Below are 144179 nucleotides of genomic sequence, written 5' to 3'. Positions count from 1 at the left end.
ATGCCTTTTCTGCATCTATTGATATGATTATGTGATTTTTGTCTTTCATTTTGTTTATGTGGTGTATTATATTTATTGATTTGTGAATATTAAACCATCCTTTTATCCCTGGGATGAATCCCCCTTGATCGTGGTGTATGATCTTCTTAATGTGTTGCTGGATCCTGTTTGCCAATATTTTGTGAAGGATTTTAGCACCTATGTTCATCAGCGATATTAGCCTGTAGTTTTCTTTCTTTGTTGTGTCTTGACCTGGTTTTGGAATTAGGGTAATACTGATTCATAGAACGAGTTTGGGAGTTTTCCCTCTTCTTCGATATTTTGGAATAGTTTGAGAAGGGCAGGCATTAGTTCTTCCCTAAATGTTTTGTAAAATTCACCTGTGAAGCCATCTGGTTCAGCGCTTTTGTGTGCTGAAGGTTTTTTGACTACTGTTTCAATTTCACTCTTTGTTATAGGTCTTTTCAGGCTTTCTACTTCCTCTTGATTTAGTTTTGGAAGATTATATGTTTCTAGAAATTTGTCCATTTTATCTAAGTTGCCAAGTTCTTTGCCATACAGTTGTTCGTAGTAATTTCTTAAAATCCTGGTCGTGATTTCTCCTCTTCTATTTGTGATTTTATTTATTTGTGTCCTCTCTTTTTTTATTGAAGAGCCTGGTTAAAGGCTTGTCAATTTTGTTTATCTTTTCAAAGAACCAGCTTCTACTTTTGTTGATCTTTTGAATTGTTTGTTTAGTTTCTATGTCATTTAATTCTTCTCTGATCATGATGATATCATTTCTTCTACTCACCCTGGGCTTTGTTTGTTGTTGTTCTAGTTCTTGTAGCTGTAGGGTTAGATTTTTTATTTGAGATTTTTCTGTCTTTTTCAAGTAGGCTTGTATTGCTATGAACTTTCCTCTCAGGACTCCTTTTTCTGAATCCGATAGGTTTGGGGCTGTTTTGTGTTCATTGTGTCTAATTTTTAGAAACTTCTTGATTTCTTCCTTGATGTCACTGTTAACCATTTAATTATTTAATACCATATTATTCATTCTCCATGAGTTGGAATGTCTTTGATTTATTTCTTTGAGGTTGATTTCTAGTTTGAAGGCATCTGAGAAGATGCTTGATATAATTTCAATTTTCTTGAATTAGTTGAGGCTTGTTTTGTGTCTTACCATGTGGTCTTTCTTTGAAAATGTCCCATGAGCATTTGAAAAGAATGTATCATTTGCCTCTTTGGGTTGAAAAATTCTATATATATCAGTTAAGTCCATTTGATTTAGTGTGTTGTTCATGCCTCAAAATCCTTGGTGTTTCTTTGCTTCAAATATCTGTCTATTGTTGATAACGGGATGTTAAAGTCCCCTATTATGAGTGTGTTGCTGATAATATCCTTTTTGTAGTCTTCTTGTATTTTTCTTATATATTTGGGTGCTCCTATGTTGGCTGCATATATGTTTACCAGGGTTATATCTTCTTGATGGATCGTTCCCTTCAATATTAGGAAGTGTCCTTTTTTACCTCTTTTTATGGCATTTGCTGTAAAATCCATTTTTTTCTGATATAAGTATTGCTACCTTAGCTTTTTCTTCAGGTCCATTTGCTTGGAATATTTTTTTATATCCTTTTACTTTCAGTCTATGTAAATCTTTTGTTTTGAGGTGTGTTTCTTGTAGACAGTAAATATGTGGGTCCTGTTTTCATATCCATTCTGTTACCCTATGTCTTTTAATTGGAGCATTTAATCCATTTACACTTAAGGTTATTATTGACATGTATTTATTCATTTCCCTTTGTACCTCTGTTCCTCTACTCTTTTTTTGTTTTTTCTCTCTCTTTTTTTTTTTTTTCTTAGAATATTCCCTTTAGCATCTCTTGCAATGCTGGTTTGGTGGAGATGTATTCTTTTAGTCTTCCTTTGTCTGAGAAACTCCTTATTTCACCTTCTATTTTGAATGAGAGCCTTGCTGGGTAGAGTACTCTTGGTTGTAGGCCTTTGCTTTTCATTGCTTGAAATATTTTTGACCATTCCCTTCTGGCTTGTAGTGTTTCTGTTGAGAAATCGGTCGATAGCCTTATTAGAGCTCCCTTGTAAGTTATTTGCTGTTTTTCTCTTGCTGCTTTTAGGATTCTCTCTTTTTCTTGGAATGTTGCAATTTTAACTATGATGTGCCTTGGAGTGGGTTTTTGGGGGTTCCTCTTTATTGGAACTCTCTGTGCTTCCTGGACTTGCATAACTTTTTCTCTCATCAGGTTGGGAAAATTTTCTGTCACTATTCCTCCTATCAGTTTTTCTATTCCTTGTTCTTCTGATCCCTCTTTAACTCCGATTACTCTTATATTGTTCTTCCTTATGCTATCCTGTAATTCCTTATTTCTTCTTCATACTTTTTCAATCTTTTTTCATTTTGCTGTATCGTCTGAGAATTTTTTTCTACATTATCTTCTAACTCACTAATCCGATCCTCTGCTTCATTTAGTCTGCTTTTGACTGATTCTACTGTGTTGTTCAGTTCAGAGATTGCATTCTTCATTTCTTCCTGGTTTTTGTTGATAGTTTCTATGTCTCTTTTTATGTTGGTGTAGTTCTCTACAAGTTCCCTGTAATTTTCTTGGAGCTGTTGGTAGCTTCCCTGTAGGTTGTCATAGTTGTTTTTAAGGTAGCCGAGTATATTGAGCTTCATCACCACCATTGTTTTGAATTCCATGTCTGACATTTGGGCTATGTCTATTCCATCTACCTCTCTTTCTGGGGATTCCTCTTTTCTTTTCTTGAGAGGTTATTTCTACGTCTTACCATGTTGGATTCTTCTTGTTTGTTTTTGTTATTTGGATTTATCTGCTCTGCCTTCCCACCTTTGTGGTATGAGATTCTATATTGAAGATCTGGGGGTTTCAGTGGTGCAGTCTCTTTGATCTCCTGAACCTGATGTTCTTGGGGTACCCTTTATGTCGTTTGTTTATGCTGTCTGGTTATATTTCAGATGCTCTTTGTTAGGATCTTCCTTCTGGCTAGTTGATTGAGAGTCACTCTATCCACTTTGTCTTGAGTTCTTTTGTGGAGATGCTGTTAAAAACAAACACACAGCCCTGGCAGGAGGCTCGCACCCTCAAAAATATTCCCCACCCTCTATCCTGCTATCATCAGCCAACGAGCCAGTATTAATATTAATGTAGAGAGATTAGAGCTTTTATACTATAGGAAGAATAGATAAGAGTTTTTTTAGGGGAGGAAAAATATGATTTTTGAGAGAGGGGATAATAGATTAATAACAGTTGAGACTGTGCAAGACAGTAGATAATATTTACATTGTATACTAATAACTATAGAAGAAAAAAAAGGGGAAGAGTGCAGAATATGGTAGGAAAGTGAAATTGTATAGTATTGCATTTATATAGTAGTTATATTCTATTTATTTAGAGTGAAAGGAAGGTTAAACTAGACCCACAAACAAATAAATACCCATTAAAGAAGAAGGATAAGAAGAAAAGATTATATAAAACAAATTAGAGATATAGCTTTTTATTTTTTTTTCCCTTCCTTCCCCTCCTCCCTCCTCTCCTCCTCTTTCAGGAAGAAAAGAAAAAGGAGAAAGAGAAAAAGAAAAAAAAAGGAATGTTTTTACTCAGTTCAGCTTTTGTGTGTCATCTTCTTTTTCTGCGTCCACAGCTGATCTAATATGGTGGGTCAGAGGTTCCTATTCCTTGCAGCAGCGGTGTGTGGCAATGCAAGGCACCCAAGAGCCCACTTCAGGCCTGCCACGCTGTGCTCCAGGAGTTGGCCTCTCACCTGCCAGTGCTGGGCCCCAGACACTCGTGTGCAGTGGAAGTGAGCAATTGACGCCTATTGAAGCTGGCGAGGTGTCTTTTCGCTCGAGCGCTGGTGCGCGCCCAAGGCGGCTGGGGAGCTAACCTCAGGCCTGCTGCGTCGAGCTCCCGGAAAGCCGGTGAGGTGCTTTTGCGCTCGTGTGCCAGTGCTCGCCCAAGGCGGCCAGGGAGATAGCCTCAGGCCTGCCGCACCGCGCTCAGGGAGTTGGTATCTCGCCTCTTAGGGTGGGGCCCCAGACACATGTGCTCAGTCGAAGTGAGTGCCTGTGAGTCGCTGCTGCTCGCTGTTCCCACGTCGCAGCCACCCACCATTCTCGCACCACCTGGGTGGGCACACGCAGAGCCTGAGCAAGTGCTCTGCGCTCTGGCCTTGTACTCCGGCCTGGCACCCACTGGAGCTGGCCAGGGGTGACTGCGCACAGTCTTCTGCGTGTCCAGTGGGCCCTCCCTGAACCCATTGGGGCACTGATCTTATGTCTGTTGGGGAGTGTCTGAGGGGCACCTAGATGCGCGGCCCTTCGCACCTGGGCCAGTGAATGAGAGCACTTCCCTATGCGCGCATGCGTGACCCAAGAGGAGGGTTGGGGAGTGGGCAAGCGCACTTCTGCACCTGCGCTCCTCAAGATATGTCCTATCACCCCCAAACTTTTCCCCCCTCTCCAGAGTTCACAAGAGAAAAATACAGAGGAAAAATTACGTTTTCACTTGTACAGCAGCACGCTGTCTCCCGTCTTCCAGCGTCAGTGCCACCTGGTCGAGTCCCATCTCTGCCCACGGGCAGAGATCCGCTCTCCTCCTGACTTCCCTCTGGGGAAGCCTGTGGTCACCAAAAAGCCTTTGTGTCCTTTCAGCTGCAGCTTGGGCAGCCGCCCCAGTCAAGAATCCCGTTTCGTCCCTTTTTCCTCCACTATCCTCACTAAACAGGTTGTTTCCAGATGGTTTTTCTCTAATCCAGCAGTGCCAAGGCTCGACTCCTGCCAGTGTCCAGCTGCTCACTGAGATGTTCTGTCTGCAATTAGTCCAAACTACAGATAGGTCTCGGGAGCCTGAGAGCACAGCCTCCCCTCACTCCTCTGCCATCTTCCTCCCGGGTAGAGTATTCTTGGTGATAGGCCTTTGTTTCTCATTGCTTGAAATATGTTTTGCTATTCCCTTCTGGCTTGTAGTGTTTCTGTTGAGAAATCCGTTTATAGCCTTATCGGGGCTCCCTTGTATGTTATTTGCTGTTTTTCTCTTGCTGCTTTTAGGATCCTCTCTTTGTCTTTGAATATTGCCATTTTAATTATGATATGCCTTGGAGCAGTCCTTTTTGGGTTCATCTTCATTGGGACCCTCTGTGCTTCCTGGACTTGTGAGAGTTTTTCTCTCATCAAGTTAAAAAATTTTTCTATTATTACTTTTTCAATCAGGCTTTCTATCCCATGCTCTTCTCCTTCACCTTCTTGTATCCATAGGATTCGAACAGATTTTTATTTCATGTTGTTCAGCAGTTCTTTTACACCCTCTTCATTCTTTTTAAATCTTTCTTCATTTTGTTGTATTGTCTGGGAATTTGTTTTTACATTGTCCTCTAACTCACTGATTTGATCCTCTGCTTCATTTAGCCTGCTCTTGATTGATTCTATTGTTTTCTTCAGTTAAGACATTGTATTCTTCATTTCTTCCAGGTTTTTATTGATAGTTTCTGTGTCCTTTTTTATGCTGGTGTAGTTCTTCATAAGTTCCTTCTAGCTTCCGTGGAGTTCTTTGTAATTCCCCTGGAGTTCATTGTAGTTTTCTTTGAGTATGTCAAGTTCATTGAGTTTCCTTATAACCATTCTTTTGAATTCCATGTCTGATAGTTGGCTTAAGTCTGTTCCATCTATCTCTCTTTCTGGGTATTTCTCTTTTCCTTTCATTGAGAGGTTGTTTCTGTGTCTCCCCATGTTGGATGCTTCTTATTTGTTTTTGTTTCTTAGATTTGTCTGCTTTGGTTTCCTGCCTTCGTGGTATGAGATTCTGTATAGGAGAACTGGGGGAGTCAGTGGTGCAGTCTCTTTGACCTCCTGAGCCTGATGCTCTTGGGATGCCCTTTATGCCACTTGTTTAAGCTGTCTGGTTGTATTTCAGTTACTCTTTGGTGGATCCTTTCCTCAGGCTAGTTGTCTGAGAGTCACTCTGTCTACTTTGTCTTGAGTTCTTTTGTGGAGATGCTGTTAAAAAATAAACACACAACCCAGGCAAGAAACTCACACCCTCCTAAATACCCCCCCCACACAATAACACTATCAGCATCAAATGTAAAGGGGTTAAGACTATTATATATAGGAGAAACAGCTAAGAGTTGTTTTAAGTGAAAGAAAGATGATTTTTGAGAGGGAAGGTGATAGAATAATAATAGTAGCAAGTAGGGTCAAGGCTACATGAGACAGTAAGTAATATTTACATTGTATGTTGAAAAATTGACGGAAGAATGCAGAATGAAGTGAGAAAGTGGAAGTGTATAGTATTAAGTTTATATAGCAGTTATATGCTATATATTTAGTGTGAGAGGGAGGATAAACAAAACAGACAAACAAAAAATTGAAGAAGAATAGGAGTGAGAGAAGGTAGGAAACAGATTAAAGAAAGAGTTTTTACCCAGTACAACCTTTGGGTGTTGTCTTCTTTTTCTCGATCCGCCCCTGGTCAAAATTCCATGGGTTTCAAATCTTTTCTGGCTGGCTGGCTGTGAGATCTAGCTTGATTCTGGGGTTGCTATTCTCTCATTTGTGGCCCTGCCTCCACTCTGTTGTGAGCCGCACTCAGTTGAGTCTCCTCCCCCCTGGTCCTGCAGCATCCTCAGCCCTCCTCAGGCTTGTCCAGCAACGCTGTTCTGCTGGTGAGCCAGTGGGCGCATGCCAATAGTCTCTGCCTAGCCTAAAGTCCTGTCTCCGCTCCCCCAAAATGTCTCTGTGTTGTTTCCAAGCTGCAGCACTGGCCTGTGTCCTTGCCTGTACACCTGTGTGTGCCACTTGCCTGCCTGGGTTCCCTACTGAGTCTGCAGTTCCACCGCAGCTTTCTCATATGAGACCCTCTCCCCGGCTCAGTTCTTTTTTGTTTGGCGGAGCCTTGGTGCGAGCTCCTGGAGCGCAGAGCTGTTAGCCCAGGGTTACCAGCCAAGGGACTCCCCACCTAGACTCAGTTCATACAGTTTCTCATAGCCTGGGCTGTTCACTGTCTTCCCACGCCTCCAGATGTTTCAACCAAACCTTCTCACTGACTCCCTTGGGTTGGTATGCCTATAGCAAGGGCAAGCTTCCAAACAGATCCCAGCTAATGAGCTGGTCAGCAGCTGCCCTTTTCAGGTGCGGTGCAGCAGCGGCACCAGGCTGGGAGGTCCAGCGACTCCAGTTGGAGAACATGAGCTGAGCTTTCTGCCCTCTTTCATGCTGCTCCCACATTCCCTTCCCTGTTCGTACTATCTAAATTCTGCACTCACTCACTCCTCTCTGTATTTCTACTCTAAGTCCTTCTGCAACGGGAGTAAGCAGACAACACTGCTACCTATTCTGCCACCATATTTTCTCCCCGAAACCACTTTCTTTACCTAATTCCAAAATATTTCCAACACCTCCAAAGAAATCTTTGCCTATTAAGCAATTGCTCCCCTCTTCTCAATGAGGGAAAGTCATTGGAGAAAATTGTGTCATGGTGATGGTTAAGGGAAGAGTCATTTACTGGGATAAAAATGAAGTGAGTAAGTATTAATGTATGGCTGTGAATCTTTAGGTTTTAAAAGACTATTCTGTTTGTTTTGCATAGTTACTGCACATTAGAATGTGAATTGTCAAACTTTGGTCTCAATAAATATTTAGCTTAAATTATTTAGATAACAATTATCAGAATTATTTGGATCGACATTTCTTTTTTTTAATCTACAATATGAATCTTGTTCTGTTACAATTGTCCCAATTATTCCCCCATTGTTCTCCACTGCCCCATCCCCCACTCCCACAATAAAACCCCATCCTGTTGTCAATGTCCATGGGTCGTTTATATTAGTTCATTTATACTAGTTCCTTGACTAAACCCTTCCCCTTCTTTCCCTCTTCTCCCCCCCACCCCACTCCTTTCTGGTCAATGTCAATATGTCCCTTGTTTTTATGCCGCTGGTTCTATTTTGCTTGTTTGTTTGTTTTGTTCATTAGGTTCCTGTATTAGGTGAGATCACATGAAATTTGTCTTTTGCAACCTGGATTATTTCACCAAGCATAATACTCTCCAGTTCCATCGGTGTTGTTGCAAAAGGTATGAGTTCCTTCTTTTTTTTCTTCTGCATAATATTCCATTGTGTAAGTGTACCACAGTTTTTGATCCACTCATTTACTGATGGGCACTTAGGCTTTTTCCAGAACTTGGCTATTGTGAATAGTGCTCTTATAATCATAGCAGTGCGTGGGTTCTTTCAAATTGGTATTTCAGGATTCTTCAGGTGTAATTCCAGCAGTGGAATCACAGGATCAAAAGGCAGTTCCATTTCTGTTTTTTTGAGAAAATTCCATACTGTTTTCCACAGTGGTTGCACCAGACTTCATTTCCACCAACAGTGCACTAGGCCTTCCTTTTTCCACACCTTTGCCAGCACTTGTTTGTTGATTTGTTAATGATGGCCATTCTGACTGGTGTGAGGTGGTATTTCGTTGTGGTTTTAATTTGCATCTCCCTAATGGTTAGTGATGTTGAACATCCTTTCATAAGCTTATGGGCCCTCTGTATGTCCTTCTTGGAGAAGTGTCTGTTCAGGTCTTTGGCCCATTTTTACTGGATTGTTTGTCTTCCTGGTGTTCAGTTGTATAAGTTCTTTATATATTTTGGAGATCAAGCCCTTTTCTGAGGTATCATTGGCAAATATGTTTTCCCATAAAGTTGGTTCCCTTTTCATTTTGATGAAGTGTTTTTGGCCAAGCAGAAACTTTTTAGTTGATGTAGTCCCATTTGTTTATTCTTGCCTTTATTTCTCTTCCCCTAGGAGATATATCAGTAAAAATATTGCTGCATGGGACACCTGAAATTTTACTGCTTATGTTTTCCTCTATCACTTTTATGGTGTCATGGCTTACATTTAAGTATTTTATCCATCTTGAGTTTATTCTTGTGTATGGTGTAAGTTGGTGGTCTAGTTTCATTTTTCTTTTGTATGTCCCTGTCCAGTTTTTCCTAACACCATTTTTTGTGAGAAGCTATTTATACTCCATTTTATGTCCCTTTCCCCTTTGTCAAATATTAGTTAACCATACAGACCTGGGTTTATTTCTGGGCACTCTATTTTGTTCCATTGATCTATATGTCTGTTTTTATGCCAGTACTGGACTCTTTTGATTACAGTGGCCTTTTAATATAGTTTGATATCAGCTGTTGTGATCCCTCCTACTTTGTTATTCTTTCTCAAGATTACTGAGGCTCTTTGGGATCATTTTTGGTTCAATATAAATTTTTTTTTCAGATTTAATGTGTTTTATTGATTAAAATATTACATTTGTGCCAATTTCCCTTCCCTCTGCTCCCCTCCACCCGGTGGCCCCCCCTCCCTCCAGTTGTCCCCCCCTTTTAGATTATGTCCATTAGTTGTGCATACAGTTCCTCCCAACCTCTCTCCGTCTATTCCATTCCCTCCTACCTTGATCCCCAATTCCTATATCATCTCCCTCCCTTTCCCCATTCCCCCTCCCTGTTGACCTCCCCCCAATATGCTTCCCGTACCCACAGTTCCTTTTCCACTCTCGTTGCCTATTTAGTTTGCCTTTGTTTCATCTCCCTAGCTTCTGTTTTTTTTAAACCAGTCCCTTTAACATCTCATATAACAGTGGTTTGGATCTAATGAACTCTTTCAGTTTTATTTTGTCCTGGAAACACTTTCTCTGTCCTTCTATTCTGAATGACAATTTCGCTGGATAGAGTATTCGTGGTTGTAGGTTTTGGATTTTCATTACTTTGAATATTTCTTGCCAGTCTCTTCTTGCCTGTAGGGTTTCCCTTGAGAAGTCAGCTGATAGTCTAATTGGGACCCCTTTGTACATAATTCTTTTCTTCTCTCTTGCTGCTTTTAAGATTCTCTCTTTATCTTTAATTTTTGACATTTTGATTATAATGTGTCTTGGAGTGGTTCTCCCTGGGTCCAGTCTCTTGGGAACTCTCCTTGCTTCCTGGACCTGCAAGTCTATTCCCTTCCCCAAGTCTGGGAAGTTCTCCTTTATTATATTTTCACTCAATTTTTCAAGTTCTAGTTCATCTTCCTCATTCTCTGGCAAACCAATGATTCTTATGTTGGGCCTTTTATAGCTGTCCCAGAGGTTTCTGATCCTCTCATTGTTGCTTGCCATTTCCTCTCGCTGCATTGGTTGACTGCTTGTTCCTTCTCCATATTCCAGTTTGTTGAAATGAACTCTGGATTTTTTTTTTCTCACCATCTATCTCGTATGCGGTTTTGTTCCTTTCGTTATGAAAGTTTTTCGCTTCTTTCTTATCTTTTTCCTGCTCTTTTGTGAATTCTGTAAGCCACCTGATAACAATGGCCCAGAACTGAGCCTCTGACAGGTTTCTTATCTGTTCATCTGTCAGGTTCTCTATCTGCTGCCTGGTGAGTTGTGTCACCGGGATTTCTATAGTTGTCTGCCTCATTTTGACAGATGCGTTTTGTTTTCTTGGGCCGGCTGTAAGGGGCAGTGCCTGTGTACGCGTCACAAATCAGCGACCGGCGCCTGCCTGTCCGCGACCTATTTCGCAGCCCTGTGGTGCTTTCTTTGGGGGCGGGGGTCCAAGATGGATTCACACAGTTATTCAGCTAGGAGACCGGGATCCGTCCTCCCGCCCCCCTGGGCCTCACTGCCCAAGGCGATGCGGCGGCCGCTCTCCTCAGCGCCGGAGTCGCGCACCGCCAGGGGCCCGACCGCAGCCGGGATTCCTCGCCGCTCCAGGTGCGACGGCAAACAGCACTGCCCTCTTTAACTCTTACCTGCCCAAATGGCACCGCTGGTTTATAACTTCATATGTTGGACTTCCGTGTAGTTTTATTTTCTGGAATTTCTAGTTATCCTTTGTTTTGAAGTAGTTGTATTCCTCTCTAGTTGTAGAGGGAGACCCAGCGTGTTCGTCTAAGCCTCCATCTTGGCCGGAAGTTGGTTCAATATAAATTTTTGAAGTATTTTTTCTGTATCTGTGAAATATGTCAGTGGTATTTTTATTGAGATTGTGTTGAATATATAGATTCCTTTGCATAATATGGGCATTTTAATAATGTTAATTCTTCTATTCTATGAACACTGTGTATGCTTCCATTTATTTGTATCTTCCTTAATTTTCTTGTTCACTGTTTTGTAGTTTTTTGAGTATGTCTTTTAACTCCTTGGTTAAGTTTATTCCTAGGTACTATGTTTTTCTTGTTCCTAGAGTAAATGAGATATTTTTTCCAGTTTTTATCTCTGATATTTTATTGTGGATGTACAAAAATGTCTTCTATGACTGAATATTAACTGTATCCCATTATTTTACCAAATTCACTTACTAGGTTGAGTAGTTTTTTTGTGGAGCCTATAGGATGTTCTATGTACACTATCATGTCATCTGCAAATAATGACAGTTTTACTTCCTCTTTTCCTATTTGGATGCCTTTTCTTTCTTTTTCTTGTCTTATTGCTGTGGCTAGGACTTCCAACACTATGTTGAATAGGAGTGGAAAGACTGGACGTCCTTGTCTTGTTCCTGGCCTTTAGGGGAGTGCTTTCAGTTTTTGTCCATTGAGTATGATGTTGGCTTCAGGTTTCTCATATATGGACTTTATTATGTTGAGGTGTGCTCCCTCTATTCTCACTTTGCTGAGCATTTTTATCAGAAATGGGTGCTCTACTTTATTAAATGTATTTTCAGCATCTATTGATATAAGCATGTAATTTTTGTTTTCATTTTGTTTATGTGGTGTATTACATTTATTGATTTGTAAATATTAAATCATCCTTGCATCCCTGGGATGAATCCCACTTGATCATGGTATAGGACCTTTTTGTATTTCTGGATCCAGTTTGCCAATATTTTGTTGAGGATTTTAGCATCTATGTTCATCAGCAATATTGACCTGTAATTTTCTTTCTTTGTTGTGTCATGACGTGGTTTTGGAACTAAGATAATACTGGCCTCATAAAAATGGTTTGAGAGTCTCCCTCTACTTGGATTTTTAGAATAGTTTTAGAAGTATAAGAGTTAGTTCTTCCACAAATGTTAGATCAAATTTACCTGTGAAACCATGCAGTCTGGGACTTTTGTGTGCCCAGAGCTTTTATATTAGTGCTTCCATTTCACTAGTTATTGGCTTAGGCTTTTTGCTTCTTCTTGATTCAGTTTTGGAAGATTATATGTTTCTGCAAATTTGTCCACTTCACCCAGGAGGTCAAATTTCTTAACATATAGTTCTTTGTAGTAACTTTTTACAATCCTTTGTATTTTTGTAATACTAGATGTGATTTCTCCTCTTTCATTTCTGATTTTATTTATTTGGGTCCTCTCTTTTTTTCTTGAGTCCAGTTAAAGGCTTGTAAATTTTGTCTATCTTTTCAAAGGACCAGCACCTTGGTTTACTGATCCTTTGAATTGTTCTTTTAATCTCTATGTCATTTAATTTTGTGCTATTCTTGATTATTTTCTTACTTCTACTCACTTTGGGCTTTTTCCTGTTGTTCCTCTAGTTCTTTTAGATGTAGAAGTAGGTTGTTTATTTGAAATTCTTCTATCTTTTTTAGGTAGGCCTGTGTTCCTATGAACTTCCCTCTCAGGACTGTCTTCTATGTGTCCCATAGATTACTCGATGTTGTGTGTTCATTTGTTTCCAGAAACGTTTTGATTTCTTCCCTAATGTCATTGTTAACCCATTCATTATTTAATAGCATGTCATTCATTCGCCATGAATTTGAATGTTTTTGAGTTTTTTCCTTGAGGTAGGTGTCTAGTTTCAAGCCATTGTGATCTGAGAAGATGCTAGATATAATTTTAATTTTCTCGACTTTGTTGAGGCTTGTTTTGTGTCCTACCATGTGGTCTGTCTTTGAAAATGTTCTATATGCTTTTGAAAAGAATGTATATATTGGTTTTCAGTTTGAAAGGTTCTGTACATATCAATTAAGTTGCACTTGATCTAGAGTGTTGTTCAATGCCACACAATATCCTTGTTATTTCTCTCCTGGAACATCTGTCCATTGTTGAAAATTGGGTGTTAAAATCCCCTGCTTTGAGTGTGTTGCTGTCAATATCCTTATTGAAGTCCTCCATGATTTTCCTTATACATTTGGATGCTCCTATGTTGGGTGCATATGTTTACAAGGATTATATGTAATTAACAAATGTCCTCCTTTGTCTCTTGTTATGGTCTTATTTTGATATCTATTTTGTCTGATATAAGTATTGCTACCCCAACTTTTTAAAAATGTCCATTTGCTTGAGATATTATTACATCCTTTCACTTTCAGTGTATGTAGACCTTCTGTTCTGAGGTGTGTCTTTTGTAGACAGCATATATGTAGGTCAAGTTTTCTTATCCATTCAGCTACCTTATATATTTTGATTAGATCATTTAAACTATTTACATTTAAGGTTATTATTGATAGGTACTTATTCATTATGATTTCTTCCCTCTGTGCCTGTTCCTTTCTCTCTTTCTCTCTTCTTCATTTTCTTCAAGCAAGCCCTTTAGCATGTCTTGCAATGCTGGTTTGTTGGAGATGTAGTCTTTTATTCTTATTTTGTCTGGGAAACTCCTCATTTCACATTCCATGTTGAATGAAAGCCCTGCTGGGTAAAGTAGTCTTGGTTGTAGGCCTCTGCTTTTCGTTGCTTGGAATATTTTTTGCCATTTCTTTCTGGCTTATAGTGTTTCTGTTGAGAAATCAGCTGATAGCCTAATCAGAGCTCCCTTGTATGTATGTTATTAGCTCTCTGTCTCTTGCTCTTTTTCTTTATATTTTGTCATTTTGAGTCTGATGTGTCTTGGAGTGGGCTTCTTTGGGTTCATCATGATTGGGACTCTGTGCTTCCTGGACTTGCATGACTTTTTGTCTCATCAAGTTAAGGATTTTCTGTCATTACTTTTTCAGCTCTTCTTCTTTTCCTTCTAGTACCCCTATAATATGGATATTATTATGTTTCATGTTGTCCTGCAGCTTTCTTAAACATCCTTCATTCTTTTTCCATCTCTTTTAATATAGTTTTTCTGTCTAGGAATTTTTTTCAGTTTGTCCTCCAGCTCATTGATGTAATGCTCTGCTTCATCTAGCCTGCTCTTGATTCCTTCTACTGTGTTCTTCAATTCAGAAATTGTATTCTCCATTTTATCCTGGTGCTTATTATTAGTTTCTATGTCCTTTTTAATGGTGGTGAAGTTCTCAGTAAGATTCTTATAGCTTCCCTGGAGTTCCTTATAGTTCTCTCTGAACTCTCTGAGCTTATTGAGCTTCCTTATAACCATTATTTTCTAAAAAATTGGATTTGTTTATTGTTTTTCTATCATAGTTGTCCTATTTCCCTCCCATTTCTTCTCCTCAGCCCACCCACCCCTTCTCCCACAGTCAATCCCCACCCTGTTTTCTGTGTTCATGGGTGATTTGTATCAGTTCCTCTCCTTATAATCATTATTTTGAATTAATGTCTGATAATTTGTTTGCCTCTCTTTCATTTAGCACTGTTTCTGGGGATTCCTCCTTTCCTTTTGATTGGGGGCTGTTTCTTTGTCTCCCCCTCAGGTGACTCTTCTTTTTTGTTTCTGCTTCTTAGTTTGATCTGCTTTGACTCCCTGTCTTCCTGGTGTGGCCTTCTGTGGTAGGATACTTGTGAGATTCAGTGTTTCAGTCTCCTTGATCTCCTGAGCGTGATGCTTTTGAGAAGCCCTTTATGCCATTTATTTGGGCTCTCTGTTTGTAATTGGGTTTTTGTTGTTGTTTTGCTCTTTGCTTTGTCCTTTTCTCCAGCTAGCTGAATGACAGTCACTCCACCCACCATATCTCATATACTGTTGTAGAGGTGCTGACAAAGCAAATGCAAACAACGCAGGAAAGAAACTCACACTCACAAAAATAACCCTCACCACAATCACAGTATTAACAGCAAATGAGCCTGTATTAAGAAAGATGTAAAGAGATTGACTATTATAAGAAAGGAAAAAAGATAAGAGGTGACTAACTTCAGTTAGTCAAGAAAAATAATTTTTGAGAGGGGAGAGGGAGGAGCAATAATAGTAGTGAATAGGGGCAAGGAAATGAGAGAAAATAAAACTTACATCATAAATAAATAAGAGAGGGAAGAAGGTGGAATGAAGTAAGAGAAGGGAAGCATATAGTATTAGGCTTAAATAGACATTATAAAAACATATATAGTGAGAGAGAGAGAGAGAGAGAACAAAAACAAAAAATATAAGAATAAAAAGAAAGTAGAAACCAAATTAGAGAAAAAGTTTTCACCACAGCACTACTGACAACCAATGAACAAAGATTAATATAGGTATATGGGAATAAGAGTGGAAAAGAAAAAAGAAGAGCTTAAAAGGTGTCTAAAGGAAAGTTAAGTGATTTTGAGATGATAGAGGGAGAAGGTATATTAAGACTGAGGAATGATAACCAAGGTAAGACAGAGAAAAATTCAAATTTAAACTGAGAAAAAGAAAGGGCTGAAGGAAGGTAATTATGGAGTAGGAGAGGGGAATAAGATTTGATATTTGAAATATCAAAATAGTGAAGATCTATGAATAAAATTGCAGAAAAGTTACAACTGCTATATCTATAACCAATTAGCAAAGTTTGTACAAGGTAGAGACAGAGTAAATGTATTTTAACAATGGGAAAAAGGATGTGAGATGACTAATTATAACACAACAAGGGAGGAGTCCCCAAAGTCCCCACAGATTATGGTTTGGGGGATGGGGAAATGAGATAATACAGCTTTATGGTACTTTGCCTATTAATGGCAAACTGATAGCTAAATAATACCTGTGCTGCAGCCCAGGGCAAAAGAGAGGATGATAGGTTCAAGATACTTTTCATAACAATGACATATTGTGCTTGGGATCAGCATTTAAAGTTAGGGAGAGCCATGAGGAGGGAGAGGAGCCTTGTGGTCTGATAGGGGGTAGACAGGAGTTGGCTAGACGGTCTGGTGTGTAAGGGGAAAGCCACATGGTTTGGAGAATCTGCCACAAGGTCTGGAGTAAGAAAGAGGAGGCCCACTGGGAAACCTGCCTGGAGAACAGGGCAGCACATCTGATGAGGCTGGAATTGCGGGGATCTGCCTAACAAAGCATGGGTTAGTAGGAGATGTCTGAAATGCTAAACTGTGTGACCAGGAACACTGAGCCATGGACTTCTGTTTCCCTGGAAGATGGTACCTCTGACTGGCACATTCTGAAACTGGCCTGTTTTGATAGTGGAAGGCAGTACTAAGTGTTTTTTGGTGTTCTAAAGGGAGTGGGACATAAGTGTAGGAACCCACCATTATTCTGAACCTGTAAAACTTTAAAATAAATCTCCTTTCCTTTTCCACCAAACTTTTGTATTGGGAGTCACACTTCCTGAAGGTGGGCATTTGGACCCCACAGGTGTTCAAGAACTCTTCCCTTACCCCAGGGTAAGTGGGTGCCAATGAGATTTTGTGTGTTGGCCCTTTAAGAAGCTCTTTGCGACTCCAGCTGTCTCTCTCAAGTTGGATGTTATCTGGTTTCCTCTAAGCTCTGATGTTGTAGGCTGAGGAGCCCAGCTTGATGTTTAGACCCCACCCTTCTCAGGGACAACCCTCCAGATGCTGAAATATTTCTCTGTACCTTCAGCTGCTGCCCATGGGAGTGCAGCCAGGCCTCTCACATCTCTACACTCCATACCAGTCATATTGTGATGAAGGGGTTTTTTCTGTCTGTCCCTGGCTTCTCTCCAGCTAGTGTTCTGTTGGTTATTCTGGAGGATTTCTCCACAATTATGTTGTAATTTCAGATTGGTCCTGGGAGAAGGTTAGTGTAGCTTCCACTTACTCCTCTGCCATCTTAGATCTCTGGATCAGGATATTTGTATTTCCAGTCATTATTTATGTAGTTGTGGAGAATTAGGTTGGTCAATTCAGGGTCTCTCTTTATTTTATTTTTATTTTTTTGTATTCTCCCTTTTTATATATTATATCCTGCTACTTTGATGAATTCATTTATTAGTTTCAACAGGTGTGTGTGTATATAATGTTTAATGTTTTCTACGTATAAGATCATATTCAACTTCCTTTCAAAATTGAATGCCTTGTATATATTTTTTCTTGCCTAATTTCTCTGGCTATAACTTGTTAAATAGAAGTGGTGTTAAAATTTTTTCCAACCTGAGGTACAGAAAAAAATATAAATTTTATGTAGGCTAGCAGTTTGCAAACCAGGAAATGCAGCCTCCAGTGGAAACTAAAAGTACACTCCACTGAGACAAAAGAGAGGCTTGAGAAAGTTGTTACACAGGCTCCCAATTGGTTCATTTTATGCAAATGAGTTTCCAAATAGTACGGTTTTGATTGATCCTAATTGTGCAATTCTGATTGGTTCATTCTTTCTGATGGGTCATTATTGAGTAGTTCCTACTGGTAAATATAGATGCAAATGAGGATATAGTTGCACAGTTCTAAATGGATGAGGCAGGTCTCAGTCAACTGGTCAAAAGACAAAAACAGAAACTCCCTTGTAATGTCTGACTAGGCTGTCAGGAGCACAGTGTGGGAAGTTGACAACTCAGTCTTTAGCTTTTTATTGAAATTCAGAATGTGTAAGAGGCCTCTGTTGGCAATGGCTTCTAAACTCTGGCTATGAATTCAAGCTCAGTTAGGCATAAGGAAGATGTTCTGGGCAGATAAATTTTTTTCTTGGAGTTTATATTTTCCCCTTGTGATTAAAACCTGTTGGCAGACATCATTAATGTTAAATTAGGTAATTTCATTGCATGTCACTGCTGGAGTGATTTGACTCCCTGCTCCAAATGCATGTGGTCCCTTGGTGGAACTTCAGTGATTGAGAAATAGCCAATAGAGTAACTAGGGCCTTTTGCTTACAAACAGCCTTCTAAGCACCTGTCAAATTCAAAGAAGCATTTCAAAATTAAGTTTAGCATGGCCATATGTATGTTATTTTATAGTTTTCTATAAAATAGCTACAAAACAGTACAAGAGGAATTAAAGAACATAGACACCCAATTTATAACATCAAGAAACAAGGGCATAATTAGAAAAAGATAATTAGCAATTCAGTATTTGGTAGTAAAGGTTTTAACTGGTGGTGTCATTATAGGGGACTTTAGGCACTTGGTTTTACACCAACAGCTTGAAAATGAAGTATATTAAACAAATTAGAACAACTACGAACAGAACATTTGCAATCTAGATCTTAACATAACCCCAAGCTTAGGTGGGATCAAGCTGAAAATGTAAGAAAATGTTAAACCCTAACCAGCTAGTGGTACTTGAGGCAATATTGGAATGTCTTGAGAGATTTTGCTGTTTAAGGAGATTGATGTTTCTAATTCTACCTAAAAGAAAGTATTTAGCTACAGTAGAAGGTGTTAGGTATGGCACAGACTCCTCCTTGGACTGGAGCAAGGAATCAAGAGCAATTCTGTTGTCAAGGACTACCAGGCTGAGGAGTCTAAAGATATTTGTGAGTTCAAATGGCTCTAGCATTTGAGTGAATGATTTGGTTGACCATTCTAGTTATATTTTGCATTATTATATCTAACTGAACAGTGCAAGGGCCCATCCATGAGCCCACAATCCTAAGAAGGCAGTTCATTCTCTAAAAATTCTGCTGGCAAATCACATTTTACACAAAGACCACAAGTGCTATCCTGGTATAGAGAGGTGTCCTCATTAGAGTAGTCATCTCCTATTAATAGAGCCCTTTTACTGTTAAGGCTAAGATTTTGTATTAGTTCAGGAATAGTAAAAAAGGTTGTTAGTTGTCCTTAAAAAGCATGTTCTACACTTTAATAGTCTAAACATTCAAGGACCAAAGATACATATTGTTGTCCACAAAGATGTAAGCCGATGGGACACATAAGATCCCTAATAGAGTATAAAAACTAAAAGAATTAATGGTGGGCAATAAGGAGGTTATTTTATCAGACCAGGAATCTTTTGGGATAAGATCCAAGGCTTAGCAGAAAAATTTACTTGGCAAGCCCTGAAGACAGTGGGCTTTTTCCATCTCCTCCAAGGGTCATGATTTTCTTTGTTAGAAGCCTCAAAATGGAGGTATTGGACCAAGGACCACCAGTGTTACGTTTTGGAAAACATTTTTGTGGAGATAGGTTGCCATAGCTAGCCAGAGTATGAGAAAACTGAACAAAAATAGTTTCTTTCCATCTATCCTCTTGTGTCAGAGATATCAGGAATAGTAGGAAGAAAGATCTCATGGTTAGGTTAACTAAACAGAATTAAATAAATCAGGGACAGTGTTAAAACAAATCTCAATCCAAATGTGAAATAATCAAAATAGTCAATCTAAGACACAAAAAAGGTGACTAGTTTGTAATAAAAATATTGATTTTTGAAATATCCAAGAATATGAATGCTATAGTAATTCTAAAATAAACATAATAATTGTGCACACCAGCCCGGACTGGTGTGGTTCAGTGGGTGGAGGGCTGGCCTGCAAACCAGAAGGTCACCAGTTCAATTCCAAGTCAGGGCACATGCCTGGGTTGTGGTCTGGGTCCCCAGTTGGGGGTACATGAGAGGCAGCCACACATTGATTTTTCTCTCCTTCCCTTCCCCTCTCTCTAAAAATGAATAAATACAGTCTTAACAGAAAAGAACTGTGAACAGCAGAAGTCCCTGTTACAGATTTTGTCCCAAATTTTGAGGAAACTCATCTGTTTCAGATGTCATATGCTTCTCGCCCTGGTAACTGGGATTTTTGGTCACTTGTAGTTTGGTCTCAATGAGCTAAACAGTTAATAGGATGTGAATCATTTTTAAAATGGGAAATATGATTCCATGAGTCAACTTCTTGCAATTTTGCTCCACATGAATTGGTTAAAAGTACTTGGTAAGGCCCTCTTTATAGGGGTTGAAGGAAATCTTTAAACTGGTGTTTTTTCTGATTTAAAAAACATCCAAGGCTGAGGCTGTGAGGAATTTGTCTTCTGGGAGCATGCTGTTGGAGCAGTCTTTAATACGTTTAGTAAAATGCAGTAGGCTGAAAATGAGCTCCTTGCAGTAATGTAGTTCTCTCCTCATGACTGCTGAGTGGTACAGTCTTTCATGCAGGCACATAAGATGACCCTTAACCATCTCAAAAGGGAAAAGTTTGTATTTTCCAGTGGAGGTAGAATAAAAGTTGAGGAGGATCAATGGAAGGGCCTTAGGCATGGCAGACTGAATGCTGTGAAAATTTTTGCAAATTGGGTTTCTATTGTTTTGTTTGTTTGTCCTGCCAATCCAAAGGACTGGAGATAAATAGCAAAATTAAAATGTTGATAGAACCAGTTTTGCAGAAATTTGAACAACTTGTCCTTAAAATGAATAAAGTTCTCAAGGGACTCCGCATGTTGGGATAACATTTTCTAATAGTGCCTTAGCTACTTCCATGGGAAATCCTCAACCCAATGTGAAAACTTGCAAGCCATGACCAGAACATATTTGTAGCCTTGTAAAATAGGGAGCTGGATAAAGTCTTATTTGCCATAACTGGAAAGGTCCTGCTGGTAATGGGAAGTGGCTCATGGAGGCATGCAAAGGGTTATTCTGTGCAACTTTTACACTTGGCTCACAGGCTGATGCTCAATCTATTGAGCCACAGCAGCCAGGGCTATGCTTCCTTTTCAAAGAAGCTTGCTGGGTGATAGCCTCCGTCTGCTCCACAGCGTAGCCTCCAATAGGCACAAAGTTTCTAATAAATTTTCTGTTAAATTTCTGGACACCTCTTAACCTCAGGGGGATTAAATTTTGATGCTTTTTTGCCCATGTGGTATATTAATACTTTCTTCCCTCAGACAAAATGGCAACACCAAGATTTTAGAGACTTGCTGGCTATTGTTGAATCTGGCTCCCCAATCTTTCCTTAGTGTCCCAGCCACTTTACAACTTTCTCAAGAATTTTCCTCTTGATTCTTTGCAATGGACCCCTAATATACAAAGATCTTTTGAAAAAGTAAAAACCCAGATTATCTCAGCTCTAACCTTAGAGTATCCAAATTATAACCTAACTTTTTACTTATTCACTCAAGGACAATGAGGTTCTGACTTGCATAAAAGAAATGCATCTAGTCCTCAGTTGTGTTTCAGCTCCAGGCACAGAAAAACAGCAAAATCAGACAAATGATGCTATGGCTGATACCAGGATCAGCTTCATTGACTAATGACCTCTTGCTTTGGCAGCAATCAATTGTTAGAGATCATTGCCCTGACATGATACACCTGGAAGGCTGATGACTATTTTATTGAGATACTCCCCTGAGACATCCAGATAAATATCCTCAAGGTGGAAGACTCAGCATGACTCTCTATATGGAGCACTTGCACACCTTTTTCCTCCCCCTCCAACAGTCACATTTTCCTTGCTTCTCTTTCTCCTAAGCTCCAAGGGCTCTTCTTTTGCCTCTGTAAATTGTTTCCTGAGCCCATCTATTCTATAGCCTCACTTCTACCTCTGTGACTTTCTAAAAAAATGTTCTTATAGTTTGAGTCTTGGCTCTGAATTCTTTCTTAGCCAGAAATAAAGTACAGAGGTTGCTGAATCAAGATCTGATCTGACTCCACCAGTCTAATACCTAGTGCCTTTTTGCCAGGTATTGAAATAGTGGTCATATCATCCTGAGAGAATCTGAGAGAAATAGGTTGAGTTTTTGTATACTTCTGAGGAAAAACAACCTGGGAATATTGCTGGCCTTTCCATGTGAAGGCAGAAAGATATTGGCAATATCTTGCCCACAGCAATACTGGAAAAATGCACTGTAGAGGTCAATAACTAAAAATACTAGCTATCAGAGGAAATATTGAAATATAATTTTGGGGGGTTGGGAACTATTGGATGTCAGGTGATGATTATATTATTAATAGATCTTAGGTCCTGAAAAAATCACAGCCTGGTTCCATTAGACATCTAGACAGGTAGGATGCATTACAAAGCCTTCTGCAAGGGACAAGTTTCTTATATATAAAGTTGTCCACTCTACCACAGGGGACCCCCCCCCCCAAAAACAAAACAAAACAAAACCTCGAACTATCTTCTGGAGTGCAGGCCCCTTGTAGTACAGACTTACCCCACGAGGTGAGGCTAGGTAAATATTCTAGGAAACCATCTGTATCAGTGTACTAGCTGGTATAGTGAGAGGCTGCATTAAGCTTCAGTGGATTTTTTTGGAAGACTTTTTGAATGTATTTGTTCATTCCTTGGTGTGTGATTTACAAGTGCACCTGCAGCAGTTTTTGACCAAAATGGCAAGACTCTCATGCCCCACCCTCCCTCCCTATTCACCCAGTCTCACTCCAAACAACTTTTTTTGTTTCCCCAGATGAAAAAAGTCCTCATAGGGAAACATTTTGTTGATATGGAAGAGGTGAAACAAAAAATGTCACAAGCACTAAAGGGCTTCAAAATTGATGAGTTTAAAAACTTTGGGGAGTGGGAAAAATATCTTGATATGTGTATTGCATCAATGGAGAGTACTTTAAAGGTAATTGAGGTTAAAACATGTTAGAATAAATACACATTTTTTAATAAGTGAATTTTCGTAGGTTTTTTTTTTTTTGTCCCTTTTCATAGGTTGTATTCTGGCTAGGGCCTCAGGATATAGGGGCTATTGTTTAATGTTGGGGGAGGTTTATTATGACATACCTGTGTTTTGATTGGAGGTGCTGAATTGACATGGCCTAATCTGTATTATATTTTGTCATAAGGTTTTCAGGAAAATTTTGGAGAGGATGTGTACAATTGATGAGACAAGTTAGATAAATGGAAATTTGGGCAAGGCCTATTTTGGTTATGGGATAGCTTCTTGAAGATAAGATAAGAAAAGGAAAAGGAAGTGTGGGCCTAGTACATCTTGAGAAAATCTCTGCAGGAGGTGCATAGGAGACTACAACACATGTAAGAAATGATGGCTTCTAGTACAAAGTTCTCCTTGGAAGGGGATAGGTAAAGATTTAGACTTTCATTGGTTTGTTGGCAATCTTGACCATCTGGACAAACTTAGGACTGCAAGGTGGGGACATTAAAAATATGTCAGGGTTGAGACTGACAATGTAGCCCTGACAGTTTAGAGCCTAATTAATTTATCACTAATTTTAATATCTAATTCCACAAAATGGTTGGTGTCAAGTAAGGTAAATGTCACCTGAATGTCCCTAGAGCACCCCTAGTACTTTTTGGAAAAGGAGGACCAAGGAACTCTTAAGTGGGGAGGTCTATCACATGACTAGTGACATGCCAGGAGAGAAAAGGTCAGGGGAGGGTTTTCTTTTTTTTTCTGGTTTTTCAATTACAGTTGTCCCATTTTCCCCCCATTTCTCTCCCCTACCCAGCCCACCCCTTCTCCCACAATCATATCCCTCCCTGTTGTCCATGTCCATGAGTCATTTATACACGTTCTTTGACTAAACCCTTCCCTTACTTATCCCCCACCTCTCCCTTCCCCCTCCCCCCTATTGACTGCTATTCTGCTCTTTGTCCTACTTAGTTCGTTTGTTTGTGTTGTTCTCTAGTTTCCTGTACTAGGTGATATCGTATGGTGTTTTTCTTTCTTTGCCTGGCTTATTTCACTAAGCATAATTCTCTCTAGTTCCATTCATGTTGTTGCAGGGGAGGGTTTTAACCACGTGACCATTGATATAAAAGGTCATGGGATCTACACTGCATGACCAGTAATATGCTAAAGGAGGAAAGGCTACACTGGTGGTGAGGACCCATTCAAGAATAGTTTTCCTAGTTTTGCCTGTTGCTAGGCATAGAGGCTTCCTGACCTGGTGACCTGTACCTGGCCTATTGTTCGTACTCTATTTATATCTGTCTAAAACTACATTATATTCAGTTGTAACCATTGTTTAAACTTGAAGTACATTTTTTTGCTTTTTTTTTTGTTTCTTTTTTTAAGTATATTTAATTGATTATGTTGTTACAGCAGTTCCAGTTTTTCCCCCTTTGCTCCCCTCTGCCCAGTATCCCCCCTTCCCTCCAGCAATCCCACCCCTCTTAGTTCATGTCCATGGGTCATGCATATAAGTTCCTTGGCTTCACCCTTTCCTATATTATTCTTAACTTCCCCCTGTCTGTTTTGTACCAACCGATTATGCTTCTTAATCTCTGCACCATTTCCACATTTCTCCCCCTTCCCCATCCAAGTTGATAACCCTCCATATGCTCCCCATACATCTGTTTCTCTTCCTATTCTGGTTTGCTTAGTTGGATTTTGTTTTTATTTTATAGATTCACTTGTTGACAGTTGTGAGTTTGTTGTCATTTTAGTGTTCATAGTTTTGATCTACTTCTTCCTAAGTAAGTCTCTTTGACATGTCATATATTAATGGTTTGGTGATGGTGAACTCTTTTTTTAAAAAATAACTTATTTATTTGTTTATTTTTAGTTGGTGAACTCTTTTAGCTTTACTTTGGGAAGCACTTTATCTGCCCTTCCATTCTAAATGATGGCTTTGCTGAATAGACTAATCTTGGTTGTAGGTCCTTGCTTTTCATCACATTGATGAAAGTCCCTTCTTGCCTGCAAAGTATCTTTTGAGAAATCAGCTGATAGTCTTATAGACACCCCTTTGTAGACAACTCTCTGCTTCTCTCTTGCTACTTTTAGGATTCTATCTTTACCTTTCAACTTTGGCATTTTAAACATGATGTGTCTTGGTGTCGTCCCCTCTCGGTCCAGCTCGCCCGGAACTCTCAGTGGTTCTTGCACTTGTATGTCTATTTCCTTCACAAATTTGGGAAGTTTTCCTCCATTATTTTTCAGGTAAGTTTTCAATTTCTTGCTCTTCCTCTTCTCCTTTTGGCACCCCCATGATTCAAATGTTGGCACATTTAAAGTTGTCACAGAAATTCCCAAGCCTTTCCTCCTTTTTTTCAATTCTTGTTTCCTCATTCCATCCTGATTGACTGTTTCTTTCTTCCTTTTGTTCCTAATCATTTGAACCCTGGTTTACTCTCTTCACCATTGGTTTTGTGTAGATTTTCCTTTGTTTCACTTAGCATAGCCTTCACTTCTCCTCTTATGCGTTTGCCATACTTTAACATATCTGTCAAGCCTGTGAGGATCTTTATCACCAGTGTTTTGAATTCTGCATCTGTTAGGTTGTCTATCTCCTCTTCTCTTAGATTGTCTATCTCCTCATCACTTAGTTCTCCCACTGGAACCTTGATTTGTTCCCTCTTTGGGGCCATATTTCTCTGTCTCCTCATATTGACAGGCTCCTGTGTTTGTTTGCCTCTGTGTCTTAGGTAGAGATGTCGCTCCTGTTACATTGTAAGGGGCAGAGCCTTAGTTACTTGTCAGTACAGGATGACCCATTTCACCATGTTCTGGCGCTGTATGTGGGGGAAGGGCCTGAGAAGGAACAATGCAGCCTGCTCAGCACTCGCCCCTTTTCCAGGCACTTCTCCCACTTCCAGATGGGACTGGCGACCCTCTAGCTGTTGCCCTGGCTGTCATTCCCAGAGTGGGTGGGTCTGTGGACATTCTAGGACCGTGGGGGCCCCTTAAACAGGGAGACTCTGCTGAGAGACTGGCAGTTTCTACTCCACCTCAACCCCCACTGGTTTGCACAGTCAGAAGAAATGAGGCTTGATTTTCCCTAGTGCTGGGACCATGAGCTGTGCAGTCTGGTCAGGAGCTGGAAACGCTCCCCAGGTGTCCCTCTTGACTTTTTAAAATGTGTAACTGCTTTCCACCAGCCTGTCGCTGCCACTGCCACTGCTGCCGCCACCACCACACTGTGTTCTCTCTGCCCTGGCTCCACCCCTCCTACCTGTCTGGATGAGTATTTCTTCTTTATATCTTTATTGTTGGACTTCCATGCATCTTGATTTTCTGGAATTTCTGTTTGTTTCTAGTTTTGAGGTACTGTATTTCTTCTTAGTTGTGGACGGAGATGCAGCAGGGTGTCTATGCCTCCATCTTGGCTGGAAGTCTATGTTATCTGAACTGTAGTTTTATTGTAGAAATTACTGTGATTTTCTTGTTCAAATCTGTTTGACCTTGAAACTCCTATGTTTGCACATGTTAACCAATATAAACACTGTGTTCTACAATATGTTCGAGCAAGTAAGTATTAGTTTACTATGGAATCCATGAATTTTTCTGTGTACTAAAGTGTGCTACACATTTCCAAGTGCTTTTTCTATGTAGAGCATTGAAATTCTTCTATTAAAATACTTAAGTTCACTGTGCTGAAGTTAACGTAGAATGATTATATGAGTATGAAACAAAGTGCTTTCATGAAAATTCATTTATGCGATGTTCAGCATAATTTCTTAGTTAACTATATTGAAGAGTAGCTTTAATGTAGAAATTAGTGTGTTTTCTTGTTCAAATCTATTTGAACTTGAGATTCCTATATATGTACATTGTAACCAATATAAACCCTGTTACTACAAGTTCAAGCAAGTAATGACTAATTTAGTATAGATCTATGAATTTTACTATGTACTGTACTAAAGTGTTACACATTCCCAAATGCTTTTGTTGTGTAGAACATTGGAAATCCTCAATTAATATCCTTATGGTTCACTGTGTGTTATAGTTAACATTAAAATGATAATAGTAGTATGAAGTGGAAATAGTGCTTTTATGAAAAGTTGGTTTCTCTGTGATGTTTGGCCTAGATTCTTAAATATATTGAACAGCAGTTTTAACATAGATATTAGTGTTCATTCTTGTTCAAATCTGTTTGATTTTGAGATTCTTATGTATGTACATGTTAATCAATATAAACACTGTGTTCTACAAAAGTTAAAGCAAGTAATGGGTAGTTTAGTATAGAATCCATGAGTTTAACTATTTATTGAAGCATTACACATTCCCAACTTCTTTTTCTATGTAGAACATTGAAATTCCTCTATTAATATTATGGTTTACTGTATGTTGTTAACCTTAGAATGATTATAGTAGTATGAAGTGGAAATCATGCTTTCATAAAATGTTGATTTTGCTGTAGTGTTTGGCCTATATTCTTACTAAATATGCTGAACAATAGTTTTAACAAAGAAATTATTGTGTTTTTCTTGTTCAAATATATTTGACCTTGAGATTCCTATGTACATGTATGTTAACCAGTATAAACACTGTATTTTACAACATGTTCAAGCAAGTGAAGTCTAGTTTCATATATAATCTGTGAGTTACAGTATGTACTAGAATGTTACACAATCCCAATGCTTTTTCTAATTAAAATATTGAAATTCCTCTATTAATATTTTTATGGTCACTGTGTGTTGTAGTTAATATTAGAATGATTATATGAGGATGAAATTGAAAAAGTGCTGTAATTAAAAGTTGGTTTTGCTGTGATATTTAACCTATATTCTTAGTAAAATCTGTTGAAAAGTAGTTTTAATGTAAAATTTAGTGTGCTTTTCTTGTTCAAATTTGTTTGACAAGGAGATTCATATATATCTACTTGTTAACCAATATAAATACTGTGTTCTACTACAATTTTAAGCAAGTAATTTCTAGTTTACTATGAAATACATGAGTTTCATTGAAAGTGAGCACATTCCCAAGGGCTTCTTCTGTGCAGAACATTGGAATTTCTCTATTAATATTATTGTGATTCACTGTGTCTTATACTTAACATTGGAATGATTATAGTATATAATCATGAAGTGGATATAGTTTTCATGAAAAGTTTATTTCATTGTGATGTTTGGCCTAGATTCTTGGCAATATATGTTCAACAATAGTTTTAATGTAGAAATTACTTTGCTTTTCTTGTTCAAATGTGTGTGACCTTGAGATTCCTATATATATACATGTTAACCAATATAAACACTGTGTTCTACAAAAATTCCAACAAGTAATGTCTAGTTCAATCTAGAAGCCACGGTTGATGTTTGGCCTGGATTCTCAGTAAAATATGTTGAATCATAGTTAAAACATTGTGCTTTTCTTGTTCCATTCTGTTTGGCCTTAACATTCCTAAGTACACCTTTGCCAATACATGCACTTTATTCTACAAATATATCAAGCAAGTAATGTCTAGTTTTGTATAGAATACACTGTGATGTTTGGCTTGTATTCACAGTAAAATACATTGAACTGTAGTTTTCACATAAAAATTAGTGTGCTTTACTTGTTCAAATCTTTTGGACCTTGAGATTTCTGTGTATGTACAGGTTAACCAATACAAAAATTGTAAACACTGTGTTCTACAACAATTTCAAGGAAGTAATATCTAGATTACTAAAGAACCCCCTGTGATGCTTGCCTAGATACTTAGTAAAATATGTTGAACTGTATTTTCATGTAGAAATTAGTATGTTTTTCTTTTTAAAATTTATTTATTTATTTATTATTTTCCTATTATAGTGGTCCAATTTTTCCCCCATTGCTCACCCCAACTCTGCCCAACCCTTCTCCCACAGTCAATCTCCACCCCGTTGTCCATGTCCATGGGTCATGTATACTAGTTCCTTAACTAGACCTTTGTCCTTCTGCCCCTCACCCCTCCCCATTGGTCACTGTTAGTCTGCTCCTATGCCTCTGGTTCAGTTCTGCTCATTTGTATGTGTTGTTCATTAGTTTCCTGTATTAAGTGATATATGGTATTTGGCTTTTGTTGTCTGGCTTATTTTGCTAAGCATAATTCTCTCTAGTTCCATACATGTTGTTGCAAATAGTAGGAGTTTCTTCTTTCTCTCTGCTGTATAGTATTCCATTGTGTAAGTGCACCACAGTTTTTTGATACACTCATCTACAGATGGGCACTTAGGCTGTTTCCAGCACTTAGCTATTGTAAACAGTGCTGCTATGAACATAGGGGTGCATAAGTTCTTTTGAATTAGGGTTTTGGAATTTTTTGGGTATTACCCTAGCAGTGGAATCGCTGGTTCAAAAGGCAGTTCCATTTTTAGTTTTTTCAGGTAATTCCATACTGTTTTCCATAGTGGCTGCACCAGTCTGCATTCCCACCAACAGTGCAGTAGGGTTCCCATTTCTCCACATCCTCGCCAGCACTTGTTTGTTGATTTGCTGATGATGGTAATTCGGGCGGGTGTTAGGTGGTATCTCATTGTGGTTTTTATTTGCATCTCTCTGATGGCTAGTGATGTTGGGCATTCTTTCATGGGTCTGTGATCGTTATGTATGTCCTCTTTGGAGAAGTGTTTGTTCAGTTTCTTTGCCCATTTTTTAATTGGGTTGTCTGTTTTCTTGATGTTGAGTCATATAAGCTCTTTATATATTTTGAAGATCAGTCCCCTGTCTGAGATATCATTGGCAAATATGTTTTCCCATATAGTTGGTTCGCTTTTCATCTTGCTGATGTTTTCTTTTGCTGAGCAGAAACTCTTTAGTTTGATGTAGTTTCATTTGTTTATTTTTTTCTCTACTTCTCTTGCCTTAGGAGATGTATCTGTGAAAATATTATTACGTAAGATATCTGAAATTTTCCTGCCTATGTTTTCCTCTAGGACTTTTATGGTGTCACGGCTTACATTTAAGTCTTTGATCCATCTTGAGTTTACTCTTGTGTGTGGTGTAAGTTGGTGTCTACTTTCATTTTTTTTGCAAGTCCCTGTCCAATTCTCCCAGCACCATTTGTTAAAGAGGCTCTTCTCACTCCATTTTATGTTCCTTCCTCCATTATCAAATATTAGTTGACCGTAGAGGCCTGGGTTTATTTCTGGGCTCTCTATTCTGTTCCATTGATCTATATGTCTGTTCTTATTCCAGTACCAGACTGTTTTGATCACAGTGGCTTTGTAGTATTGTTTGACTTTGGTATTTTGATTCCTCCTGCTGTGTTCTTCTGTCTCAAGATTGCTTTTGCTATTCAGGGTCTTCTTTGGTTCCATATAAATTTTTGGAGTATTTGTTCTAGGTCTGTGAAATATGTCATTGGTATTTTAATAGGGATTGCATTGAGTCTATAAATTGCTTTGGGTAGTATGGCCATTTTGATGATGTTGATTCTTCCCATCCAAGAACATGGTATTTGCTTTCATTTATTTGTATCTGCCTCAATTTCTTTCTTCAATGTTACATAATTTTCAGAGTACAAGTCTTTTATCTCTTTGATTAAGTTTATTCCTAGGGACTTTATTTTTCTTGTTTCTATAGTAAATGGCATTTTCTTTTTTGTTTCTATCTCTGAAATTTTATCGTGGTGTACAGAAATGCCTTAGATTTCTGTATATTTATTTTGTACTCTGCTATTTTGCCAAATTTATTTATTATATCCAGTATTCTTTTGTGGAGTTTATAGGGTTTTCTAGGTATACTATCATATCATCTGCATATAATGCTAGTTTTACTTCCTCTTCTCCAATTTGATGCCTTTTATTTCTTTTTCTTGTCTGATTGTTGTGACTAGGACCTCCAACACTGTGTTGAATAGGAGTAGAGAGAGTGGACAGCCTTGTCTTGTTCCTAATTTCAGGGGGAAAGCTTTTAGTTTTTGTCCATTGAGTATGATGTTGGCTTCAGTTTTTTCATATATAGCCTTAATTATGTTAAGGTATGCTCCCTCTATTCCCATTTTGCTGAGTGTTTTCATCATAAATGAGTGTTGTACTTTATTAAATGCTTTTTCTGCATATATTGATATGATCATCTGATTTTCGTCTTTCATTTTCTTTAGGTGGTGCATTATATTTATTGATTTGCAAATATTAAATCGTCCTTGCATCCCTGGGATGAATCCCACTTGATCGTGGTGTATGATCTTTTTGATGTATTGCTGAATCCTGTTTGCCAATATTTTGTGGAGGATTTTAGCATCTATGTTCATCAGTGATATTGGCCTGTAATTTTTTTCTTTGTTGTGTCTTAACCTGGTTTTGGAAATAGGGTAATAGTGGCTTCATAGAAAGAGCTTGGGATATTTACCTCTTCTTGGATTTTTTGGAATAGTTTGAGGAGGGTAGGAGTTAGTTCTTCCCTAAATGTTTAGTAAAATTTGACTGTGAAGCCATCCCGCCCAGGGCTTTTGTGTGCAGGGAGATTTTGGATTACTGTTTCAATTTCCTTCTTTGTTATTGGTGTGTTGAGACTTTCTATTTTTTCTTGATTCACTTTTGGAAGGTTATATTTCTAGAAATTTGTTTATTTCCTCTAGGTTGTCAAATTTCTTGTCATACAGTTGTTTGTAGTAATTTCTTACAATTGTTTGTATTTCTGTGGTATCAGTCGTAATTGTTCCTTTTTTGTTTCTGATTTCGATTATTTGGATCTTCTCTCCTTTTTTTCCTTGATGTCCTTGGCTAAAGGCTTGTCGATTTTGTTTATTTTTTCTAAGAACCAGCTCCTAGTTTCATTGATATTCTGAATTGTTTGCTCGGTCTCTATGTCATTTAATTCTGCTCTGATCTTGATGGTTTCTTTCCTACTTCTTGCCCTAGGCTTTGTTTGTTATTGTTGTTCTAGTTCATATAGCTGTAGGGTTAGATTTTTTATCTCAGATTCTTCTATTTTTTTTCAGATATGCCTGTATTGCTATGAACTTCCCTCTTAGGACCACTTTTACTGTGTCCCATTGGTTTTGGGCTGTTGTATGTTCATTATTAGTTTCCAGAAATTTCTTGATTTCTTCTTTGATGTCATTGTTAACTCATTCATTATTTAATAGCATGTTATTCATTCTCCATGAGTTTGAATGTCTTTGATTTTTTTCTCTAAGGTTATTTTTAGTCTCATGGCATTGTGGTCTGAAAAGATGCTTGATATAATTTCAATTTTTTTGAATTTGTTGAGGCTTGTTTTGTGTTCTATCATGTGGTCTATCTTTGAAAAAGTCCCATGTGCATTTGAAAAGAATGTATATTTTGCTTCTTTTGGGTGAAAAGTTCTATATATATCAGTTAAGTCCATGTGGTTTAGTGTGTTGTTCAGTGCCTGTATATCTTTGGTGTTTCTTTGCTTCGAAGGTCTGTCTGTTGTTGATAATAGAGTATTAAAGTCCCCTACTAGGAGTGTGTTGTTGTTAATATCCTTCTTGTGGTCTTCTAGTATTTTCTTTATGTATTTGGGTGCTCCTATGTTGGGTGCATTGTTTATCATTGTTATATCTTCTTGATGGATTGTTCCAGTAAGTATTATGAAATATTCTTCTTTGTCTCTTTTTATTGCCCTTGCTTTGAAATCCATTTTGTCTGATATAAGGACTGCTACCCCAGCTTTTTTTTTCAGGTCCCTTTGCTTGGAATACTTTTTTATATCTCTTTACTTTCAGTCTATGTAAATCTTTTATTTGAAGTGTGTTTCTTGTAGACAGCAAATATATGGGTCCTGTTTTCATATCCATTCCACTACCGGATGCCTTATTATTGACATGTATTTATTCATTTCCCTTTTTACCTGTGTTCCTCTCCTCTTTCTTATTTTTTTTTTAAACATTCCCTTTAGCATCTCTTGCAATGCTGGTTTTGTGGAGATGTATTCTTTAATCTTCCTTTGTCTGGGAAACTCCTTATTTCACCTTCCATTTTGAATGAGAGCCTTGCTGGGTAGAGTATTCTTGGTTGTAGGCCTTTGTTTTTCATTGCATGAAATATTTTTGACCATTCCCTTCTGGCTTGTAGTGCTTCTGTTGAGAAATCAGTCGATAACCTTATCGGAGCTCCCTTGTACATTATTTGCTGTTTTTCTCTTGCTTCTTTTAGGATTCTCTCTTTGTCTTTGAGTATTGTCATTTTATTTATGATGTGCCTTGGAGTTGGTTTTTTTGAGGTTCCTCTTCTTTGAGACTCTCTGTGCTTCTTGAACTTGCATAACTATTTCTCTCATCAGGTTGGGAAAATTTTCTATCATTACTTCTCCTATCACTTTTCTATTCCTCGCTCCTCTTCTTCTCCCTCTTTTATTCCAATGATCCTCATATTGTTTTTTCCCATGCTATCCTGTAATTCCCTTATATCTTGTTCATATTTTTCAATCTTTTTTCATTTTGTATTGTCTGGGAATTTTTTTCTACATTGTCCTCTAACTCTCTGATCCAATCTTCGGCTTCAATTAGCCTGCTTTTGATTGATTCTACTGTTTTGCAGTTCAGAGATTGTATTCTTAATTTCTTCCTGATTCTTGTTAATAGTTTCTATGTCCTTTTTTATGCTGGTGTAGTTCTCCATAAGTTCCCTGTAATTTTCTTTGAGCTGTTGGTAACTTCCTTGGAGGTTGTCGTAGTTGCTTTTAAGGTTGTCGAGTATATTGACCTTCTTCACCACCATTGTTTTGAATTTTGTGTCTGACATTTGGGCTATGTCTATTCCATCTACCTCTCTTTCTGGGATTCCTCTTTTCTTTTCATTGAGAGTTTGTTTCTGCATCTTACCGTGAAGGATTCTTGTTTATTTTTGTTTTTTGGGTTCTCTGCTTTCACTTCCCACCTTTTTGGTATGAGATTCTCTATAGGTGACCTGGGGGTTTCAGTGGTGCAGTCTCTTTGATCTCCTGAGCCTGATGTTCTTGGGTTACCCTTATGTTATTTGTTTATGCTGTCTGGTTATATTTCAGATGCTCCTAGGCAGGATCTTCGCTCTGGCTAGATCTGCTCTCCTCCCGATTCCTCTCTGGGGGAGCCTGTGGTCGCCAAAAAGCCTTTATGTACTTCCAGCCACAGCTTGGGGAGCCAACCCAGTCAGAAATCCCATCTCGTCCCTTTTTCCTCTGCTATCCTCACCAAACAGGTCATTCCCATATGGTTTTCTTTAATCCAGCAGTCCCAAGGCTTGACTCCTGCCAGTGTCCAGCTGCTCACTGAGATGTTCTGTCTCCAATTTAGTCCAAACTACAGATGAGTCTCGGGAGCCAGAAAGCGCAGCCTCCCCTCACTCCTTCGCCACCTTCAGACCCTCCTACTATGCTTCTTAATTCCTGTACAATCTCCCTCCCTTTCCCCTCTTGTTCCTCCCTGCTGACCCCACCTCATACTGTTCCTTATACCTATAATTTTTTTCCCACTCTTGTTGCCTACTTAGTTTGCCTTTGTTTGAGTTCCCTTGCTTCTGTTGTTGGTTTTTGTGATACAGTTTTTATTTTAATGTTCATAGTTTTGATCCTCTCTCTCCTAAAGAAGTCCCTTTAACATTTCATATAACAGTGGTTTGGGTCTGAGGAACTCCTTCAGTTTTACTTTGTCCTGAAAGCACTTTCTCTGCCCTTCTATTATGAGTGACAGCTTCGCTGGATAGAGTAATTGTGGTTGTAGGTTTTTGCTTTGCATTACTTTGAATATTTCTTGCTAGTACCTTTTTGCCTGCAGAGTTTCTTTTGAGAAATCAGCTGAGAGTCTTATTGGGACCCCTTTGTACATAATTCTCTTCTTCTCTCTTGCTTCTTTTAAGATTCTCTCTTTATCTTTAATTTTTGACATTTTGATTATAATGTGTCTTGCTGTGGTTCTCCCTGGGTCCAGTTGTTTTTGAACTTTCTGTGCTTCTTGAACCTGTAAGTTTATTTCCTTCCCCAAGTTAGGGAAGTTCTGCTTTGTTATTTTTTCACATAATTTTTCCATTTCTAGTTCTTCTTCTTCACCTTCTGGCAACGCTATTATTCTGATGTTGGCCCACTTATAGCTGTCCGATAAGTTTCTGAGCCTCTCCTCATTTGCCTCATTTCTAGTTTCCTCTTTCTGCACTGGTTGACTGTTTGCTCCTTCTGTATGTTCCGATTTGTTGATTTGATCCCTGGTTTTCTTTCCCTCAAAACTACTTTCGCATGTTTTTTTTTTTTTTTTTCATTTCCGCAGGAGTAGCCTTCATTCCTTCCCTATCTTGTTTAAGACCTGCTGTTAGGTCTGTAAGCACTTTTATAAGCAAAGCTCTGAACTGTGTCTCAGAAAGATTTTCTATCTGCTGCTTAATTAGATTAGAAATTTGCTGACTGGTCAGCTGCATCACTGGGATCTCTATCACAATCTGTGCCATCCTGAACAGTTTTGTGTTTACCTTTGCTTCCTGGGCAAGGCTGTCACACCTCCTACCTTATAGGGGGCGGAGCCCTGTGCACTTGTCACAACCGGGCATTTTCTGCAGTGGTGGGGGTCCAAGATGGATTCCTGCTGTTAAATCTCTGCTGAGAGAGCTGGAGCCTCCTCCTCCATCCCCACCCCTGCAGGACCTCACAGTCTAAGGCAATGGGGGTCTGCCTACCCCAGCTTTGGAATCGCAAGCTGACGGGTCTGGTCTGCAGCCGGGGCTGTTCCCCAGGTGCTTCTTGCCTCCCCTTAAATACGGGTGTCTGTGCTTACCACTGTCCTGCTGCTGTCACTGCTGCTGCTGCAGACAACACAGCTTGACTTCTCCTCTCCGGCTTTGCCCCTCCTACCCATCCAGATGAGCACCACTTCTTTATAACTTCATACGTTGGACTTCCATTTATTTTCTGGAACTTCTGGTTATTGCTGGTTTTGTCGTAGTTGTATTCCTTTTTAGTTGTGGAGGGAGATGGAGCATGTCAGTCTAGGTCTCCAGGCTGGACCAGTGAGGGTAATCTTAAGGAGGAAAATTATGATTTAAGAAAAAATCACAATGCTCAGTGCTAGACTATAAATTAGTACAGCTAACTGCCTTTAAAGGTTTGTTTTTATTTAAAAGTTAAAACTAAGTTTTTAACATCATCAAAAATGTTCCATCTACAGGCAAGGAGGACCTGTCAGATTGCCACTGTTAAATATCATTCCAGCAAAGTCCCTGTAACTGAATGTCTCCACAGTCTTGTGAATTCAGAGACTGGTTGTAGGTTATGTTATATAAATTAACATGTATATTCTTCCTCTTGTTTTCATAGGACATAAGCCTATAATCACATTACCTAAATAATTGTACCTAAAGGCCTCACTTAAAAAGCCCAGCTGCATCACTGCCTCCTAAGACTCAAAGGTTTGGCAGAACTAAGTGATTGAATTGGTAAAGTATGGGACAATCTATGGGGTTCACTTTAAAACTTGTTTCTCTCTTTGTGTGCCATAGCTTGGACAGAAAGGGCCCAGAAGTCTGAGAAGGGGTAAATCCTAAAATATTACTCTGAGCCCAAACTGAGTTTAGTGGGCAAAGGGCTTTGAACAGGTGTGACATGCCTTGCACACCTTCCACCAAATAAGCCAATTTTTTTTTCCTAATAAGGGACATTAAACATTAATCCCTGCCTGTTGTCATCTTGTGGTTATAATTTTAATTATGCCTTTTAACCCTGTTGCTAAATCTGTTGCCCCCAGAATACAAGGATGCCAGTTTGTTCAGCAGTGCCAGCCCTTGGAAACCAAGCATGCTGCTGCCCAGGGACAGTCAACTGACCTGACCTGGACTTTGAAAAATCCTTCCCTATGTGGGAAGGCCACCATCCACTTCTCATTCCCACTCTATTAGGGATTTCTAGACCCAAGAGTAAATAGAATGACGACCATGTCCAGCTTAAAGCAGTTAGGGGGGCATGAGACCTCCTCCGTTGTCCTTTATAAGATTGTAAAGGGTCTTAAGTATAAAAGAGGGAATTGTTACAGAGGAAGTCCCCAGGAATTCCCCAGAACCTGTGGTTGGGGGATAGGGGAAGAAGACAGCTATCAGGGTGCCTTTGCATGGCTATGGCTGGTAGCTAGTGTAGCTGGTAGCTGGTAGCTTTAGTTCTTCCAAGGCCCCAAGGAAATGGGAGGAATTTTAACTGTAAAATAGTGACAAAAGAGGTCAACAACGCCTAATGGATTATTCAATCCTCACATCTACATTGATGTCATTAGAGTTTCTAGAGAAGCTCCAGATAAATTTAAAGCCAAAAATCAAATAGCAGCGGGGTTTGAGTCAGTGCTCTTCTGGCGGTCAACCATTAATAAAAATATTGATTGAATAAATTATATTTATTATAACCAGCAAAGGTTTATCAATTATACTAGGAATGCTGTAGAAGAAATAACTCAACAATTAAATGCCACCAGTCGAGTGACCAGGGAAAATAGGTTGGCACTAAATATGATGTTAGAAGAAAAGGGAGGTCTACATGTAATGCTCAGAGGGAAGTGTTGCACCTTTATCCCTAATAATACAGCCCCTGATAAAACTATGACTAAGGCTTTTCAAGGACTGACTACCCTAGCAAATAAACTAGAGAAAAACTCAGGCATTGACAATCCTGTAACAGGATAGTTAAAAAATTGGTTTGGCAATTAAAAAATAATAATCTCATCAGCTCTCGTATCCCTCATAGTAATAGCAGGCATATTCCCTGCATCAGAGGTTTAGTTCAGAGACTCATTGAGACTGCACTAACTAAACAGATGCTGATAACTTTTCATAATCTCCTCCTCCTAGAAGCCAAGGGGAATCCTTGCTATAAGAAAAAAAGTCAAGAAATCCTTCTTATGTTTGAAGGAATAAATAAAATGGTTTGAGTAATCAATTTCCCAGAAGAGACGGGGGATTGTAAGAAAAAAAGAAAATTGGTGACTCCCAGACCAGTAGAAAAAAATTAGCAGCAAAGGGGAAATGAAATTAAATCTTGAATCAGGGGGTCTCTGAGCCAGAGTTAACAGTATCAGCACACTTACAAGTCAGGAAGGGACCATTCCACAGTTCAGCACCAATGCTTCTAAGGACAAAGGATATCTGAGATCAAAGTGGGGGAGATAGTCATCAACAAACTCTGGGAAATGGGAAAATGTAGCTAGACAGCCCAGCAAACAAAATAGAGAAATTTCAAAGAAGAGCTGGAAACAGACCTATAACCAGATCAACCTCAGTTAATTTAGTTAATCATGTTAGATTGTAACTCCAGAGTATCCGCCATGGAGAAGTGGGGAAGGAGAAGGAAGGGGAGAGGGGAAGGGGGTGCTGGCTTTTCTTGCGTCAGGATAAAAAGAGCCAGCTCAGTTCTGGTGGCGCGCACCTTGATTTGGCTTTTAGGCTCTGCCTGGACCTGCAGATCTGTGAATAAACAACTGCCTCAGTTACTGCTGAAATCCTGTGTCCCAGCTGATTCTCCTTTAATGGTGAAGGCATGTAGTGCTCCAGAGTAAGTATTTATAGATATATGGAGGTACTTAAATTTCCCAAAAGAGGGTAATGAGTGCTATCTGTTTGCCAAATTAGTCAGGGGGCCAGTCCTCCAGGGTTGGTCCCACTGATGGGTAGTGTTGCACCCAGTGCTGGGCAGTCCGTGCATTCCGGATAATTTGCCTACCTTTAGAATGAGGAATGCCAAATTATCTGTGAAGGGCTTGAGAATTTTGGCGGTAAAGGTAGTTAATACACTGATTAAGGTGTCAGCACATTTGTTGTTTTTTGCTATAGGGCCTGGAAGGCCCGAATGAGAGTGAATATAGGTGACAAATGAATTGTGTTTTGGTTTGTTTTTTTTTTTGTCAATTAAACTTTGTAGAGTTAAGAATAGACTGAGCAATTGGGAGTTTATAGACTCCTTGAGTAAAGTCTGATTTATTTGGAGTATTGTATGTACAGTATAGCCAGAATTACAGACTAGATTTAGAGGCTTCTGCAGCCATTGCTGGAGGGCCATAATAGCCCCAGAGAGTTCAGCTCTCTGGGTGGAGGAATGATTGTGGGTTACACAGTTTTTCTAACTATGTCCTTCTCTCCAGGTTAAATCTGCTTTTCCTGTTTTTCCTGAGTCATCTATAAAAATGGTTTTTGCCCCAGGTATAAGGGTTGGATTAATATTATTTTTGACACATAAATTTAGCTGAGGAATATTTTGTAGAAGCTTCTCTGAGGGTAGATTGATTTCTAGTTTTTCAATATAATTAGCTACCGCACATTGAAAATCTAGGGATTGGCTAAAAAGCTGTTGCAGGTAGACTTAAGTTAAGGGTAAGTGAATATATTCGGGATCATACCCAACAGCTGTTGAGCTCTATCTTGCCCCTTAATTATTAATTGACAGAGGGCAGACACATAGGTGGTTATTGTTTTTTGAAGCTGATGAGAGAGAAATTACCACTCAATTATGTTTAAGTATGGCTGTAGCTGGCCAATTAGTCCCATGGGAGTATGTAAGGTCAGAAAACAGAATAGCCTCATGGGACATTGAGGGTTAACTCTCTCTGTCTGGTGGCTACAAATATGTTGGTTAACAAGCTTTAATTTTTTAAAAAGCCTATGGAGAAAAAGTCCACAGCAAGTTGAGATTGTGTTACAGAAGGAGGGGTGTCCAGAAACCCCCAGAGCTTGCGGTTGGGGGATGGGGAGAAAGAAACAGCTTTCAGGATGCCTTCACATACCTGAGGCTAGGGGCTAGTGTCTTTGTTATGTAAATAGTTTAATGCATCCAAGGCCTGGGAAGATGGGAGGGGTCTTGGACCAGGGGATGGTATGGAAAAAGCACACAGAGCCTGCGTGAAGTTCTGTGAATGGTCAGAACTGGGGACCATGCCAGGCAAGGATTTAAATATAAGTGGCAGACATTTTAATGGGACTGACCATGCAATTTTGAGAAGGAAGGTTCTCCACACGGTTTTGGTGAAGAAGTTCTCCATGTGTGAGAAACGCTCACAATAAAAACTGGGACACAGGACTTGAGCAGTAAAACGAGGCCTTTATTCACGAGTCTGCAGAGCCGGGCGCACCCTCACAGCCAGGAGAATGTGCGCACCAAGTAGACAAAGGAAACTGGTTTTATAGTCTTAGCTTCCCCACCCTGAAATTGCCACCCTAAAGTGATTATCTTTTCCACCCTGAAATTGCCACCCTAAAGTGATTATCTTTTTTGCCCTAAAGTGAGAGCGATTAGCTTCCCCGCCCTAACGCAATTAGCTCCCCCTCCCCCCTCCTTCTTCCCCGTTTCTCCATTACTGGTTACTCCGGAGTTACAATCTAACACGGTTATCTAAATGCCCCTTCTGTGGTTTGTAGATATGCCAGTGATGTCAGCTCCCTTCTCAGAGACCCTCTAATTACATTTGCCCTTAAGACCTTTTAATTACATTTGCCCTTTGTTACTAATGACTTTTCACTGGTTTGAGAGTCACTATGTCCTTGTTTCTAACACATGCAGATTAGAAAGGAGAGTACACCATGTGGCTTGGAAAAGAGAGGTACACCATGCTGCTTTGAATAGGAGAGAACACCTTGAGGCTTGGAGAAGGGGGAACACCTTTGTGGTTTTGGAAAGGAAAGGGTGGGAATCTACGCAGTTCTGGATTAAAAACTGGCAAGCACAAGACCTTCCCCAATCAAAATTGAATGATTGGCAGCTACCGATAATGCTGAACTGTGTCTAGGAAGAAGGGAAACTATTTCTCTAACTTTTCTAAAACTAGCCTGGTTTGGTAGGGGGAGGAAGAAATATGTGTTTGTGGGTGTTTTAAGGAACATAAGACTTAAGAGCAGAAATCCGCAAATAATCTAAATCTAGATAACTGTTAAATAAACAATTCTTTTTCTTTTCACTAAACTCTGGTATTCAGAGTTATAATTCTGGTGGCGGGCAATCAGGCCCCTAACTAAACAGCCCATGGGTGCTAGGTTTCAATTGGAGCAGCCAAGGGGTTCTGTAACAATTGGAGTCTCCTTTTAGGGTATTAAAAAGATGAGTATGCTGGTGTGTAGTTATACCAAGGCTAGGCCTTAGCCGATTGATAGTGCCTAATGATTGTTGGAGATTAAAGAGAGTTAAAAGCTTTGGAAAATTAATTTGGAGCACGTGAGGTCGCCAAGGCTTTGATTGTTTATTTCTTTAAGGAGTGGTTTATAAGTCTGCCTGAACTATTGATTACTGTAAATAAGCAAAGGTATTAGTGAATTATTTTTGAGATTTTCTAAGGAGTTTTTTAATTGGTTTATTTGGCTTATTTATTTACCTTTTGTAATTTTTTAATAAATATTTGGCCAGCTTTTTGTTGCAAAGGTGACTTTTAAGAGTCTCTGACATAGAATGGCCTTTTCCATTACTTCCCTGCTTTCTCAGGGCAGGGACTAGAGAGAAAGCGCTGAGATGACAGGCTGTAGCTAAAAAAATGGCTGGAGTTTAAAAGTGTCACTTTTTTTTTTGCACCCTACAGTTTCCTGTATGGGTTTGGATAGCAAGTTAATTACCTTATTGTTTCTAGGACCTAGTAACTCCTAGGTTTAGAATTTAGTTATTGTTTTAAAGACTTATATGGTTAGATGTTATATAATATATACAATCCTGCAATATAATATTCTAAAATAATTAGTAGAATTATAGATAATTAGAACTTTGTAGACTTTTGGAGATTTTTGTAAAATTTCCTTATTTGACAAAGCTTTCCAAGTATTTCAAAATGTATTAAGCCTGATTGGTCCAGTTTTCTTATTTTTGGTAAGAAGAAAATAATAAATCCTTGAGATATTTCATTGGCCCTTTGAAATACCCCAAGGCTATAAGGAAATCTTTTAAATTTTAAACCTTGGAAATCCTGCGCATTGACATACATGAATTTTGAACATTACTTGAGTATTTTGTACTATACCAAAATATATAATTATTTTACTAAAAAGAACCTCAGGGTTTTTTTGGCAATTGTAGGAAAAACTTTTTTACAACCTTTTTTTAAGGTTTGGGTCAGGCAGGAATAGGCGGACCTGTGTTAGCCAGAGGTTCTTAGTAACAATGGGGAAGGCAGATAAAGCCTCTAGGTATCCTGCCTTGGCTGCCTGCCAAAACAATGTTGCATAGAAGTGGTAGTATTGGAGAAAACTTGATCAACAGGTTGTACGGGAGTGCATAATGGTGCTGGATGGAGTGGTGGAGTGTGAAGGAGGTCCCTCAGCAAATTGTCTTCTGAGGGAGTCGTGAGTGCAAGTCGTGTCTATTTTTAGTTTTACTGTCTTCTGCCTCTTCCTTTTGATTTCGGGACTCCCCTTCTGAATCAAATTCCTCATGGGCTGGAGGCTTTTGAATATGAATAGGAACTAGAGCCGTTCTTACTGTGCTCCAAGTTAATAAGTTATGGAACCTGATAGGGGTCCCATTGTCCTGTAACCATTTCAGTTTTTCTCCAACATTTTTTCCAGGTCTGCAAGTCTAATGTGCCTTTATCGGGAAACCAGGGGCAGTGTCCTCTGATAGTTTGTAACAAATTGATTAGATGCCTTTCTTTGATCTGACACCCTGTTCCCTTAATAAGCTGTTGTAACAGCCAAAAGTAAAGTTTCTATTCTTCAGATAACCCCAACCCCATTCTTTCATAGGCTTTGGGCTTTGTCTTTTTGGTTTGGTTTTGCTTTGGCTCTCCCTTTTTAAAAGGACTAACTGTCTCTATATCTAAACTAGTGGTTAGTCAGAGTAGTGGGTCAAAATGTGCTGCTTGTGAAGAGGGTTCCCAACAGTGTCACTTTTTAGTCATCCCAACCTCTCTTGTGTGCCTCAGTTTCTCTCTCAGTTGCCTAAAACAACTGGGAGGGCTCGGAGTGCTGGGTGACCAATCCTTATATCGCACATCCCTGGAAGAGCCAATAATTATATTACAGTGAGTGGAGTTCCCTATGAGGCCCCTGTACATCTTGGGGATTGATCCCAGGCATCTCTGCTAGTCCCAACTCACATAGGGACACGCAAAAATTCAGGCCAGAGGGAGGAAGTGCCTCTTATCTTTGGAGCTTGGTCATCGCCAGAGCCCTCATAGAAAACCCTGTCTCTAGCTTGGTGCTTCTCTCATTCTTTTAAAATTCTGTCCGATGGGAGACACCACAGGAATTGGGCAGTGAGTGCTTATGACTGTGTCCCTGCTGTTACATGGAATTTGTCTTGCTGCTGGTGGGAACCTAGTGTTCTAACTTGGTCTGCGAATTAGCTTATCCTGTCATCGGAGACTTTCAGCAGCAAGCGTCCTTTTGGCTTTTAAGTGCTTAACCCATGCCCACAGTTTTTTAGCGAACAAGAGCAGTCAAAGTGATCCTTAGTGAGTGGGAGGAGATGAAACTGAAATTATAACCCCCACTGTGAAATGTGGTTGTAGAAAGAAAGATCCTCCCTCCTTTATCTTAGTCACATTGGCAGCTTAACCAGAAAGCGCCTGGTGCTGTTGTCCCTTACCATGAGATGATGAGGCACCAAAATTCCCATCTGTTTCAATGTGACTGTCCACGGTCATGGCTTGTAGCCCCACAGCCAATACAGGCATCACTTTCTTCTGAGGGTCCCTGTTCAGGCGCCAGATGAGGTGGGCAGCCCCCAGCACCCTTGGCTCAGTGGAGACTCACTGTCCAGCAGTGGTCTCAGGATCATGGATGAGAGACAATAAGTAAACCAAACACTGTATTTTGTCTGGAAGAAGGAAAGCCCCAATCTCTCTAGGGGAGAATAGCCCCGATCAAGCCTTCCAAACTCCTTTTATTGAGAAGGGGATACAGAGTCAGAATACACAAATCATCAATCAATTTCAAATGCTTGGATTATTCTTAACAATCACTTGTTACTAATAACAATCTAAGGAACACAGTGAGCATTCTGGGTCACAGTCTATTAGGCATCCTGGTACTATACCGACATCAAGTTCATAGACCTTCTGGAAAATAGATGTTACACAGGGTCAATAGCTAACTTAAGAGATGAGAAAAACAGAGCAAGCTTCAAAGCAGAATATTCATGATATAAATCCAATTCTCACAGGAATCCCCTGAATGTGCTTTCAGGTCATGTCCATCTCCAGCCTTTCTGGTCTTCAGGTGAAGACTTATAGGCCTCCCAGGGGAACCTAGCTTGTGGCTGAGCTACAATTTCCAAAACCATGCAGGATGGTCCCCTACAAAAAAATATTTGATAAAATACAACATCCATTTATGATTAAAGCATTCAATAAAATACGTAGAGAAGGAAAGTACCTCAACATTATAAAGGCCATATATGACAAACAACCAATATCATATTCAATGGTAAAAAAAAAAAAAAAAAAAGAAAACCTGAAAACTTTAAAAGAGAAAAAAAAGGCATCAAAATTGGGAAGGAGAAAGTAAAAGTCTAGCTTTTTGGACACGATTTGATTCTTTACATAGAAAATTGTAAAGATTTTACAAAAAAAACTATTTCACTTAGCAGAACAGTTTTCAGTTCCATCCATGCTGTTGCAAAAAGTAGGAATTTACTTCCTTTTTCTGCTGCATAGTATTTCATTGTGTAAATGTAAAACAGTTTTTGAATCCATTCATATACTGATAGGCACTTAGGCTGTTTCCGAATGTTGGCTAGTGTAAATAGTACTGCTATGAACTTAGGGGTGCATAAATTCTTTGGATTGGTGTTTTGATTTAAATTGCTGAGTCTAAAGGTAGTTTCATTTTTAGTTTTTTGAGGAAATTCCATACTGTTTTTTAGAGTAACTGCACTAGTCCGCATTCCCTCCAACAGTGAACTACTAGGGTTCCCTTTTTTCCATACCCTTGTCAGCACTTCTTGTTTGTTGATTTATTAATGATAGCCATTTTGGCAGTTGTGATATTTCATTGTGGTTTTAATTTGCATCTTTCTGATGACTAGTGATGTTGAGCATTTTTTCATTTGTCTATGGGCCATCTGTATGTTCTCCTTGGAAAAGTGTCTATCCAGGTTCTTAGCCCATTTTGTAATTGGATTGCTTGTCTTCCTGGTGTAGAGTCATATGTGTTCTTTATATATTTTGGAGATCAAACTCTTATTCAATGCATCATTTGCAAATATGTTCTCTCATAAAGTGCCCACTTCATTTTTTAAATTGTTTTTCTATTACAGTTGTCCCCTTTTTCCCCAATTGCTCCCCTCACCAAGCCCACCCCTTCTCCCACAGTGATTCCCGACCCCGTTGTCCATGTCCATGGGTCACTTATACACGTTAGTTGACTAGACCCTTCCCCTACTTACCCCCCTTCACTCCCTCCCTCTCCCCCCTGATAACTGTTAATCTGTTCCTTTTCAATTATGTTCATTTATTTGTGTTGTTCATTCGTCTCCTGTATCAGGTGATATCATACGGTATTTTTCTTTCTTTGCCTGGCTTATTTCGCTAAGCACAATTCTCTCTACTTTCATTCATGTTGTCGCAAATGGCAGAAGTTCCTTCTTTCTTTCTGCTGCATAGTATTCCATTGTGCAAATGTACCAGTTTTTTAATCCACTCACCTATAGATGGGCACTTAGGCTGTTTCCAGCACTTGGCTATTGTAAACAGCCATGCTATGAACATAGGGGTGCATAAGTTCTTTTGGATTTGGGTTTCAGGATTCTTCAGGTGTAATCCTAGCAGTGGAATCACTCATTCAAAAGGCAGTTCCATTTTTAGTTTTTTTGAGATAATTCCATACTATTTTCCACAGTGGCTGCCCCAGTCTGCATTCCCACTGGCAGTGCACTAGGGTTCCCGTTTCTCCACATCCTTGCCAGCACTTGTTGTATGTTGATTTGTTGATGATGGCCATTCTGACTGGTGTAAAGTGGCATCTCATTGGGTTGTGTTTTTTTAATTTGTTTGTTTTTTTGCATTTCTCTGATGGCTAGTGGTGTTGAGCATTCTTTCTTAAGGAGAGAAATTGTGATTCAAGGAAAACCACAACATTCAGTGGTAGACTATAAAGTACTGCAGCTAATTGTCTTATTTTCATTTAAAGTTTGTTTTCATTTAAAAGTTAAACTAGGTCTGTGACATCATCAAAGATGCTTAATTTACAGGCAAGAATTATGCCAAATGCCTTGCAAATGGATGTCTTTCCAGTAAGACAGTCTTGCAGATATAGAGACTGGTTTGTGGGTTATGTTGTGTAAATTAACATGTGTGTTCTGTTTTCATAGGGCACAAGCCTATGATCTCATTACCTGAGTGATTGTCTGTACATGTAGGCCTCACTTAATCTTATCTGAATCACTTCCTCCTGAGACTCAGCAGTTTGGCTGAACTAAGTGACCTTTTTGGTGAAGCATGAGGTGGTCTGTGGGTTTCACTTTAAAACTGGTTTCTCTTTTCTATCCTAAAGGCTTGAATAGAAAGGGCCTAGAGGTCTGAGAGGCAGGGGAAACCTAAAATATTCCCCTCAGCCCAAATTAAGTATAGTAGTCAAAAGGGTTTTGGACAAGTGTGACGTGCCTTGCATACCTTCCTTGAAAGAGCCTTTTTTTCCCCCCTAATATGGGACATTGAAAAATTAATCCCTTCCTTTTGTGATCTAGTGGTTATGGATTAAATGGTGCCTTTTAACCCTGTTGCCTTAGAATACAACAAGGATGCCAGCTTGTTAAACCAAGCATGCCATGGTCTGGGGACAGCCAACTGACCTGGAGTCTGCAAGATCCTTCCCGATGCGGAAAGGCCACCCTTCCCTCCACACCCACACTCTTATTAGGGATTTATGGACCCAAAGTTTGGTAGGACAATGACTATGTCCAGCTTAAAGTAGCTAGAGGAGCATGAGACCTTCGACCATTGTCCTTTATAAGATTATAAAGGGTCTTAAGTCTGAGAGGGTGGAATTGTTATTTTTTATTGTTATAAAAAATAACTAGTTAATTTTAAAAGAAAGAACAATATAGGAAAGGTTGAAGCCATAGAACTTATATGCACAACCCATGGACATGAACTAAGGGGGGTGGGATTTCTGGGGGAAGGGAGGTACTGGGCAGAGGGGAGCAAAGGGGGAAAAATTGGAACTATTGTAACAACATAATCAATAAAATATACTTTTAAAAAAATCCTGAAATATCAATTCCAAAGCACCTATGCAACCCTATGGTCATAGCAGCACTATTCACAATACCCAAGTGCTGAAAACAGCCTAAGTGCCCATCAGTGGATGAACGAATAAAAAAACTGGTACATTTACACAATGTAATACTGCACAGCAGAAAGAAAGAAGGAACTCTACCTTTTGTGACAGCATGGATGGAACTGAAGAGTATTATGCTTGGTGAAATAATCTAGGCAGTGAAAGACAAATACCATATGATCTCACTTAATACAGGAAACTAATGAACAAAATAAACAAATGAGCAAAATAGAACCGGAGTTGTGGAAACAGGGAACTAAATGACAGTGATCAGAGGAGAAGAGGGTGGGGGGAGGGGAGAAAAAAGGGAAGGATTAGTCAAGGAGTTCGTGTGAATGACCTATGGACATGGGCAACAGGGTGGGAATTGACTGTGAGATAGGGGATGGGGTGGGCAGGGTGGGGGAGAGCAATGGGAGAAAAATGGGATAACTAATAGAATAACAATAAATTAATTTAAAGGAAAAAGTCTTACATTTTTAACAGTATATTATGGAGACTATTATGCTAAGTGTAATAAGCCAGTAAGTGAATGACAAATACCATATTATCTCACTATATATGGAATTTAATGAACACAATAAACTATCAAAGTAATAACAGAAGCTTAGATACATGAAACAGAGTGTCTGCTTCCAGAAAAGAAATGGGGGCAAGATGAAAGGTAGTGAAGCAATTAACCAAAGAATACTTATGCACAACCCATGGGCACATGGGGATTGATTTAGGGCAAGGAGAAGGTTGGGCTGGGTGGAGGTGGGGAAATGGAGAAAAAGGGGTAATAACGGCACAAGCATAAACAATAAAAATAAATAAATTTTAAAATAATAAATAAATGGAATTTAAAATTATTAAATTAAAAATAGATTTTTCTTTTAAAGGAAACTTTATTTCACTAACATAAATGGAAAACTTATGTCACTTCCCAAAGTAGAATGTAGCCATAGAAATAAATATAATGCAAATCAAACAATACTTACATTCTAACTAGAGACTAATGTCTGATAGACACTCTTAACCTCAGGCCTATATGTCTGTATTTTAAAAATGGGATCAGGAAGTGTTAGAAAGTGTTAATGATGCAATGGCAGCAAAAAAAGACTTTTTCCTTGACCTATTCAGGGCCAAAGGCAATTGAAAACTAAATCCCCTTCCCCACTAAGATTCTTGGCCATGGTTGCTGCCCAATTCACAGCTTTGTAAGGCAAAACAGGTTATTGCTCCCATTTTCCATATAAAGAAAACTGAGATTTGAAGAAACAACCAACAAAGCCACTCATCTCTGGGGCTTCTTCCTCCTGAAAGCCCTCCCCGGCACCGGGGTCCAGATACAGGATTTCCTTGGTCCTCCCACAGACCCAGCACTGAGGCTCATCAAGGCACTGGTAGTTCAGTGGGATGCACTATTGGATCCTTTGTGTAAACTCGACTTAGCCTAAGATTCTATATCCAAGGCACTGGGACTCCAGGGCCCCCTGCTTCTGGAGATAGGCCCTCCAGGGCTGCATGCAGGGGATAAGCCAGGCTATTTTTATCCCTTCCTTCCTCCCTCTCAAGCCGTGGCCACCATCAACTGCTTTACATAGAACTTCCACTTCAGCCTCAACCAGGACAGCTCAGGCCACAGAAAGGGAAACGTGACTATAATCCTCAAAGGTAAGTGACCATCCTTATTATCCAGTACTACTTCCCACACCAGGGAACCCTCCCAGGTTAAGAGGAGGCTGACTGTCAAGTCCTGCCTCTATACCTCCTTTTGCTTTCCCTTCTAGAAAATGGAGTTGGGAGGAGCATTCACTCTGAGACACCTGCTCCTTGGCTAAGTTGATTCATTGGTTTATTCAATGAATAATTATTGATTTATTCAATGAACATTCATTAGAGTCCTTCCATGAGCCAGGCCTTAGGGTGAAGAGGGGCGAGGCTGGGAGGATAGGAAGAGCTTGTCTTAGAAAGGGGGAAAAGTTGTGGAGCAAAGGCAGTGAATTATGCAGAAAACTGGGGATCATGAGACCTGAGTTTGAGTCTGGTTTCTGAGGCAGAACCGCTCTATTTTTCAGGGCCTCAATTCCCCAAGCCTGGATAATTGTCTTTGCAGAGGAAGCCTCTTCTGGGTTCTCTTTGATGCCCCCACCTCAGCATCCTTGTGCTGGTTTCTGCATTGAGTATCACATAAGAGTTCACTTAGCTGTGGCAAGCTGTGAGAAACTGATGGAATGAGGTGTGGTTTGTGAAGTCCACACCATAAGTCTAACCCCAGGCTTAGACAGGGAGGCTGGAAGCAGCCTTTCTTGGCTCTAGAGGCCAAAAGTCAGGACTGTAAATCATGTAGCAAGGACCTGTCCCCCCACCTCCTGAAGTTCTGTCCCCTGTAGAAGTTATTGCTGCTCTCTTCCCCACCTCTGTCACCCTCACTGTCCTGCCTTCTGAATATACAGTGAATGTCAATCAGGCCAAGGTCTGGCACACTTCACTTCCTTCATTTTTCACCACCAAAGTTTCGCAAACAAGAAAGCAGAGGCCTGAGAAGGTAGCTGTCCCTTGACCCAGGTCGGATACCATTGTGTCCATGATACCCACTGGTTCTTGGGGTGGGGTGCAGGCTGCCAGGCTCTCCCTCACCTCACAGTCACTTTCCCCACAGCCAGCCTGCACAATGCCTGCCTGCATGGCCCTGTTCCTGCTCTGGGCTACCACGGAGGCCACCAAGGACTGCCCTGCACCATGCACCTGCCAGGCTCTGGAAACCATGGGGCTATGGGTGGACTGCAGGGGGAAAAAGCTCACATCCCTGCCTGCCTTGCCAGCCCACACCCGCCACCTCCTCCTGGCCAATAACAGCCTTCGTTTCATGCTCCCTGGCACCCTCGACCACCTGCTCCAGCTGCAGACACTCAACGTGACACAGAACCCCTGGCACTGTGACTGCAGTCTCAACTACCTGCGCCTCTGGCTGGAGGACCACACACCCGAGGCCCTGTTGGATGTCCACTGTGCCAGCCCTGGACTTGCCCCCACCCACCCACTGGGCCAGCTCACAGGATATGAGCTGGGCAACTGTGGCTGGCAGCTACAGGCATCCTGGGCCTACCCAAGAGTCTGGTGGGATGTGGCACTGGTTGTTGTAGTCACAATGGACCTGGCTCTCCTAGGTCTATTATGCACTGCCATAGAGTCCCTGTAGTGAGCCTAGGGTCCCAAGGTCACCCTCAGGCCAAGCCAGCCCCTGAGCCCTTGTGCCAGATTCCAGCAGCCCTGATCAGCCAGAACCACCTGTAACACCAAATAAACTGGCTATTCAGCCATTTTATCCAAGCTCAGAGGTTGTTTTCCCTCTCAGCTTCTTCTGGAAACCTGGGTTTTATTTTTATTCCTAGATATCAATTGGTGTTTCTCTGTCCCCCAAATTTCTAGTAAAATGGACTGTCCAAGTTTCTTCCAATCAGCCACCCCCAATTCCACAGTCTAGATATCCAGAGCCATTCTGCAAGGCCTTCCAGGTCCCAGGGCACCAGTTCTCACACCCTCCTCTGTCTACTAGCATCTGCTTCCCATATGGGCCATCCTAGACAGCCTAGGCCAATTCCACATCAAATTCAAAAAAAGAACACTTTCTCTCACAATACGTCAGTGAATAGACAGAAGGTACTGTAGAGGACATGGCCATCTCTGCAACCAACATACACTTCATTCCCAATATTATTGCCTTTAGCCACTCTGTCTGGCCCTGAGGCCATCTGGGCTCAATTGAACCCATTCTTTCTCTTTTCCTGCACTAGTTTCTCTCCCCTTTACTTCCTCCTTATCCCTCTTCTTCAGAAACAAAATATCAAATTACTTCATTTCTCATGAAAATGACTCCCCTCCAGGTGCTGACATCAGAAACCTGCAAACTCTGGGGTCCCACTTCTACCCCATGCACGAGATTCTTCAAACAAGACATTTCCCTCCCTCAGAGTAATTACAGTGCCAGCAGATAAAATAAACTTTTCCCCAGCATACAAGATAACATTTAAGTCTGTTACTGGCCAATACAAATCCAAATATAATTACACCAAGGTTCCTCCCTCAAGGAATTGTTCCATCTATCAATCCAATGGCTCTGAAAATGCCACAAGAAAGGCAAAGTGGGCACAGAGTGCCACTGAAGGGCACTTACCCACAGAGGTGAGGCTAGAACAGGAGCCCCAAACTCAGGGTGAGGGATAGACAGTAGGAAGTGATAGAGACAGTGGCAAATCAGAGATCCTGTGTTCTATCCAAGAGGTCCAGTCAAATGCTATCATGTGGAGATGTGGACTCAAGTGGGCCAAAGTATCCAGTTTTTCGTTCTTCTAGAGAGATTGGAAATCTAGATTTTTATGTGAAATCTCTGAATTATTCAATTGTTGGCAATTAAATCAAAAATTTAATTGATATATCAATAAGGCAAATATAACATTATCAATTAGATGGAGCATATGCTGAAAGTCTTAACTTGTGCATTAGGAATCAGCTATAACACTGCTACCTAATGAAAACAATGGTAAAAGCTGTTGTCTACTTATTGGGCACATAGTATAAAGCCCCTCACAATGGACATTTTTCTGCACTCTGTGAAACCCTGAAAGGAAGATACTGTTCTCCCTTCAGTGTATGGAGGAGAACTCAGGTCCAGGGTCCCCAGCAGTTACTTTACAGGTGTGATCCCAGACAGGTCTCCTTTTGCATCTGGAAAGTGCTCCCTTAAAACCATCCTGAGCCCCCTAGATATAAGGCTTTGCAGCCTCCAAGTCCCCCCACATTGGGTGCCCTTCTCTTTCCTGAGGCCAAGATGTGTAGCCACAAGTCTGGTGCAACGGTGATTACAGGCCTTAACCCTATTGACTTAATGGCTTGGTTTGTTAAGAACCTGTTATGAGCCTGGGTAGCTCAGCAGCACCAATGCAGGTGATGATTCCCCAGAGAGTGGATGAGTGAAGGGAGCTTCAGTGGCCAGGCAGGGGTTTCACAAGGTGAATAAAGGATTGACCCTAGAGCCTTAGGAAAGCAGACCCACTGGGAAGGTGTATTTACCATCATTCTCATGGCTTCCATCCCAGGCCAGCAAGGCTTTCACCACAGAACCACATGCTCCAGCCCTGATCAGTGTGGATCAGTTGGTTGAGCATTGTTCCACAAAGAGAAAGGTCACTGGTTTGATTCCTGGTCAGGACACATACCTGGGTTGTGGGTTCAGAGAAGCAACTGATGTTTCTCTCATATTGATGTCTCTCTCCCTCTCTTTCTCCCTACCTTCTCCTCTCTCTAAAAATAAATACATACATACATACATACATACATACATAAATAAAATCTGAAAAAAAAAAGAACCACACACTCCACAGCCACCAACCACAGCATCAATGCCTCCCACCACCACCACCAGCCATCCTCTACAAGCCACCACTGTCCATTTTAGAACCACAGTCAGTCACAGTCAGCTCCCCATGACCATCAACACAGTCTCCCCACCCCACACAGTCATTAACATCACCCTTGGTACCCATCACAGCCTGCACACCGGTGTCACATCTGCCACACTCTTCGTTGTCTCCACCACAGCCACAGATATCAGCCCCATGAATCAACACTGTTCTCCACCGCCATTCCCTCATTTCTGCTGTCACCACTAGCACTAAACAATCATAGATTTTATCCCCATTATACACAAAATGCCAGTTCTGTCATTGCCATCAATCTATCAAGTCTCCATTCCATCATCCTCATGATTGTCTCCTTTATGAGTATTTTTGAAATTTAGCTGCTCCTGGAGAATTTGTCGAGGTAATTTTACTATCTGTCGTGACACAAGCACCGCACCTTGTTTACCCCAATTGAGGTTCACTTCCCAAACCCCATACTTTGACATGGTTAGTTGTTCAATATGAAGCCTTCTGTAGGACTCCTGGCTCCTGCTAAGCCTGTTCTCTTGGGCCTGCTCAGAGTCTTCTGCTGGCCTCCTGCCATCTTCTGGCAAGTGGGTGAGCAGAGACAGTAAAGAGGAATGTACAGATGTTCATGGCCAGGCCTAGAAATGTATAGATGCCCTTTGAAACCAATTGTTACCTCAAACCCAGTCACTGGGACCACCCTAACTGGAAACATGTTCCTGTGTGCCCAGCAACAGGCATCTGGCAATTGTCAGCTCCACATTGTCTATGCTAAGATAACGTGCCTAATCAAAAACAGCATGCTGCAGAAAGGGCATTTGTGAAGTGCTGGGCACTCTTAGGGGATGTATGCTGAGTCTAAGCCCTGAAACACAGCCAGACTCAGCTCCAAGCACTGTGTCCTTCTCATGTTTTTAGCATATACACTTACCCACACCTCCTGTAAGCAAAAATGAGTGCACAAACATGCACATATGACAGTCTTCCAAGGACTCCATGGCGACCCAACCAAGACTCCCATCATCTCCAGACCCTGGGTGTGTCTAGATGAGAGCAAATTTCCTTGCAAGGCAAAGAATGTCCTTAAGCGTCTATGCATGTGCCTGATGGCAAAGAGCAGAAGGCGGAGGAAGGCTCTATCCTGGCTCAGCTCTGCTTGGGGAACCTTTCAAGAACAGAGAGAGTCTAATTTGGCAGACACCTTGGCCTCTGACTGTTAACTTCCTAAATGGCTTTGAAGCTGGAATCCTCATTTAAATCACTCTGGATAATGAGCAGTGATGATTTATACTTCAGGCTTAGGGAAATGTCTCAAGATCTTGGTAAGATTTTTTTTTTATATATATGACTCTAATATAGTGGATAAAATAAAGATAGGAGCACTAAACTATAGTGCTTTCTTAATTGCAAAATTTAAAATGATACATCCCTCTACTAATTGTGGTGGCCACTGCTATTACTTTGATGTGGATCCTTTCAAATCTTACAAATATGTGTATGTACCCACAGAAAATATTATTGCCTTATGGCAGGTTTCTACAAAAATAATAATTTATGTATTCTTCATAATATATAATGTCATGTAATTTAGAGATCTAACTGTCCATATCATCCACCTCTCAACCTCCCTCCCTCTTTGTAACCCAATGTTAGCACAGTATTTCATAAGATCATGTTCCACAGTTTATCCTTCGTTGGCAAAGATGTAGTTGCTCTACTGTTCTCCTTCACAAACAGTGCTGAAGGAAACAACCTATGCACCAGCATAGGTATTTTGCTAGACCACTAGTCCTCAGTGTGGGGTTCCAGAGAACTCTGGGGTCCCTGAAACTCTTTCAGGGGGTCTACAAGTTTAAAACTATTTTCATAAAATAAGATATCATCAACCTCTTTCCTTCTCATTCTCTCAAAATAAAATCCCTCTTAAAATAAAAGGGAATTTTTCAGAGCCTACATGATGTATTATATTACAACAGGTTGATTAAAGAAGCAGACATAAAGATCTAGCTAACTTCTATTAAAAAATTAAACAGATTTGAAAAAATATAAAATAATACCACACTTCTTACAAACTTGGTGGTGGGGGGTGGAAACATACCTATTTGGGAGGTAAGGTGGTGATGGAACTATACTATGTCTTTTTTACTTTGTTTTCAATTACAGTTGATATCCAACATTATTATTTTCAGGTGTACAACATGATAGTTAGACATCCACACAATTCACAAAGCAATTGTTCAGATAAGTCCAGTACCCACCCGGCACCATACAATATTATTGACTATATTCCTTATCTATACTTTAAACCCCCAAGAACTATTTTGAAACTACCTATTTTACTTCTTAATCTCTTTACCTTTTTTACTCAGACCTACAAACCCCCTTCCATCTGGTAAGCATTAGTTTCTTCTCTGTATCTATGAGTCTGTCTCTGTTTATTTTTTCTTTAGATTCCACATAAATGAATTCATATGGTATTTGTATTTCTCTGTCTGACTTATTTCACTAAGCAAAGTACCCTCTAGGTCCATTCAGATTGTTGCAAATGATAAGATGTCATTCTTTTTTTTATGTTTAAAAAATAAAAATAATTTATTTTACTTATTTACTTATTTTAAATCTTTTTTTCTTTAAATTTTTTATTGTTGTTCTATTACAGATGTCCCAATTTTTCCCCCATTGTTCTAGATTTCCATCTTTTTATGGCCAAGTAATATTCTATTATATATATGTAACACATCTTCTTTATTCAATTATCTACTGATGAACACTTAGCTTGCTTCCATATCTTGGCTAATGTAAATAATGCTGCAATAAACATAGGGGTGCTATAGCTTTTAAAATAAGTCACTTTAATTTCTTTGGATAAATACCCAAAAGTGCATTTGCTGAGTCATAAGGTAGTCATTTTTCACTTTTTGAGAAACCTTCATATTGTTTTTCCATAGTGGATGCTCAAATTTGTTCCCACCAACAGTACACTAGCGTTCCTTTTTCACCAAATCCTGCCAACACTTGTTGTTTGTTGACTAATTGATGATAGCCACTCTAACAGAGGTTAGATGACATTTAATTATGGCTTTAATGTGCATTTCTATGATAATTAGTGCTGTAGAAAATCTTTTCATGTGTCTATTTGTCATTTGTGTGTCTTCCTTGGAGAAGTGTGTATTCAGGTCCCTTACCAGTTCTTTTCTTTTTTATTTTTTGATTTTTCAATTAAAATTGTCCCATTTTTCCTCCCATTGCTCCCCCCTACCCATCCCACCCCTTCTCCCACAATCATATCCCTCCCTGTTGTCCATGTCCATGAGTCATTTATACACATTTCTTGACTAAACCCTTCCCTTACTTATCCCCCTTCTCTCCCTCCCCTTCTCCCCTATTGACTGTTATTCTTCTCTTTGTCCTATTTAGTTCATTTGTTTATGTTGTTCTTTAGTTTCCTGTATTAGGTGATATATGGTATTTTTCTTTCTTTGCCTGGCATATTTCACTAATCATAATTCTCTCTAGTTCCATCCATGTTGTCACAAGTGGCAGGAGTTCCTTTTTTCTTTCTGCTACATAGTATTCCATTGTGTAAATGTACCACCGTTTTTTAATCCACTCATCTACAGATGGGCACTTAGGTTGTTGCCAGCACTTAGCTATTGTAAACAGTGCTGCTATGAACATAGGGGTGCATAAGTTCTTTTGAATTAGGGTTTTAGAATTTTTCGGGTATAATCCTACCACTGGAATTGCTGGTTCAAAAGGCAGTTCCATTTTTAGTTTTTTGAGGTAATGCCATTATGTTTTCCATAATGGCAGCGCACTAGTCTGCATTCCCAACAACAGTGCAGTAGAGTTCCCATTTCTCCACATCCTCACAAGCACTTGGTGTTTGTTGATTTGTTGATGATGGCCATTCTGACTGGTGTAAAGTGATATCTCACTGTGGTTTTTATTTGTATCTGACTGATGGCTAGTGATGTTGAGCATTTCTTCATGTGCCTATGAACCTTCTGTATGTCCTCTTTAGCGAAGTGTTTGTTCAGTTCCTTTGCCCATATTTTAATTGACTTGTCTGTTTTCTTGATGTTAAGTCATATAAGCTCTTTATATATTTTGGAGATCAGTCCCCTGTCTGAGATATCATTGGCAAATATGTTTTCCCATATGGTTGGTTCCCTTTTCATCTTGCTGATGTTTTCTTTTGCTGAGCAGAAACTCTTTAGTTTGATGTAGTCCCATTTGTTTATTTTTTCCTTTATTTCTCTTGCCTTAGCAGATGTATCTGTGAAAATATTGTTACTTAAGATATCTGAAATTCTCCTGCTTATGTTTTCCTCTAGGACTTTTATGGTGTCATGGCTTACATTTAAGTCTTTGATCCATCTTGAGTTTATTCTCATGTGTGATGTAAGTTCGTTGTTTAGTTTCATTTTTTTGCACGTCCCTGTCCAATTCTCCCAGCACCATTTGTTAAAAAGGCTATTCTCACTCCATTTTATGTTCCTTCCTCCTTTATCAAATATTAGTTGACCATAGAGGCCTGGGTTTATTTCTGGGCTCTCTATTCTGTTCCATTGATCTATATGTCTGTTCTTATGCCAGTACCAGACTGTTTTGATCACAGTGGCTTTGTAGTATTGTTTGATGTCTGGTATTGTGATTCCTTGTGCTGTGTTCTTCTGTCTCAAGATTGTTTTTGCTATCTGGGGTCTTTTTTGATTCCATATGAATTTTTGTTCTATGTCTGTGAAATATGTCATTGGTATTTTAATAGGGATTGCATTGAATCTGTAAATTGCTTTGGGTAGTACGGCCAGTTTGATGATGTTGATTCTTCCCATCCAAGAACATGGTATTTGCTTCCATTTATTTGTATCTGCCTCAATTTCTTTCTTCAATATTATGTAATTTTCAGAGTACAGGTCTTTAATCTCTTTGGTTAAGTTTATTCCTAGGGACTTTATTTTTCTTGTTGCTATAGTAAATGGCAGTTTCTTTTTTGTTTCTATCTCTGAAATTTTATTGTTAGTGTACAGAAATGCCTTAGATTTCTGTATATTTATTTTGTACCCTGCGATTTTGCCAAATTCACTTATTATATCGAGTAGTCTTTTAGTGGAGTTTATAGGGTTTTCTAGGTATACTATCATGTCATCTGCATATAATGATAGTTTTACTTCTTCTTTCCCAATTTGGATGCCTTTTATTTCTTTTTCTTGTCTGATTGCTGTAGTTAGGACTCCCAACACTGTGTTGAATAGGAGTGGAGAGAGTGGACAGCCTTGTCTAGTTCCTGATTTCAGGGGGAATGCTTTCAGTTTTTGTCCATTGAGTATGATGTTGGCTTCAGGCTTCACACATATAGCCTTAATTATGTTAAGGTATGCTCACTCTATTCCCTTTTTGCTAAGTGTTTTCATCATAAGTGGGTGTTGTACTTTATTAAATGCTTTTTCTGCATCTATTGATATGATCATGTGATTTTTGTCTTTCATTTTGTTTAGGTGATGTATTATATTTATTGATTTGCATATATTAAACCAACCTTGCATCCCTGGGATGAATCCCACTTGATCGTGGTGTATGATCTTTTTGATGTATTGCTCGATCCTATTTGCCAATATTTTGTTGAGGATTTTAGCATCTATGTTCATCAGTGATATTGGCCTGTAGTTTTCTTTCTTTGTTGTGTCTTTACCTGGTTTTGGGATTAGGGTAATAGTGGCTTCACAGAAAGAGGTTGGGGTTTTTCCCTCTTCTTGGATTTTTTGGAATAGTTTGAGGAGGGTAGGAGTTAGTTCTTCCCTAAATGTTTTGTAGAATTCACTTGTGAAGCCATCCGGTCCAGGGCTTTTGTGTGCAGGGAGATTTTTAATTACTGTTTCAATTTCCTTCTTGTTATTGGTCTGATGAGACTTCCTACTTTTTGATTCAGTTTTGGAAGGTTATATATTTCTAGAAATTTGTCCATTTCTTCTAGGTTGTCAAATTTCTTGCCATACAGTTGTTTGTAGTAATTTCTTAGAATTGTTTGTATTTCTGTGGTATCAGTCGTGATTGTTCCTTTTTTGTTTCTGATTTTGTTTATTTGGGTCCTCTCTCTTTTTTTCTTGAGCTTGGCTAAAGGCTTGTCGATTTTGTTTATTTTTTCTAAGAACCAGCTCCTAGTTTCATTGATGTTTTGTATTGTTTGTTTAGTCTCTATGTCATTTAATTCTGCTCTGATCTTGATGATTTTGTTCCTTCTTCTTGCCCTAGGCTTTGTTACTTGTTGTTGTTCTAGTTCTTGTAGCTGTAGGGTTAGATTTTTTATATGAGATTCTTCTATCCTTTTCAGATATGCCTGTATTGCTATGAACTTCCCTCTTAGGACTGCTTTTGCTGTGTTCCATAGGTTTTAGCCTGTTATGTGTTCATTATTATTAGTTTCCAGAAATTTCTTGATTTCTTCTTTGATGTCATTGTTAACTCATTCATTATTTAATAGCATATTATTCATTTTCCATGAGTCTGGATGTCTTTGATTATTTTCTCTGAGGTTGATTTTTAGTTTCAAGGCATTGTAGTCTGAAAAGATGCTTGATATGATTTCAATTTTCTTGAATTTGTTGAGGCTTGTTTTGTGTCCTATCATGTGGTCTATCTTTGAAAATGTCCCATGCGCATTGGAAAACAATGTATATTTTCCTTCTTTGGGGTGAAAAGTTCTATATATATCAGTTAAGTCCATGTGGTTTAGTGTGTTGTTCAATGCCTGTATATCCTTGGTGTTTCTTTGCTTTGAATATCTGTCTATTGTTGATAATAGAGTGTTAAAGTCCCCTACTAGGAGTGTGTTGCTGTTAATATCCTTCTTGTGGTCTTCTCGTATTTGCTTTATGTATTTGGGTGCTCCTATGTTGGGTGCATATATGTTTATCAGCGTTACATCTTCTCGATGGATTGTTCCCTTAAGTATTATGAAATGTCTTTTTTTGTCTCTTTTTATGGCCCTTGCTTTGAAATCCGTTTTGTCTAATATGAGTACTGCTACCCAGCTTTTTTTTTTCATGTCCATTTGCTTGGAATATTTTTTTATATTCATTTACTTTCAGTCTATGTAAATCTTTTATTTGAGATGTGTTTCTTGTAGACAGCAAATATGTGGGTCCTGTTTTCTTATACATTACGTTACCCTATGTCTTTTAACTAGAGCATTTAATCCATTTATATTTAAGGTTATTATTGACATGTATTTATCCATTTCCCTTTTTACCTCTGTTCCTTTCCTCTTTCTTTCTTCTTTTTCTTAAAACGTTCCCTTTAGCATCTCTTGCAATGCTGGTTTGGTGGAGATGTATTCTTTTAGTCTTCCTTTGTCTGAGAATCTTCTTATTTCACCTTCTATTTTGAATGAGAGCCTTGCTGGGTAGAGTATTCTTAGTTGTAGGCCTTTGTTTTTCAATGCTTGAAATATTTTTGACCATTCCCTTCTGGCTTGTAGTGTTTCTGTTGAGAAATCGATGTATAGCCTTATCGGAGCTCCCTAGTATGTTATTTGCTGTTTTTCTCTTGCTGCTTTTAGGATTCTCTCTTTGTCTTTGAATGTTGCCATTTTAAGTATGATGTACCTTTGAGTGGCTTTTTTGGGGTTCCTCTTCATTGGGATTCTCTGTGCTTCCTGAACTTGCATAACTTTTTCTCTCATCAGGTTGGTAAAATTTTCTGTCATACTCTCCTATCAGCTTTTCTATTCCTCGCTCCTCTTCTTCTCTCTCTTTTATTCCAATTACTCGGATGTTACTTTTCCTCATGCTATCCTGTAATTCCCTTACATCTTTTCATATGTTTTCGATCTTTTTTCATTTTGTTGTATTTTCTGGGAATTTTTTTCTACAATGTCCTCTAACTCACTGATCTGATCCTCTGCTTCGTTTAGCCTGCTTTTTATTGATTCTACTGTGTTTTTCAGTTCAGAGATTGTATTCTTCATTTCTTCCTGATTCTTGTTAATAGTTTCTATGTCCTTTTTTATGCCGGTGTAGTTCTCTGTAAGTTTCCTATAATTTTCTTGGAGCTGTTGGTAACTTCCTTGGAGGTTGTCGTAGTTGTGTTTGAGGTTGTCGAGTATATTGAGCCTCTTCACCACCATTGTTTTGAATTCCATGTCTGACATTTGGGTTATGTCTATTCCATCTACCTCTCTTTCTGGGATTTTTTTTTTTTTTCTTTTCATTGAAAGGTTATTTCTGCGTCTTACCATGTTGGATTCTTCTTGTTTGTTTTTGTTTTTTGGATTTGTCTGCTTTGACTTCCCACTTTTGTGGTATGAGATTCTTTATAGGAGATCTGGGGGTTTTGGTGGTGCAGTCTCTTTGATCTCCTGAGCCTGATATTCTTGGGTTACCCTTTATGTTGTTTGTTTACGCTGTCTGGTTACATTTCAGATGCTCTTTGGTGTGATATTTTCTCTGGCTAGTTGATTGAGAGTCACTCTGTCTACTTTGTCTTGAGTTCTTTTGTGGAGATGCTGTTAAAAACATCAACACACAGCCCAGGCAGGAAGCCCACACCCTCAAAAATATCCCCCACCCTCTATCCCACTATCGTCAGCAAATGAGCCAGTATTAATATAAATGTAGAGAGATTAGGGCTTTTATACTATAGGAAGAATAGATAAGAGTTGTTTTTAAAGAGGAAAAATATGATTTTTGAGAGAGGGGATGATAGATTAATAATAGTAGCAAGTAGTGTCGAGACTATGCAAGACAGTAGGTAATATTTACATTGTATGTTAATAATAATAAAAGAAAAAGAGGGAAGAATGCAGAATATAGTAAGAAATTGGAATTGTATAGTATTAGATTTATATAGTAGTTATATTCTATTTATTTAGTGTGAAAGGGAGGCTAAACAAAACAGACAAACAAATAAACAAAAATTAAAGAGGAAGGATGAAAAGGAGAGATGATATGAAACAAAGAGATAGTTTTTTAAAAAAAATTTTTAATAAAAGTAAAACTTAAAATTAAAAATAAGAAATTTAAAAAATTAAAATAAAATAAAATACAAATAAAAAACTAAAATAGAAATAAAAATTAAAAAATATATATATACAAAAGGAAAGATTTTACTCAGTTCAGCCTTTGTGTGTCGTCTTCTTTTTCTGGATCCACAGTTGGTCTAATGAGGGTGACTGGAGGTTCCTTATCTTTGCAGGTTTGGAGCCTGTTGTAGCTGGCCAGGGTGCTTGTGCGCACGTGCACGTGTGCACAAGGTGGCCTGCGCGCTAGTCTCAGCCCTCTGAGCTGCGACCCAGGAGTCGGTCTCACGCCCCTTGGTGTTGGGCCCCGGACACCTGTGCACAGCGGAAGTGAGCGTCTGTAAGTGGCTGCCACCCGCTGTTCCTGCACCCACCTGGGCAGGCACGAGCAGAGCTAGCGCAAGTGGGCTGTGCTCCAGCCTGGCACCCACTGGGGCTAGCCAGGAGTTTCTGTGCACGGTCTTCTGCGCGCCCAGCGGGCCCTCCCTGAGCCCATTGGGGCACTGATCTTATGTCTGTTGGGGTGTGTCCAAGGGGCACCCAGATGCATGGCCAGCAACCTGGTTGCACGCCTTGGCCAGCATATGAGGGCACTTTTCTGTGCACACCCACGCTACCCAAGGGGAGGTTTCGGGAGTGGGTGAGCACACTTCTGTGCCTGCGCTCCTCAAGAATGTCTTATCACCCCCAACCTTTCCTCCCCTCTCCACAGTACACAAGAGAAAAAAATAAAAGAAAATCACGTTCTCACATGCACAGCAGTACGTTGTTTTTTGTCTTTCAGCGCCTGATGCCACCTGGTCCTCTCCTGGCTCTGCCTGTGGGCAGATCTGCTCTCCTCCCGATTCCTCTCTGGGGAAGCCTGTGGTTGCTAAAAAGTCTTTGTGTACTTCCAGTCGCAGCTCAGGGAGACACCCCAGTCAGAAATCCCGTCTCGTCCCTTTTTCCTCCGCTATCCTCACCAAGCAGGTCACTCCCAGATGGTTTTCTCTAATTCAGCAGTACCAAGGCTCGACTCCTGCAAGTGCCCAGCTGCTCACTGAGATGTTCTTTCTGCAATTAGCCCAAACTACAGATGGGTCTCGGGAGCCAGAAAGTGCAGCCTCCCCTCACTCCTCCCCCATCTTCTCTCTGATCACCAATTTTTCAGTTGTATTGTTTTTTGGTGTTAAGTTTTATGGCTTTTATAAATTTTGGATATTAACCTCTTTTCAGATATATCATTGGCATATATCTTCTCCCATTCAGTAGGTTATCTTTTATTTTGTTGATGGTTTTATTTGTTGTTTAAATACATTTTAGTTTGCTATAGTTTCATTTATTTTTCTTTTGTTTCCCTTGTCCAAGCAGATATATCAGAAAAAATATTGCTAAGAAAATGTCAGAGAATTTTCTGGCTGTATTTTCTTCTAGTAGTTTTTTTTTTTGTTTGTTTTTTTTTCTTTTTGCACACGGGACATGACTTTATTTAAAATTTAGCAAACAATACTGTGGAACTATCGATATGTAAAATCCTAAAATGCTGCATCTTTAGTTTAGTTGGCAGACACCACCTTTCACTATAAGTATGTATTTAGTCTTCCACATAGACACCAGGCACTAAACTAAGAGAGAAAAAAAAAAGGAGCTTCCTATTGTTTGAAAACACCAGTTTCAGGAGGAGATTGTAGAAAATGCACAGGTCTGTGAGGACAGACTTTCCAGGGAACTCCCTTCTCTCAGTATATCTTACTCCCCAGGTGAGTCCCTGGTTATGCTCTAGAGTTTAACTGTCACAGCACAGAAAGGCAACTATGGAGGGCCAAGGCAGAGAAAGGAAAAGAGAATGTACATAAGGTAATATTTCTTTTAAGTACGGTAAGCGTAAAAGTGTTTTAGGAAGACAAGGAAAGAATGACTCAAGGCTAACTTGGCTCCCACTGAAGAGACAGGACAGGCTATGCACTGAGCTCCTGACTAGTAATCAATGCCCTGGTCTCCATACTGGTACTTGCGGGGGTAGTCCTCCTGGTACTTGCCGTGGCACTCGTCTGGGTACTCTGCTGGTAATCGCTATCACTGATCTCTGACCCACTGGTGCTTGTCCCTTGGCTTCCGTTGTGAATGACAGGTTCTGTCGGAATGGCACAGTACAACTGCCACCCAAGCCCAAGCCCATACACGCTCATTCCTTTATGGGAGACGACTTTGTTGGTGCCCATCTGTAGAGAAATTGTGGAGTTGTCCACTGGCTGCAAGGTGAGCTTCTGGTCGTAGATACCACTTCTGGTGCCTGGCACCAACATCCCCGCCTGGCTGGCGCCTTTGTTGGTGCCCATCTGCAGGCTAATGCTGGTCTGGTCAAAAGGTTTGTCGGTTTGCATTTGGGGGTCGTAAAGGTGCCTCCTGGTCCCGTAGGCGGTCATGCCTGCCTCGCTGGCATATTTGCTGGTTCCCATTTTCAAACCAATGACACTTTGGCCACTTTTAACTATCCTTCATCGAAACGCTGCATTTGTTTCTCTGCGTACTTCATGCAGAAGTCAATGGTGGTATGGAATCCTTTGATTTTAGCCTGGGGCACATTTGCATTCTCAAAAAGATTGTTTGCTTTGAATATGTTGTGGGGTTTCATGTTGTAGGCCTGGAAAGCTTTAATGAAGTTGCTGATGTTCTCCAGCTGGGACCTTCATAATTAAGATGGGAACATTCAAAGACAAAGAGAATCCTAAATACAGTAAGAGAAAAAAGGCAAATAACATACAAGGGAGATCAGATAAGGCTATCAGCTGATTTCTCAACAGAAACACTACGAGACAGAAGGGAATAGCAAAAAATATTTCAAACAATGACAAAGACCTAAAACCAAGACTACTCTACCCAGCAAGGCTCTTTTTCAAAATGGAATGTTAAATAAAAAGTTTCTCAGACAAAGGAAGACTAAAAGAATACATCTCCACCAAACCAGCATTGCAAGAGATGTTAAAGGGGATGGAAGAAGAAGAAAAGAAGAAGAAGAAAGAAGGAGAAGAAGAAGAAGAAGAAGAAGAAGAAGAAGAAGAAGAAGAAGAAGAAGAAGAAGAAGAAGAAGAAGAAGAAGAAGAAGAGGAAGAAGAGGAAGGAGAAGGAGGAGAAGAAATAAAAACACAGGTACAAAGGGAAATGAATAAATGCCTGTCAATAATAATCTTAAATGTAAATGGATTAAAAGCTCCAATGAAAAGATATAGGGTAGAGGAAAGGATACATAAATATGGCCCACATATATACTGTCTACAACAGACCCAACTCAGAATGAAAGATCTACACAGACTGAAAGTAAAGGGATAAAAAAAAGTATTCCAGGCAAATGGACATGAAAAAAAGCTGGGATAGCAATATTTAGATAAAACAGATTTCACAATAAAGGCCATAAAAAGGAAAAAAGAATAACATTTCATAATACTTAAGGGAAAAATCCATCAAGAAGAAATAACCCTGGTAAACATATATGCACCCAACATAGGAGCACCCAAATATATAAGGAAAATCTTGCAAGACTACAAGAAGGATATCAACAGCAACACACTCATAGTAGGGGATTTTAACACCCCATTGCCAACAATGGACAGATCTTCAAAGCAAAGAAACACCAAGGATATTGAGGCATTAAACAACACTCTATATCAAATGAACTGTTGTTAGATATAGAACTTTTCACACCAAAGAAGCAAAATATACATTCTTTTCAAGTGCACATGGAACATTTTCAAAGACAGACCCCATGGTAGAACACAAAACAAGCCTTAACAAATTCAAGAAAATTGAAATTATATCAAGCATCTCCTCAGATCACAATGGCTTGAAACTGGAACTCAACTTCAAAGAAAAAACTCAAAGATTTTATACTCATGGAGAATAAATAACATGCTTTTAAGTAATAAATGGGTTAACAATGAGATCAAGGAAGAAATCAAAAACTTTCTGGAAACAAATGATAATAAACACACAACAACTAAAAACACATGGGACACAGTGAAAGCAGTCTTGAGAGGAAAGTTCATAGCAATACAGGCCTATATAAAAAGGATAAAAGAATATCAATTTAAAAATGTAAACCTACAGCTACAAGAACTAAAGGAACAACAACAAATAAAATCCAGAGTTAGAAGAAGGAAATCATCAAGATCAGAGCAGAATTAAATGACATAGAGACTAAACAAACAATTCAAAAGAGCAATAAATCCAGGAATGAGTTCTTTGAAAAGATAAACAAAATCGACAAGCCTTTAGCCAACCTCATCAAGAAAAAAAAAGAGAGAGGATCCAAACAAGCAAAATCAGAAATAAAAGAGGAGAAATCACAACCGATACAACAGAAATAGAAAGGATTATAAAAAATTATCACAAACAACTGTACGGCAAGAAATGTGACAACCTAGATGAAACGGACAAGTTTATGGAAACATATAATCTTCCAAAACTGATTCCAAAAACTTTGGATAGTGGGTACACAATGAAATATACAGATAATGTGTCATAAAAATGTACAAAATAAAAGCAGAGGCATGAAAACCTGAAACCTGTATGATCTTATTAACCAATAATACATTTAATATTTTAAAATACATAATGAGATATTACTTCACAACTGTTGGAATGGCTTTCAATAAATCAACAAACAAGTGCTGATGAAGCTGTGGAGAAAAAGGGAACCCTCATGCACTATTGGTAGGAGTGCAAATGTGTGCAGGTACTAGGAAAAGCAGTATGGAGTTACCTAAAATTAAAAATAAAAATGCCTTACAGCCCAACTATTCCACTTCTGAGAATATATCCAAAGAAACCCAAAACACTAATTCAAAAGAATATGTGTACTGCTATGTTTATTGCAGCATTATTTACAATAGCCAAGATTTGGAAGAAGCTCAAGTGTCCATCAGTAGATGAGTTGGTAAAAAAGATCTAGTACATTTAAACAATGGAATATTACTCAGCTCTTTTAAAAAAATGAAAATCTTACCTTTTGCAATAGCGTGGATGAACTTAGAGGGTATTATGCTAAGTAAAATAGCAAGTCAGAGAATGACAGATACCATATGATTTCACTTATTTGTGAAATTTAATGAACAAAATAAACTAACAAACAAAGTAGAAAGAGACTCATACAGAGAACAGACTGACAGTCGTCAGGGGCTGTGGTTATGGATCTGAATGAAATAGTTAAAGAAATTAAGAAAAAAACTTATAGATGCAGACATCAGTATGGTGACTACCAGGGGGAAGTTGCGGTGGGGACAAGTAGAAGAGGGTAAAGGGGATATAAATGGTGATGGAAGGAAACTAGACTATGGGTGGTGAACATAAAATACAATATACAGATGATGTATTATAAAATTGTACATCTGAGCCCTGGCTGGTATGGCTCAGTGAATTGGGTGCCAGCCTGTGAACCAAAGGGTCATTGGCTCAGTTCCTGGTCAGAGCATATGCCTGGGCTACAGCCCAGGTCCCCAGTTGAGGGCATGTGCAAGGCAACCACACACTGGCATTTCTCTCTCTTTCTTCCTCCCTCCTTCCCCCTCTCTCTAAAAATAAATAAATAAAATCTTCTAAAATAAAAGTAAAATTGTACATCTGAAACCTATATAATTTTATTAACAAATGTCACCCCAATAAGTTCAATTTTTAAAAAATTTAAAAAGAGGCCTTACTCATGGGACTCTAGAAGAATAATAACATAATTGTTTCTCCTCTTCAAAGAATTGTAATAATTGTGATTTTTAAGCTGTGAAACAGGAGTAGCTAATTTGCCAACATATAAGTGTGATCTGGCCTTCAACTTGGTTTCATGAGTTCATAGCACATCCATCAGTGCATAGTCTCACAGCTGCACAAAGAAAACAAAACTTCTAATGCTTTCAGTGACAGTATTCTTGAAACTTGAGTAAATAAATCCTTAAAGAGAATCTTCATCTGAGATAAAGATGACATTTCCCACTATCCAGTAAGTTAAGATTGTTACTAATATGAGAATAATTTCAAAAATATCTTTGCTTCCAGTCTAAATGCCATTTTTCTAACAAGTTCTGGAAGTAGCTATCCATTTCTTTTTATTGTTGACACTATTACAGGTCTCCCATTTTCTCTGCTTTGTTCCCCTTCACCCAGCCTCCACTTCTACCAAGCCTTCAACACATTATTGTCTGTGTTCATGGGCTATGCACATATGCATATATGTGCTTTGGTTAACCTCTTCCAGTCCCCCTCTGAGATCTGTCAGTCTGTTCCATATATCCATGCCTCTGGTTCTATCTTGTTCATCAGTTTATTTTGCTCATTATATTCTACATATAACTGAGACCATATGTCTTTTTCTGAGTGGCTTATTCACTTAGCATAATAAGTTTCAGGTACATACATGCTGTCACAGAGGGTCAGCGTTCCTTCTTTTTATAGCTGCATGGTATTCCATTGTGAAAATGTCCTTTTTATCCACTTACATACTGATGGGCATTTGAGTTGTTTTCAGATATTGGCTATTGTAAATAACATTGCTAAAAGCATAGGGGTCTGTATATTTTTCCTAATTGGTGTTTTCCTTTTTCAAAGTCAAGATATTTTTCAAATCCTGCTTTGGAAATGATTTGAGATTTTTTTCTCTCTGTTTTTTTTTCTCACTTTATTTCTTCCTCTTTATCTTAACATGTCACAATAAAGAATGAAAGCATGCTTTAACAGAATAACACAGTAGGAGGAATCACAATATCTGACATCAAACTATACTACAAAGCCACTGTGGTCAAAACTGGCATAGGAACAGACATATAGATCAATGAAACAAAATAGAGAGCCCAGAAATAAACCCCAGTCTATATAGTCAACTAACATTTGACAAAGGGGGAAAGAATATAAAATGGAGTGAGAAGAGCCTCTTCAACAAATGATGCTGGGAGAACTGGATGGGGACATACAAAGAAATGAAACTAGACCACCAACTTATACCACACACCAGTATAAACTCAAGATGGATCAAAGACTTAAATGTAAGCAGTGACACCATAAAAGTCCTAGAAGAAAAGATAGACAAAAAAAATTTCAGATATGCCACATAGTGTGGGGAACCCTCCTTGTGATTTAGGGAATTGTAGCCCCAGCCTGAGCATGATCTGCCGCCAGCACCCCGGCCATGCTTGTCTTTAAGTCTCAACAATGGCTGCATGGGAGACATACCCGAAAACCATTCAGAGAGTTTCCGTGGAGATTGGATTCAAAGAATATCAGTATGCTTTAGAACTTGCTCTGCTTTCCTCTATCTTATAATTAAGTATAAACAATCTCTAACAGGGAGTATTTGAAACCTTGTACCTAGTGCCAATGTGGGGTAAAAATGTTTAATAGACCCTGGCACAGACTATTCGTCGTACCCGCTGTACTGGAACTTGTAAACAGTTATTGTTAATTGTAAACTAGGTACCTGAAAGCTATTGATGATTTATGAATGTTGATCTTGTATCTCCCATGTGTATCATTCTCAATAAAAAGCCTAAGGGACAAAGACCTAGCTGCTGTTCTCCACTAGAGAGGCAATCACCTTCCTTCCCCCAGACATAAAGAAATGTCCTTGGTAAAAATTTATTCCACCATGGCCACGAAGCCTCTGCTGAACAGAGCAACTTCCAACCAAGCCTAGGGTGTGTGAGGCACCTACACCATAACATAGCAATATGTTCACCAATCTATCTCCTAAGACAAGGGAAATAAAGGAAATAATAAACAAATGAGACTACATCAAACTAAAGAGTTTCTGCTCAGCAAAAGAAAACATTAGCAAGATGAAAAGGGAACTAACCATATGGGAAAACATATTTGCCAATGATACCTCAGACATGGAATTGATCTCCAAAATATATAAAGAATGTACACATCTCAACACCAAGAAGACAGACAGCCCAATTAAAATACAGGCAAAGGACCTGGACAAACATTTCTCCAAGAAGGATATACAGAGGGTCCATAGGCATATGAAAGAATGCTCGACATCACTAACCATCAGAGAGATGCAGATAAAGACCACAATGATATACCACTTCACACCAGTCAGAATGGCCATCATCAACAAATCAAAAAATAACAAGTGCTGGCGAGGATGTGGAGAAATGGGAACCCTAGTGCACTGTTGGTGGGAATGCAGACTGGTGCAGCCACTATGGAAAACAGTATGGAATTACCTCGAAAAACTAAAAATGGAACTGACTTTAGAACTAGAAATTCCACTGCTAGAATTATACCAGAAGAACCCTAAAACCCCAATTCAAAAGAACTTATACACCCCTATGTTCATAAAAGCACTATTTACAATAGCCAAGTGCTGGAAACAGCCTAAGTGCCCATCTGTAGATGAGAGGATTATAAAACTGTGGTGCATTTACACAATGGAATATTATGCAGCAGAAAGAAAGAAGGAACTCCTGCTATTTGTGATAACATGGCTGGAACTAGAGAGTATTATGCTTAGTGAAATAAGCCAGGAAATGAAAGACAGATACCATATGATATCACCTAATACAGGAGACTAATGAACAACACAAACAAATGAACAAAATGTACCAGAGACATGTAAACAAGGAACAGAATAACAGTTATAAGGGGGATAAGGTGAGGGAGAGAAGGGAGGTTAGTTATAAATAACCCATGGACATGGACAACAGGGTGGGGAATGACTGTGGGAGAAGGGGTGGGCTGGGTGGGGAGGGAGAAATGGTGGAAAAAGTGGCACAACTGTAAGAGAAAAAAAATAAAAAATAAATTTAAAAAAGAGAATGAAAGCATGCTTTTTTAAAAAGCTTCTGAAAATTTACCTAGCTGAGTTTTAATTGTGTGTTCCACCAGTACAGAGAACTTGGGAATAAACACAACAAAAATATTGTTAAAATAAGACTTCCAGTCAATATGGAGGTGTAGGTATTCACCCTTTGCCTGTTGTGGAGCCACAGGCAAACCTCAAAACAAATAACACCCTGAATTGTCAGAAAATTGAACTGTATGGAAGTATGACAACCAAGGATTTAAAGAAGCCACATTCATCCAGACAGGTTGAAGGGCCAGAAATACAGAGATGGATAGAGAGGTGGAGACATGGTGTGGCATAGAGAGGTGGCAGCAGCAGCAGAAAGAGTGGTCCCACATTCAAATGTGATGATAAAAATTGGGAGGGGTATCTTGGGAGTGAGCAATCCCAACCCCAGGCCAGCTCACATAGCCCAGGATTCCAGTGCTGGGAAGATAAATCCCCATAATTTCTGGCTGTAAAAACCAGTGGGCGTAGGGGCGGTGGAAAAAACTGCCAGATTTTCAGAAGACTCTTCTTAAAGGGCCTACAGAGTCTTAGAATATGCACAAACCCACCCACTCTGAGATTCAACACCAGGGAAATAGCTGGAAGGGCACTAGTTGCATATGGGGAATGGGTGAAGTGACTGGAAACAGAGCGAATATTGGGCAAACCTCCAGAAACCAGGCAATGGCACTGTCCCTTTTTTGAGCTCTCTCCCCACAGCGAGCCACAAAGTAGTGAAACACATTGCCTTGTCCCAGTGATTACCTAAGACTTCACTTCACACAATTTATAGGTGCTTTTTCTACAATAGGCCACACTACTAAGAGAATCAAAGCAGCTTTAACTAATACACAGAAACAAACACAAGGAGCAAGCCAATTGAGGAAACAAAGAATTATGGCTCAAATGAAAAAACAGACAAAATCCCAGAAAAAGAACTAAATGAAAAAGAGAAAACCAACCTATAAGATGAAGAATTCAAAACACTGATGATCAGGTTGCTCAAAGAACTCATTGAATATGGCAACAACATAAGGAAGAAATTAAGATTACACTGCATGATGTAAAGAAAAATACACAGGGAACCAACAATGAAGGGGAGGAAGCTGTGATTTAAATCTACAACTTGGAACATAAGGAAGAAATAAACATTCAACCAGAACAGCGGGAAGAAACAAGAACTCAAAAAAAAAGGGGGGGGGGAGTTTAAGAACCCTCTGGGACATCTCCAAACATACCAGAATCCAAATAATAGGGACAGCAGAAGAAAGGAAGAGCAAGAAATTAAAAACCTATTTGAAAAAAATAATGAAAGAAAACTTCCTTAATTTGGTGAAGGAACTAGATATATAAGTCCAGGAAGCACAGAGAGTCCAAAACAAGCTGGACCCAAGTAGGACCACACCAAGACATCATAATTAAAATACAAAAGGTTGAAGATAAAGAGAGAACCTTCAAAGCAGCAAAAGAACAGAGTTACCTACAAAGGGCTGCCTATAAAAATATCAGCTGATTTCTCAAAAGAAACTTTGCAGGTAAAAAGGGACTGGCAAGAAGTATTCAAGATAATGAAAAGCAAGGACCTACAACCAAAATTACTCTATCCAGCAAAACTATCATGTAAAATGGAAGGGCAGATAAAGTGCTTCCCAGACAAGGTAAAGCTAAAGGAGTTCATCATCACCAAGTCATTATTATATGTTAAAGGGACTTAAGGAAAAAAAAGATCAAAACTATGAACATTAAAATGACAACAAATTCACAACTCTCAACAACTGAATCTTAAAAATCAAACTAAGCAAACAAAATTATAGATATGGAGATCATTGGGAGGGTTATCATCTGGGTGGGGGAAGGAGGATAATGGGGGAAAAATACAGGGATTAAGAAGCATAATTGGTAGTACAAAATAGACAGGGGGTGTTAAGAATAGAATAGGAAATGGAGAAGCCAAAGAACTTACATGCACAACCCATCGACATGAACAAAGGGGGGATTGCTGGAGAGAAGGAGGGTACTGGGTGGAGGGGAACAAAGAGAAAAATTGGGACAACTGTAACAGCATAATCAATAAAAATATATTTAAAAAGAAAATTGTTAAAATAAGCCAAATATTACTAATTGATTGTATTATTTGCCCAGTGAAATTAGTCTCTTGGTCACTATGCAACTCAGAGGGAATTCCCTAATTGGAAATTTTTTCAATAATAATTTACTTATTCCCTGGCTGCTGTGGCTCAATGGATTGAGCATCGGCCTGCGAGCCAAGTGTCGCTGGTTGATTCCCAGTCAGGGCACATGACTATGTTGCACATCAGGTCCCCAGTTGGGGGTGCGAGTGAGATACAAACACACAGTGATGTTTCTCTCCCTCTCTTTCTCCTTTCCCCTCTCTCTACAAATAAATAAATAAATAAATAAACAAACAAATAAATAAATGAATAAATAAATTTAAAATAATAATAATAATAATTTACCTACTATTAAGGCTGTTGTTTTCATGCAAGGGAATTCCCCAACCCAGTGAGAAAACACACAAGTCATAAGACATACTTGTATCCTTCAGATTGTGGGATTTGAATAAAATCCAATTACCAAACCTCAGATGGATCTCAAAGAACTGGAAAATGTTCCTGTGACCTAGAGAGTAATTCTTCGGGGTTATAGTTTGAAAAGATAGAATATATGCTATGCACATTTGAGCTACAGTAGGAGAATGTTTTCAGTAATAATGTTTATTCCATAAAATCATTTTTTTCTGACACCAATGTGTTAGTTTATGTACATGATGAAGTATAGGCAATTGAGTCCCTGTATATAAGATTGATTTCTGATTGGGTCCAAAGCATATCTGTTTGTCTGGGTCAAAGGTTTCTCCTTTTTGGTGCCATATCCTCCTTTTTTCTGAAGCTGTTTCTTAAAACTATAAGAAAAAGTCTTTCATTGATTTATTACGACACAAGGAACATTCTCAGGTCTGAATAATTTGGCTGCTTGTCTGGCTGCAGCATCAGCTAAATTATTTCCTTTTGCTTCAATGCTGGCAACTTTAGAATGTCCTGGAATTTTTATAAACTGCCAATTATAGTTGCTGTATGACATCCAATTATCCTGCAGCCTGTTTCCCATTCCTCATGGGCTTCCCTGAAGTTAAGAGGCCTCACTGCTTCCACAACACTCCAAAGTAATAAGCTACACCGGAGGCATAGTAACTATCAGTGTCAGTATTGGCCATTTGATTTTTGGCTGATTGACAGTCTTGAGAAGACCTTATTTTATTCATGTAAATAAAAACTTTCAATTATGTACACCTTGAAAGTTACAGCATATTCTGCTCAGTATTGTCCCTATTCATCTTTCAGATAAGATACATCTGTAAGCCAAGTTAAATCAGCATTATTAATAGGAGTTTTCTGTAAACCATTATTCCTAGGAACAAAAATGTGGGTAGTAAGCAAAACACAAGCATGGGTGTACACATCCTATAAAGAGGTAGCAAAGATGCTGAGTTAAGCCTGTTACATCAAGCTAAAGTATTAGCACATTGCGTACGGGTAGCGAGAATTCTCGTCATTTCTAAAAGGCATTTAAATTTCCTGGTGCACAACGTGTTAGGCACTGAAGACAGGAGTACTTTATAAGTTGATTAATGGAAGAATTGTGATGAGTATTCAGTAAAGAGTCAACAGAATGAAGAACATAAAAAAAGGAGCCCATAATTACTTCTTCTATTTGTTTGTATAACATGACAGTAGCAGAGATTGCCTTCATGCAGGGAGAGAGCTCTTTGCCTACTGAGTCTAAGTGCTGGGTATGATCTTAAAGGTCTGTGATGATCTCTGTGTTTTTGAGTTGAAACTCCTAAAACATTTTGTTTATTTTCAAGTATAAAAAGAAAGAAAGGTTATAATTAGGGTGTCCCAGAGTGGGGAGCTTTAGCTAATACTTCTACTAGAGCTTCTTTAGCTTGTTTCACTTCAGGGTTTTATTGAATTGGATCAGGTCTATCTAATTTTAATAAGACATATAGAGCCTGGGTCACTAATGAAAAAATTTGGAACCTAACTTTTATGTACCAGGAACCCTCTAAACTGTTGTTTGTTTTTCATTTATTTTTGGAAGGGAAAAATATAGGAATCCTCTAAGTCTTTCTGTGTCAATTAGTAGGCTATTTCTAGATAATAGATGACCAAGGTATTTTACTTGAGGTAAAACAGAATTGAAGATTGTCCTTTGAAACCCTATGTCCCTTTATGGCTAAGTGTTGTAAGAGATAAATTGTGTCTTCATTGGAGTCTAATATGTCCTAGATCATAAAAGTAAACCATTCACTTATTACATTAGAATAAAATTTCTGAAAAATTCAACATTATTCAAATATGTATATCCCTGGGGTATCACTGTCCAAATAGGCTCCTGATCTTTTCTGATGAAAGAAAAAGGTATTGGGTTGGTCAAAAGTTCATTTGTTTTTTTCTGTATGATAGCTGTAGTAGTGCTTAGCTGTCTTTAACTTCATTCAAAACAACTTTGTTAGATTGTATTGTGACAACTGTCGGCATGAATTTTTTTTAAAACTTACCAAAACTGGTGAATTTTTATGCAGCCATTTTAATATTAAAGATGGAAGAGAAACACCATTTCTGGTGCATTATGCTTTATTATTTTGGGAAAGAAAAAAACAGAACTGAAATGCAAAAAAGAAACACAAAAATTGTGCGATATGGAGAAGGGGGCGTGACTGATTGAATGTGTCAGAATTTGTGAAGTTTCTTGATACTGACATTTTGGCCAAATAATTTTTTCTTGTGGGGTTGTCTTATGCATCGAAAGATGTTTAGCAGCACTCTTGGCCTCTACCCACTAGAAGCCAATACCAGGAGATGTCTGACCTACTCACTGTTCAAATCAGTAAAGTTATTGGTGAAAATTAAAAGTGTGTCTTTTAATTTACGGCAAAATCTAAATGGACATTTTGGCCAACCCAATATTTACTATCTTTTTTTTTTTTTTTTACAGAAATGGTGGAAGTCACACTACATAAATCTGTTACTGAAAAATATTGGCAGTCCACAGAAATAGCTGGTAACAGGGTATATGAATTTGGAACCACAGAAGGTATGGGAATAACTATTTTATTTATAGCTATGAGATCTTATACAAATAACCCTCTCTTCCAACTGGGTTTCTTAACTGGTAAAAAAGGTATTACATCAGCTTATATATAGAATTATAAGCCCTCTTTTAAGTTATCTTATATAATGGGCTTAATTTCAGCTAGTGTATCACCTTTTAAAAGTTTTTGGTGACTATTAAGTAGAAGCAAATTATTGCAATTAGTTATTTTAATAACATTGGCTGATTTAATCTTGCCCATACCTGTACTGGAAAAAGATCAAAGTTGCATAAGAATGTTCTGCAACAAATGTTGTCTCAAGATTAGTTTCTTCTTGTGGAATTTCCTTTAAAATCATTATTTCCCTAATTGGTTTAGTATCTAACTTATTTATTTATTATTTTTTCTTTTTCCATATAATTTTATTTTAGTAGTTTTAGGTGTACAACATGACAATTTGATATATGTATATATTGCTTATTTTATTTTATTTTTTGGTTTTTCAATTACAGTTGTCCCATTTTTCCCCCATTGCTCTCCCCCACTCAACCCACCCCTTCTCCCACAATCATATTCCTCCCTGTTGTCAATGCCCATGAGTCATTTATACACGTTCCTTGACTAAACCCTTCCCTTACTTATCCCCCTTCCTTCCCTCCCCCCTCCCCCCTATTGACTGCTATTCTGCTCCCTGTCCTATTTAGTTCATTTGTTTATGTTGTTCTTTAGTTTCCTGTATTAGGTGATATCATATGGTATTTTTCTTTCTTTGCCTGGCTTATTTCACTAAGCATAATTCTCTCTAGCTCCACCCATGTTGTTGCAAATGACAGGAGTTCCTTCTTTCTCTCCGCTGCACAGTATTCCATTGTGCAAATGTACCACAGTTTTTTGATCCACTCATCTACAGATGGGCATTAACGCTATTTCCAGCAGTTAGCTATTGTAAATAATGCTGTTATAAACATAGGGGTGCAAAAGTTCTTTTGAATTAGGGTTTTAGGATTTTGAAGGTACAATCCTAGCAGTGGAATCGCTGGTTCAAAAGGCAGTTCCATTTTTAGTTTTTTGAGGTAATGCCATTATGTTTTCCATAATGGCAGCACTAGTCTGCATTCCCAACAACAGTGCAGTAGAGTTCCCATTTCTCCACATCCTCACAAGCACTTGGTGTTTGTTGATTTGTTGATGATGGCCATTCTGACTGGTGTAAAGTGGTATCTCATTGTTGTTTTTATTTGCATCTCTCTGATGGCTAATGATGTTGAGCATTTCTTCATGTGCCTATGGACCTTCTGTATGTCCTCTTCGGAGAAGTCTTTGTTCAGGTCCCTTGCCCATTTTTTAATTGGGTTGTTTGTTTTCTTGATGTTTAGTCGTATCAGCTCTTTATATATTTTGGAAATCAGTCCCCTGTCTGTGATGTCATTGGCAAATATGTTTTCCCATATGGTTGGTTTCCTTTTCATCTTGCTGATGTTTTCTTTTGCTGAGCAGAAACTCTTCAGTTTGATGTAATCCCATTTATTTATTTTTTCCTTTATTTCTCTTGCTTTAGGAGATGTATCCATGAAGAGATTGTTACGTGAGATATCTGAAATTCTTCTGCCTCTGTTTTCCTCTAGAACTTTTATGGTGTCACTGCTTACATTTAAGTCTTTGATCCATCTGCAGTTTATTTTCATGTGTGGTGTAAATTGGTAATCTAGTTTCATTTTTTTTTGCACTTCCCTGTCCAGTTCTCCCAGCACCATTTGTTAAAGAGGCTCTTCTCACTCCATTTTATGTTCCTTCCTCCTTTATCAAAGATTAGTTGGCCATAGAGGCCTGGGTTTATTTCTGGACTCTATTCTGTTCCACTGATCTATATGTCTGTTCTTATGCCAGTACCATACTGTTTTGATTACAGTGGCTTTGTAGTATTGTTTGATATCTGGTGTTGTGATTCCTCCTGCTGTGTTCTTCTGTCTCAAGATTGCTTTGGCTATTCGGGGTCTTTTTTGGTTCCATATGAATTTATGGAGTATTTGTTCTACATCTGTGAAATATGTCATTGGTATTTTAATAGGGATTGCATTGAATCTGTAAATTGCTTTCGGTAGTATGGCCATTTTGATGATGTTGATTCTTCCCATCCAAGAACATGGTATTTACTCGCATTTATTTGTATCTGCCTCAATTTCTTTTTTCAATGTTACGTAATTTTCAATGTACAGGTCTTTTAACTCTTTGGTTAAGTTTATTCCTAGGGACTTTATTTTTCTTGTTGCTATAGTAAATGGTATTTTCTTTTTTGTCTCTGTCTCTGATATTTTATTGTTGGTGTACAGACATGCCTTAGATTTCTGTATATTTATTTTGTACCCTGCTATTTTGCCAAATTCACTTATTATATTGAGTAGTCTTTTAGTGGAGTTCATAGGGTTTTCTAGGTATACTATCATGTCATCTGCATATAATGCTAGTTTTACTTCTTCTTTCCCAATTTGGATGCCTTTTATTTCTTTTTCTTGTCTGATTGCTGTGGTTAGGACTTCCAACACTATGTTGAATAGGAGTGGAGAGAGTGGACAGCCTTGCCCAGTTCGTGATTTCAGGGGGAATGCTTTCAGTTTATGTCCATTGAGTATGATGTTGGCTTCAGGCTTCTCATATATAGCCTTAATTATGTTAAGGTATACTTCCTCTATTCCCATTTTGTTGAGTGTTTTCATCATAAATGGGTGTTGTACTTTATCAAATGCTTTTTCTGCATCTATTGATATGATTATGTGATTTTTGTCTTTCATTCTGTTTAGGTGATGTATTATATTTATTGATTTGCGAATATTAAACCATCCTTGCATTCCTGGGTTGAATCCCACTTGATCGTGGTGTATAATCTTTTTGATGTATTGCTGGATCCTGTTTGCCAATATTTTATTGAGGATTTTAGCATCTATGTTCATCAGTGATATTGGCCTGTAGTTTTCTTTTTTTGTTGTGTTTTGACCTGGTTTTGGAATTAGGGTAATACTGGCTTCATAGAAAGAGTTTGGGAGTCTTCCCTCTTCTTGGATTTTTTGGAATAGTTTGAGGAGGGTAGAAGTTAGTTCTTCCCTAAATGTTTTGTAAAATTCACCTGTGAAGCCATCCGATCCAGGGCTTTTGTGTGCAGGGAGATTTTTGATTAGTGATTTAATTTCCTTCTTTCTTATTGGTCTGTTGAGACTTCCTACTTCTTCTTGATTCAGTTTTGGAAGGTTGTATGTCTCTACAAATTTGTCCATTTCTTCTAGGTTATCAAATTTTTTGCCATACAGTTGTTTGTAGGAATTTCCTACAATCGTTTGTATTTCTGTGGTATCAGTCGTGATTTCTCTCTTTCATTTCTGATTTTGTTTATTTGGGTCTTCCCTCTTTTTTTCTTGATGAACCCGGCTAGAGCCTTGTTGAGTTTCTGTATTTTTTCAAAGAACCAGCTCCTAGTTTCATTGATCTTTTGGATTGTTTGTTTGGTCTCTATGTCATTAATTCTGCTCTGATCTTGATGACTTCCTTTCTTCTTCTTGCCCTAGGCTTTTTTACTTGTTGTTCTAGTTCTTTTAGCTGTAGGGTTAGATTTTTTATTTGAGATTCTTCTATCCCTTTCAGATATGCCTGTATTGCTATGAACTTCCCTATTAGGACTGCTTTTGCTGTGTCCCAAAAGTTTTGGGCTATTCTGTGTTCATTATCATTAGTTTCAAGAACTTTCTTGATTTCTTCTTTGATGTCATTGTTAACCCATTCATTATTTAATAGCATGTTATTCATTCTCCATGAGTTTGGATGTCTTTGATTATTTTCTCTGAGGTTGATTTTTACTTTCAAGGCATTGTGATCTGAAAAGATGCTTGATATGATTTCAATTTTCTTGAATTTGTTGAGGCTTGTTTTGTGTCCTATCATGTGGTCTGTCTTTGAAAATGTCCCATATGCATTTGGAAAGAATATATATTTTGTTTCTCTGGGGTGAAAAGTTCTATATATATATATCAGTTAAGTTCATGTGGTTTAGTGTGTTGTTCGATGCCTGTATATCCTTGGTGTTTCTTTGCTTTGAAGATCTGTCTATTGTTGATAATGCAGTGTTAAAGTCCCCTACTATGAGTGTGTTGTTAGTATCCTTCTTGTGGTCTTCTCATATTTTCTTTATGTATTTGGTTGCTCCTGTGTTGGGTGCATATATGTTTATCAGTGTTATATCTTCTTGGTGGATTGTTCCTTTAAGTATTATGAGATGTCCTTCTTTGTCTCTTTTTATTGCCCTTGCTTTGAAATCCGTTTTCTCTAATATGAGTACTGCTACCCAGCTTTTTTTTTTTTATGTCCATTTGCTTTGAATACTTTTTTATATTCATTTACTTTCAGTCTATGTAAATCTTTTATTTGAGATGTGTTTCTTGTAGACAGCAAATATGTGGGTCCTGTTTTCATATCCATTCCGTTACCCTATGTCTTTTAATTGGAGCATTTAATCCATTTACATTTAAGGTTATTACTGACATGTATTTATTCATTTCCCTTTGTACCTATGTTTTTCTCCTCTTTTTTTCTTCTTTTTTCTTAAAACATTCCCTTTAGCATCTCTTGCAATGCTGGTTTGGTGGAGATGTATTCTTTTAGTCTTCCTTTGTCTGGGAAACTCCTTATTTCACCTTCTATTTTAAATGAGAGCCTTGCTGGGTAGAGTATTCCTGGTTGTAGGCCTTTGTTTTACATTGCTTGAAATACTTTTGACCACTCTCTTCTGGCGTGTAGTGTTTCTGTTGAGAAATTGGTCAATAGCCTTATTGGAGCTCCCTTGTATGTTATTTGCTGCTTTTCTCTTGCTGCTTTCAGGATTATCTCTTTGTCCTTGAATGTTGCCATTTTAATTATGATGTGCCTTGGAGTGGGGTTTTTTGGGTTCCTCTTCATTGGAACTCTCTGTGCTTCCTGAACTTGCATAACTTTTTCTCTCATCAGGTTGGAAAAATTTTCTGTCATTATTTCTCCTATCAGCTTTTCTATTTCTCGTTCCTTTTCTTCTTCTTCTCATATTCCGATGATCCTTAAATTATTTTTCCTAATGCTATCCTGTAATTCCCTTACATCTTGTTCATATTTTTTCAATCGTTTTTCATTTTGCTGTATTGTCTGGGAGTTTTTCTCTACATTATCTTCTAACTCACTAATCCGATCCTCTGCTTCGTTTAGTCTGCTTTTGACTGATTCTACTGTGTTTTTCAGTTCAGAGATTGTATTCTTAAGTTCTTCCTGGTTCTTGTTAACAATTTCTATGTCTTTTTTTTATGCTGGTGTAGTTCTCTGCAAGTTCCCTGTAATTTTCTTGGAGCTGTTGGTAACTTCCTTGAAGGTTGTCATAGTTGATTTTAAGGATGTCGAGTATATTGAGCTTCTTTACCACCATTGTTTTGAATTCCATGTCTGACATTTGGGCTATGTCTATTTCATCTATCTCTCTTTCTGAGGATTCCTCTTTTCTTTTCATTGAGGGGTTATTTTTGCGTCTTACCATGTTGGATTCTTTTTGTTTTTATTTATTTATTTATTTATTTATTTGGTTTTTTTTGGGGGGGGGTAGTCTGCTTTGACTTCCCTCCTTTGTGGTGTAATATTCTTTATCGAAGGTCTGGGAGTTTCAGTGGTGCAGTCTCTTTGATATCCTGAGCCTGATGTTCTTGAGTTACCCTTTATGTCCTTTGTTTATGCTGTTCGGTTATATTTCAGATGTTCTTTGATAGGATCTTCCTTCTGGCTAGTTGGTTGAGAATCACTCTATCCGCTCTGTCTTGAGTTCTTTTGTGGATATGCTGTTAAAGACATAAACACACAGCCCAGGCAGGAGACCCACACCCTCAAAAAGTATCCCCCACTCTATCCTGCTATCATTAGCCAACTAGCCCGTATTAATATAAATGTAAAGACATTTGAGCTTTTATACTATAAGAAGAATAGATAAGAGTTGTTTTTGGGGAGGAAAAATATAATTTTTGATAGAGGGGGTGACAGATTAATAATATTTGAGACTGTGCAAGGCAGTTAGTAATATTTACATTGTATGTTAATAAAAATAGAAGAAAAGGATAGAAAAATACATAATATAGTAAGAAAGTGGGATTGTATTGTATTTGGGTTTATATAGTAATTATATTATATTATTTAGAGTGATAGGGGGGCTAAGCTAGACACACAAACGAATAAACAACGATTAAAGAGAAAGGATGAGAAGGAGAGGTTATATGCAACACGTTAGAGATAAAGTTTGTTATTATTGGAAGAGGTGAAGGAAAAACACCCCCCCCAAAAAATCCCCAAGAAAATAGAAGAAAGAAAAGAAGAGAGAAAGAGAAGAAAATGACAAATTTACCACAACCCCCCCCAAAAACCCCAAAAGGTAAGAAAGAAAGGAACAAAGAAAGATAGAAAAGAAAGAATAAAGAAGAAAGAAAGAAAGAAAAAAGAGAAAGAAAAAAATATTGAAAAAATATATATATATACCCCCCAAAAACCCCCCCAAAAAACCCCAGGAAAAGAATAAAGAAAGAAGGAAAGAAAAGAAATAATTAAGAAGAAAGAAAGAACAAGGGAGAAAAAATTTGGAAAAAAAAAAAAGCGATGTTTTTACTCCATTTTAGCCTTGGTGTGTTGCCTTCTTTTTCTGGGTCCGCAGCTGGTCTAGTGTGGCAGGTCAGAGGTTCTTGTTTTTTGCAGGACTGGTGTGCGCCCCCGGTTGCCACTATGGTGCGCGCCCGCGGTTGCCGGCACGGCGCGCTCCCTTGCTGCCCGCTGGAGCCAGTTGAGGTGCCCTTGCGCGCGAGCCCTTGCGCGCGAGCCCTGTGTGCTCAGGCAGCCCAAGAGTTTGCCCCGCGGTTGGAGCCCACTTCTGCCGGGCTGCGGTGGTTCCCCGTTCGCGCGGAGGAATCCCTGTGCGCGTCCCTGCACTCGCGGGCGGCCCAAGAGCTTTCCCCGGGATTGGCGCCCACTGACCCCGGGCTGAGGTGCTTTTGCACTCGCGCGCTGCCCCGTGCCCTCAGTCCCGCTGAGCCGAGCTCCGGGAGTTGGTCTCTGGCCTCTTAGGGCAGGGCCGGGAACACTTGTGCTCAGTGGAAGCGAGCGTCCGTGGGTCACCTCCTCCCACTGTTCCCGTGCTGCAGCCGCCCGCCTTCCCTCACCTGTCTGGGCGGGCACAAACAGAGCCTGCGCTAGTGGTCTGCTCTCCGGCCTGGGGCCCTGCGCCCACGGGAGCTGTCTAGGGGTGTCTGTGCACGGTTCTCTGCCTGTTTAGTGGGCCCTCCCTGTGCCCGTAGGGGCAATGATCTTATGTCTGTTGGGGAGTGTCCGAGGGACGCCTGGACTCACGGCACCGCGCACCTGGGCCAGTGAGTGAGAGCACTTCCCTATGTGCGCCCCCACGACCCAAGGGTAGGGTTGGGGAGTGGATGAGCGCGCCTCTGCGCCTGGGCTCCTCCAGAACGGCCTACCACCCCCAAACTTTCCTCCCCTCTCCACCATCCACTAGAGAAAAATATAAAGGAGAATTATGTTCTCACTTGCCCGGCAGCACACTGTCTCCTGTCCTTCAGCGACAATGCCACTTGGTCGAGTCCCATCTCTGCCAGCGGGCAGAGATCTGCTCTCCGCCTGACTCCTCTCCGGGCAGCCTGTGGTCGCCAAAAATCCTTTGTGTGCTTCCTGCCACAGCTCGGGCAGCCGCCCCAGTCAGGAATCCCGTTTCATCCCCTTTTTCTCCGCTATCCTCACTAAACAGGTTGTTCCCAGATGGATTTTCTCTAATCCAGCAGTGCCTTGGCTCAACTCCCACCAATGTCCAGCTGCTCACTGAGATGTTCTGTCTGCAATTAGCCCAAACTGCAGACGGGTCTCCGGAGCCTAAAACCGCAACCTCTCCTCACTCCTCCGCCATCTTACCTTTCTCCTCTTAAAAACAACTCTTATCTATTCTCCCTATAGTATAAAAGCTCTAATCTCTCTACATTGATATAAATACTGGCTCATTGGCTGATGATAGCAGGATAGAGGGTGGGGGATATTTTTGAGGGTGTGAGTCTCCTGCTTGGGCTGTGTGTTTATGTTTTTTTAACAGCATCTCCACAAAAGAACTCAAGACAAAGTGGACAGAGTGACTCTCAATCAACTAACCAGAGGGAAGATTCTACCAAAGAGCATCTGAAATATAAAAAGACAGCATAAACAAACGACATAAAGGGTACCCCAATAACATCAGGCTCAGGAGATCAAAGAGACTGTACCACTGAAACCCCCAGATCTCCCATAAAGAATCTCATACCACAAAGGTGCAAAGTCAAGCAGACAAATGCATAAAACAAAAACAAACAAGAAGAATCCAACATGGTAAGACGCAGAAACAACCTCTCAATGAAAAGAAAAGAGGAATCCCCAGAAAAAGAGGTTGATGGAATAAACATAGCCCAAATATCAGACACGGAATTCAAAACAAAAGTGGTGAAGAAGCTCAATATACTCGACAATCTCAAAAACAACTATGACAACCTCCAAGGGAGTTACCAACAGCTCTAAGAAAAGTACAGGGAATTTGCAGAGAACTACATCAGCTGAAAAAGGACATAGAAACTACTAATAAGAATTGGGAAGAAATGAAGAATACAATATCTGAACTTAAAAACACAGTAGAATCAACCAAAAACAGACTAAATGAAGTAGAGGATCGGATCAGTGAGCTAGAGGATAATGTAGAAAAAAATTCCCAGACAATACAACAAAATGAATAAAGGTTGAAAAAGTATGAAGAAGATGTAAGGGAATTACAAGATAACATGGGAAAAACAACATGAGAGTCATCAGAATTAAAGAGGGAGAAGAAAAGGAACGAGAAATAGAAAAGCTGATAGGAGAAATAATGACAGAAAATTTTTCCAACCTGATGAGAGAAAAAGTTATGCAAGTTCAGGAAGCACAGAGAGTTCCAATGAAGAGGAACCCAAAAAACCCCACTCCAAGGCACATCATAATTAAAATGGCAACATTCAAAGACAAAGAGATAATCCTGAAAGCAGCAAGAGAAAAGCAGCAAATAACATACAAGGGAGCTCCAATAAGGCTATTGACCAATTTCTCAACAGAAACACTACACGCCAGAAGAGAGTGGTCAAAAGTATTTCAAGCAATGTAAAACAAAGGCCTACAACCAGGAATACTCTACCCAGCAAGGCTCTCATTTAAAATAGAAGGTGAAATAAGGAGTTTCCCAGACAAAGGAAAACTAAAAGAATACATCTCCACCAAACCAGCATTGCAAGAGATGCTAAAGGGAATGTTTTAAGAAAAAAGAAGAAAAAAAGAGGAGAAAAACATAGGTACAAAGGGAAATGAATAAATACATGTCAGTAATAACCTTAAATGTAAATGGATTAAATGCTCCAATTAAAAGACATAGGGTAACGGAATGGATATGAAAACAGGACCCACATATTTGCTGTCTACAAGAAACACATCTCAAATAAAAGATTTACATAGACTGAAAGTAAATGAATATAAAAAAGTATTCAAAGCAAATGGACATGAAAAAAAAAAGCTGGGTAGCAGTACTCATATTAGAGAAAACGGATTTCAAAGCAAGGGCAATAAAAAGAGACAAAGAAGGACATCTCATAATACTTAAAGGAACAATCCACCAAGAAGATATAACACTGATAAACATATATGCACCCAACACAGGAGCAACCAAATACATAAAGAAAATATGAGAAGACCACAAGAAGGATACTAACAACACACTCATAGTAGGGGACTTTAACACTGCATTATCAACAATAGACAGATCTTCAAAGCAAAGAAACACCAAGGATATACAGGCATCGAACAACACACTAAACCACATGAACTTAACTGATATATATATATAGAACTTTTCACCCCAGAGAAACAAAATATATATTCTTTCCAAATGCATATGGGACATTTTCAAAGACAGACCACATGATAGGACACAAAACAAGCCTCAACAAATTCAAGAAAATTGAAATCATATCAAGCATCTTTTCAGATCACAATGCCTTGAAAGTAAAAATCAACCTCAGAGAAAATAATCAAAGACATCCAAACTCATGGAGAATGAATAACATGCTATTAAATAATGAATGGGTTAACAATGACATCAAAGAAGAAATCAAGAAAGTTCTTGAAACTAATGATAATGAACACAGAATAGCCCAAAACTTTTGGGACACAGCAAAAGCAGTCCTAATAGGGAAGTTCATAGCAATACAGGCATATCTGAAAGGGATAGAAGAATCTCAAATAAAAAATCTAACCCTACAGCTAAAAGAACTAGAACAACAAGTAAAAAAGCCTAGGGCAAGAAGAAGAAAGGAAGTCATCAAGATCAGAGCAGAATTAATGACATAGAGACCAAACAAACAATCCAAAAGATCAATGAAACTAGGAGCTGGTTCTTTGAAAAAATACAGAAACTCAACAAGGCTCTAGCCGGGTTCATCAAGAAAAAAAGAGGGAAGACCCAAATAAACAAAATCAGAAATGAAAGAGAGAAATCACGACTGATACCACAGAAATACAAACGATTGTAGGAAATTCCTACAAACAACTGTATGGCAAAAAATTTGATAACCTAGAAGAAATGGACAAATTTGTAGAGACATACAACCTTCCAAAACTGAATCAAGAAGAAGTAGGAAGTCTCAACAGACCAATAAGAAAGAAGGAAATTAAATCACTAATCAAAAATCTCCCTGCACACAAAAGCCCTGGATCGGATGGCTTCACAGGTGAATTTTACAAAACATTTAGGGAAGAACTAACTTCTACCCTCCTCAAACTATTCCAAAAAATCCAAGAAGAGGGAAGACTCCCAAACTCTTTCTATGAAGCCAGTATTACCCTAATTCCAAAACCAGGTCAAAACACAACAAAAAAAGAAAACTACAGGCCAATATCACTGATGAACATAGATGCTAAAATCCTCAATAAAATATTGGCAAACAGGATCCAGCAATACATCAAAAAGATTATACACCACGATCAAGTGGGATTCAACCCAGGAATGCAAGGATGGTTTAATATTCGCAAATCAATAAATATAATACATCACCTAAACAGAATGAAAGACAAAAATCACATAATCATATCAATAGATGCAGAAAAAGCATTTGATAAAGTACAACACCCATTTATGATGAAAACACTCAACAAAATGGGAATAGAGGAAGTATACCTTAACATAATTAAGGCTATATATGAGAAGCCTGAGGCCAACATCATACTCAATGGACAAAAACTGAAAGCATTCCCCCTGAACTCAGGAACTAGACAAGGTTGTCCACTCTCTCCACTCCTTTTCAACATAGTGTTGGAAGTCCTAGCCACAGCAATCAGACAAGAAAAAGAAATAAAAGGCATCCAAATTGGGAAAGAGGAAGTAAAACTTTCATTATATGCAGATGACCTGATAGTATACCTAGAAAATCCTATAAACTCCACTAAAAGACTACTCGATATAATAAGTGAATTTGGCAAAATAGCAGGGTACAAAATAAATATACAGAAATCTAAGGCATGTCTGTACACCAACAATAAAATATCAGAGACAGAGACAAAAAAGAAAATACCATTTACTATAGCAACAAGAAAAATAAAGTCCCTAGGAATAAACTTAACCAAAGAGTTAAAAGACCTGTACATTGAAAATTACGTAACATTGAAAAAAGAAATTGAGGCAGATACAAATAAATGCGAGTAAATACCATGTTCTTGGATGGGAAGAATCAACATCATCAAAATGGCCATACTACCGAAAGCAATTTACAGATTCAATGCAATCCCTATTAAAATACCAATGACATATTTCACAGACGTAGAACAAATACTCCATAAATTCATATGGAACCAAAAAAGACCCCGAATAGCCAAAGCAATCTTGAGACAGAAGAACACAGCAGGAGGAATCACAACACCAGATATCAAACAATACTACAAAGCCACTGTAATCAAAACAGTATGGTACTGGCATAAGAACAGACATATAGATCAGTGGAACAGAATAGAGTCCAGAAATAAACCCAGGCCTCTATGGCCAACTAATCTTTGATAAAGGAGGAAGGAACATAAAATGGAGTGAGAAGAGCCTCTTTAACAAATGGTGCTGGGAGAACTGGACAGGGAAGTGCAAAAAAAAATGAAACTAGATTACCAATTTACACCACACATGAAAATAAACTGCAGATGGATCAAAGACTTAAATGTAAGCAGTGACACCATAAAAGTTCTAGAGGAAAACAGAGGCAGAAGAATTTCAGATATCTCATGTAACAATCTCTTCATGGATACATCTCCTAAAGCAAGAGAAATAAAGGAAAAAATAAATAAATGGGATTACATCAAACTGAAGAGTTTCTGCTCAGCAAAAGAAAACATCAGCAAGATGAAAAGGAAACCAACCATATGGGAAAACATATTTGCCAATGACATCACAGACAGGGGACTGACTTCCAAAATATATAAAGAGCTGATACGACTAAACATCAAGAAAACAAACAACCCAATTAAAAAATGGGCAAGGGACCTGAACAAAGACTTCTCCGAAGAGGACATACAGAAGGTCCATAGGCACATGAAGAAATGCTCAACATCATTAGCCATCAGAGAGATGCAAATAAAAACCACAATGAGATACCACTTTACACCAGTCAGAATGGCCATCATCAACAAATCAACAAGCAACAAGTGCTGGCGGGGATGTGGAGAAACGGGAACCCTACTGCACTGTTGGTGGAAATGCAGACTGGTGCGGCCACTGTGGAGAACAGTATGGAATTACCTCAAAAGATTAAAAATGGAACTGCCTTTTGAACCAGCGACTCCACTACTAGGATTATACCCGAAGAATCTTGAAACACCAATTCAAAAGAACTTATGCACTCCTATGTTCATTGCAGCACTGTTTACAATAGCTAAGTGCTGGAAACAACCTAAGTGCCCATCTGTAGATGAGTGGATCAAAAAACTGTGGTACATTTACACAATGGAATACTATGCAGCAGAAAGAAAGAAGGAACTCCTGCCATTTGCAACAACATGGATGGAACTAGAGAGAATTATGCTTAGTGAAATAAGCCAGGCAAAGAAAGAAAAATACCATATGATATCACCTAATACAGGAAACTAAAGAACAACACAAACAAAGGAACTAAATAGAAGAAAGAGCAGAATAGCAGTCAATAGGGGGGAGGGGAGAGGGAGAGAAGGGGGATTAGTAAGTGAAGGGATTAGTCAAAGAACCCGTATAAAAGACTCATGGACATGGACAACGGGGAGGGATATGATTGCGGGAGAGGGGGTGGGTTGGGTGGGGGAGAGAAATTAGGGAAAAAGGGGACAACTGTAATTGAAAAACCAAAATAAATAAATAAATAAATAAAGAGTTGTTTTTTAAGGACGAAAAATATAATTTTTGAGAGAGGGGATAATAGATTAGTAATAGTGGAGACTATGCAAGACAGTAGGTAATGTTTACATTATATGTTAATAACAATAAAAGAAAAGGAGGGAAGAATGTAGAATACAGTAAGAAAGTGGTATTGTATAGTATTAGATTCATATAGTAGTTATGTTCTATTTATTTAGTGTTAAAGGGAGGCCAAACAGAACAAACAAATAAACAAAAATTAAAGAAGAAGAATGAGAAGGAGAGATTGTATGAAACAAATTAAAGATATAGTTTTTTAAGGGAAAAAATTTTTTAAAAGTAAGAATTAAATTTAAGGGAGAGGTAAGATGGCGGAGGAGTGAGGAGAGGTTGCGGTTTTAGGCTCCGGAGACCCGTCTACAGTTTGGTCTAATTGCAGACAGAACATCTCAGTGAGCAGCTGGACATTGGCGGGAGTTGAGCCAAGGCACTGCTGGATTAGAGAAAATCCACCTGGGAACAACCTGTTTAGTGAGGATAGCGGAGAAAAAGGGGACGAAACGGGATTCCTGACTGGGGCGGCTGCCCGAGCTGTGGCGGGAAGCACACAAAGGATTTTTGGCGACCACAGGCTACCCCAGAGAGGAGTCAGGCGGAGAGCGGATCTCTGCCCGCTGGCAGAGACGGGACTCGACCAAGTGGCATTGGCGCTGAAGGACAGGAGACAGCGTGCTGCCGGGCAAGTGAGAACATAATTCTCCTTTATATTTTTCTCTAGTGGATGGTGGAGACGGGAGGAAAGTTTGGGTGGGGTAGGCCGTTCTGGAGGAGCCCAGGCGCAGGGGCGCGCTAATCCACTCCTCAACCCTACCATTGGGTCGCGGGGGCGCACATAGGGAAGTGCTCTCATTCACTGGCCCAGGTGCGCGGGGCCGTGAGTCCAGGCGTCCCTCGGACATTCCCCAACGGACATAAGATCAGTGCCCCAACGGGCACAGGGAGGGCCCACTGAACACGCAGAGGACTGTGCACAGACACCCCTAGACAGCTCCCGTGGGCGTAGGGCCCCAGGCCGGAAAGCAGACCACTAGCGCAGGCTCTGTTTGTGCCCGCCCAGACGGGTGAGGGAAGGCGGGCGGCTGCAGCACGGGAACAGCGAGAGGCGGCGACCCACGGACGCTCGATTCCACTGAGCGCAAGTGTCCCTGGCCCTGCCCTAAGAGGCGAGAGACCAACTCCCGGAGCTCGGCTCAGCGGGACTGAGGGCACGGGGCAGCGTGCGAGCGTGAAAGCACCTCAGCCCGGGGTCAGTGGGAGCTCTCTGGCCGCCTGTGCGGGCAGGGTCACCTTGGCGCAAACGGGGAACCGCCGCGGCCCAGCGAAAGAAGGAGCCAATCCCGGGGAAAGCGCTCGGGCCGTCCGCGCGGGCAGGGTCACCTCGGCGCGAACGGGGAACTGCCGCGCCCCAGCGAAAGAAGGAGCCAATCCCGGGGAAAGCGCTCGGGCCGTCCGCGCGGGCAGGGTCACCTCGGCGCGAACGGGGAACTGCCGCGCCCCAGCGAAAGAAGGAGCCAATCCCGGGGAAAGCGCTCGGGCCGCCCGCGCGGACAGAGACACCTTGGCACGAACGGGGAACCACCGCGGCCCGGCAGCAGTGGGCTCCAACCACGGGGCAAACTCTCGGGCCGTCAGAGCGCGCAGGGGCTTACGCGCAAGGGCACCTCAACTGGCTACAGCGGGCAGCAAGGTAGCGCGCCGCGCCGGCAATCGCGGGCGCGCACCATAGCGGCAACCGGGTGCGCACACCAGTCCGGCAAAAGAACAAGAACCTCTGACCTGCCACACTAGACCAGCTGCGGACCCAGAAAAAGAAGGCAACACACCAAGGCTAAAACGCAGTAAAAACATCGTTTTTTTTTTTTTTCTCCAAATTTTTTCTCCCAAATTTTTCTCCCTTGTTCTTTCTTTCTTCTTAATAATTTCTTTTCTTTCCTTCTTTCTTTATTCTTTTCCTGGGGTTTTTTTGGGGGGGGGTTTGGGGGGGTATATATATATATATATATATATATATATATATATTTTTTTTTTTTTTTTTTTGGTTCAATTTTTTTTTTTCTCTCTCTTTTTTCTTTCTTCTGTATTCTTTCTTTTCTATCTTTCTTTGTTCCTTTCTTGCTAAACTTTTGGGGTTTTTTGGGGGGGGTTGTGGTAAATTTTTTATTTTCTTCTCTTTCTCTCTTTCTTCTTTTCTTTCTCCTATTTTCTTGGGGGATTTTTTGGGGGAGTGTTTTTCCTCCACCTCTTCCAATAATAACAAACTTTATCTCTAACGTGTTGCATATAACCTCTCCTTCTCATCCTTTCTCTTTAATAGTGGTTTATTCGTTTGTGTGTCTAGCTTAGCCCCCCTATTACTTTAAATAATACAATATAATTACTATATAAACCCAAATACAATACAATCCCACTTTCTTACTATACTAAGTATTTTTCTATCCTTTTCTTCTATTTTTCTTAACATACAATGTAAATATTACTAACTGGCTTGCACAGTCTCAACTATTATTAATCTATCAACCCCTCTATCAAAAATTATATTTTTCCTCCCCAAAAACAACTCGTATCTATTCTTCTTATAGTATAAAAGCTCAAATCTCTTTACATTTATATTAATACGGGCTAGTTGGCTAACGATAGCAGGATAGAGTGGGGGATACTTTCTGAGGGTGTGGGTCTCCTGCCTGGGCTGTGTGTTTATGTCTTTAACAGCATATCCACAAAAGAACTCAAGACAAAGCAGATAGAGTGACTCTCAACCAAGTAGCCAGAAGGAAGATCCTATCAAAGAACATCTGAAATATAACCGAACAGCATAAACAAACGACATAAAGGGTAACTTAAGACCATCAGGCTCAGGATATCAAAGAGACTGCACCACTGAAACTCCCAGACCTTCAATAAAGAATATTACACCACAAAGGAGGGAAGTCAAAGCAGACTACCCCCCCAATAAATAAATATATAAATAAATAAATAAATAAATAAATAAAAACAAAAAGAATCCAACATGGTAAGACGCAAAAATAACCCCTCAATGAAAAGAAAAGAGGAATCCTCAGAAAGAGAGATAGACGAAATAGACATAGCCCAAATGTCAGACATGGAATTCAAAACAATGGTGGTAAAGAAGCTCAATATACTCGACATCCTTAAAATCAACTATGACAACCTTCAAGGAAGTTACCAGCAGCTCCAAGAAAATTACAGGGAACTGGCAGAGAACTACACCAGCATAAAAAAAGACATAGAAATCGTTAACAAGAACCAGGAAGAACTTAAGAATACAATCTCTGAACTGAAAAACACAGTAGAATCAGTCAAAAGCAGACTAAACGAAGCAGAAGATCGGATTAGTGAGTTAGAAGATAATGTAGAGAAAAACTCCCAGACAATACAGCAAAATGAAAAACGATTGAAAAAATATGAACAAGATGTAAGGGAATTACAGGATAGCATTAGGAAAAATAATTTAAGGATCATCGGAATACGAGAGGAAGAAGAAAAGGAACATGGAATTGAAAATCTGATAGGAGAAATAGTGACAGAAAATTTTCCGAACCTGATGAGAGGAAAAGCTATGCAAGTCCAAGAAGCACTGAGAGTTCCAATCAAGAGGAACCCCCAAAAACCCACTCCAAGGCACATCATAGTTAAAATGGCAACATTCCAAGACAAAGAGAGAATCCTAAAAGCAGCAAGAGAAAAGCAGCAAATAACATACAAGGGAGCTCCGATAAGGCTATCAACTGATTTCTCAACAGAAACATTACAAGCCAGAAGGGAATGGTCAAAAATATTTCAAGCAATGAAAAACAAAGGCCTACAACCAAGAATACTCTACCCAGCAAGGCTCTCATTCAAAATAGAAGGTGAAATAAGGAGTTTCTCAGACAAAGGAAGACTGAAAGAATACATCTCCACCAAACCAGCATTGCAAGAGATGCTAAAGGGACTGTTCTAGGAAAAAACAAGAGAGGAGAGGAACAGAGGTACAAAGGGAAATGAATAAATACACGTCAATAATAACCTTAAATGTAAATGGATTAAATGCTCCAATTAAAAGACATAGGGTAACGGAATGGATAAGAAAACAGGACCCACATATTTGCTGTCTACAAGAAACACACCTCAAAACAAAAGATTTACACAGACTGAAAGTAAAGGGATATAAAAAAATATTCCAAGCAAACGGACCGGAAAAAAAAGCCGGGGTAGCAGTTCTCATATCAGACAAAATGGATTTCAAAGCAAGGACAATAAAAAGAGACAAAGAAGGACATTTCATAATACTTAAAGGAACAATCCATCAAGAAGATATGACTTTGATAAACATATATGCACCCAACATAGGAGCACCCAAATACATAAAGCAAATACTAGAAGACCACAAAAAGGATATCAACAACAACACACTCATAGTAGGGGACTTCAACACTCCATTATCAACAATAGACAGATCATCAAAGCAAAGAAACACCAAGGATATACAGGCATTGAACAACACACTAAACCACATGGATCTAACTGATATATATAGAACTTTTCACCCCAAAGAAGCAAAATATACATTCTTTTCAAGTGCACATGGGACATTTTCAAAGATAGACCACATGATAGGTCACAAAACAAGCCTCAACAAATTCAAGAAAATTGAAATCATATCAAGCATCTTTTCAGATCACAATGCCTTGAAACTAGAAATCAACCTCAGAGGAAAAAATCAAAGACACCCAAACTCATGGAGATTGAATAACATGCTATTAAATAATGAATGGGCTAACAATGACATCAAAGAAGCAATCAAGAAATTTCTAGAAACTAATGATAATGAGCACACAACAACCCAAAACCTGTGGGACACAGCAAAAGCAGTCCTGAGAGGGAAGTTTATAGCAATACAGGCATATCTGAAAAGGCTAGAAGAATCTCAAATAAAAAACCTAACCACAATGCTACAAGAACTAGAACAACAACAACAAACAAAGCCTAGGGCAAGAAGAAGGAATGAAATCATCAAGATCAGAGCAGAACTAAATGACATAGAGACTAAACAAACAATCCAAAAGATCAACGAAACTAGGAGCTGGTTCTTCGAAAAAATCAACAAAATCGACAAGCCTCTAGCCAGTCTAATCAAGAAAAAAAGAGAGAAGACACAAATAAACAAAATCAGAAATGAAAGAGGAGAAATCACGACTGATACCTCAGAAATACAAATGATAGTTAGAAATTACTTCAGACAACTGTATGACAAGAAATTTGACAATCTAGAAGAAATGGACAAATTTCTAGAAACATACAACCTTCCAAAACTGAATCAAGAAGAAGTGGAAAGTCTCAACAGACCAATAACAAAGAAGGAAATTGAAACAGTAATCCAAAATCTCCCGGCACACAAAAGCCCTGGACCGGATGGCTTCACAGGCGAATTCTACAAAACATTCAGGGAAGAACTAACTCCTATCCTCCTCAAACTGTTCCAAAAAATCCAAGAAGAAGGGAAAATCCCAAACTCTTTCTATGAAGCCAGTATTATCCTAATCCCCAAACCAGGTCAAGACACAACAAAGAAAGAAAACTACAGGCCAATATCACTGATGAACATCGATGCTAAAATCCTCAATAAAATATTGGCAAACAGGATCCAGCAACACATCAAAAAGATCATACATCATGATCAAGTGGGCTTCATTCCAGGGATGCAAGGATGGTTTAATATTCGCAAATCAATAAATATAATACATCACCTAAACAGAATGAAAGACAAAAATCACATGATCATATCAATAGATGCAGAAAAAGCATTTGATAAAGTTCAACACCCATTTATGATGAAAACACTCAGCAAAATGGGAATAAAGGGAGCATATCTTAACATAATTAAGGCTATATATGAGAAGCCTGAGGCCAACATCATACTCAATGGACAAAAACTGAAAGCATTCCCCCTGAACTCAGGAACGAGACAAGGTTGTCCACTCTCTCCACTCCTTTTCAACATAGTGTTGGAAGTCCTAGCCACAGCAATCAGACAAGAAAAAGAAATAAAAGGAATCCAAATTGGGAAAGAGGAAGTGAAACTTTCATTATATGCAGATGATATGATAGTATACCTAGAAAATCCTATAAACTCCACTAAAAGACTACTCAATATAATAAGTGAATTTGGCAAAATCGCAGGGTACAAAATAAATATACAGAAATCCAAGGCATTTCTGTACACCAACAATAAAATAGCAGAGACAGAGACAAAAAAGAAAATACCATTTACTATAGCAACAAGAAAAATAAAGTACCTAGGAGTAAACTTAACCAAAGAGATAAAAGACCTGTACTCTGAAAATTACATAACATTGAAGAAAGAAATTAAGGAAGAAACAAATAAATGGAAGCAAATACCATGTTCTTGGATGGGAAGAATCAACATCATCAAAATGGCCATACTACCCAAAGCAATTTACAAATTCAATGCAATCCCTATTAAAATACCAATGACATATTTCACAGACCTAGAACAAATACTCCATAAATTCATATGGAACCAAAAAAGACCCCGAATAGCAAAAGCAATCTTGAGACAGAAGAACACAGCAGGAGGAATCACAACACCAGATATCAAACAATACTACAAAGCCACTGTAATCAAAACAGTATGGTACTGGCATAAGAACAGACATATAGATCAGTGGAACAGAATAGAGAGTCCAGAAATAAACCCAGGCCTCTATGGTCAACTAATCTTTGATAAAGGAGGAAGGAACATAAAATGGAGTGAGAAGAGCCTCTTTAACAAATGGTGCTGGGAGAACTGGATAGGGACCTGCAAAAAAATGAAACTAGACCACCAACTTACACCACACACGAGAATAAACTCAAGATGGATCAAAGACTTAAATGTAAGCCGTGACACCATAAAAGTCCTAGAGGAAAACATAGGCAAGAAAATATCAGATATCTCACGTAACAATCTCTTCACGGATACATCTCCTAAAGCAAGAGAAATAAAGGAAAAAATAAATAAATGGGATTACATCAAACTGAAGAGTTTCTGCTCAGCAAAAGAAAACAACAGCAAATTGAAAAGGAAACCAACCATATGGGAAAACATATTTGCCAATGACATCACAGACAGGGGACTGATATCCAAAATATATAAAGAGCTGATACGACTCAACATCAAGAAAACAAACAACCCAATTAAAAAATGGACAAGGGACCTGAACAAACACTTCTCCGAAGAGGACATACAGAAGGTCCATAGACACATGAAAAAATGCTCAACATCATTAGCCATCAGGGAGATGCAAATAAAAACCACAATGAGATACCACCTTACACCAGTCAGAATGGCCATCATCAACAAATCAACAAGCAACAAGTGCTGGCGAGGATGTGGAGAAACGGGAACCCTACTGCACTGTTGGTGGGAATGCAGACTGGTGCAACCACTATGGAGAACAGTATGGAATTACCTCAAAAGATTAAAAATGGAACTGCCTTTTGAACCAGCGACTCCACTACTAGGATTATACCCGAAGAATCTTGAAACACCAATTCAAAAGAACTTATGCACCCCTATGTTCATAGCAGCACTGTTTACAATAGCTAAGTGCTGGAAACAACCTAAGTGCCCATCTGTAGATGAGTGGATCAAAAAACTGTGGTACATTTACACAATGGAATACTATGTAGCAGAAAGAAAGAAGGAACTCCTACCATTTGCAACAACATGGATGGAACTAGAGAGGATTATGCTTAGTGAAATAAGCCAGGCAAAGAAAGAAAAATACCATATGATATCACCTAATACAGGAAACTAAAGAACAACACAGACAAAGGAACTAAATAGAACAAAAAGCAGAGTAGCAGTCAATAGGGGGGAGGGGAGAGGGAGAGAAGGGGGATAAGTAAGGGAAGGGTTTAATTAAAGAGCCTGTATGAAGGACTCATGGACATGGACAGCGGGGAGGGATATGATTGCGGGAGAGGGGGTGGGCTGGGTGGGGGAGAGAAATTGGGGGAAAAGGGGACAACTGTAATTGAAAAACCAAAATAAAAAAAAAAAAAAAAAAAAAAGAATTAAATTTAAAATTAAAAATAAGAAATTTTAAATAATTAAAATAAAATACAAATAAAAACTCCTTATTTCACCTTCCATTTTGAATGAGAGCCTTGCTGGGTAGGGTATTATTGGTTATAGGCCTTTGTTTTTCATTGCTTGGAATATTTTTTGCCATTCTCTTCTGGCTTGTAGTGTTTCTGATGAGAAATCTGAACATAACCTTATTGGAGCTCCCTTGTATGTTATTAGCTGTTTCTTTCTTGCTGCTTTTAGGATTCTCTCTTTGTCTTTGAATATTGCCATTTTAATTATGATGTGTATTGAAGTGGGCCTGTTGGCGTTCATCTTCATTGGGACCCTCTGTGCTTCCTGGATTTTGACTCTTTCTCTCATCAAGTTAGGGAATTTTTCTGTCATTAGTTTTTGAAAGAGGTTTGCTATCCCTTGCTCCTGTTCTCCTTCTGGAAATCCTATGATATGGATATTATTACATTTTATGTTGTCCTGCAGCTCTCTTAAAATCTCTTCATTCTTTTTTCAGTCTTTTTTCATTTTGTTATATTGTCTCAAAATTTTTTTCTACGTTGTCATCCTGCTTGCTGATTCGATCTTTTGCTTCCTCTAGCCTGCTTTTAATTCCTTCTACTGTGTTCTTCAATTCAGAAATTGTATTCTTCATATCCTCCTGGCTCTTATTGATAGCTTCTATGTCCTCTTTCATGGTGGTGTAATTATCAATAAGTTCCTTGTAGTTTCCCTGGAGTTCTTTGTAGTTTTTTTTTTTTTTTTTTTGAGCTCACTGAGCTTATTGAGTTTTCCTCTTTTGAAATCCATGTCTGATTGTTTGCTTCCCTCTATTTCATTTAGCACTCTTTCTGGGGATTCTTCCTTTCCCTTCGATTGCGGGTTGTTTCTCTGTCTCCTCATTTTTGTGTCTCTTCTTGTTTGTTGCTGCTCCTTAGATTGATCTGCACTTTCTGAATCCGCTCCTGGTGGCATCAGATCGTGTACCAGTCTGAGCTGAGGCAGCCTGTTGGAGACGACCAGATATCTACTCCCTTTGTCTGTCTCCTTTAGTTGTTAATTTATTCAATCTGAGATCTGCTCTCAGGCTTAAGGACCGAGGGTGGGGCAAATTAATCCCTGTAGTTGGGACTTTTCCTTCCCCTCAGGCTGACGCCACTTGTAGGAGAGTGGTTTGCCTGCAATATGGGGAATGTGTCAGCACTGGGACCCATTCAGCTGCTCCCTTTGTTTTCCCCTCAAAGCCACCACCCCAAACTCTCCCTAAGCGTCTCTAGTCCTTTCTACCCTCCCTCTGCTTGATCCCAGGATAAGTGGGGGCCAAAATATTTTTATATGTAATTCATTTAAGAGCTCTTTTTCTCCAGATGTTTCTCTCAGGCCAGCAAGACACCCTGTGGCTTTTCGCTTTTTACAACTGGATACTATTTTACTTTCTGCTCTATTGTTGTAGGCTGGGAAGCCCAGCTGGGGTGTTAGACCTTTCCCTTTTCATGGAGAACTCTCTGCTGTTGAGCTGTTTCTCAGTCCCTTCAGCTGCCACCCCTGGGAGCCAAGTCAGCCCTTTTGCATCTCCGCACTTCCTACTGGATATGTTGTGATGAAGTGGCACTTACTGTCTCTCTGTGGTTATAAGATGTCTCTCCAGCTAGTGTTCAGTTGGTTATTCCAAATGATTTCTCCACAGTTAAGTTATAAATCCAGACTGGTCCTGGGAGGAGATTAGTGTAGCTTCCACTTACTCCTCCACCATCTTGGATCCTCCAGTTTATTTTTATTTTTATCTACCTGTAAATCTAAGAAAACGCTGGGTTTTCCAGAAGGGCAAGCAAGTAATATAAATTCTCCTTAAAAATAGTAAAGTTATCTCTGTACTAATCATAAAGATGTTCTCTAATGATTCCTTCACTTAGGGCTATGCTCTAACTGAAGGATTCATTGGAGAAAGTGTATATGGTTAGTACAGTATTAACTTTAGTAAATTTGACATTACTTCTTTGGTCTTGTTGGAGAACACAAAGTTTTCTTAGTTTAACAATAAATACAAAAGAAACTGAATGAAAAACATATATGAACAAGGGAGTCCCACAAATTTCCACATTCATAACTGGTTTCTACATATTACTAGTAAATATGTAATGAACAGCACAGAAAAACTGAATTTTCATGAAACTGCTTTCTCTGCTTCTGTGTAATCTAGTAAACCCGTTGTTAACTGGAAGAAACTGAATCATAGTAATATTTTGACAGGGACAGCAATCCTCTAAAGGAAGAAATCATTACAGAAAGTGTACATGCATAGTACACTGTTAACTTCACCCTTTCTTTAGTAAACTTGATATTACATGCTTGGCCTTGTAGGAGGACACAGTATTTTTTTAGCTTAACAAGTACATAAATACAAAAGAAACTGAATGAAGAACACATATGAATAACGAATAACACAAATTTCCATTTCCCAAGAGCTTTTTGACATATTTACTAAAGAATATGCTGTGAATATCACAGAATAACCGAGTTTCAAGAAAATGCTATCTCTGCTTCTATAGAACACACAGTGAATCATAATATTTTGACAGGGACAGCAATGCTCTAAATAAAGGAATCATTAGAGATATTGTATTTGTTTAGTACAGTATTACTTTTTCTTTCATGAATGTGACATTACTGGCTTGGCCATGTTAGACAACACAGTGTTTTCTTAGTTTCACAAGTAAATACAAAATACACTAAATGAAAAACACATATGAACAAGGTAGTCACACAAATTTCCACTTTCCTAACTGCTTTTTCTGTATTTACTAAAGAATATGCAGATCATCATAGAAAAAATGAGTTTTCATTAAACTGTTATCTCTGCTTCTATATACTCTAGTAATTCAATAGTTAACTAGAACACACAGTGAATCGTAATAATGTTTTAACAGAGACAACAATCCTTTGAAGAAATCATTAAAGAAAGTATATATGTTTAGTGCAGTGTTAAATTATTCTTTCTTTAGTTAACCTTCACATTACTTGCTTGGCCTTGTTGGGGGAAAATGTGATTTTCTAAAACAATTAAATACAGAAGAAACTGACTGAAAAACACATAGGAACATGGAAAGTCACAAATTTCTACTTTTCCTTTTTTGGGGGTATATTTTATTGATTATATTGTTAAAATAGTTCCAATTTTTTCCCCTTTGCTCCCCTCCACCCACCACTCCCCTTCCCCCTGCAATCCCGCCCCCATTAGTTCATGTCCATGGGTCGTGCATACAAGTTCGTTGGCTTCTCGCTTTTCTATATTATTCTCTTTTAAAAAATAAATTAATTATTTTTTATAACAATAAAAAATAACAATTCATCCCTCTCAGACTTAAGACCCTTTATAATCTTATAGAGGACAATGGTCGAAGATCTCATGTTCCTCTAGCTGCTTCAAGCTGGTCATGGTCATTGTCTTACCTACCCTTGGGTCCAGAAATCCCTAATAAGAGTGGGGGGTGTAGAGGGGAGGGTGGCCTTCCCACATGGGGAAGGATCTTGCAGACTCCAGGTCAGTTGATGTCCCCGGACCATGGCGTGCTTGATTTAACAGGCTGGCATCCTTGTTGTATGCTGGGGACAACAGATTTGGCAAAAAAGGGTTAAAAGACATCATTCAATCCATAACCACTAGATGACAAAAGGCAGGGATGAATTTTTCATATTAGGAGGGGGAAAAAAAGGCTCTTTGGAGGAAGGTGTGCAAGACACATCACACCTGTCCAAAACCCTTTTGCCCATTATACTTAGTTTGGGCTGAGGGGAATATTTTAGATATCCCCACTCTCAGACCTCTGGGCCCTTTCTGTCCAAGCCTTTAGGATAGAAAAGAGAAACCAGTTTTAAAGTGAAGCCCACAGACCACCCCCTGTTTCTTTAACCCAGCCACTTGGTTCAGCCAAACCATTGAGGCTCAGGAGGCAGCAACGCAGACAGGATTAAGTGAGGCCTGTACGTACAGCCAATCACTTAGGGAATGAGATCACAGGCTTATGCACTCTGGTTCAATATTGCTCATTTGTTTGTATTGTTCATTAGTCTCCTGTAATAGGTGATAGCATTAGGTATTTTTATTTCGTTGCTTGGCTTATTTCGCTAAGCATAATTTTCTCTATTTCCATCCACGTTGTTGCAAATAGTAGAAGTTCCTTCTTTCTTTCTGCTACATAGTACTTCATTGTGTAAATGTACCACACTTTTTTGATCCATTCACCTACAGATAGGCACTTAGGTTGTTTCCAGCATTTGGCTATTGCAAATAGTGCTGCTATGAACATAGGGGTGCATAGGTTCTTTTGAATTGGTGTTTCAGGATTCTTTGGATATAATCCTAGCAATGGATTTGCTCGTTCAAAAGTAAGTTCCATTTTTAGTTTTTGAGGAAATTCCATACTCTTTTTCATAGTGGCTGCACCAGTCTGCATTCCCACCAACAGTGCAGTAGGGTTTCCATTTCTCCACATCCTCGCCAGCACTTGTTTTTTGATTTGTTGATGATGGCCATTCTGAATGGTGTAAAGTTTGTTTTTTATTTGCATCTCTCTGATGGCTAGTGATGTTGAGCATTCTTTCATATGCCTATGGACCCTCTGTATATCCTCCTTTGAGAATTGTTTGTTATGGTCCTTTGTCCATTTTTTAATTGGGCTGTCTGTCTTCTTGGTATTGAGATGTGTACATTCTTTTTATATTTTGGAGATCAATCCCTTGACTGAGGTATCATTGGCAAATATGTTTTCCCATATGGTTGGTTCCCTTTTCATCTTGCTGATGTTTTCTTTTGCTGAGCAGAAACTCTTTAGTTTGATTTAGTCCCATTTGTTAAATTTTTCCTTTATTTTTCTTGCCACAAGAGATGTATCAGTAAAATTATTGTTATGTAAAATATCTGAAATTTTCTGCCTATGTTTTGCTCTAGGGCTTCTATAATGTCACTTCTTACATTTAAGGCTTTGATCCATCCTGAGTTTATTCTTGTGTGTGGTGTCAGTTGGTGGTCTAGTTTAATTTTTTTGCATGCCCCTCTGCAGTTCTCCCAGAACCATTTGTTGAAGAGTCTCTTCTCACTTCATTTATGTTCCTTCCCCCTTTGTCAACTTAGACTGGGGTTTACTTCTGAGCTCTCTGTCCTGTTCCATTAATCTATATGTCTGTTCTTATGCCAGTACCAGGCTGTTTTGATCACAGTGACTTTGTAGTATAATTTAATGTCAGGTATTGTGATTCCTCCTATTGTGTTCTCTGTCTCAAGATTGCTGTGGCCATTCAGGGTCCTTTTTGGTTCCATATAAAACTGAAGCATTTGTTCTAGGTCTGTGAACATCATTGGTATTTTAACAGGGATTGCCATGAATCTATAAATTGCTTTGGGTAGGATGGATATTTTAATGGTGTTGATTCTTCCCATCCATGAATGTGGTATATGCTTCCATTTATCTGTATCTTCATAATTTCTTTCTTCAGTGTTATGTAGTTTTCCTAGTTCAGGTCTTTTATCTCTTTGATTAAATTTATTCCACAGTACTTTGTTTTTCTTGTTGCTATAGAAAATGGGATTTATTTTTAGCTTCTATATCTGATATTTCATTGCTGGTGTACAAAAATGCCTTTGATTTTCTGATATTGACTTTGTACCCTGCTATTTTGCCAAATCCACTTATTATATCGAGGAGTCTTTTAGTAGAGCCTATAGGGTTTTCTATGTACACTATCATGTCATCTGCAAATAATGACAGTTTTACTTCTTTTGTTAAAATTTGGATACCTGTTATTTCATTTTATCGTCTGATTCTGTGGCTAGAACTTCCAAGACTACACTGAATGAGAGTGAAGAGTGGACATCCTTGTCTTGTTCTTGATCTCGGGGAGAAAGCTTTCAGTTTTTGTCCATCAAGTATGATGTTGCCTTTGGGTTTCTTGTATATGGCCTTTATTATGTTGAGGTATGCTCCCTCTATTCTCATTTTGCTGAATGTTTTCATCATAAATGGAGGTTGTACTGTATCAAATGCCTTTTCACCATCTATTGATATTATCATGTGGTTTTTGTCTTTCATTTTGTTTATGTCGTGTGTTACATTTGATTTGTGAATATCAAACCATGCTTGCATCCCTGGGATGAATCCCACTTTTTCATGAGTATGATCTTTTTAATGTTTGCTCAATCTGGTTTGCCAATATTTTGTTGAGGATTTTAGCATCTATGTTCATCAGTGATATCGGCCTGTAGTTTTCTTTCTTTGTTCTGTCTTGAATTGGTTTTGGGATTAGGGTAATACTGGCTCATTTAAAGAGTTTGGGAGTCTTCCATTTTCTTCGATTTTTTTAAATAGTTTGAGAAGTAGGGGTTAGTTCTTCCCTAAATGTTTTGTAAGTTCACCTGTGAAGCCATCCAGTCCAGGGCTTTTGTGTGCTGTGAGTTTTTGGATTACTGCTTCAATTTCACTTTTTGTTATTGGTCTTTTCAGGCTTTCTGCTTCTTCTTGATTTAGTTTTGGAAGATTATGTGTTTCTAAAAATTTTCCCATTTTAGCTATGTTGTCAAGTTTCTTGCCATATAGTTGTTTGTAGTAATTTTTTGCAATCCTTTATATTTATGTCGTATCAGTTGTAATATCTCCTATTTTGTTACTGATTTTGTTTATTTGGGTCCTCTCTTTGTTTTATTGATGACTCTGTCTAAAGGCTTGTTGATTTTTTAAATCTTTTCAAAGAACCAGCTCCTACTTTTGTTGATCTTTTGAATTGTTTGTTTAGTCTCTGTATCATTTAATTCTGCTCCAATCTTGATAATTTCCTTCCTTCTACTTGTTCTCAGTTTGTTTGTTGTTGTTCTAGTTCTTGTAGCTGTGGGGTTAGTTTTTTTATTGGATATTCTTCTATCCTTTTAGGTATGCCTGTATTGCTACTAACTTTCCTCTCAGGACTGCTTTTGCTGTGTCCCATAGATTTTGGGCTGTTGTGTGCTCATTATCATTTGTTTCCAGAAACTTCTTGATTTCTTCCTTGATGTCATTGTTAACCCATTCATTATTTAATAGCATGTTATTCATTCTCCATGAGTTTAAATGTCTTTGATTTTTTTTCCTTGAGTTTAATTTCTATTTTCAAGCATTGTGATCTGAGAAGATGCTTGATATAATTTCAATTTTTCTGAATTTGTTGAGGCTTGTTTTGTGTCCTACCATGTGGTCTATTTTTGGAAATGTTCCATGTACACTTTAAAAGAATGTATATTTTGCTTCCTTGGAATGAAAGGTTCTGTCTATATCAATTAAGTCCTTCACTCTAGATTTTTTTTTTTTTTTTGCCAAAATATCCTTATTGATTCTTGGAAGATCTATCTATTGTTGACACTGGGGTGTTAAAATCCCCTACCATAAGTGTGTTGCTTTCTATGTCTTTCTTGGAGTTCTTCAAGATTTTCTTTATATATGTACTGTGTTTATTGTGTATATGTTTAGAATGGTTATATATAACTATTCTAATGTTACAACGAGTAATAACACTAAACAAATTTTTACATGTGAGATAATTTTCTGTCGAGAGCATGTCTTAAACTTAACACTAACAATATCTCTATCTTTAATGTTTATATATAAACCATCTCATGTCTAGAACTAACCCTAATTGTAATTTCTATTGAAATCTATTCTCTAACATTAAGCAATTTAAAACATACCACTAAATTTATCTTATTTTAGAAATATAACAGATTCATAAATTTTTATTACATAATGAGAAGGGTTGCATTTAGTGAGTATATTCTCCACTGAATAGTTTATAAAATCCCACTTAGTATGAATTAAACGTATGAGTTTTTAAACATGGACATCAGGGGAATGGTGGCTTGAGTAATTCACTCGGTCTATCCTTGAAATTTCACCAAGCTATAACTCCACAAACAATTCATTGATCAATATACAGGCCACCCAGACAATCCTACATTAAAGCATCTAAATGTGGTCAAACAGGAACAACCTGGGAAGGCAAAAGGAGAAAAATGTTCAGATAGTCATAGTGGCAGCCCTGCAGCCCAGCATTTGTGGTGGTCTCAGCTCAGAGATGGGAAGAAGCCAGAAGAAGAGGGTCAGACAGGCATTTCTGCAGCAGTGAGTGGTACAAATTGGCACTGAGCCAGTTGAGGGGCCTGGGAAAGGTTACAGCACAGTGTCTGTGCCACAACTGTTGTCTGTTGAGTAGTCAGTGTTCTCAATAAAGAAGCAGAGCCACAGAGGCTTGTTTTCTTTCAGACTCCCAAAACTCACCTCCTGTGGCCCTCTGTATCATGTTTCAGAGCACATTATCTCCAAATCCGAGAACTTTAATGTCAGAATTTTCTCTGTTACTGATCCTTGGTTGAGGCACATGGTGGGGGACCCCACAGAGGTATGAGGTTGCTATTATCAAGAGGAAAAAGCAAACACCCCTCCAAAACATCATGAGTCTATGTGGCTCTACTGAGAGCAGCCACAGATGTCTGGATTGGGATTTCACAGAACTTAAAAACTTGCAATTCAGCACCACCCATGAGAAAACAATACAAAGATCAGTTTACAGCAATCTGCTAGTAAAGTGCAAGTAATACATAAATGCTTAGATAAAGAAGGAACCCATCAAATATCATGAATAACCAATGTAGTAAGGCAGTTCAGAAATTTTAAAAAAAATCCAGAAATAAAACTAAAACACTTGAAAATATGTGATATAAAATGACAGAATTAAGATTGCAGTTCTGAAAAATATTCAACAAAATGTGAGAAAATGCAGACCGGTAATTCAATGCATCAGAAACATCTTGCTTGCAAAGTTTCTTATGAGAAATCAGCTGATATTCTTATAGGCACCCCTTTGTAGGTAACTCTCTTCTCTTGCTGCTTTTAAGATTCTCTCTTTAACCTTTGGGATTTTAATTATGATTGTCTTGGCGTGGTCCTCCTTGGGTCTAGTTGTTTGGGATTCTGTGTTTCCTGGACTTGTATGTCTATTTCCTTGGCCAAATTAGGGAAGTTTTCCTTCATTATTTTTTCACATAATTTTTTAATTTCTTGCTCTTCCTCTTCTCCTTCTGACACCACTATGTTTTGGATGTAGTCACATTTAAAGTTGTCTCAGAGATTCCTAAGCCTCTCCTCATTTTTCAATTCTTGTTTCCTCCTTTTGTACTGGTTGACTGTTTTTTTTCTTCCTTATGTTCCATATCATTGATTTGAGCCCTGGTTTCCTTCCCTTCTCCACTGATTTCATGTGGATTTTTTTCATTTCATTTAGTATAACCTTCATTTTTTCCCTGCCATACTTAATCTTGTTCATCAAGTCTGTGAGCATTTTTATCACCAGTGTTTTGAATCGTGCATTTCTTAAGTTGGCTATCTCCTCATCACTCAGTTCTCCAACTGGAACCATAATCTGCTCCCTTCCTTGGACCATACTTATCTATTTCTCAACTTGATAACCTCCTGTGTTTCCCTTTACATCTTGGGTAGGGCTGTCATGCCTGTTATGTTGTAAGGGGCAGAGCCTTATGTATTCATCAGTGTAGGGTAACATGTTTCCCCTCATTGTGGTGCTCTGTGTATATAGGGGAGGGTTCTGAGGGGGAACAATGTCATCTGCTCAGCACTCGCCCATTTTCCACCAAAGGGACTCCACTGAGAGACCAGGAGCTCCCTGTACTGTCCCAACCTCCACTGGTTTTCACAGTCAGAAGTAATGTGGCTTTATTATCCCCTGATGGCAGAACTGTGAGCTGCCCCATCTGGTTTGGTCTGGGGCTGTAATATTTCCCCAGGTTTTCTTCCTGACTTTTCCAATGTGTGAATGCGCTTTCCACCAGCCAGCCCCAGCCACTGCGCTGCCACCGTCACCAGCACCACTTCTGCTGGTGTGGGTGCTGCTGCCCTGGTTCCTCTAGTGCCACCGCTGGTGTTGCCACCCAAGAGCCACCTACACCATGGCTGGTGTTGCCCACTGGGTGTCACTGGTGCTGCCGCTGCTGCCAGTGAGACACCCCACTTTCCTTCTGCCCTCCTACCTCTCTGGATGAGTATTTAGTCTTTATTTCTTAGTTGGACTTCTTTTCAGTTCAATTTTCTGGAACTTCTAATTGATTTCTATAAGCTTTGAGGTGGATATACTTGGACCCTTCAGCTGCGAAGAGAGGGGGGGGTCTGCTGCATGGGCAACAGCAGACCCTCCATATCACCCTGCCCAGGCTCTGTAGCTTCAGCTTCACTGGAGAGGACACTCCAGCGTCATCGCAAGATGTCGATTCAACACGGGAGGAGACAGATACCGTGTCACTCCTGAGTCGGACTGCACAGCCATTCTCGGCGGTGCAGATGGACTCTTAAGAAGCTACACCATCGTCTCTCGATATGGACGGCTGCCGACGACGAGTTATGAAGGGATTCACAGCACATTTACCTACACCTCCATCTGACTGGAAGTCTCCAAAAGCCACATTTTACATGATTTTATATGATTCCTTTTATATATATGCATCCAACATAGGAATAACCAAATATATATATATATATATATATATATAAACAACCTTGGAAGACTTCAAAAATGGTGTAAATAGCAACACACTTATAATAGATAACTGTGAACAATAGATAGATATTCCAAGCAAAGAATCAAAAAGGATATTTTGCCATTGAATAACACTCTAAAGTAAACTTATTTGATATATATGGATCCTTTCACCCCAAAGAAGCAAGATATCCATTCTTTTCAAATGTCAATGGGACAGTCAGAAAAGTAGACTACATGGCAGAGCAAAAAACAAGCCTCAACAAATTCAAGAAAATTGAAATCATATCAAGGATTCTCTCAGATCATAATGGCTTGAAGCTAGAAATCAACCACAAGGAAAAAACTCAAAAACATTCAAATTCATGGAGACTAAATAACATGATATTAAATAATGAAGGTGTTAACAATTAGATCAAGGACAAAATAAAAAATTTTCTGGAAATAACTGAAAATGAACAGACAACAGCCCAAAACCTATGGAACAGAACAAAGGCAGTCCTGAGAGAGAAGTTCATAGCAATACAGGCCTACCTACCTAAATAATATAGAAAATTTTCAAATAAACAACCTAACCCAACATCTACAAGAACTAGAAGAAGGAAAAAAAAAAAGGCCCAGAGCAAGTACAAGGAATGAAATAATCAATATTACAGCATAATTAACTGACATAGACCGTAAAAGAACAATTCAAAGGATCAATATATCCAGGAGCTTGTTCTTTGAAATGATAAACAAAATTGTCAACTCTTTAATCAGACTTCTCAAGGAATATAGTGAGAGGAACCAAGTCAATAAAATAAAAAATTAAAGAATAAATTACAACCAATACAACAGAAATACAAACGGTTGTAAGATATTACTATGAACAACTATATGCCAAGAAATTTGACAACCTGGGTGAAATGAAAACTTTCTAGAAACATAATCTGCTAAAATGCATCAAGAAATAAAAATCCCAAATAGTTTAATAACAGCTAGTTAAATTTAAGCAGTAATAAAAGAACTCCTGGCACACAAAGCCCTGGACCAGATAGCTCCACAGGTGAATTTTACCAAACAATTAGAGAAGACCTAACTACTATCCTTCTCAACTTATTCCAAAAAATTCAAGAAGAGGGAAGACTCCCAAACTCTTTTTATGAGGCCAGCATTATTCTTATTCCAAAACCAGGTAAAGACAACCAAAAAAGAAAACTACAGGCCAATGTCACTGTTGAACTTACATGCTAAAATCATCAAAAAAATATTGGCAAATTGGATCCAGAAATACATTAAAAGATCACACACCATAATCAATTAGGATTCACCCCAGGGATGCAATGATGCTACAATATTCACAAATCACAAACTCTAGTACATTACATAAACAAAATGAAAGATAAAAATCACATGATCGTATTTATAGAGGCTGAAAAACCGTTTGATAAAGCTCAGCACCCATTTATGATAAAAACGCTCATCAAAGTGGGAATAAAAGGAACATACCTCAACATAATAAAGGCCATCTATGAGAAATCTACAGCCAACATCATACTCGATTGGCAAAAACTGAAAGCTTTTTGATCAGAAACAAGACAAGGGTGTTTCCTTTTACCACTTCTATTGAACATAGTAATGTAAGTTCCAGCCACAGTGACCATACAAGAAGAATGGGAAATAAAAGGCATCTAAACTGGAAAGGAGGAAGTAAAACTTATTGTTTGCAGATGACATAGTGTACATAAAAAATGCTACAGGCTCTACCATAAAACTATTCAACCCAATAAGTGAGTATGGCAAAATAGCAAGACACAAAGTCAATATTCAAAAGTTGAAGGCATTTTTGTACATCAGCAATGAAATATAAGAAATAAAATCTAGGTGGGAAATTCTACTTACTATAGCAACAAGGAAAAGAAAGTATCTAGGAATAAATTTAATCAAAGAGGTAAAAGACCGGTAATCAGAAAACCACAGAACACTAAAGAAAGAAATTAAGGCAGATGCAAATAAATGGAAGCATATATCGTGTTCATGGATTGGAATAATTAACATAATTAAAATGTCCAACTACCCAAAGCAACCTATAGATTCATTGCAATCTCAATTAAAATACTAATTACATATTTCATCAATATAGAATAAGTATTTCAAAAATTTATATGGAACAATAAGTGACCCCAAATAGCCTCAGCAATTTTGAGAAAAAAGAACAAAGTAGGATGGATCACTATACCTGATATCAAAGTATATTACAGGGCCACTTAATAACAACAGTCTGGTACTGGCATAAAAACAGACACAAAGATCAATGGAACAGAGTAGAAAGCCCAGAAATAAACTCGTCTCTATTTTCTATTAATGTTTGACAAAGGGGGCAGGAGCATAAAGTGGAGTAAAAATTGCCTCTTCAACAAATGGTGTTGGAAGAACTGGACAGGTACATGCAAAAAAAAAAAAAAACGAAAGAAAGAAAAAAAGAAATTAAACCACCAATTTACACAATACACAAGAATAAACTCAACATTGATAAAAGACTTAAATATAAAAGTTGCAACATCATAAAAGTCCTAGAGAAAAACATAGGTAGTAAAATTTTAAGTATCTTATGTAGCAATATTTTCACTGATATATATCCTAGGGTAAGGTAAATAAAGCAAAGAATAAAGAAATGGGATTACATCAAATTTAAAAGTTTCTGGTTGGCTAAAGAAAACATCACTGAATTTAAAAGGGAACAAACCCAAATGGGAAAACATATTTCCCAATGACACCGTGGACAAAGCTTTGATTCCCAAAATATATAAAGAACTCATAGCACTCAAGACCAGGAAGACAAACAATCCAATTGAAAGATGAGCAATGGACCTGAACAGATACTTCTCCAAGGAGGATACACAAAGGGCCTATAGACATATGAAGGGTTGCTCAAAACTACTAGCGATCAGAGAGATGCAAATTAAAACCACACTGAGATACCAGCTGACACTGGTCAGAACGGCCATCATTAACAAATCAGCAAACAACAAGTGCTGACAAGTATGCAGATAAAGGCAAGCCCTAGTGCATTGTTGGTGGGAATGCAGACTGGTATAGCCACTGTGGAAAACAGTATGGAATTTTCTCAAAAAACTAAAAATGGAACTGCCTTTTGATGAATGATTCCACTGCTGGGATTATTCTTTAAGAATCCTGTAACACCAATTCAAAAGAATCTATGTACCCCAATGTTTATAGCAGCATTATTTACAACAATCAATTCTGAAAACAGCCTAAATGCCCATCAGTAAAAGAGTGGATCAAAAAACTGTGGTGCATTTACACAATGGAATACTACACTGCAGAAAGAAAGAAGGAATCCCTACCCTTCATGACAGCATGGATGGAACTAGAGAGTATTATGCTATTGAAATAAACCAAGTGTTGAAAAACAAATACCATATGATCTTACCTGTAACTGGAACCTAGTGAACAAAACAAACAAATGAGCAAAACAGAACCAGAGACATGGAAATAAGGAACAAATTGACAGTGACCAGAGGGGAGGGGAGGAGGAGGACAATGAGGGATAATGGGGAAAAGAAGGGGAAGGGTCTAGTGAAGGAACAAGTATAAAGGACCCATGCACATGGACAACAGGCTGGGAATTGACTCTGGAAGGTGGTATGGGGCAGGGAGGAGCAGTGGGGGAAAACTGGGACAATTGTAATTGAACAACAATAATAAAATACAATGTTCAGAATAAGTAAAGTTATAGAGACAGAAAAGTTAGTGATTGTCAGGGGCTATGAGAGGAGCAAGTGGGGAATGACTGCTAATTAGTACCAGGTATCTTTTGGAATGATGCAAATCTTTTAAAGTTAGTGAAGTGATAATTTCTTACATAATTCTGTGATTGTATTATTATAAAACCATTGAACTGTGCACATTAAAATAGTGAATTTTATAATATGTGAATTATATATCACAAAAAAATTTTTTAAAGAAAACAAAACCAGGGTATACTAAAAAATAATCCTAGAAAATATGGCAGCCCCATTTAGAGAAAAGCCAGTCTCAGATCAAGGAGAACCAGTCATAATCTACTCTCCTTGTAATAGGACAGAATTAAGAAATCTAAAGATTTTCCTGAGATCTTCAGGATACTGGTGGGTTTGCAAAGGAATTTCATTTAGCTATTAGAACACATTACCCTGGCTATTCTGACCTATTCCAATGAATATACCTACTGGTTTCTGAGAGCAAAGCAACAGAATAGCTAAATAAGGTTCACAGAAAAACTATTGTAGACAACTTTTTCAAATAGAGACAGTCTGGTTAAAATCCAGGCTTATCAAGGTATTCATAAGGTTTTCCCCCAGATATTAAACTGGACCAAGGTCCAACAATGTAAATGAGAAAGTGGTTGAGTTCTTTGATGTTTCAAATACAAACTTTCAAGCAATACTCAGATCTGTCTTCAGACAATTCAAAAAATCCCCTACTAAATACAGAACTTTTGGAAGAACTAGATGAAGAGCTTTAATTCTGATTTAACAACATAAATTAAAGACAAAATTAACAATTCTGACTGATTAATGCTTTAAAACTACACAAAAAAGAGGGGATAATGGTAATGCTGCCAAAATCATGAATTTACTGCTTCAGCAATTAAGCAATCAGGTCAGAGCTTCCCAAAGGTCTTTTAGACAAGGGGGAAGAGGAGTCTGTTTTTAATGTGGAAAGCCAGGTCTCCTTAAGAAGGATTGTGAAAAACTGAAATAGGATTTAGAAAAGGAAAAGAAGCAAGCATAGGGCTCCTCTGAGAACTATGAGAAGTCATTTTATCTTCTCTTTACTAATACTTTAGGAGAAATTAAAATTATCATAAAAGAGAAAACTACACAATTAATTTGCCCTCTTCCTCATACTAAGCTTTTGTATAAATGTAGGTACACCAAATCAGCCAATGTCTTTTAAAAACTCAGAACCTATTTCCTTCCAGCTAGAGACTGTTACAGGGCAGTATACATTTTTACTAGTCAATTCAGCTACAGTTTGCATGGTAGGGTGAGACTTTTTTTTTTGACACATGTGACATCCACATATTATTTTCTCAGAAGGGTTAAATGTATTCAGAACTATTTAAGTTAGGAAGATGGCGGAGGAGTGAGGGGAGGCTGCACTTTCTGGCTCCCGAGACCCATCTGAAGTTTGGGCTAATTGCAGAAAGAACATCTCAGTGAGCAGCTGGACACTGGCAGGAGTTGAGCCTTGGCACTGCTGGATTAGAGAAAACCATCTGGGAGCAACCTGTTTGGTAAGGATAGTGGAGGAAAAAGGGACAAGACAGGATTTCTGACTGGGGTGGCTACCCGAGCTGTGGCTGGAAGTACACAAAGGCTTTTTGGCGACCACAGGCTTCCCCAGAGAGGAGTCAGGAGGAGAGCAGATCTCTGCCTGCTGGAAAAGACAGGACTCAACCAGGTGGCATTGGCGCTGAAAGACAAGAAACAGCATACTACTGTACATGTGAGAATGTGATTTTTCTTTCTTTTTTCCTCTTGTGAACTGCGGAGACTCTTGAAGAGAGCAGGCACAGAATTGTGCTCACCCAGTCTCCAACCCTCCCCTTGGGTCACATGAGCGCACATAGGGAAGTGCCCTCATTCACTGGCCTAGGTGCACAGGGCAGTGCGTCCAGGTGCCCCTTGGACACACCCTAACAGACATAAGATCAGTGCTCCAGTGGGTGCAGGGAGGGCCCGCTGGGCACGCAGAAGACCGTGCGCAGACACCCCTGGCCAGCCCCAGTGGACACCAGGCCGGAGCCCAGACCAGTTGCGCGGCTCTGCTTGTGCCCGCCCAGGTGGGTGCGGGAACAGCGGGCGGCTGCAGCACGGGAACAGCAGGTGGTGGCAACTCACAGACTCTCACTTCGCCGTGCACAAGTGTTCGGGGCCCTCCACCCCAAGGGGCGAGAGACCAACTCCCGGGGCATGGCTCGGCAGTCCTGAGGCTAGCGCGCACATGTGCACTCACGCACAAGCACCCCGGCAGGCTCCAAACAGGCGCCAAACCTGCAAAGATCAGGAACCTCTGGCCCACCTCATTAGACCAGCTATGAATCCAGAAAAAGAAGACAACACACAAAGGCTGAACTGAGTAAAAACTTTCCTTTTGTATATATATATTTTTTAAATTTTTATTTCTATTTTACTTTTTATTTTATTTTTTTAATTGCTTATTTTTTATTATAATTTTAATTTTACTTTTATTTAAAAAGAACTTTTTAAACTAACTCTATAATTTGTTTTATATCATCTCTCCTTCTCATCCTTCCTCTTTAATTTTTGTTTATTTGTTCGTGTGTTTTGTTTAGCTTCCCTTTCACACTATAAAATAGAATATAACTACTATATAAATCTAATACTATACAATTCTACTTTCTTACTATATTCTGCATTCTTACCTCTTTTTTAATTATTATTAATATACAATGTAAATATTTCCTACTATCTTGCATACTTTCAACACTACTTGTTACTATTACTAATCTATCACCCCCTCTCTCAGAAATCATATTTTTCCTTTTTAAAAACAATTCATCTATTCCTCCTATAGTATAAAAGCCCTAACCTCTCTACATTTATATTAATACTGGCTCATTTGCTGACGATAGCAGGATAGAGGGTGGGGGACATTTTTGAGGGTGTGGGTTTTCTACCTGGGCTGTGTGTTTATGTTTTTACCAGCATCTCCACAAAATAACTCAAGACAAAGTGGATAGAGTGACTCTCAATCAACTAACCAGAGGGAAGGTCCTACCAAAGAGCATCTGAAATATAGCCAGACAGCATAAACAAATGACATAAAGGGTACTCCAAGAACATCAGGCTCAGGAGATCAAAAAGACTGCACCAATGAAACCCCCAGATCTCCTATAAAGAATCTCATACCACAGGAAGATCCAGGATGGTGGAGGAGTAAATGGAAGCTACACTAACCTCCTCCCAGGACCAGTCTGGATTTACAACTAAATTTTGGAGAAATCATCTGGAATAACCAACCGAACACTAGCTGAAGAGAAGTCTTATAACCACAGAGAAACAGAAAAGCCGCTAGATCACAATGTGACCGGTAGGATGTGCGAGATGTGGAAGGGCTGGCTGGACTCCCAGGGGTGGCAGCTGAAGGAACTGGGAAACAGCTCAGCAGCCAGGGGCTCCCCCTGAAAAGGGCGGGGTTTAAACCCCCAGCTGGGCTTCCCAACCTACAGAAACAGAGTGGAAAGTAAAATAGTATCCAGCTGTGAAAAGCGAAAAGCCACAGGGTTTCTTGCTAGCCGGAGAGAAACAGCTGGAGAAAAAGAGCTCTTAAGTGGATCAAATACAGAAATATTTTGGCCCCCACTTAACCTGAGCTCAAACAGAGGAAAGGCAGAGGGACTAGAGATGCTTTGGGAGAGCTTGACGCCATGGCTATGAGGGGAGAACTGGGGGAGTAGCCAACCAGGTCCCAGTGCTGACTCATCCCCAGTACTGCAGGCAGACCATCCCCCTCCGAGTGACATAATCCTGAGGGGAAGCAAAAGCCCTGCCTACAGGAATTAAGCTGCCACACCCATGGTCCTTAAGCCTGACGACTTGTGTTGGCAGCCATCCGTCTCGAGAGACGATGGTGTAGCTTCTTAAGAGTCTATCTGCACCGCTGAGAATGGTTGTGCAGTCCAACTCGGGAGTGACACGGTATCTGTCTCCTCCCATGTTGAATCGACATCTTGCGATGACGCTGGAGTGTCCTCTCCAGTGAAGCTGAAGCTACAGAGCCTGGGCAGGGTGATATGGAGGGTCTGCTGTTGCCCATGCAGCAGACCCCCCCCTCTCTTCGCAGCTGAAGGGTCCAAGGGAAAGACGGAGTCAATACAGCTTTGGCTTCAGGTGCACCGCAGGAGTTGCCGGTGTTGACTACAACGTCAAACCGCCTTAGGGACTCCGGCTCCGGATTTACTGTCGGGGTTTACTCCCCTAGCCTTTCCCCTGAAGAGGTATGCCACAAGGCAGCGGAGGTTTTTTGGAGTCAGAGTTTTCCTTCTCTGATGTACCCTGACTGGAAGATCGAACCAGCGACACTTATCACAGATTTAATAGATTAACAACTAAAGAAGACAGACAAAGGCAGTAGATCCCTGGAAGTCTCCAACAGGCTGCCTAGGGCCAGACTGGGACATGATCTGACCCCACCAGAGGGAGATCCAGGAAGTGCAGATCATTCTAAGAAGCACCAACAAACAATAGGAGTCGCAAAAATGGGGAGACAGAGAAACAACCCCCCATCGAAAGGAAAGATAGAATCCCCAGAAAGAGTGCTAAATGAAATAAAGGGGAGCAAACTATCAGATGTGGAATTCAAAACATGGATTATGGAGAAGCTGGATGAGCTCAGTTGAAACTACAAGAAACTCCAGAAAAGCTACAAGAAACTTACTGAGAATTACACCAGCATGAAAAAGAACATAGAAGCTATCAATAAGAGCCAGGAGGAAATGAAGAATACAATCTCTGAATTGAAGAACACAGTAGAAAAAATTAAAAGCAGGCTAGAGGAAGCAGAAGATTGGATCAGCGAGATGGAGGACAACTTAGATAAAAACTCCCAGACAGTGCAACAAAATGAAAAAAGACTGAACAAGACTGAAGAGGTTCTAAGACAGCTGCAGGACAACATGAAACGTAATAATATCCATATCATAGGAATTCCAGAAGGAGAAGAAAAAGAGCAAGTGATAGAAAACCTCTTTGAAAAACTAATGACAGAAAACTGCTGTAACATGAGGAGAGAAAAATTCACACAAGTCCAGGAAGCACAGAGGGTCCCAATGAAGATGAACCCCAACAGGCCCACCTCAAGACACATCATAATGAAAACGGCAATATTCAAAGACAGAGAATACTAAAAGCAGCAAGAGAAAAATAGCAAATAACATACAAGGGAGCTCCAATAAGGCTATCATCAGATTTCTCAGCAGAAACACTACGAGCCAGAAGGGAATGGCAAAAAATATTCCCAGCGATGAAAAACAAAGGCCTACAACCAAGAATACTCTACCCAGCAAGGCTCTCATTCAAAATAGAAGGTGAAATAAGGAGTTTCTCAAAGGAAGACTAAAAGAATACATCTCCACCAAACCAGCATTGCAAGAGATGCTAAAGAAATATTGTTAAAAAAAAGATAGAGAGAGAAACACAGGTACAAAGGGAAATGAATAAATACATGTCAATAATAACCTTAAATGTAAATGGATTAAATGCTCCAATTAAAAGACATAGGGTAATGGAATGTATAAGAAAACAGGACCCACATATTTGCTGCCTACAAGAAACACACCTCAAAACAAAAGATTTACACAGACTGAAAGTAAAGAAATACAAAAAAGTATTTCAAGCAAATGTACATGAAAAAAAGCTGGGATAGCAGTACTCATATCAGACAAAATGGATTTCAAAGCAAAGGCAATAAAAAGAGACAAAGAAGGACATTTCATAATGCTGAAGGGAAAAATCCATCAAGAAGATATAACACTGATAAACATATAAGCGCCCAACATAGGAGCACCCAAACACATAAAGATAATACTAGAAGACCACAAGAAGAATATTAACAGTTAAACATTTATAGAAGGGGACTTTAACACTCCATTATCAACAATAGACAGATCTTCGAAGCAAAGAAACACCAAGGATATACAGGCACTGAACAACACACTAAACCGGATGGACTTAATTAATATATATAGAACTTTTCACCCCAGAGAAACAAAATATACATTCTTTCCAAATGCATATGGGACATTTTCAAAGATAGACCACATAGTAGGACACAAAAAAAGCCTCAACAAATTCAAGAAAATTGAAATTATATCAAGCATCTTTTCAGACCACAATGCCTTGAAACTAAAAATCAACCTCAGAGAAAATAATCAAAGACATCCAAACTTATGGAGAATGAATAACATGCTATTAAATAATAAATAGATTAACAATGACATCAAAGAAGAAATCAAGAAAGTTCTGAAAACTAACGATAATGAACACAGAATAGCCCAAAACCTATGGGACACAGCAAAAGCAGTCTTAAGGAGGGAAGTTCATAGCAATACAGGCATATCTGAAAAGGATAGAAGAATCTCAAATAAAAAATCTAACCCTACAGCTACAAGAACTTGAACAACAACAAGTAACAAAGCCTAGGGCAAGAAGAAGGAAGGAAATCATCAAGATCAGAGTAGAATTAAATGACATAGAGACCAAACAAAAAAATTCAAAAGATCAACTAAACCAGGAGCTGGTTCTTCAAAAAAATACACCAAATGGACAAGGCTTTAGCCAGGCTCATCAAGATAAATAGAGAGAAGACCCAAATAAACAAAATCAGAAACAAAAAAGGAGCAATCACGACTGATACCACAGAAATACAATAGATTATTAAAAATTACTACTAACAACTGTATGGCAAGAAATTTGAAAACCTAGAGGAAATGGCCAAATTTCTAGAAACATATAACTTTCCAAAACTAAATCAAGAAGGAGTAGAGAGTCACAACAGACCAATAACAAAAAAGGAAACTGAAACAGTAATCAAAAATCTCCCTGCACACAAAAGCCCTGGACCAGATAGCTTCATAGGCAAATTCTACAAAATATTTAGGGAAGAACTAACTCCTACCCTCCTCAAACTATTCCAAAAAAATCCAAGAAGAGGGAAAAATCCCAAGCTCTTTCTGTGAAGCCACTATTACCCTAATCCCAAAACCAGGTCAAGACACAACAAAGAAACGTACCAGCCAATATCGCTGATGAACATAGATGCTAAAATCCTCAACAAAATATTGGCAAACAGGATCCAGCAATACATCAAAAAGATCATACACCACGATCAAGTGGGATTCAACCCAGGGATGCAAGGATAGTTTAATATACGCAATTCAAAAATATAATACATCACCTAAACAGAATGATAGACAGAAATCACATGGTCATATCAATAGATGCAGAAAAAGCATTTGATAAAGTACAACACCCATTTATGATGAAAACACTCAGCAAAATGGGAATAGAGGGAGCATACCTTAACATAATTAAGGCTATATATGAGAAACCTGAAGCCAACATCATACTCGTGGAAAAAACTGAAAGCATTTCCCCTGAAATCAGGAACAAGACAAGGCTGTCCATTCTCTGCACTCCTATTCAAGATAGTATTGGAAGTCCTAGCCACAGCAATCAGACAAGAAAAAGAAATGAAAGGCATCCAAATTGGGAAAGAAGAAGTAAAACTGTCATTATATGCAGATGACATGATAGTATACCTAGAAAACCCTATGAACTCCACTAAAAGACTACTCAATATAATAAGTGAATTTGGCAACATAGCACAGTACAAAATAAATATACAAAAATCTAAGGCATATCTGTACACCAACAATAAAATATCGGAGACAGAGACAAAAAAGACAATACCATTTACTATAGCAACAAGAAAAATAAAGTCCCTAGGAATAAACTTAACCAAAGAGATAAAAGACCTGTACTCTGAAAATTGCATAACATTGAAGAAAGAAATTAAGGCAGATACAAATAAATGGGAGCAAATACCATGTTCTTGGATGGGAAGTATCAACATCATCAAAATGGCCATACTACCCAAAGCAATTTACAGATTCAGTGCAATCCCTATTAAAATACCAATGACGTATTTCACAGACCTAGAAGAAATACTACAAAAATTCATATGGAACCAAAAAAACCCCGAATAGCAAAAGCAATCTTGAGACAGAAGAACACAGCAGGAGGAATCACAATACCAGACATCAAAAAATACTACAAAGCCACTGTGATCAAAACAATCTGGTACTGACATAAGAATAGACATATAGATAAGTGGAACAGAATAGAGAGCCCAGAAATAAATCCAGGCGTCTATGGTCAACTAATATTTAATAAAGAAGGAAGGAATATAAAATGGAGTGAGAAGAGCCTCTTTAACAAATGGTGCTGGGAGAACTGGACAGGGACGTGCAAAAAAATGAAACTAGACCACCGACTCACACCACACATGAGAATAAACTCAAGATGGATCAAAGACTTAAATGTAAGCCGTGACACCATAAAAATCCTAGAGGAAAACATAGGCAGGAAAATTTTAGATATCTCACGTAACAATATTTTCACGGATACATCTCCTAAGGCAAGAGAAATAAAGGAAAGAATAAACATTGGGACTACATCAAACTAAAGATTTTATGTTCAGCAAAAGAAAACATCGGCAAGATGAAAAGGAAACCAACCATATGGGAAAACATATTTGCCAATGATATCTCAGGCAGGGGACTGATCTCCAAAATATATAAAGAGCTTATACGACTCAACATCAAGAAAACAGACAACCCACTTGGGGGGGGGGGATTGCTGGGGAGGGGTGCTGGTTGGAGGGGAGCAAATGGGAAACAATTGGAACTAATGTAACAATATAATCAATTAAATATACTTAAAAAATAAAAATAAAATAGACAACCCAATTTAAAAATGGGCAAAGGAACTGAACAAACACTTTTCTGAAGAGGACATACAGAAGGTCCATAGTCACATGAAAAAATGCTGAACATCACTAGCCATCAGAGAGATGCAAATGAAAACCACAATGAGATACCACTTTACACCTGTCAGAATGGCCACCATTAACAAATCAAAAAACAATAAGTGCTGGCGAGGATGTGGAGAAACGGGAACCCTACTGCATGGTTGATGGTAATGCAGACTAGTGCAGCCAACATGGAAAACAGTATGGAATTACCTCAAAAAACTAAAAATGGAACTGCCTTTTGAACCAGCGATTCCACTACTAGGATTATACCCGAAAAATCTTAAAACTCTAATTCAAAAGAACTTATGCACCTCTATGTTCATAGCAGCACTGTTTACAATAGCTAAGTGCTGGAAACAGCCTAAGTGCCCATCTGTAGATGAGTGGATCAAACACTGTGGTACATTTACACAATGGAAAACTATGCAGCAGAGAGAAAGAAGGAACTCCTGCCATTTGCGCCAACATGGATGGAACTAGAGAGAATTATGCTTAGTGAAATAAGCCAGGCAGAGAAAGAAAAATACCATATGATATCACCTAATACAGGAAACTAAAGAACAACATAAACAAACGAACTAAATAGAACAAGGAGCAGAATAACAGTCAATAAGGGGGAGGGGGAGGGAGAGAAGGGGGATAAGTGAGGGAAGGGTTTATTCAAGGAATGTGTATGGAGGACTCATGAACATGGACAACCGGGAGGGATACGATTGTGAGAGAAGGGGTGAGCTGAGTGGGGAAGGAAGGGGGAAAAATGGGACAAGTGTAATTGAAAAATCAAAAAATAAAATTAAAAAACAAAGAAGATATAACCCTTACAAACATATATGCACCCAACATAGGAGCACCCAAATATATAAGGAAAATCTTGGAAGACCACAAGAAGGATAATAACAGCAACACACTCATAGTAGGGGACTTTAACACCCTATTGTCAACAATGGACAGATCTTCAAAGCAAAGAAACACCAAGGATATACAGGCACTGAACAGCACGCTAGATCAAACGGACTTTGTGGATACGTATAGAACTTTTCACCCCAAAGAAGCAAAATATACATTCTTTTCAAGTGCACATGGAACATTTTCAAAAATAGACCACATAGTAGGACACAAAAGAAGCCTCAACAAATTCAAGAAAATTGAAATTATATCAAGCATCTTCTCAAATCACAATGCATTGAAACTAGAAATCAACATCAAGAAAAAACTCAAGACATTCAAATTCATGGAAAATGAATAACATGCTATTAAATAACACTGGGAAACACAATTTTCATTGAGTTAGATCTGACCCTTGTTTTTGACTAACTTTTGGTATCTGAATTCAAAAATGACCCCAGTTTTTCTCTATAATGTCAACTTTTTATGGTACAGGATACCCTCTCTTTGCTCCCCAAATCATACAAAATGTACATACAAAGGAAAACAAAGAAAAAATTACCTGAATATACTGTTTATTTAGAGTTATTTTATTTATATAATATAGGAAGCCAGGGTGCTTGGTGGTGGCACATGTAGCTCAGCCCCAGATTTGGAAAACCACTGGGAGCATGGCGGCACACAGGACCCAAGCCACACACTGGTTTTCCCGTGGGGAACCAGGCCTGCATTTCTATAATAGCTTAAAAACTTGCTTTCTGCTAAAGGACTCCCTCATCCTGGGCTGAGAACAACACATGTTCAGCGTGTAACCTTGAAACAGTTTCTTGGGATTCTGGGCTGATTTTCAAGAACAGGATGTGGCTAGATGAGTTATTCTTATCATCCTTGCATGAATAACATTCTTTTCTTTATATAACAGTAATAGTCATATAAGGCAATAATTGGCACAATGTTTCATAACTTTCTTGGATGTAATCCACCTAAAGAGTTAATAAAAGCCTGTTCAGGCAGGGGCAAACTGTGCTTTCCCCTTTAGAAAGTGGCCAGTTTTGTCCCCTCTTCTCCACAAGATTCTTGCGGTCCATGTGCATTTATTCATTTCATCCACTACACTGTGGACCCTGCTGGCTGGAGGTCCGCGACAATATAAAGGCTATATATTGTTTCTGTAAGTCAACTTGTGTACAAGTAGTAAAGTTCTGCTACCAAGCATACATATTAAGGTAAAAATTTATGCTTATAGCTTTTCCTGGAATGTTCAATCTGTGGACAATCCCACCTGATGCTCCAACAATAGTCAGCCATCATATATACATTCCATCTACCCTGATACCATGCCTCCATGACCTTCAAATCTTGGTGGAATCATTCACCTTGCTTATCACCGACTGCACCAAGGTTTTTCAGGAAGTCAACAAAATGGCTATGCAGAAAATGCACCTTGATGCTCATGTTACAACCAAGCATTTTGAAGCTCTCCAAGAGTTTCTGGACAATTTTGGTGTAAATATGTGTTCATGTATTTCTAAGAAAGTCCTTGACAAAGTTTTTAAATGACAACCAAGAATTCTTTTGGAGTTCTGACGTTGTCCTGATGAAATGTCCATCTTTAATGAGCTGCTGAATCTGTGGACCATCAAACACATCAGCCTTTATCTTTTCAAACGACAGGCTAAAATGCCAAAGTGAGATACTTGAAACAGTCTCCTTCAGTTGGCAAAGCTGTAACAAATTGCTTCATGAGACCCACTTTTATGTGCAGAGGTGGGAATATAATGTTCTTTCTGTCAACAAGTGGCTCATGTAGAATGTTTGGATCACCAGGTTTGAGGTCAGATCTTGGAGGCCAATTCAACTCCACCCAATGCTTCTCACAAGCTCTGTTGTCCCACATACACAGAAAACAGGGATACTTGGTGTATATGCGTTGCTGACCAAGAAGTAAGCAGACCATTTTAAGGTCAACACAGATGATCCAATTGTGCTTGTAATATTGCAACAGATCAATGACTCTCTTTATGTCTTCATATTCTTCACAAAAACAAACAGAATGGCCAAATGGGACTGCACCAAGTGAATTGCCATTGTGAGGAGGAAACACTTCAAGCTCTGCTTTGAGCTATCGATGAACAGTCCCCATTCAGTTGCGTTATAGATTGGAATTCCCAATTCCTCCATTAAACCATGTATGTTATGGCAATATCCAAAACCACCATCACTTCGAAAGTACTGCAGAAATGCACTTTCTCTTTTTTCAGGCAAGTTTTTCTCATGTAGTCTTGGTCCTAGGAGTTCTGAAGCCTTTTGATAGTCCCAAATATTGTGCCAAATCATTCAACTCATGCTGATCAAATCCCTTAAGAACGGAGTCATCTTCAATTTCAAAATCTTCCTCGTTGCTGTCACTTAGTTCTTCACCATACTCCTGTTTTTTGAAAGAAGTTAGTTCAATGAAAACTAGCAATGGGATTTCAGCTGAATGAGACACTGGGTGTATAGCTGATGGTAGACTAGGATACTTTATTTTACATTTATTTTTCTTGTTACATCGTGACGTTTTCACTATACAAAAGTAACAGTCACTTGAATGATCTCTGGGCTCTCACTAAACCATGGGTATACCAAACGGCAATTTATCACGTGTTCCCTTTGTCCACATCCATAATCTCTCTACACACTGCTTGCACACTTTGTGAGGGGCGCAAGACTTATCTTGATCACCAGGTTTTACTTTAAAATATGCAAAATAGGCTTGCCTGAAAAATGCACTGATGTTTATCCTTTGACTGGGAATGGTGAAACTGCCACAGACACAACAAAATGAATCAGGGTTCTTTAGGCACTTACAACAGAAATAGCAGAGGCAGACATGATCCGAAGGAAAAAAAATAAGTACATATGTAAAAAAAATAACTAAATTCTGCTAACTCCTTGTATACAGATAAGACTTGGACTACACTTTGGAATATGATTCACTATATAGAGTGGCACACAACCTCTCACCACACTGTCTCATGTGTAACTGAATAGCCTATACAAGTATGAACCTGTGGCTGGTCTCCAAGGTCGTCCTGCACCCCTACCCACTCGAGGGAGGTTTGCTGTCAGCCAATAGGAGAGCACTAGTGCTTCCCATGATCCAGGCCTGATCAGACCTAGAGTGGTCACATTAAGATAAGCTATACAGAAAAAACTTGACATGATAGAAGAAAACTAACTGCAGTTTTGAGATCAACATGCCTATTTAAGTCTAAAACAGCTGAAAAATTTAACTCAACCAGAATTATGTTAAGAATTATTCCTCAGTGTAATGAATAGGTTAACAATGACATCAAAAAAGAAATCAAGAAATTTCTGGAAACAAATGATAATGAGCACACAACAGCCCAAAACCTATGGGACACAGCAAAAGCAGTCCTGAGAGGAAAGTTCATAGCAATACAGTTGTATCTGAAAAGGATAGAAGAATCCCAAATAAAAAATCTAACCCTACATCTACAAGAACTAGAACAACAACAAACAAAGTCCAGGGCGAGTAGAAGGAAGAAAATCATCAAGATCAGAGCAGAATTAAATGAGGTAGAGACTAAACAGACAATTCAGACGATCAACAAAAGTAGGAGCTGGTTCTTTGAAAAGATTTTAAAAATCGACAAGCCTTTAGCCAGGTTCATCAAGAAAAAAAGAGAGGACCCAAATAAACAAAATCAGGAATGAAAGAGGAGAAATCACAACTGATATCACAGAAATACAAAGGATTGTAAGAAATTACTACAAACAACTGTATGGCAAGAATCTTGACAACCTGGTTGAAATGGACAAATTTCTGGAATCATATGATCTTCCAAAACTGATTCAAGAAGAAACAGGAAGCCTGAATAGATTGATAACAACTAGTAAAATTGAAGCAGTAATCAGAAGAGTCCCGACACCCAAAAGCCCTGGACCAGGTGGCTTTACAGGCAAATTTTACAAAACATTTAGGGAAGAACTAACTCCTATCCTTCTTAAACTACTCCAAAAACTGCAAGAAGAGGAAAAATCCCAAACTCTTTCTATGAAACCAGTATTACTCTAATTCCAAAACCAGGTCAAGATGCAACAAAGAAAGAAAACAACAGGCCAATATCACAGATGAACATAGATGCTAAAATCCTCAATAAAATATTGGCAAATAGGATCCAGCAATACATCAAAAAGATCATACACCACGATCAAGTGGTATTCATCCAAGGGATGCAAAGATGGTTTAATATACACAAATCAATAAATATAATACATCACCTAAACAAAATGGAAGACAAAAATTACATGATCATATCAATAGAAGCTGAAAAAACATTTTATAAAGTACAACACCCATTTATGATGAAAACACTCAGCAAAATGGGAATAGAGGGAGCATACCTTAATGTAATAAAGGCCATCTATGAGAAACCTGAAGCTAACATCATACTCAATGGACAAAAACGGAAAGCATTTCCCCTAAGACCAGGATCTGCTCCTATTCAACACAATTTTGGAAGCTCTAGCCATAGCAACCAGACAAGAAAAAGAAATAAAAGGCATCTAAATTGGGAAAGAAGAAGTAAAATGTCATTTTTGCAGATGACAAGATAGTGTACATAGAAAACCCTATAGATTCCACTAAAAATCTACTTGACATAATAAGTGAATTTGGCAAAATAGCACGGTACAAAGCCAATATTCAGAAATCAAAGGCATTTCTGTACACTAACAATGAAATATCAGAGATAGAAGCTAGAAAAAAAGTCCCATTTACTATAGCAACAAGGAAAATAAAGTACTTAGGAATAAACCTAACTAAGGAAGTAAAAGACCTGTACTCTGATAACTATGGAACACTTAGGAAAGAAATTAAGGAACATACAAATAAATGGAAGCATATATCATGTTCATGGATGGGAAGAATCAACATCATTAAAATGTCCATACTACCCAAAGCAATTTATAGATTCAATGCAATCCCTATTAAAATACCAATGGCAAATTTCACACTTAGAATAAATACTTTATAAATTTATATGGAACCAAAAAAGACCCCACAACAATCTTGAGGAAGAAGAACACAGTATGAGGAATCACAATACCTGATATCAAACTATACTACAAGGCCCAATTATGATTTCTGAAGCTCTTTACAGATATCTGGGTTTGAATGGGTGATAAAGTGTAACCCTATTAATACTTGCCCCTCTGGAGAGGATGGGTCTATATTAGTCCACTTCTGAAAGACCTCTACCAGCCTATTGAGGAAGAGGGCAGGGTTCTGGCAGGATTCTCTTCCTTTCCTTGTGTTATTTTCTTCACTTTATCATAATTCACTAGTTTTTTTATCCAGACCCTCATTCCAGCCAATAAGCACTAAATTGTGGGAGACCGGTATGTCTGGTAGAGAAGGCTGTAGCCACTGTGTGAGCTGGGACCAAAGCAAGGGCCCATAAGCCTTGACCAGCTGGTGAATATGGCCCACATACCATACTGCCAGTCCCACGCTCCAAAGGGTTTTAGAAGTAATATGCAATGTGCTCTTTGAAGCTAATGAAGCTTGCTCTGCTCTGTGTAGCTACTGATCAGTAGAGTGTAAAAACAGAATGTTTAAGTAAAAAGAGACTCCTGGACTTCTATGATATGCCTGGGCACCACAAAGTCTGGCTAGCTGTCTCCCTATGTTTGACTTATATTCCTTTTTATCATTCTTCTTTGTTATTGGGTAAGTGATTGCTTATTTACCCCATGCATTTCTGCACATAACCAACTCAATAAAAATTCTGACTGAGAGAATAGTGATTAGTGATCTCCTCCAAGAGACACTCTCCCCAGATAATTTGTCTCTGGGTTGGTTCTTTCATCCATGCTGAGGGATCTGTGGGATAGGAAACTCTCACACTGTATCATGGAAGATTTCCTTCTGTTCCATTCTGGTGTATTATGGTCCCAATTGGGATCTGGGACAGCCTCACCCACTGGCCTTGCATTATCAGGGACTTCAGAATGTAATTAGCTCCCATGTTTGTGGGTCCCTTTCCAAATTAATTGCTTTCCTTCTGGAGAGCAACATGTAGTTAGAACTATATAGAGATTTCTCCAGGCCATATCAAGGCAAGGATTAAGATAAGAAAGTTATTAATGAAGCATGAGGGATCCTCAGAGAAGCTTCCGAGCCTCTCCTGGCAGTGCTGCAGGTCAGCTATTGAGAAAGGCGTGTATACCTAAGTAGAGCTTTCTGCACCTGCTACTTCTCTCAGGGGTAGGAGGTCAGAAGGGGCAGGGAGATATTAGGCTCCACTCTTAGTAAGCCCCATTGGACTGGGTTCTGCGTTCTTCCGGGAGCTAATAATCTTAGCTGGGAGTTGAGGGGTTAAGTAATGGCTGCAGCAGAGATGCCAGGCTCAGGCTGAAAACTGCCAGAATTCTTTTTTAAGTAGCATTTTTCCCTCTGTGTTGGAGAGGCGGGCACCCTGCTGTTTTCTGCATGGGTTTGAATAGCAGGTTAATTAACCTATTGTTTCCAGGACCTAGTAGCTCCAAGGTCTAAAAGTTACAGTGTTACTTTTCCTTCTTATTTCTTTTCCACTTTCAATGTGCTTTCTTCCCATGCCACACATGAATGTGGCATGTATCTCTTTCCTTATTCCTTAATTCCTTTCTTTCTCCTTCATTCCCTTCACTTTCTTCAACTCACACAGATCATCTATGACTTACATGCTCAGATGCTCTGCAACATATGCAATCCTGCAATATAACATTTTAAAATAATCATTAGAATTGTAAATGAAAGTATATTAGAACTTTGTAGACTTTTGGAGATTCTTGTAGATTTTCCTTATTTGACAAATATTTCCAAGTATTTAAATGTATTAAGCCTGATTAGTCTAAAATTTTCTTTTTTGTAAGAAGAAAAGAATAAATTCTTGAGATATTTCAGGGCCCTTTGAAATACCTCAAAGCCATAAGAAAAACTCTTTTTTAAATTTTAGATCTTGGAAATCTTGTCAAATATTTGATTTAAGGAATATGTATTATGAAATGATATTTGGATATTTATTTAAAGTAGCGGTCCTCAACCTTCCTAATGCTTCAACCCTTTAATATAGTTCCTCATGTTGTGGTGACCCCCAACCATAAAATTATTTTTGTTTCTACTTTGTAACTGTAATTTTGCTACTGTTATAAATTGTAATGTAAATATCTGATATGCAGGAAGTGTTTTCATTGTTACAAACTGAACATAATTAAAGCATAGTGATTAATCACAAAAACAATATGTAATTATATATGTGTTTTCCGATGGTCTTAGGCAACCCCTGTGATAGGGTCATTCGACTCCCAAAGGGGTCGCACCCCACAGATTGAGAACTGCTGATTAAAAGTAATAATAAAAGGTACATAACATTAATATAGGCTGACAAAACTTTAGTTCTTAGCATTGAGAGACATGAATTTTTGAACGTTAGTTAAGTATTTGAGTAATACATCACAACACATAATTATTTTACTGAACAGAACCTTGACTATTAGGCAGATATAGGAAAAACTTTACGGCCTTTCTGTCAAGGCTTCGGTCAGGCAGGTATGGAATGGCATCACCTCCTGCCAGGGGATCCCCTGGCCACTCGGCTGGAAGACAAACACAGCAACTACTTTGTAAAGCAGATAGAAATGGGGTGGTAGAGATGTAAATGGAGCATTCAGAGAAAAGGGAAAAAGAGTTATGAGTGAGGCAAATTGAACTAGAAGGCCTATTTAAGAGAACAGGCCCTGGAAAAGCCAGGACTTTTCACTGCAGGCTAAAATCTTGCCCTCACCTCTCAAGAACTAAACCTAAGTGGGGAATTGCGCCACAGGGATGGGACTGTGATTGCTTTGCTGTGTGCCTAATGTTGCATGGACTTTTTCTTCCGGCTGGTGGCAAAGCCTAGCATTCTGTCCTGGTCCACGTCCCAGCTTATCCTTTCAAAGGAGTTTTTCTTGTGGCAAGCACCCTAGTGGCTTTTAAATGCTTGACCCATGCCCAGAGGGTGTGGCAGTTTCTCAAGGAGAGAGATCAAGACCTCTACCAGGCAAAATTAACATTGCCCCTCCTTGAGTTGCCAAAAGTCACCTAGGATGAAAAGAAATGCAAGCTTACAACAGACTGATAATTTAAATTGATTTTCTTTTGGCCAGATTTAGAGGCAGAAAAAGGCTGCGGAGTCCATGGAGTGGGTCAAAATGTGCAGTTTTACGAGCAGGGTTCCCAAAGGCTGTTACCCCTTCAGTCATCCCCGACTCTCTTAAATGCCTCGGCTTCTCCCCTGGCTGTCTAAAAAAGCCAAGAGGGTTCAGAGAGCTGGGTGACCAGCCCTTATACTGCATGTCCCTGGATGAGCCAAAGTTACATCACAGTGATGGTAGTTCCCTATGAGGCCCCTGCATATCTTAGGCATTGACCCCAGACACCTCCATGAGGCCCCCCACTCCAAGAGCTTGGGCCACAGGGAGGAAGTACCTCTTTTATCTCTGGGGTTCAGGGAGAACCCGAGGACTCATTTCAGATTTCATTGTTTCTACCTCCAAACACTAGCATAGCAAATTTAAATGGCCCACTCCCACAGCACAGCATTTCCTTTACCCCAAAGGTGACAGACCATACTTACTGCATTCCAAATGGCTGGTAATGGAGGAAATACAGTGGGGAGTGGTGGGTGGTTGAGACAGAGAGCAGAGAAAAATGCCATGCGAGCTCTAAGGAGAGGCAAGGAGCATCTGGGCTTTAAGTTTAGCTAGAGTATTTCATCCAAGTATTGGCATTGAACAGCAAGGGAGGACTAGAAATGAGTGGGCCATTGTTAGGGTAGGCCATTTAGTATGTTGGCATGCATCTGGGCTGCCAGCCAGAGAGTGAACCTGGGAGAGGTCAGAGAAGAAGAACGGGACATGTGCTCTAATGGGTCCCTGGGGTACTACAGCCACCCAGAGGAGAAGGATAAGATGTGATCAGGCTGAAGCTGAAAGGGGAGAGAGAAGGAGCAGATAGAGAACCCAGGACATTTGCCATTATACCTGAGGCGGTCAGTAAGAATTTGAAAGTCAAATGTCCCGTTTTCTGGCCAACAGTGTTGGTTATCAAGAGAATATTGAGGCCAGGCAACAGTGGAGAAGAAAATTAATTTTCTTAGTTTTATCTTAGATTCTAATTAAAAGGTCCTGAGATTCAGACAGAGACAACCTAAAGGGGAGTCCTTTGGAGGCAGGGACTGATATGCTCCCATGGCACAGAGAGTAATAACCCAGAGGGTGAGTCTGAGATTAAATGAATCAGGAGGGTAAAGGGATGTCTCTGCTTAAGCCGCTGATTCTATGAGGTGCAAAGGCCCTGAGTGAACTGTCCAGGGGGAAGGCATCCTCAGCCGCCTCTGAAAGTTCAACTGAGTGGGAAGGCTCTGAGGAGTAAAGGCCTTAAATGAACTGTCCATGGGGTTGGCACCTCCAACTGCCTCTGGAAGTTCAATGAGGCAAAAGGCTCCAAGGAAAACTGACCTAGGCCTAGGATTTTGAGCACAGAGTCACAGTAGGCTCACAAACGATAAAGTCAACCTGATGAGAGACTCATCCAATGAGACAAAACTCAATTAGTGGTGTCTGGTGTGGGTGGAGGGCAGGCCATGGCAAAGGATCTGGAGGTGGAGGTCATCAGACAGGCAGATCTCTTGAGCAATGTGTTAGAGGAGGAAGTGAGAGGGTTCCAAAAGGCAAGGCCAGGCCTGGGGCCTGGGGCACCCTGCCCCATAGCCCACTGTTCCCCCTAGTTGCAAGCTCTCATTGACTACACTCGGAGCCCCTCCTGGGTTTTGGCACCAAAATGAGAGAGCAGCTTTGCTCTGAGAAATCACCCAGAGACCATTATGGGAGCAGGCAATGGGTTTAGTGAGGAAAAAGGGGAAGGGGATAGAGTGGTGAGACAACTCCTAAACCGACTTGAGGGCCCATAGGAGCAAGAGGAATGGGGAGCAAGGGAATAGGGAATGGGGAATGGAGATTCCCAGAGCTCCTCATGGGCCCGTAGTAATCCCACCCAGACTTCTGCAGCTGTGCTTTTTAAACTTGCCAACTGCACATTTCAGTGACGGTGAGTTTGTCATATTGGTATATCCAATATATCGTTTACATCTTCTTGTTATTCTGACAAGGTTGATTAACATATCCTTCTGTTGCCCAGACCAGGATGATTAACATATCTTGTTGTCTGACCAGGTTTGCAACTCGCTGCCTCTATATTCTGAAAGTTAGTACTTGGCTGGAAGACTGCCTGGGAATACTGGGTAGTGCTGTTTTTTTGTTTTTTTACACTAGATTCTCCTTTTGCCTGCTGCCTCCAGATAGGGTGCTTTCCTCTTCCTGTTCCTGGAAGGAGCCGCTGCCTGGGAGGGTGACCAGCCTTCCCCTATGCCCTCAGGGGCTGTGGAGGGAAATCCCTGGGCTACTACGGGGTCCCACCCACCACATGCCACCCCCTTGATTGGGGATTGCAATGTCTCCCAACCCCAAGTTTGAGGGTGGAGGCCCCCAGCCCTAGGTAGGGAACCCAGAGCCCCAAAAATAGGCAAGAGGAAGACCCCTCACCACACGCCCAGCAAGAAGTCCAGGGAGTTTCCCCACATCTCCTTAGGACTGCCTCAGCGGCTACAGCATCGTGACTTTGGGGGAGGGGCCGGGGAAGGCCGCTGCCACCCCTGCAGCTTCACTGCCCTCTCAGTGATCCTATGGTGGGGGCTGGCTCTGTCTTCCCCATTTGGGCAGGGCAAGCCCCCTCATCAGCTAGGCAGGGAGGGGACCTCACCTTCTGAAGAGGTGCTTTCACACTACCCACTGGAACCCAGGAAGTGGTGGAAGGGGAAGGTGGAGGGCTCAGAGACAGCATCACAAAGAAGGGCAATGCTCCATAGCTGCACTTCCCAGTGGGCGGCCAAAGGGAGAGGGGCTTGGAGGCGATGCACAAATTCTTGAGGCTCCTGGAAGCCACCTTCCACGATTACAGCCATACCACTCTGAATGTGCCGGACCTCATCTGGGACCTCATCTGATCTCAGAAGCTAAGCAGGGTCAGGCACGTTTAGCACTTGGATGGGAGACCGTAATGGAATACTGGGTGCTGTAGGCTTTGGCCAACCTCTCCTTTTGCACCCCACTACTGGCTAGGGTGCTTTCATTCTCCTGCTCCTTGCAGATCCTCCTACTCAGAAGATCGACTGGCCCCTTTCCACTCCTCCTGGTCAATGAAACTTCTGATTGATCTCATTTTTTAATTTCTCATCCCAAGATGTTTTTTTAAAAAGCATCTTGCCCTTTGGTCCTCTAGATATACTTGGAACAGTGTAAGTGCCTCAAAACTCAGAAATGGGCAGAGAAATATTTTAATGCTACACATTTTTCAATTTCTATAAGAATATTGTTTTCAAAACCTGTAATCAATAGTTTTATCAAAATATATGCTAAGTGTCACCTTTTTTAGCACATTTTTATTTCAGTTTATGAAATACGTACAATGTTATTTCAATGAATGGACGTAAGCACATTCAGTCTTATATATATGAATGCATTTTCCAGAGTTCTAAACAGTGTATTTAAAGTAGCTTAAGAAACACAGTTATATACAAAGTGTTCTTACTCTGTCCTTTAATTCTGCCATGCAGGCCATAATGTTTTCAAGAAAATTTCTTAGCAATAGATTCTAAAGCATTTTTTCATTTATTTTTTCATAATAACAGTGGTAAAGTGACTTTACTTGCAGTCATTAAGTTTTTAAGTTCTTACATGGAAATGATTTTCAACACAGTACTTTCTCAGTGGGTACTTGTGTTAAGGTATGGTCTTAATTGTAAGGCATCCTTTTCTAAGCAGTCACTTGTGAAATATATTTATTATCAGAGCCCTAGAAATGAGACTAAAGACCACTACCCACACCCAAGATCGCAGTGTCTGAGATCTGAGGACAGGGGTCAGAAACTTATGCCACATGTGTGAGGGGGGGTTGAGGGACAGTGAAGAGTGATTGGGAGAGGGAGTGGGACAACTATAATAAAATAATTAAAAAGATATTAAAAATAAAAATTATATAAAGGCATGCTTAACTAGAAAAAAATCAATTTAAAAATTTTTTAAAGAAATTTATGCCACCTGAGTCTATGGTCATGTAGATTTTATCCACCAAGGCCATGCCACCTTATGTATGCCACTTTAGACTCCGGCCACTAGACCAGGGCAGTCAAGGTCCCAACCACAGAGATCAAGGCCACCTTGTTTATGCCACCCAACACCACACCAGAAGAGGTCCCAGCTACTGAGGCCCAGGCCACAAAGTCAATGCCACGTGAGGTCACATCACTCAAGGCCAAAGCCACTGAGGCCACATCAATGTAGCCAAGCTATCCAAGGCCATGACCAACCAAGACCAGGTCCTCCTGCCTGAAAAGAGCTTCAACCACTTGGCCACTCCCTGCAGCCCATAAACCATCTGCAACCCCCAAGGGAGCTGCGCAGGGACATATCTTGCTCACTGATAACTGGCACTTTAGGAGCAAGTTTTCGTATGGACATTGAATTTACCTTAACACTCCTCTGATCTGAGCTATCACACCTGAGCATGTCCTGGAGGTGGCCCATGAGCACTGAGGAAGATTTTGCACAAACACCCCACAGAGTTACTAAGTCAGGCACCAAAGCATCTGAGGAAGGACTCCAACTCTGCCACATATGCAGCGACTGGGCAAAATGCACTTCCCTTCTGAGCTTGTGCATCCACATTCACATGGCTAAAACACTGAAGCTTTGACATACTCGAAAGTCCCAAAGAGGAGAAAAGAAAAATAAGAGGAAGGAAGAATGAGGATGACACCCCAGGCACTTCTCATGATCACCCTGCATATAAGACAATTGGAAAGGACTTGGGTTTGATACACACCAGGGGAAAAGGCACAGGGCAATCTGGTGGCCATATCTTTTCCTACCACAGTTCCCTCTGCAGCTTTCCCAGAAGAGCACAGTCAATGAGGGCCAAGGGAACTCCATGGTGCACTCCTGCCTCTGCTGGGTGGCCTGCCTTCCCTGTCTGCCACAGACCACGCAGGAAGGAGTATCAGGCCCCTCAAAGGCGGAGCTCTTGTGCCTGCGACCCCACAGCCATATCAACTTCTGCTTCCCTGCAAACCACCAGCTTGCTTGTCCTGCTAATAGCACGGAGGGACTAGTTTAGGCTCTTAGGCATGCCATCACTGTCACCATGCTCCTATCTGCCGCTGTCCTTCACCTGGCACCTCTCTACACACAGGCTCCTGTCCTGTCCATTCACTGGCTCCACTCTTCCTAGGCCTCCAGGTGTCCAAGTCTAATGCCCACATCTGCTCTCACCTCCACGGGGGCAGCTGTGCCTCCTTAGAGACACAACGTCCTCACTTCCCAGACACCAGACTCCTGGGCTCTTGCCTTCACTCCTCTGGGTGCTCAGTTCAGTCTCTATGGATCCTTCCTGTCCCACCTGACTGCTGAATGCTGGAATGCCGTGGTCACAAGCCTGGTCCTTTGAATCAACACTCTCCTTTTGAGTCAGCACAGTTCCAGAGCATTAAATGCCACCTCTGAGCTGCTCTGTTGGGCCTAAGTCTGCCACCTGGCCCTATTCCCACAACCACACCACTAGTCAAGGCTCTACTTTCTTGAACAACCTCCCACCTGGCCTATATTCTCCATGCAGCAGCCAAGTGGCAATCATAACAGAAGATTGGATAGTGGCTCTATTCTGTGAAACCCTTCCCCATGTGCTTCGAGTCAAGTTCACTCTCCCCTCTGTAGCCCAGCAGGTTCTGCAGAGCTTCAGCCTCACTCCCAGCCCCTCCACCTGTGCCCTGCTCTGGTCCTGCCTCACAGCAGCCACCACCTGCTGCTCTGGGGCTCTGAATGACCTTTGCCCCAGTGGGCCCCTCACCAACTTCACTCACCACAATTCCAAGGAGCCTGTGAATATGCTCACATGAGTTCCAAATGGCTCTATACCCTGGGAAAGCAAACACATGGAGGGTGCCTGTGCCCAAAGTTGGCATATTGCAGACTCCCAGGAAGTACCTGCTGAGTGAACTCAAGTCACACATCAACTGTCCACCGTGGACCACGTTCTTCCTTTGGTATGCAAAACTGGGTCTCTGATATATGCTGTTCTAGAGTCATTACTCAGTCCTCGCCTGCTATACCCTGGAACCCATATCTCCCAGCAAAGACTAACAGACCTGCATGAACCCTGCTTGAATGGATTGAAAAAACATGTGTAGTCCCACCATTAGAGTGGGTGAGACTGAAGGAAAGTATAATAGCTTTGCTGATTATCTAGGGCTGAGGTAAATGCAAGAATTTTGTTGTTGTTTTTTAAGTCTTATTTTTAAAGACTTTATTTATATATTAGAGAGGGAGTTATCCAACCAAACCCACAACTTAGGCATGTGACCTGACCAGGGATCAAAAACCAATAACCTTTCACTTTGCAAGATGAACTTTACCAACTGAGCCACATGGGCTGGGACTCCTACCTCTCCCTTTAACATGTGTTTTACAATTGTAGGGCTCTGCCTCTGATTTGTTCATAAGTGCCTAGAGCAGAGCAGACAATAAATATTTGTTGAAGAAATAAGTCCATGCACCCTGACCGATTATGGCTTAGTTACTTGGGCACTGCCCTGCAAACTGACAGGTTGAGGGTTTGATTCCTGGCATATGCATGGTTTGTGGTTCCATCTATGTCAGGGCACATATGAAAGGCAACCCATAGATGTTTCCCTCTCACATCAATGTTTCTCTCCCTCTTTTTCTCCCTCCCTTGAAAAAAATAAATCTGTGCCACTCTTTCTGCCTTGCTGTCCCTCTTTGCCCTCTGCTCCTGCCCCACTTACACAGGCAGAATTGGTTGTCTTTTCCACCCTTGCGTGGCATCTTCAACACATCTGTTGTTGTGAGACAATAACTTCATATCTTTTAGCTTTATTTGTAGATAATTTACATGCCTAAAATCTACCCATTGTAAATGTGCAGGTCACCAGCTTTTAGTAAATATGCCGTTATGCAACAACAGTTCAGTTTCAGAACATTTTCCATCACCCCTAAGGACACTCCAATCAAAGGAGCCACAGCAGCCAGGGCTGTATGGTCAGCTTTAGCAACACTGTCAGCTTTCCAAAGTGGCTGTGCCATTTCACGTTCCCATTAGCAATATGGAAGGTTCAATATGTTCCTCACCCTACCAACACTTGGTATTGTCTGTTTTAGTCACTTTTATAGCCAATTAGTAGTATTGCATTGCGGTTTTAGCTTTATTTTCCAAAAACTTTTGAGTTTACCAGTTTTCAATATGTATACTGGCATTTCAATATCCTCTTTTTAAAATTAATATTAGGAAAGGAGAGAGAGGAAGACAGAGACTGGTTTGTTGTTCCCCTTTGTTTATACATTCATTGGTTGATTCTTAGTATGTGCTCTGAACAGGGATCAAACCCGCAACCTTGGTATATTGGGATGATGCTGTAACCAACTGAGCTATCTGGCCAGGGCTCAATATCCTTATTTGTGAAGTAATTGTTCAAGTGTTTTGTCCATTTCTCTGTTGGGTTGTCTGTCTTTTACTTATTAATTTGTAGGAGTTCTTATATATTCTGGATATAAATATTGTGTGAGATTATGTAATGCAAATATCTTATCTGTGGCTTACCTTTTCTCTTAACAGAAATTCTTCATTTAATATAGTCCAAATTATTACTTTGTCCCCATTATGTTTGTTAATGCTTTTGTGTCCTGCTTATAAAACCTTTGACTACCTCAGTTATGAAGGTGTTCTCTTTTATAATTTTCTAAAAATGTTGTTTTACCTTTAACACTTTACATCTATCATCTATTCAAAATTGCTTCTTTGATATGGTGTGAGGAATGGGTCAAGGTCAAACACAAAGGGAGCTGACTTTAGTTGCCACCATAGACACCACCCATATGCATGGTTTTTCAACTACAAGTTCAGCCGGAAGTCCAAAGCACTTCTCTTTCCAACACTTGGACTCACATCATCTCTCAAGAAAGCACTGCTTCTGGCCCCAAAACACTGTGCCCCGGGTTAGAGAGGATTACCCCCTAGACCAACTACCCCAACCAAGTCCAGATCACTAACTGACAAAACCAAGAAGCTCTGAGCCACCTGTTAGCAGGCTCCAACCTGCAGAGATGAAGGGCATGTCCCTGCCAGCAGCTTCATCCTAATCCTCACTTCTTCGTTGACAAACGAGGCCTCATTACACAGCTTAAACCCTCTTTCCAGTAGGATGAAAAGTCACTGTGAAAACAGAAAACCAAGAAAGATTTGGTTCAATAAATACGCGACAGTAAGCAGTGCACCCTGAGAACAAGGAACACACTGGGAGGGCAAACCGGCCCTGGCTCAGCTCTTCTTCCTCGCACCTCAGCCTTGAGACCTAAGCCAGGGTTTCCTGCTTTCCAGAGCCCTTGTCTTGGGACAAATGCATGCTTCAGAAATGAGAAGAGTGTCAGCTTTTAGAACGAGTCCTCCGACCCTGGCGTCTCCCTCAGTCCACAGATACCAGGCAGGGAAACAGCAGCATCACATGGCCTGTTGGCGTTGTCCAAGGGAGGCTGGCAGTCCCTGCCGGGGGGGGGGGGGGGGGGGGGGGGGACACAGGAATCTATCGGCGCAACAACGCTTGCAAAATTAAACATAAAAAAGACTTGGCCCACGTTTCTGGGAAGCATCACTGCCCCTACCCAGAGCGGGAGGCTCCTGGCAAATGAGTGTACCTGACCAGAGAGCGAGCCACCCGTAGCCCGGCCCGGAGTCGGAGGTAATGTAGTCATTCTGCTGTGGGCTGAGTGGCTGCAGCTGTGGTGCTGGCAGTGGCAGAGACCCAGAGATCTGGTATCTGGAAAATCTGAACAGAGTTGGTCGCACCCTCCCCTCTGCCGCATTCTTCCGCTGCTCCTCCTTTAGTTTAGGAGTCCCACTTCCGGCTGGAAGCCAGCCCTCCAACTGCGCATGCCTGCAAAGCCCCACACCTACCCCAGTGACCCTCCCCGTTGCTAAGCGATGATGTGTCAAAAATACTAGAGGCGTTGGCATGCTCTCTAGTGGTGAGCAGGTGCAAATGCAGCCTGGGGCCAGAGCTCCCTAGGGCGTGGGGGGCAGGGGCCTGTGTTTCCCAGTGGGTTCAGTCAATGGATGCACAGAAGGAAGGAAAAATGGATGGACGAAAGAAAGGAAAAAGAAAAAGAGAAAGTAAAAATAAAGGAAGGGAGGCTGACTAGATGGATAACTGGGGCTTTCAAGAGGGAAAGAAGTTTGGGCTGGCCAGGCTGACCACGCAAGATCAGAAGCTCATGGAGGATTACGCTCCTGACATTGGCCTAGAGGGTGTGCCTGAAACTGTCCCAAAAGGGATCTAACCTGTGACCCCGAGAGGGGACTTCCTGTGGTCCTCAGGGTGGGGTCGCTCCCTCACAGCTCCAGCGCTTGTGCAGGCAGAGGGATATAGCTTCACTGCTGGGCCTGGGTCTCCCTTTCTTTCCAGGGACCTTGTGCCTGCGTTGCTGTGTTTAACAGTGTGACAGTGTGATTTTTTTTTTCTCTCATGTCTTTGTTGCAGGATTTTCCTGAAGGTTTGCCACTTGTAGAAAGCCCCTCTCCTGCCTGAGAGCACTTTCCCAAACAAAGAAACAGGGGAACACCTTATCAAGAACTTATCAGGGAAGGGTGCCCTAAAGGTCAAAGAAGGTGCTCATACCTCTAATTCCCAGAACACACACATACACATGCAGGACATTTCCACAATGCTAAACACTCACCTCACCTCACAGCCATGATGAACAAGAGGAACACCACTTTGGGACAGTGTGATCGCCTCTACTGAGGAATTTATGGTAAACTCGCCACTTGTCCACTTCTGGTTTAGCTGTCTGTCTTGGCCTAACAGTGCTTCATCTTCTGTTTCTCTCATTTCACTAGGAAGTCATTTTAAGGGAGGGTATCTTGGTGGATGAGAATTGCTGCTTGGAGAGTGCCCTCTCTGTTTCTCATCTCACCACTCAATTTGTAAATTCCTCAGACCTTGAGTTGGCATGCAACACATTGCCTCTTGTAGTTTAGAAAATGTTACTGGGCACACATTAAAAACTGGACTCTAGCCCTGTCTGGTGTGGCTCAGTGGGTTTAGTGTCAGCCTGTGTGCTGAAGGATCATGGGTTCAATTCCTGGCCAGGACACATGCCTGGATTGTGGGTCAGGTTCCCAGTTGGGGACATGTGAGAGGCAACCAATCTGTGTCTCTCGCATACCGATGTCTCTCTTCCTCTCTTTCTTTCTCCCTTATCCTCTCTCTAAAAAAAAATTACATAAAATATTTAAAAACAAAACAAAGAGAACTGGACCCAAGGAAGCACCGTCCCTGGACAGCCCTCACTGGCCTGGGCTGGTGCCCATCTCCTCAAGAGAGAGTGGTGGCAAACACCCAGAGTCCATGCAATTATCAGACTGATACAGGACGAAGGCTTAAAAGTTTTTTTTAATGTTCTTACTTGTTTTTTTATTGATTTTTTTATTTTTAAATGTAATCATTGTTTATTGTTCTTTCTTTTTTAAATTTAAAAAAATTAATTATTTACTTTTAGAGAGAGGAGAAGGGAGGGAGAAAGAGAGGGAAAGAAACATAAATGTATCACATCAATCAGTTGCCTCTCGCACCCACCCACCTGGGGAACCAGTCCCACAACCCAGGCATGTGCCCTGAGTGGGAATTGAACAGGTGACCCTTGGTTTGCAGACAAGTGTTCAATCCACTGAGCCACACCAGCCAGGGCCCATTGATTTATTTCTAGAGAGCGGAAGAGAGAGAGAGAAACATTGATTTGTTGTTCCACTTATTTATGCATTCCTTGGTTGATTCTATTTTTTCATTGGTTGTTTCATGTACACTCCAGGGATCGAACGTGCCAGCTTAGGGTATAAGAACGGTGTTCTAACCATCTGAGTTACCCATCCAGGGCTCCAAGGCCTGTTTCTTTTAAAAGATTTTATTTATTTATTTTTAGAGAAAAGGGCAGGGAGGGTGAGAGGGAGAGAAACATCAATGTGTGATCAATTGTCTCTTGCATGTCCCCACCTGGGGGACCAGGCCTGCAACCCAGGCATGTGCCCTGACAGGGAATTGAACCAGCAACCTTTTGTTTTGCAGGCCGGTGCTCAATCCACTGAGCCACACTAGCCAGGGCTATCCATTCTCCTGATGGTGGATGTGTACATTTATCCCAGTTTGGGGCTGACTTGGGTTCATGAGGCTTTCTACAGGCCATGGTGGGGAGAGCCTGCAAGGCTGGGTGGTCCCATAGGACTCCCATCATCTTCGTCTCCAGTCTCTTTCTGCTTTGGCACTTGGGGCTCCAGCAGCAGGGGCTGCTGCTGATTCTGCTTCTTCTGTTTGGGCATCATGGTTACTACAATGGCTGCAGTGGGATTTCCAAGATATTTCTAAGTCTCTCTCTGGCATAGAAAGACCAGGGCAAGCCAGGGAGGCCTGGTACTGGGGGCCCTACACAAGTTTCTAAATCCCCCTCTAAAGGGCAGTCCCAGCCCAGTTAGCACAGCAAGGCCTAGAGAAGGTATTCTGGGCTGGCCACAGTCCCGCACGAGTCCTGTATCTCCCAAAAACATTTTCATTCTTCCCCCCAGAGGTGGTCATTACCTCAGGCTGGCCATGAATGAAGGGAGGGCATTGCATCTCCCCCCAATTTTTTTGTAACTCCCCTCTGGAAGCCAGGATGGACTTGGCTGGGCATGTAGGTCTGTGGTAGGCATCCTGAGATAGGCACTGTCCAATGTGTGGCACGTTCAACAGAGGCATCTCTTCAATATTTCTAAGCCCCTAGGAGGAGGGGCATCAGACAGGCCGGACCAGCGCTGTGGGGATGGGGTCTCTGGCTGGCTATACTGCACACAAGCATGGGGCCCAGCCATAGTGCACACTTCCAGATAATTTATCCTGGGGTGAATTTGATGGGCTGCACTGGCCAGGTCAGCAAGGGAGAGGTGGCAGTGTGCCCAGCCTGTTTGTTGTCTTATCCAGAGGTTGAGGCCCTAGGCACAGAAGAAAATATTGGGCCCCTTAAAAAAAGAGACAGGAAAAATAAAAATACATATTAACCATATTTTATGCAGCATAGTAATGAAACCAAACTTGATGTCATTAGAAAAAAGTGTAAAGTTGGGGTTTTGTGGGGCCCTTCAGAAGTCGGGGCCCAGGGCACGCGCCTGGTGCACCCGCCATTAAATCCTCCTCTGGTCCTATCTTCATATGTACTTCCCCAAAATGTTTCATCCTTCCCTGCAGAGCAGATGTTGAGCTAGGGCCATCCTTAGAGGCCTACAGAGAGCGTCTGAAGGCCAGCAGTGTTTTGAATGGGGCTCCCTAATCAGAGGCATCTCTGAAACATGCTTTCAACTCCCCTCCCAGAAAGGCGACACTGGCTCAGGCCAGGGAGAGAGACCCAGGAAAGTGACTCAGTGCCTAGTGGGTCTGAGTCATTGGCAGCACTCTGCAGACAGTTTTCTAAGTCTCCCTCCAGAGGCCAAGACCAACCCTCTGGATGGGGAAGTGGAGGTCATGTAAGAATGTAAATACTTTGATTTTTGAAAATTTTTATTTATTGATTTTTTTTTTTTTGAGAAAGAAAGGGAGGAGAGAGAGAGAATCATAGAAACATTGATTGTTGTTCCACTTGTTGATGCATTCATTGGTTAATGTTTGTATGTGCTCTGACTGGGGATCAAACCTGCAACGTTGACATATTGAATGATGCTCCAATCAACTGAGCTACACGACCAGGGCTGTACTCTGTTTTTTGAAGATGTACAATTAACACTCAGATTATAGCTCGAGGTGCTAAAAATGTGAGCTGAATATACAAATTTGAGAATTATAAACATGCAGATGATAGGTGAAACTGGAGTGAGTATAAATTCCCTTCCATTGAATCATTTCTACTGCTACAATTTTCTCCACTTTATGGGATTTGTACAATCATATGCAGTCTATGTTTTACATAGTTGTTATGGTCTGAATGTCTGTGCTTCTCCAAAATTCATATGATGAAATCCTAATGTCCAATGTGATGATATGAGGAGGTGGGGCCTTTAGGAGGTGCTTAGGTCAGAAGGGTGGAGCCCTCATGAGTGGGATCAGTGCCCTTGTTAATAGAGACCCTAGGCCTCCTAGTGCTTACCACAGGCTGTGCTCTTACACTGACTGTACAGAAATAGGAGAGTAACCCCTGCCCCCCAATACACTTCAGCCCAGGCCCTTTGCCTGGTCTGTATTGTGAATGGAGAGACATGGGGAGAGAATGGAAATAAATAAAAAAATGAAAATAGAAAATAAAAATAAAAGAGGCCCAAGTGAGCTCCATCACCCCTTTCACCATATGAGGACACAAAAAGTCTGCTTCCAGGAAGAGGACCCTCGCCCAACCATGCTGGCTATGTGATCTTGATTCCCAGGCTCCAGAACCATGAGGAATAAATTTCTGTTGTTTATAAGCTTCCCAGTCTGTGGTATTTTGTTTAAGCAGCCCAAATGAACTAAGGCATTGGTGTATCGGCTATCTGTTTGTAAAACAAAAATCTTAACTTTCCCAGTTGAAAGTCTTTTTAAAAGAAAGAGTTGCCCTGGCTGATATGGTTCAGTGGACTGAGTGCCAGCTGTAGACTCAAAGATTGCTGGTTCAATTCCCAGTCAGGGAACATGCCTGGGTTGCAAGCTAATTCCCCAGTTGGGGGCATGCAAGAGGCAACCAATTGACATATCTCTCTCGCATCAATGTTTTGCTTCCTCTCTTTCTCCCTTCTTTTCCTTCTCTCAAAAGAATAAAAAATAAACTCTTAGAAGAATATTATTGAACCATTTTCTAGCAAGAAAAAAAGACCAGGTCTTCGGGCATGAAATCTAAACGACCAGCAGCAGGACTAGGAGGGAAGGCAACATGTCAGCCTTCTTGGAGTTGATGGGCTTTTTCCTTGTTTATTTTTTTGTTTGTTTCTGTTTTTGTTTTTTTTTTAATGTATTTTATTGATTCTATTGTTACAATAGTTCCAATTTTCTCCCCTTTACTCCCCTCCACCCAGCATCTCACTCCCCCAGCAATCGCCCCCCAAGTCCATACCCATGGTTTGTACATACAAGCTTTCCCGCTTAACCCTTTCATATATTCTTCTTCTTTTCTCTCTCTCTTTTTTTTTTAGTAAATATGTGATCAATTAATTATTTTAACAATAAAAATAACAATCCCCCCTCTCAGACTTAAGACCCTTTATAATCTTATAAAGGACAATGCAAGCCCTGGCTGGTTTGGCTCAGTGGATTGAGCGTCGGCCTGCGAGCTAAGTGTCGCTGGTTCGATCTTCCAGTCAGGGCACATCAGAGAAGGAAAACTCTGACTCCAAAAAACCTCCGCTGCCTTGCGGCATACCTCTTCAGGGGAAAGGCTAAGGGAGTAAACCCTGACAGAAAATCCGGAACCGGAGTCCCTAAGGCGGTTTGATGTTGTAGTCAACACCGGCAACTCCTGCGGCGCACCTGAAGCCAAGCTGTATTGACTCCGTCTTTCCCTTGGACCCTTCAGCTGTGATGAGAGGGGGGGTCTGCTGCATGGGCAACAGCAGACCCTCCATATCACCCTGCCCAGGCTCTGTAGCTTCAGCTTCACTGGAGAGGACACTCCAGCGTCATCGCAAGATGTCGATTCAACACGGGAGGAGACAGATACCGTGTCACTCCTGAGTTGGACTGCACAGCCATTCTCGGCAGTGCAGATAGACTCTTCAGAAGCTACACCATCGTCTCTCGAGACGGACGGCTGCCGACGACGAAAGGACAATGGGCGAAGGTCTCAAGCTCCTCTAGCTGCTTCAAGCTGGACATGGTCGTCGTCCTACCTACCCTTGGGTCCAGAAATCCCTAATAAGAGTGGGGGTGTAGAAGGGAGGGTGGCCTTCCCACATGGGGAAGGATTGTGCAGACTCCAGGTCAGTTGGCTGTCTCCGGACAACGCCGTGCTTGGTTTAACAGGCAGGCATCCTTGTGTTCTGGGGGAACAGATTTGGCAAAAAGGGTTAAAAGACATCATTCAATCCATAACTACTAGGTGACAAAAGGCAGGGATTAATTTTTCAATATTCCACATTAGGGGAAAAAAAAAAAAGGAAAAAACAAAGAAAAAAGTGCTTCTTTGGAGGAAGGTGTGCTAGGTGCATCTCATCTGTCCAAAACATTTTTGCCCATTATACTTAGTGTGGGCTGAGGGAAATAGTTTAGGTTTCCCCTCTCTCAGACCTCTGTGTCCTTTCTGTCAAAGCCATTAGGTTAGAAAAGAGAAACCAGTTTTAAAGTGAAGCCCACAGACCACCCCATTCTTCACCAACCCAGCCATT

General features: G+C 39.8%; 1 protein-coding gene, 1 non-coding gene and 1 pseudogene across 2 annotated transcripts; 2 read left to right on the top strand and 1 right to left on the bottom strand.

Moving 5' to 3' along the window:
- Positions 1–48201: 48201 nt before the first annotated feature.
- Positions 48202–50021, top strand: GP9 (glycoprotein IX platelet). Its single transcript, XM_090285165.1, has 2 exons — positions 48202–48324; positions 49313–50021. The coding sequence occupies exon 2, from the start codon at positions 49325–49327 to the stop codon at positions 49850–49852; it is 528 nt and encodes a 175-aa protein (XP_090141291.1). The 5' UTR covers positions 48202–48324; positions 49313–49324; the 3' UTR covers positions 49853–50021.
- A 12690-nt stretch (positions 50022–62711) lies between these two features.
- LOC150003036 (calponin-3-like) lies at positions 62712–131709 on the bottom strand (annotated as a pseudogene).
- Positions 131710–141959: 10250 nt separating this feature from the next.
- Positions 141960–142089, top strand: LOC150003035 (small nucleolar RNA SNORA51). Its single transcript, XR_016512889.1, has one exon. It is a non-coding gene; the product is annotated as a small nucleolar RNA SNORA51 (small nucleolar RNA).
- Positions 142090–144179: the final 2090 nt, after the last annotated feature.

This window comes from Furipterus horrens, unplaced genomic scaffold (genome assembly GCF_987537825.1).
Source record: "Furipterus horrens unplaced genomic scaffold, mFurHor1.1.pri manual_scaffold_8, whole genome shotgun sequence".
NCBI lineage: Eukaryota > Metazoa > Chordata > Mammalia > Chiroptera > Furipteridae > Furipterus > Furipterus horrens.
Note: the sequence above shows the minus strand (reverse complement) of the source record. Positions and strands in the feature narration are given on the sequence as shown.

What these genes read in the sequence shown, in the direction of transcription:
- GP9 (XM_090285165.1), top strand. Translation starts at nt 49,325, where the DNA reads ATGCCTGCCTGCATGGCCCTGTTCCTGCTCTGGGCTACCACGGAGGCC.